Below are 144,179 nucleotides of genomic sequence, written 5' to 3'. Positions count from 1 at the left end.
TTGGCAACCATTTTACTTCACTGTTTTTGAAGGGATGCAGTAAAAGAAAAATGGCTGCCTTTTGTTTATTTCCCTGTACATTAGCATGATGACATCATCAAAGACATTAACTAGAATGTACATATCTTTCAGAATCTAAAGTTATCCCCTAAGCCAGGAATGTTCTATTTTCCCTTTTCTGCTAATGCCTCAAGGTTTTGTAGCTTTAACGCAGTTCTTGTGTGCAGAGGGAAAAAAACGAACATGAGCCTTTTGGAATAAGTGCACTAAAATGGTAGCTTTAAAGACATTTCTGAGTATTTCTTTCAATGTGAAGGAAAACCCACCAAAGAACCTTTATTCAAACCATGAAACGTAATCAGTGCTATCTTAAATAATGATATAAAGAGAGATCTGAAAGCATTGTATTTAGTGACCTTGCCTATTCTGACTTAAAATTATTTTTGGATTGCCATTAAAATTTTTATCAGTTATAAATTTCTTTCCAGAAAAATAATGCATTAATAACGAAAGCCTTAAACAATCACATATAAGTATAGTCACTTTTTTTCAGGTCAATTAGTGAACTACTTACTAACACTATTAAAATGCATAGAATTGTATACCTAGCTCCACAGCAAACAAATTTTCTAATAGTCAATTAAGGTACTTCTAACCTTTCTGTACTACTCTTAGAAGTAAATCTTCTGTGCTCTTTGTTGCTCTGTGAATGTGTTTGTCATACGATTTTCAATGAGAATTACTAAGCAACAAGCTTTTAATTACCCAATTCAATTTAGACAGATTGTTAAATAGATAAGAAATTGATTTTTTAATCAAATTTTAATGACCAAAGTCCTTTTTGCAGTTTGAGCAATCTATAGTATATTTCCCAAATTACAGAACTAACTTATGTAGTTACTTTTTAATATTTTATAAAAATTATATATACATACACATGCATTAATTCAGCATCTATGCAGCAGAAAATTCCTACTCTGGAACTACTTGTTAACACTAAGATCAGATACTGTGAACATATGCTTACTTAGGTAAGCTGTCTAAAATAAGTTATTGCGGTTTTAAGAATTAATATTAACCATATGTCCCTTAGATCTTTAAATTGAAATCTTTATTAGTCTAAGTCAGCTGTTTTTCTAGGGATATGTCATCTTCTGAGAAGATAAATTAATCATTTATTTCATTTATATACATACATCAATAAAAGTGACTTGCCTTTCATCTCTTTTCAAAAATTAATTAGAATATCTTGATTTTTATCCACATACAATGTCTATTAGTGATTGAGGTTCTAACTGAGGCATCTTGTGGGAAACATCCACTTATCCTTTTATAAATAACCTCAAATAAAAAGAAACACCAGCTATCTAACAGTTAATACACATTGTCAAATCATTCAGCAGAGCCAGGCTCAGCAGTGACATTTGTGCATTTAGGAAATACAAGATAAAAAACCAAACAAACAGTTTTTAGCTAGTTCTCCTTTCTTATATTTTTTAAAGCCTCTTTTTTTAAAAGAAAAATCTAGTTATCTCCTTCTGTACGCGGGCTCAAACATTTTCCTGAATAATCATTTTTAAAATCTTGTGAAGGGATTTCTCCACAAGATGTACTGCATTAATGACTTCGAGCGGCTTCATAATCTGTTACTCCTTCCTCCTAGTAGACTTCTGCTGATAAAAATATCCACAGACACAGCGAAGCCAGTGGCATGCCTGGCCCTCTCAGACAAAACTCCCATGTGATCACATATAGGCAGCCTCAGCAAGGCTGATGCGGTGCAGCCAGCAGTAGGTAATGAGTCTTTGTGCAGACTGAAGCTCTTGTCGCTGAACAATAAAGCATATGGTACCAGCAATAAAACACAGGGCTGGGAAATTTAAGAAGATTCTGCTGAACCAGGAAGACTCAGTGCCTTCAGTGATGCTGGCACACATTATAAAGTGATAATCAATTTATTTTGGATTCTAATGAGTAAAGAGGACAAGGACTAGGACTACAGCTATTTGAACAGGTCGGTGATTTTATAAATTACGCCAACACTTCCTTGTGTTTGATTGGATTTAAATTAGGATGGGCTGATGTGTGTTTTGCCTTAAATTAAAACTTTGTAAGATATTTGTAATGTGAAGGGTGGACTTGAATTGACCCAATGCTATTAAATTATTGATGTAGTCAGATGTGATAAAGAAATATTTATCTTATTATATTTAATCAAAAAGTTATTCTATTTTAAATTTCATAGATAAAAAATATTAGCTCTCATCACCTATATAAACAGAAATAATAAAATGCAGAATACTACTAAATATATAGCTCAAGCAAAAAACTTCAAAATTAATATTTCCAGCATTAAAAAATTCTTTATTGCAATAATTTACTTGTCTTAGAAATTGGATGGCATAGCACTGAGAATTTATCAATCTTTCAGTATATAGCTAAAGAACAGTTTGGAATATCTAATATTTTAAATGACATAATTATAAAATGGGAAATACTGAAATGCTAAGTAATGCTTCTTTAACAAAAATGTCTTATATTTGATGTCTTTAACAAAAATCTTATATTTATATTTTACAGTAAGATGTGTCAATGTAAACTTGCTGTGTGCTTATTATTTGTCACGCTACATTTCTTTGAATAAATGGAAAAGGTCATTTCATAAAATTTTTTATTTCTTAGATCTTTTATCACATATTAGTAAAGACAAACAAGCTTAATTTTAAAAAGAATGAATTAAGTATGTGTGATGCACAATGCCATTCATTCACCATTTCGAAAAGAATATGTATATTCACGTGGATTTATAAAAATATGTCCACATGACCTTCTTTAAGAAACACTTCTTGGGTTTGTGAGGAATAGAGAAGCTTATACTTCAAATTGAGAGATTGCTGTGCGTAGGAAGACAAGAGAAGAAATAACTCTGAAGAAATAATGGCACAAATCCTGAAAATCTTTGCCCAAACCAAAGTCAGTCCTGTTACATGTATCTTTAGATGTACATACATAGTTTAACTTTGCTCTGCAGGTTTACTGCTGTATTGTTTAAAGGCATCCTGGGACCTAAATTATTTACAATTAATTTCTTGGACACCATTTAGGATGATAATTTCTAAGCACTAGGGCACATTTAACATTTTATAGAATTACTATATGACCTGGTGCATTTGTATAGTGGCTAATATAAACTGATGCCTGTGTGAGGCTGTGGAAACCACAATCATAACAAAAAGGGCCCACTTTCCCTGTGGATGCCTACAAGATGCCTTTCAATGAAAAGAGGAAGAGGTGGGGGGAGAGCGGCGAAAGGGTGGGGAGGAATAGAGATATGCTTCCAAACATTAAAATGAAAGTTCATGAACATTTGAAATTGGCCTTGCACGCGTATTTCAATGAAGTATGTGATTATTTGGGTTTCCGTGGTTACCACCGTCCCTGCAGACAGTTGTTTGCTTGCTTGTTGGCGAGGGGCGCTGAGAGGGAGACTGCAACAAGGACGCGTTGGGCAGACGTGTGGGAATGCGGCGCTGCCAGCCCAGGAGAGCGGTGCCTGGGCCCCGGGTGCCCGCCTGGCGCAGGTGCTCCGCACGGCCGCAGCTCCCGGAGCCTACCCAGCATTCCGCGTCGGCTGCTGGAGGGCTGCCCGAGCCGTATGCAAATTAACCGGCGAGGAGGCTTTGACTGCAGAAAAGGGGGGGGGGCGCGGCAGGAGTTCAAAGGTCACGGGGCTGGAGGAAAACTGGCTGTGTCGCCCGCAGAAAATGCGCGGGGCTTCTCCTGCACCCGCATTTTAAAGCAGCTGAAGGCAGCGTGCCGTGTCTCTCGGGGGAAGGTCGCACAGTGGGTGCGCCGTAGTCGCTCAAGGTGCACGCAGGTAGGGTGCTGGATTTCCCAGTGCGCCCGCTTTCATTGCGAAAGAGGACGCTGAGGTTGAGGCTTGGCTCTTTTCATTCATTGTGGCTATTGGCAGGGTGTGCCTGTTTGCAGCCTTCCCCTTCAGTGGGGTTTTCTGCAAATCTTCGTAGTGCTTTCTCTGCTTGAGACATGGGTGTGTTGTTCCAATGGAGGACTCTTATGTGTGTGTGTGTGGGGGGGAGAGATACTGGGTCGGGTGTGCTAAATCATTCCCTGTTTTGAAAGTCTTTGATTACAGGAGATCACTCCAGTTGAAACAATTAGATACATATCAAGACTTGGCGGGATTTGGCTGTTAGAGGATTCGCCACATGATCCAAACATGTATTTTAAACATGAAGTGGATTTCTAGACTATGATTCCTGTGAGGTATCCGGAATGAAAGGCTGGGGTCCTTTTGTTCATACTCTACAAAATCCCAAGGACAGTTGTTACATTTGTATTTTAAGAGAGTGTCAGTCTTGAGCATTTCCATTCTATATTTTACAACTAAATAGTCTATCCAAAAAAAAAATCATTTCTTATTCTGAGATTAGATCCTGAAATGCTTCTTTGAATTTTCTGGTTGTTGTTAATTTTCATAGGGCTTTTTTTTTGACAGTGCTATCTTGAACTCAGTATGTTCAACTTTTTATGACTGTTCCCTTTAGTGACGTCTAGGTTGTAAAGTGGTCATGACAAATGTCACAGATGAACCCCTTCTTTTTCCAGGCATCAGATATCACACTTTTTAAAATGTGTGGTTACATCATAGTAAAGTCAAATCTGCACCAAATGAAAAAGTACTCAATTTTTATTGTTCATAGTCTGTTTTTGTATCCCAACATATATTTGGATAAACATGACTGTAGCAGTAGATTAAATTATGCTTATCCATTTCATTAAAAATTTTTAAATATATCATTTCACCAGTCATCATGTTGATGGAAAGAGAATGATATTTTCATTTACATCAAGTGTGTGCATCTGTCTGTATTACAGGTTGTGTGTGTACGAAGATAAGTTGGCTAAATGAAGAGGCAAAATAGTGTTTAGTCATGAAATTGCTGCTTTATGCTTTTATATTTGCATAAGATATTTAAAACGAATTTCATGAAGCTCACACAAAGAAGTAGTACATATGTAGATAAACTTAATTACTGTCTTTGCATTAAAAAAAAGGGAGCTAATGTTATTATAATGATTAAGACCTGGTAGTTTGTCAACAGTATCCTTTATTTAAAATGTAGGGAGTGGCATGGTTGGCTTTGGAGTGGGGGTGGGGGTGGGGCTGGGGAGGGTGGCAGGAGGTTGACCATTTAAAACTCAGCAGGATAATTGTTTCAATTATTTATAAAATTCACTTTGTATTGGTCATTCTGGACCAGAAGCTTATCCTTTATCATTCTATGGGGGCGCTTTGACATTTATCTGGGATTCTGGGATTAGGAAAAAAATTCATGTAGGGTACGAAATATTTTAAAAAATGCAAACAACTGCCATTTTTCTTCTAAACTCTATTATGAAACTTTTAATAATGACTTTGTCTAAAATGGATATATTTTAAAGAAAGTGCTTCCTTCTTATGTTGAAGGGGATATGCCTTTCCTTGTTCCAAGCAAAATATTTGTAAGCTTTAGCTTGTCACAACAGTCAAACAAAAATTGTCTTACTGTTGAACGATATTGAAGCCAACTATTTTAAATGACTCTAGCAGCACCCTTGGTTTGTATCAACTAACCTCTCTGCGTATGTTGCAGGCAACGCACAGGGAGGAGGGAAGAGTGAGCTTCACATTCATTTTGGCAGCCCAGTACTATTAACTTTGTAAATGCAACTGCTACCAGTTAGCACATTCTGAATCTAGAAAGCAACACATAGTGTGGGCAAAGAAAGCAAGCCCAGGAAAATTCTTTGAGAAAGTGTGATAATAGACAAATGTGAAATAAAGAGAATTGTGCTTCTGTGAGCCACAAGAGAGCTCTATGGGTCCTACAGCAAATTCCTGGCTTTGCATATCCTGGATAATTTATAGACAAGATGCAAATTCAGCAAAAACTTTGAGATTCTTTTTGCATTGGCTTGAGCCACAGTACTTCCATACAAATCTCAGAAAACCTGCATACTAAGTTCATGGTCAGGATCACTAAATGTATCCAGAAGGATATACGTGGGTAAATCCAGTTCAGATCAAATTTGAGATGTAAAAGAATACATCGTTGTGGTGGTTAGGTGTTAACCAGTATACAACAGAACAGAAAAGAGTACGTAATCGTAAAACAAATCCTTGAAGAGCATGAAGTGGGCATAATTGGAGAAATAGTGTATCAGACTGTAAAGGAATCTTGAAGGGTTTTTCAAAACGGACTCTCCTGCTTTCCGATTACCGGTCCATCCTTGTCATCGCTCAGAGCTAGAGACCATATTGTAGCTTTGAAACAGATTTTAGGGCAAACGCGATGTACTCCATCTAGAGCATGGAACAGAGTCTAACTTTTACAAATAACTCTTACCACGTCAAAACTTCACATACAGGTTTGAAGATTTGTTATTTTCACGGTATATGCTCCTCTTCTGAAATGCTGGTGTTTATGAAATAGAAAAAAGGAAAAACAAAACTTATAACACATAAGAGGAAATTGCTCAAAAACAAATAAAATTTCTTTCTGTATTTGAAATGGACTTCTTTTACAAAAGTAAATCCTAGGTGTTTGGCAAATGATGCATGTTCTAAATCTATGTGTCTCAGTTTAGAGATCATTTTTCCCATATGCTTTCTCTAAATTTTTATTCCCTTAGTTTATTTTTCTTCAATATGACTCAATTTTAGCATTCCCCCAAAAGTATATTACTAAACAAAAAATAAGTTTGTGATGAAAAAATATGACATTTAATTTTCACATAATCTAAGAAATATTGAAAACAAATTACGTTGATCATGTAGATGATATGTATGCATTCATATAAGCATAGATTATCAGAAGAGTCAAGCATTTTAAGTGCTAAAATAAAAAAAAACCAAACTCACTGCTACCAAGTCAATTCTAACTCACAGCGACCTACAGGACAGGGTGGAACTGCCCCCAGGGGTTTCTGAGGCTGTAATTCTTTTATGGGAGTAGAAAGCTAAGTAAAGACACCTTGACTTGCAATGAGTATATTCTTCCATTACCTATTCTAGAATGTAAATTGCATTCTATCGACTTTGTTAAAAGTAAAATACAAGACTATTGTAAACGGATGTTAAGGATCACCCGCTTTGGTCATTAGAACTGTAGTCATGCTATGGCAATGCTTCCGTGCAGCTAGAGGAGGACCTGTACCACAGAAATGAATTTTCCTCAAATTTGCAATGCGAAGAGCCAGTTTTAAAAAACGGTTTTCACGTAAGCAAACTATAGTAACATTATTTTGCCCTGCTGAGCAGGGTGGACATTGGTTCAGATTTTTCTTTATGCTATATCATTATTTCCACTGTGGTATTAATTTGTTATGAAAGAAGACATTCTTTCCCACTGAGAACCCACAACAAATGACCTCTTGCTATGATATGCTTTTAAAATTTTTCAGTGTAATTAAAAATATAACACTACCCTCTCCTTTCTCATATTCGTATTTACTACTTTTTACTATAGTTAATAATCACCTCTAATCTGAGAGCAATTCTGATAGCAAGGGTCTGCACTTCATTTAATTTACGTTACATTGTAAATCATTGTAGACTTTGATGGGCAAAGAGTGAAAGACAAAAATACCCCTGCACAAAAGTCCTGAACTTCCAAGAGATATACACTACCAATAACATCCACAGGAGCCCTGATGACTGAGTGATTCAGGGCTTGGCTATGCAACAAAAGTTTGAGGTGTCTGGTTCCTCCTACCCAGGGACTCTGTGGGAAAAAGATGGGCCATCTGGTCCCGTAAGGATTGCATCTTAGAACCCCCTATGGACAGCTTCTTCTGACACACATGAGGCAACTATGCATTGGAATGGACTCAGAGTATATGACACATAGATCACATATGTATAAATTAGATATATATTGCATAGAACACAACCCACTGCCACCCAATCCATTCCAACTCATACAACCCTAGTGAGTTGCTGGAACCGGAAAGCTCTACAGGAGCAGACACCCAGACAACCGTATTGTTTTCCCAGGGAGTGTCTGGTGACTTAGCCACCAAACTTAGTAACAGTGACTTAGCCACCAAACTTAGTAACAGTCCCACCGTACCCCGAGGCTCCTTACATCGGAATCGGGAGATTTTATTTTGTACTATCTTCTTAAGTGTTTGAGATATTTAAATTAACTTGAATGTGGAGTAAATGGAAAAGTCTTCTGTTTTTCCTCCAATAAGAATCCACCAAACCAGTGTTTCCCAATTGGGGTATACCATGTCTACCCTAGGGTGCTGGAACAATCGGGGTGGGCTGCAAAAGCAGAGCAGTACAGTTTATGGGCTACAGTAAAAACATCTTAAATTACCAGGGGCATGCCAAGTCATCTTATTTTTTGGCCAGTGAAGTGTAGGAGCCCATGTATTAAACCGTTTATGGAAATTCAGAATTGGTTTATGTCAACTGTGACACGTGGACTCTTTAATGTATATACCAAAGAAAACACCAAGACCAAACGGTTGTGGTATTTGACAATCATGTGGCCCATTTCATGCTCAAAGCCATCAAACTTACCACCTGCTACCACCATGCAATTTCAAGAATCCATATATTCACTAGGAAATGCATTTAATTCTTACTCTTCCCATTCAAGGAAAGATAACTGAGCCATCAATCACTCTTCTTTCAAAATTCACTAGCAGAGCATTTTTGTTACACATGTATATATACAAGATGGCCGATTCCATGTCAGTTGTTGTTGTTAGGGGCCATCTACTCAGTTCTGACTCATAGCAACCCTGTGTACAAAAGAACAAAACCCGCCTGTCCTCCACCATTCTCACAATTGTTGTGTTTGAGTCCGTTGTTGCAGCCTCGTGTCAGTCCATCTTGTGGAGGGCCTTCCTCTTTTTTTTAAATCATTTTATTGGGGGCTTGTACAATTCTTATCACAATCCATCCATCCATCCATTGTGTCAAGCACATTTGCACATTTGTTGCCATCATCATTCTCAAAACATTTTCTTTCTACTTGAGCCCTTGGTATCAACTCCTCATTTTTTCCCTTCCCTCCCCCACCCTCCCTCATCAATCATTGATAATTTATAAATTATTATTATTTTGTCATGTCTTGCACTGTCCGATGTCTCCCTTCACCCACTTTTCTGTTTTCTGTCCCCCAGGGAGGGATTTATATGTAGATCCTTTTGATCAGTTCCCCCTTTCTCCCTCACCTTTCTCTTTCCCTCCCGGTATCACCACCCTCATTATTGCTCCTGAGGGGTTTATCTTTCCTGGATTCCCTCTCTTTCCAGTTCCTATCTGTACCCATGTACATCCTCTGGTCTAGCCAGATTTGTAAGGTAGCATTGGGATCATGATATTGAGGGGGGTGGGCGGGAAGAAGCATTAAAGAACTAGAGGCAAGTTGTATGTTTCATGGTTGCTACACTGCACCCAGAATGGCTCGTCTCCTCCCCACAATTCTTCCATAAGGGGATGTCGAGTTACCTACAGATGAGCTTTGGGTCCCCACTCTGCACTCCCCCTCATTCACAAAGAGGGATTTCCTCTCCTTCACTTCCCCTCCACTTTACCAAGCAGGATGACCTTCTCCAGGGACTTCTTTCTCCTGTTGATATATCCGAAGTACATGAAGTGAAGTCTTTCTATCCTTGCTTGTAAGGAGCATTCTGGCTGTACTTCTTCCAAAACAGATCTGTTCAGTCTTCAGCACTTTAAAGAGATCTTGTGTACCAGATGTGCCCAGTGTAATGTGTCATTTGAATTCTTGACTGCTGCTTCCATATGCATTGATTATGGATCCAAGCAAAATGAAATCCTTGATAACTTTGATGTTAGTAGGGGTTCTTCTGTGCTCTGAAGCATTGTGGAGATCTGAGTGTTTTGCAATGTAGACTGCATGCACTTCGCTGGAAGCAGTCACCTGTAAAAATAACTAGTGCACACTGTTTTAGGAGTGGTACATATTCTGGGTCTCTTTAGACCTTAGCATTTTAAAAGGCCAGACAAGTTCAACCTCAACAAACATGGTTAATATTTTTAATGTGATTAAGTTCAGTAAATTTATAGCAACTCACAAGCCCCAAATACTGTATATTTTTGATAGGTAATATTTTTATCAAAGAATTTGGTGGCATGATGGTCAGCACGGTGGTAAGTTCCTGACTGAGAGGTCCACAGTTGAAACCCGGCAGCTGCTCTGTAGCAATCTGCTTCCATAAAGATAATAATGGAGACCTTGTGGTATAGTTGTACTCTGTCCTAGAGAGTCACTGTATGGGGCCCTGGTGGCATATTGGGTTACTCATTGGATTCTGTAAACAGAATCCCCAGAATTTAAATGATTGCTTAGTGTGACTTATTTTCATCATTGACAAATTTTAATTTGCATCGAAAGAATATTCAGTGTCATTTGAATGTCAGTGACATTCCTGTCGAGGACATGAATCCACCAGCTGATCCATGGTAGAAAGATGAGGGTTTCTGCACCCATAATGATTTACAACCTCAGAAACCCCCAAAGGAAGTTCTGCTCTGTCCATAGAGTCGCTATGAGTCAGAATTGATTCGACGGCAATGAGTTATTTTGGTTTATAACTTAGAAGGCTGTTGTGGTAGTTACATAATCTGGTGTCATTTTGGGACTTGTGAGAGTTAAGAATGAAGGAGTGGAGTCTAGTCTGTCAAGGGGATCATAGCCAATGAGGCCGCTGCATGGGCATAGCCTTCTCCTGAGCATTCTGGGAATTCCTGTATTTCTTTCTTGGAGGCAGGGAACACTTCTCTCTCGACCTTGGAGACGCTCTACTGGCAAGGCTGACTCCCTGAAAGACCTCCCTGAGGGGAAGCCGCATGGACCTGCCCTGATACAGCCCTGGGTGCTAGAGAAGCCACATGGAGACCCTTGCCGGTGCTGTGATGCTTACGAAGACTTTTTGCCCACTGGCCTGTGGGTGCCCTGCACTCGGCATCATTGCATGTGCTTCATGAGTCAGAAAAAGACTATATTGATACTGGTATCGGACATATGGGCTAATATTGAACTTATGGGCTTGGGCTGGACTAGTCTGGGATGCTTTCTTAATGTACAATTATCCTTTATATTATAGAAAACTCTCTCTTATACACATGAGTTTCTATGAATTTGTTCCTCTAGTCCACCTGGACTAAGACAGCTGCTGTGAGTTAGAACAGCTCTAACGGTGATGCGTAATGTTTTTATCTTGGTTTGAAAGATCAAGTGATATATCATGGAGTAGGAACAGTTTGAATAAGATACTGGCTAAGAGCTTGGGTTCAAGTCCCAACCTTGGTGTCACTTCCAAGCTATTCCAACCTATTTAGCTCAGAGGAATTTATTCCCTCATGTTGACAAGGTAAATCCAGCTTAAGCCAATAGTTGTAGAGAATCCTGAAGGAAGAGCTTAGGTTTCAATGGAGAAAAAAGAAAAGTGCTTTCCAAAAATAGAAAGCTAGCTCTTTGGTAGAGGTCAGATCAAGGTATCCCCGAGTAGCTGATGGCTAGGACTCTGACAGAAGTTGTGAAAAAGAGAGTCACCATGGTAACAGAGGTTCATCTAATGTGTAGCTCTGTAAACCCAGAGCCACTACCATCAGGTGGATTCTGAATATTAGCGACCCTAAAGGACAAAGTCGAACTGCTCCATAGGATTTCCAAAGCTGTAAATCTTTACGGAAATGATTATCTCGTCTGTTTCCCTAGAGCAACTGGTGGATTTGAACTGCTGACCTGTCAGTTAGTAGCTTATTATAGAGCTCTATAGTCAGTTGTAATCTTTGCAACTGAAAGTACAATCTGCCACAGACATGAGGTGATCATGTGTACTTTCTGAGTTATCTTTGATATCTTCTATCTTAAAAACCTCATCCTTGCACCTTTCTCGCACTGTATTCCCACTGCCCGCTGCAGTGAAGACATCAGGTCACTGCTCCATCCAGAGGCTCTGCCCGCCCCCGAGACGGTGAAGGCTTCGGCGACAGGAAACCTGCTTCTGATGAGGCACCCAGCAACCATTTGCTGAGCAAGTGCTGTTAGGGAGCAGAAAGAGCGCAATGCTCTCTAATGACCTTGCGGTGCTAATTGGTCTGAATCACAAATGATCTCTCTGTGCCGCAGGTGAACTGCTGAGTCCCACGCCATGTGTGTCACAATGACATTTATAATTCTTTCGTCCATTGATTCAATCACAAGGATTTTCAAAAGAAATGTAGAAAACATATTGACAGGTTTGTTTTGAAGTTATGTTAACAGTATAGGTAGAAGTGGTTTTTGTTAAGTATGCATTGGTAACAAGTTTGGGATTAATTGGTGGTGAGGAACATCATGACTCTCTGCTTCTGTGAAACTCATTTGAATTAGGAGGCGTCTGTAAACAGAATCCCCAGAATTTAAATGATTGTTTAGTGTGACTTATTTTCATCAGGGACAAGTTTTCATTTGCGTCAAAAGGACATTCAGTATCATTTGAATGTCAGTAACATTCATGTCAAGCACATGAATTCAGGCATTTCATCTTGCACTATGTATTATTTTTTTTCAATAATTGCTGCTTAGTGCCTTGTCAGCTGCAGGTTAAATATTGTTTTTGCCTTAGATAATTAAAAAAATGCTGTGTCGCAGGTGGTGATTCATTTTAAAGACCCACTAAAGTAGGTTTTGCTACTTGTCTTAATTGTTTTAAATCTCCTTGCCTTTCTGTGAAGTATTTTTAATAGAGTCCCAAAACTTAATTGGGTGTGGTCCTAAAACTTGGCTGTGATTTATTCTGGCTTCCATGTTAGTGTTACTGTACGATGGGTGTGTTTTTTCGATTCCTTTTCCTTTAAATCAGGGGCCAGCAAACCGAGACTTTGAAGTAAAACATAAAAGTTTAAAGGACAATATTCAGATAATGGTAATTTCATCTGTCTGTAAACATAAACCTGTGGCACTTGAATTCTTAAGTTGTTGTGAGGGACAATCTTAAAAGTTTGCTGACCCCTGCTGTAGACAATTCTAGTGATCCCGCTGAAAAAGGGGGCGCCATAGCGCCAATCTGCTTGGGTCCACACTGGCTGGTCTCCTGTATGATTCAGTCAGGTACTTTCTAAAAGGTGGAAGGGAAGCTTTCTTAAGGGCCAAGGTGGGGGAAAATAGTATCTTCCGATGGGCAATAATAACACTTCTTAATTCTTCCACATCTTGCTGGCCATGTTCTTCTTCATGTTGTGAGTCTTGCCAAGTCATCCAAGAAATTAGACTAAGTACTGTTCTTTAGCCTTAATAGCAAGCATGCAACATAAATTTTTCATTGACTTCACTTGGTACTTTCATTGTTAAGAGGGAAAAATAGGCTTACCACAGGCACTTGCTCACTTTGCTCACAGTTTTAAAAGCCTTGGCATATTGTGGATGGGCTTTATCTGCTCCTGCTAACTACAAGAACAGCCTAAACCTCAGTGTCAGGGTAGGACTTTTGACTCCCACTCCAGCAGGTATTTAATTATGTATTTGGCATTTTGCCAGATTTCAAATGAGAGTCTATACTGAAGGTCTAAAGGCATTACAACCCTAAGGCTCTGCTTTTGTATGTGAATAGAAATCCCAAAGTCCCCCCCCCCCTGCCCCAGGGCAGAGAACACAGATTCCTGAGGGCCCTCCTGTAGACAGCCTTAAAAGCCGCTTTACCATTGGTGGGAGGAGACACCGCCCACCCCTTGATCAGCAGAATAGAAATGAATTTTGTCATTGCATTTTGCCCCGGGCGAGCAAGGAGGACATGGGTAATTAAAGACACAGGCTTTGCCTGCAGGCCTTCGGGTTTTTGGCATTTACTCTCAGGCAAAGGGAACTGTGTTGCTTCGCTTGCTTTCCTTCAGAGCCTAGTTTTACAAATTATGCCCTGCCCTTCAGTTTGACAAGGATCCCTGGTGGAATAGTGGTTATGTGTTGCACTACTAACTCCAAGGTCAGAAGTTCTAAACCAACAACAGCCCTGCTGGAGAAAGATGTGGTTTTCTACTCATAAAGAGTTAGCATCTTGGAAACCCACAGGCGCAGCTCTACCCTGTCCTACAGGGTCACTATGAGTTGACATCAACTCAATGACAGTGAGTTTTTTGTTTGGCTTTTTACTTTGACAGATCAGAAAGTTGACACCAAGCAATGTAATTAATTATCTTACTTAAATCGTGCGTATTATTTTTCCTATGGCTACCATAACAAAATATGTCTGAGGGTGGGAGTTAAAATAACACATATCTGGTAGCACCTGGCGTACCTTGGCTTTCAACTGCAGTATCAGTCCACATCTCCCTCCATCTGCACACGGCCGTCTTTCCTCTGTGTCTCTTTATAAGTCCCACCATCCATCTTGGATTAGGACCCCAGGATCACCATATCATCAAAAACCTTATTTCCCAGCAAGATCCTGTTCATAGTTATCAGGGCTAAGGACTTCAGCATACCTTTTGGGAAAACACAATTCAACCAGCAACATGGTTGTTAGTGGCAGACGCAGGATCATATTCCAGATTCATAACTATTAATGCCTGAGTGGTTTTTACTCCAAAAAGAGCATTACAGTCCAGTGTGAGGGTAGACCAGGTAATGCAGGAGTTATATAACCGGGTGACGTGGTGGTTGCCGTGCGGGGCCAGTGAGTCCATTCCCAGTCACAGCCGCCCTGTATACAGCAGAATAACACACTGCCCCGTGGGACACGTACTGATCGTTGTATGGGGCACACACCTCACTGTGAGGCTCATCAAGGACTGTAGCTCAGAGATGGCTTAACTCAGGCCAAACACTGGACAAATGGCGTAGAATTTCAAGATCTTCTCTTCCTTCGTTAAAAACTACATTGCAGGGTTGGTGGGAAGATGCTAGGGAATGAGCACTTTGGAATAACTGGAATGAGTCAACCTCAATACCCTTTTAGGAAAGACAACCCGTGCTTAGGAAAGTAAACCTTATCCTGGAAGCAATCGAGTCAAGCCATCAAGCCCTAGAGTGATAGTGAAGACTGGTTTGGGCGGCACTTATCAGAATAGCAGGTGGCTGCCCCATCACAATCTGTAGGGAGCCTGCTCAGGAGATGAGGAGATGCAATCGGTCCTTTGGCACGCATGGTAGAAGAAATGACGGTGCTAAGAACCCTATCCTATGAAGTAGTGACCTTGGCAGTAGAAGGAACAACTGGAAGGGTACAGACTCACAAATGTCTTTGATAATTTGAATTAATGTGCTCACAGTGAATTGTTTCTTTAAGTGCTGAATATCCACTAAGGGTGGGGAAATGATATAAACACTGCAGCAAAGGTTCTGAACTTGGATGCCCACGGCTGATGTGTCCTTTTTCCCCAGGAAAAGCATTCATTTTGGACATCAAAATCTCAAACCACATCACCAAACTGCAAAACTGTGGATACACACTCTAATTGAAATAGTTAGACCTCTAGGTTATGGTCACAATCCATTCTGGAATGAAGAATTCATGCATAAATGGAGAGCCCCATAATCATTTATTCAGTGACAATATTAATAGACTGACAAGTCCCCAGGGTTCTTGGCTTAGGTAGACACCTGGATAAGAGAGGTGTATTTGGCCGACCTGTGCTTCTCATACTGGCAAGCCCACAGGCAACATTGTTCACACTGATGATGCCCCATGGAAACATCTTGCAGGATTTAACTTGGAAAAATCACCGCCAAATCCCTGTTCTCTTGGCGACAAGTAAACTAACCTCTTGCCAAATGGGTTGAGGAAGAAACAGTCCTCATATTGTGGAGGAATATATCTTTTTTTATATAAGAGAAATGCATAAGCCTCCGAATCTGGGATGATATCTATTCAATGATAGCAGATTCTTTTGCTTATTCTATGGCTCTTGTTGTTGCTTACCTGATCTTAAAAAAGTTACAATAACTATTGCCATTGTACAAATATTCCTCTCCTATGGATACCTACACTCTTTTCTTTTAATCAGGATATGATGTATTCTTTTGTACTTATCACCTGTGACATGTGCAAAAGGCCTCTTGAAGCGAGGGAGGATAGTGTCAACAGAAACCAAAAACTAAACCTGTGACCCTGAAATCACTTCCAGCTCAGAGACTCATAGTCCAGCCGGGTGAGGATAGACTTACTGGGTTCCAACTCGGGTTTGCCGAGTAACTCTGGATAAAGCAGTTGTCCTCTCGGATGCCTTATTTTCTTTCAAATGAAGATGACCCTGCTAAGATCATTGGAAGGAATCAATAAGATCAAGAATGCAAAGCAACTGACCCCTAGCTGACCTCAGGATATTTCCAGTCGTTTTCACCTCCCTGTTCTTTTGCGCAGCAGAATCTTGCCTTGCATTCTCCTTATGTCCCGGGTTTAAACCAATGAAAACAACACAATCAGTATGTTATGAATTATATTGAAGTTAGACATTAGCAACCAACAGTAAAACCCAAACCCAAGCCACTGTTATCAAATCAATTGCATCTCACAGCACCCCTGAAAAGGGTCTCCTAGAATACACAGCTTTCGGAAAGCAGACAGTCCCTCTTGACCGTCGACCAATTGCTGTTTGATCTGTCAACCTGTGGCTAGCAGCCCCGCGTCTAACCTACAGCACCACCGAGGTAACAAACTAAACACAGCATATAAAGACGACCCCTATTGGTTTAATTGAGCGTCCTTAGGGAAAGAGCCACGGCCAGGAGCATCATGGCGGAAAGTAAAAGTCAGGTCATAACAAAGACAAACTCACTGCCATCGAGACGATTTGGCCTCAGAGCTGACCATACTGTGAGCGGCCCCACACGTAACCAACCTGCCTCTCCTACCATGATCGATCTGACGACACTGAGCAAGGTGATCTTTATCTTGTTCAGTTCCAATTCCAGCCCCCTATGCAAAGAATACAAACAGATTTTAATGATAAAGAAGAGAGGGGCTTGGAGTTTTGACCCTGAAAATATTTTAAAAACTGAGTCAAATTCAGTGGGAAAAATGGAAAGTATTTCAGAATCTTATGCAATATGAGAATTCATTTGTTTCAGAAGAGTAGTTCCTTGATGGTTATTTCATTTAGTCATAACATTGTTCCTTATAAATCCTGAAAATGTCGCTCTCCTGTCACAGTGCAGGTTGTTTTGGATGCCTTACCAGACCACAGCAGTAGTAAGGCTTTGCAAAGTTAATCTTACTTTGATGAACTCTGTGCTGCAGATCAGCAATACAAAAAAATAAACTCAGCGCCCAGATAAGAAGCAGGCTGGGGGGGGGGGGGAGGGGTGTTCTTGATGTTTTCATTTCTTGCTCTCGCTTCAAATCTTGTATCTAAGGAGCAGCCGTGGAACAAGGCCTTACCCCAGATCAGACTATCACCAAACCTAGCTCATCATCGGGCCAGAGGAGAAATAACTAGTGGGACCATTGCAAGGACTGTTGTGTCATTTCTTGACGCATCAGCATGCGCTTAACCTATTAATGACCACCCACCCCCTCGCCTTCTGACATTCGTTGGATAATTTTCTGATTCGTCCTTATGACTCTCTGATCAGTAAAGGGCAGGGATGTTCATATGCTATGGTTCTAATTGGCAGGGGGCTTTTCTGACGTAAATGGTTTACTAATTCACTGTCATTTTACTTTTCTACCTAGAGCCTCATTAAGCTTGCCAGATAAAATGCAGCATGTCCAATTAAATTTGACTTTCAGATAAACAACAATTTTTTTAGGTAAAAGAATGCTCCAAATGTTCTTCATTTTTATCTGAAATTCAAATTTAACTGGCATATTTCATTTCAGCTGTCAATACACACTTGCTATCCTTCATGTGAGATTATCTGCTCCTTTGAATTATGAGCTTGATGACATTCCTAAATATTTTTTAGGAAAGATTTTTTCTAAAAAAGCATCTTTTTGAATTTTTTGTTGTCGTTCTGGTCTAAGTTTATGAAGCAAATTTGTTTCCTATTTAACAATTTATACCCATTTTTCTCATGACATGAATGGCAATTTACTCTGTGTAATAGCACCCTTCCCACTTACTGCCTGGTTTCCGTTCTGGTTCACCCATTTTTCCTGCCCTTTCCTGCTTTTTGGATTTCTTTGCAAGCAACCACTGCCCTGTTTGTGGGGAACCAGCCTCCCCACAACCGAATGGGCTCAAGGGGGTAAATTAAAGAAACATCACACAAGATAAAGCATGCCTGGGCTCACCTCTTTCATGATGACCATCAACTGAATGAGACGGTACTTTATTCTCTCACAGCCGATGTAAGCTTGCAGTAAAAGGAAGGGGTTGATTTAGAGGCAAACACATATCAGGAGGGGGCGAGCTGGGGTTTTACCCTCAATAGGAAGGGAAGGTGCTAGAAGCATACATGTGACAGGAAGACACTTATGGAACAAAATGGTTGGGCTCTAGAGTCAAGATGGCAGCCTAACCTAGTCCTCCGAGTTGGCTTGACTTTAGATATCGTTGAGCTCTTCTCTAAGGGAGCAATCTATGACCCTTATCAGAAGGGAGTGGTCCCTACTTAGGGAGGAACTGACAATAGGGTCTGATTGCTTTTGAAGGCAGAAAGCCTTCAAGCAGTTGCCCTTCAAGTGCATATAATAGGAGCCCTGTGCTTACAAAGTGTCCCCTTAAAATGGCATTATTATGGGGGGACATCATGGGGAATAGCTTTTACTTAGGAGAATGTGAGTGGGACGTGGCTCCAATCCAGGAACGTGAAGGTTCCCTCCATGGGAGCCCTGGCCTCCCAGACTCCTTCATGTATGCCTGTTGAGAGCTTGTCCACATATGCTCTCTTCCCGGCTGTTTCCCACACCTGTTGGTATTTTAGTGTTGCTTGCTCACAGGAGCATTTGCCTAACGGTGTTCATACATCAGGAAAAGGCCAGCTGCCAGTCAGGAGGAAGCAGTGACATGGAAATGCTGACAAGTGTGCCCTAGCCTGACCCATCTGCAGCTGGCGCATCAGCCCAAGTTCCATGTTTGATTATCAGCTAATTGAGGGAAGCAGGGCGGGGGTGGGGTGAGGTTAGAAGAACTGTGTGCATTTAAATAGCTTCCCCTTTCATTGACCACATTCCTGAAGAGGAGCTAGAAGGGGTGCCCATTTCTCCTACCCTGTCCCCTTCTCCCATCACTGTGAAAAAGAATAGTCCATCCCAAGTCATACACTAGACCCAGTGACTGCTGGGACAAGACTGTGGTTTTCTCGGTCATGACTGTGTTGGTGATCAATGCAGACATATTTTCAAATAAAACAGATGATTTTATATATAGGGTGCTATTACCCATCCCTGATATTTGTTATATATATTATATATATATATTTTTTAAGCCTATCTGTTGCTTGTTTGAAAGGTAATCTCCTGGATCTTCATTTCCAAATTTTAGTGTATCCAAAGGCCATCATCTTGGGGGTTCCATCAGTTTTCCTTACACCAGCAAGTCTGGTCATTTTTATGATTTTGAGTTTGTATCAGGGCACAATCTAGTTCCATTCTCAAGATCATGGTGACTGTGGTTCATGTGGTCCATTCGTCTTCTGGGAGAATTACTTCCTTGTGTCTTTGAGGTTTTTGGGTTTTTTTTCTCACTCTTCTTTGCTTAGGATGTAAAGGACTATGTTATGCTAGCTGACCTAGATTATTCCCCAAGATGATCATTGAGGGTCACTGTGCACTGGAATCCACTGGCAGGCGGTCAGAATTGGATGGTTCTTAACTCTCAACCCCAGTGACTCAGTTCCTTAAGTGTTTGTGGCTAAGAAGCGTTCATAAATCTGTGTCCTTGCTGTACTCTAGATGTAGATTTGTTTATGTTGATCTTCTGCCAAGCCTCCATATGCTTGTGAGCATAGTCCCATAGTGGTTCCACATCTGTTCAGTTATGAGCCATCTTGAGTTTATTTGGAGGTATGATATAAAGTTCAATTCCTGTTTCTTTTTCTTTTGCAAATGGATATCCAGTTTTGCTAGCTCCATTGGTTCCAGTTTAATGGATTTGGGTCATTTGTCAAAGATCAGCTGGTAGATGGATTTACTTCTGAGTCTCAGTTCTTTTTCATTGGTCAATGTGTCTGTCACTGTACCCATATCAGGCTGTTTTGAGTATCATACTATGTTCTGAGACTGAGAAATATGAAGCCACCTATTTTATTCTTCAAACATTCTCTGAAGTCTGTCTCCTTTCCATAGAAAGCTCTCAAAAACTCCAAACTCACTGCCTTCTAGTAGATCTGATGCATAGCAATCCTATGGAGCACGGTAGAGCTGCTACTGAGGGTTTCCAGACTGCAGATCTTTATGGGAGTAGAAATCTCATCTTTCTCCCAAGGAGCAACTGGTGGTTTCCAACCATCTACCTTGCAGTTAGCAGCCCAACCTGTAACCCACTACTACACCGCCAGGGCCTTGCGTCTTTACAGAATGCGGAGAGTCTCGGGGTTGGGATTGCATTAAGCCTGTTGGCTGCTGTCGGTAGCGTTGACAGTTTCGCAATGTCCAGCGTTGTTCATGAGCACCAGATATTCTCCCGTTTATGTTGGTCTTGTTTTGGTTCCTTCCAGGAGTGCTTTGTAGTTTTCTTTATATGTTTTCTTTTTACATCCCTGCCTGAATTTATTCTGAAGCATTGCATATTTTTGTAACTTTTATAGATTTTCCGGATTTCCTTAATGTAGAGAAATCTAAATGACTTTTTTATGTTGATTGATCTTGCCACTTGGCTGATTCCTCCCTAGTTCCAGTAGCTTCCTTGTATAATCGCTACGCTTTTCTACATATCAGGAGGTGATTTCTGCAAATAGGGGCGATTGTACTTCTTCCTTACCAACTTGGAAGTCTTGTAGTTGTCTGTCTTTTCTTACTGCTCTATTTAGGGCTTGCAACACAGTATTTAATAAAAGTGGTGGGAAGGAGTTAAAAAACTGTGGAAAGGCATCATCTGGCCACTCAAAGGAGGAGAATCTAGCTTCACATCTACCCAAGAGTGATACTCTGCCCGATGACAGACTATCTTCACCCTATTCTGATACTAACCATCCCTCCCACCACAATCTTCTCTGCTGGCATTGATCTTTATTTTTTTTTTTTTTTGCAATAGCCACATAAAACTCACAGACAGTATTCACGATGATGGAGATGTACCAGGGAATGTAACATTTTAAATAAAAAAACATTAAGGATACAGTTCTTTTGTTCAAAGCACCTCTTCTCAGCCATCCCAGCAGGCACCTCTCTCTCTCTCTCTCTCTCTCTCTCTCTCCCTCCCTCCCTCTCTCTCTCTCTCTCTCTCTCTCTGGTCCTCAGACTCTTAGTCATACGGTCCCTTGGCTTCTGGCCTACTTGGGCAAGTGTTTCAAAGAGCCTTAATGCTGATAAATGCCCCAAGGGTACCTGACTCTGAAGGCCGGCCTCTTGACTAGGTCTGTGGGCCTGGAAGCTTATAGCGCTGTCTCTTAGGCTCTGCTTCAGTTGTAATTCCTTCTGCAGCCATCATCACACCACGCTGGGATCTCAGTCAAGTCAGGCTCTTTCTGTGGGTGGTGGCATTCTCTCCTCCTCCCTTTATGGTTATCTACCTAGATAAAGGAGGCAACTGACCAATCTGCTCCTTAACCTCCTCTACAAGGTGTATGAGTTGTTTGCATGCCCCCGGCACAGTCATTTGGTGGGAGTTAAATAAGACTAGAGATAGATGCCTCATACCACTAGCTATACCACTCCACTGCAAAAGGCATCCTCGTCTGTTCCCATTTTCCAGGGAAATGATTTCTTTTTCCGTTGAGACTAAGGTTGACCATCAGTTTTGTGTATCTGCCCTTAATTTTGTTGAGTAATTTCCTTTCTATTTGCGGAGTTTTTTATCGAATGCCTTCTGGATTTTGTCAAAGGCCCTTTCTGCATTGAATGAATAGCTCATGTGGTTCTTTTTCTGTGGTTCATTTATAGGGTGGATCGCTCGGATTGGTTTTCTAAAGTTGAGCCATTCTTGCATCCCTCATAGGAAGCCCACTTGGCCATGATGTAATCGAGCTATCGACTAGCATTTTGTTGACAATTTTTGTATCTGTGCCTATCATTGTGATCTTAGAGATGCCTTCGCCTGACTTTCATATCAGGGTTATGCTTGGTTCATAATGAATTCAGGAGTATCCCATTCTCTTCTATATCCTGGTATTACTTGAGTAATATTGGTATCAACTCATCTCTGAATGTGTGATAGAATTCTTCAAAAATTCCATATGAGCTAGGATATTTTTGCTGTTGTTGAGTTTCCCCCCACCCACCCATCCCTGATATTTGTTTTTTAATGTCCTGTTAAATTACTTTTGTGACAAGTTCAATTTCTTTTACCTCAATCTGTGTTAAATCGATCATGTATAAGGCAGGTCACATGTGCCTAGAAAATCTCCTCTTTCTCCCAGGCTCTCGTATCTTCGGAACTAGGTTCTCTTCAGTACTCAGTTGCTGTCCTTTGTATTTCAGTTGGTCCTGTTGCGACGCAGCCAGCTTCATTCCTTTGCGTGTTACTTGAGTCCCCTCGCTTTTTCTTGATAATTTGGCCACTGGATGATCGGCTTCAGGAACCCTTTCAAAGAACCAGCTTCTCATGCATTTATTCTTACTGTTGCTTTTCTCTTTCATTTATTTCTGTTCTAGTCATTATGATTTATTTTCTTCTGGTGACTATGGGCATTTTTACTGCTTTTGAAAAATTTGTTTGGACTTGTAGTACTGACTGGATCTTCCTGTTTGATATGTGTGTTTATTGCTATAAATTGTCCACTGAACACAATTTTTTCTGTATCCCAAATGTATAGGTTTATTTTGTGTTGATTTTCTTTTGACTCCAGAGATTTAAAATTTTTATATTTTATTACTTCTATTACCCAGTGAGTTTAATGCAGAATATTATTCAGTTTCTATCTGCTTTTCTTGTTCTTCTTTGTATTAATTTCTAATTCTATAGCATTGTAACTGAGAAGATATTTTGTATTATTTTGATGCTTTTTAATTTACTGAAATTTGCTTTGTGAGTTAATATATTATCTAATCTGGAGAATGATCCATTTGCACTGGAAAAGAAGGTCCGGTTTTGTTGTTGGGGTGTTCTATATATGCTTATGAGAGCCAGTTGGTTGAATGCATTGTTGAGTTTCTTTCTAGACTTTTTGTCCTTTACCAAAAGAGATGTGTTAAAATCTCCAACTATTACTATAGAGTTGCTGTTTCTCTTTTCAGTTCTGTTAAATTTTGGTTTACATATTTAGAGCTTTTTTAGGGGGGTACATAGATATGTATTATGGTCTATCTTTGTGGTTGATTGACCCTTTAATGAATAGATTATGTCCTTCTTCATCTAGTATATGGATTTTGACTTAAAAGACTATTGTGGTAGTTACATAATCAGGTGTCAATTTGGGATTTGAGACGATGAAGAGTGAAGGGGTGGAGTCTAGTCTGTCAGTTGGGTTATAGCCAATGAGGCCTCTGTGTGGACATGGCCTTCTCCTGAGGATTCTGGGAACTCCTGTATTTCCTCCTTGGAGGCAGGAGACACACATCCTCTCACCTCACTCCCTGAGAGACATAGCACAAGACCCTGTTCCCTGGGAACTGGAAGAGCCATGTGCAGACCCCTCCCAGTGCTGAGATGCTCACCCTGAAGGAGTCCCTTTAGTATTTCTTCTAAGGTCGATATGATTTTTGAAAATTCTCTTATTTATTTTTATAATCTGTAAATGTCCTACTTTTGTCATCATATTTGAGGGACAATTTTACTGGATGTGTAATTATTGGCTTGCAGTGTTTTGTTTTGTTTTCCTTAAAGGCTTTTACGTATGCTATCCCGTTGCCGCCTTCTAACCTGCATGGTTTCTACTGAGCAGGGAGAGTTTCATCATATTTGTTTCGCTTTGTATGTAACAGTTTGTTTACCTGAGCTGTCCTCAATAATCTGTCTTTGGTTTTGGAAAGTTTAGGAACCCTGGTATCACAATGCTTACTTGTTGGGTTGCTAATTGCAAAGTCAACACTTTGAAACCACCAGCTGCTCCATGGGAGAAAGACGGGGTTTTCTATTCTTGGAGAGTGACCGTCTTGGAAATTCACTGGGGTAGTTCTTCCCTATCCCTACAAAGTCCCCAGGAGTCAGCACTGATTTGATGGCAGTGAGATGTCTTGGTGATTTTCTTTTGGGGGGTGTTCAATTTGGGGCTTGTTTAGCTTCTTGGATGCATAGCTTATCTTTCAGGATATTAGGAAAGCTTTCTGCTAGCAAATTCGTCTGTGCTGTTAATTTTTTTGTTTCTTCCTAGTACACTTAAATTATTCCTTGTGATGGTGTCTCACATAACTCTAAGACTTCTTTTAATTTTCTGTTGTCTTCTTTCTGAACGTTCTCCTAACAGATTGGCGTCAAATGATTCATCTTGTATTTTGCTACTTCTGACTTCCATTGATTTAATTTTTTCCCTCTGTTCTTCCAGTGAGTTATCTACATCTGGAATTTGATGTTCATCTTCTGGATTTCTAGTTGCTATTTTTGTGTGATTTCTAATTTTCTACTTATTCTGTCATTTTATTCTTATATTATTTTCTTGAATTATTCTGGAGTCTTTTTTGTGTTCTCTTTGATTTTGTCTTTTTTTAAATGCTTTCTTGATCTCTTGGAGGGCCCAATACATGAGTCTTTTGAATATCTTATCAGATAGTTTCATTACCATTTTTTCTTCGCAAAGATATCCTGATTCATTAATTTTATCACTTGCTTTTTAAGATAATTTGAGAGCATTTGTTGTTTTTGAACCATTAAGGCATCATGCCTATTTAAAAAAAATATTGTGGGTTGTGTGTCAGTTTACAGAGCAAATCGTCAATTTTAGTTCATACACTCATAGTTCATACACTTTTTGCTTAATCTCATCCATTGAGATCGTTTCCATGTAATATCGCTTATCCTACTTCCCCTGGCTTTTCTTGGGCTCATTCCTCCTTTTCTAATGCTTCTGTACCTTGTGCTTGTGTAAATAGTGCCCTGTGGATTTCAGAAGATTGATTGTTCTGAGATGTGCACGCATCACTAGTGTTATGATTTCCTTTATAGGTCTATTGGTTGTTTGGATGCAAATTGAGGCACAAGGTGAGTTCAATTCCAGGCCTAAATTGTGCTGGCCAGAGTCTCGTTGGCTCCACCAGTCTCTTTTCGACCAGTAAACCTGGTCTCTTTTATGAGTTTGAATTTTCTTTCACATTTGCTCCCCATTCCAGCCAGGAACTTCTAATGTGATCTCTTTCCGATCAGTTAATAGTGGTATTATTTTTGCCTTTGTGGCAGCCAGGCACAATCTCGCTCTTCTGCTCTCAAGGACATGGAAACTTGTGTCTACTTGGTCTACTCGTTCATTGAACTAATGGTTTCGGTCTTCATTTTTCATCATTCTCCTTTCCTCGAGACTAAGAGAGACCGATAGCTGCGCCTTAGGGGATGAGAGGACCAATCACAGCTTTTCAGACTCTACTCACTACTTTTCCAAAGACCATTGTCTTTGTGGATGACACTTGTGCCAATGGACCTTCATGCCCTTGAGACTGGTTCTGAGACCAGGCCCAGTGACCCATTCTCTTAGGTGTTTGTTATGTATAACAAGTTGTTTGCATGTATCCTCAAGGTGGGAGGGGTGTGCTACCCTGGTCGCTAGTCTGGCCACAGTGGAGTGCTTGCCACCTGTCTCCAGCTACATGGGGTATATGAGCACAGTCTCTCTTCACTGGTCTTGCAGGGCAGTTGAGCCTGGGTTGGACAGGTCTTAGCTGCTCTCATCAATCCAGTGGCATAGCAGCAGGCAGTCTGACTTCTGTCCAAAGGACAGGGTGGCAGATGTGACTGGCTAGTGGCGTGGGCCATCACCTCTCATCAAATTGGGATGGAGTGAGTGTTGGGTGGGTCAGGCAAAGATGCAGCAATCTTATGTGCTAATGGATGCGTTGCTATTGATACTGATAACTTTCCTTATGAGTTTGCCACCCTTCCTATCTTCCCAATGGGCTGAAAGTATATGAAATAAAAATCATTGTACTTCCAGGAACTCCAGTGTGGTTTCTTTATCAACATTTATTTTTAGGTGAGAGAAATTATTGTTATTTTTAATTACTTTTTTGAAGATGTACTTGGCTGCCAGGCAATGGTTACATCTAATACAAATAATAAATAAATAATATATGTTCATTAAGAGTAGTGTATTTCTATGATCACAAAGTGATTATTAAAAGTAAATTAGTTCTTAATTAAGTTTCACAACAGGCAAAGGATTTGCAGATACAGAGGGAAAGGAATCCCAGTCTGAAAAGTTGCCAAGTGGGGAAATCATGGACTGGATTGATAACTGAAAAATATAAAATAAATTGGTGTTAGACAAGGAGAACATACAGACTTTGAAAGGCATTTAAACTCACTGAAGTCTGGGTGAGTGCCTCTGAAATGGTGCCTAAGTGAGTGACTCACGGTTCACCAGGAGTCTTCCCCTTCTTCTGATAAGCCATGAGTGTAATCAGGTAGATGTCTAGCCTAAGATGGACCAATCGGTTGCTCTCTCCATGAAATGTTAGAGAAGAGTTCCTGGAATTTAGACCTGGTATCAAGAGCCCCTGAGGCTGCGATCCAAATGGTTGGCTGTCCAAAACCCACCAGCAGCTCTGTGGGAGGAAGCCTGGACTTTCTACTCTTGTCTCAGAAACCCACAGGAGGGCAGGGGTGAGGTGAGGTTGGGGGACCGTAGGGGGTGAGGTCGCTGTGAGTCACCATTGACTGGATGGAAGTGTGTTTGGTTTGAGACTAGCAGAGCCCAACAGAAAAGGCCCAGGGATTTCTGCTCCTGTTAGCTCAGAAGCTGCTGACACATCTACTTCCTGAGTTAGGTCTTCAGAGCTACCACAGATTGTATGACCGACTCCCACATGTTTCCAGTGTCTGTTGTTTAAATGAGGTACAGTTGACCCTCTATTGTTTGCAAGTTAAAAAAAATCCCATGGCATGTTCATCTTTCATTTGATTTTCATTCAGTAAGCTACCCTCTCCCAGATAGAATTAAAGTGTGGAAATGAAAACTTTCCATCCATTGATCAAATATTTATTAAGGACCTGTACTGTACTCAGAGGACTTGGGTGGAGCAATCAATTAACTTGCATGGCGAAGAACCACCACTTTTAGTCTACCCTGAGTCCACCTGGCAATCTGTTCCTTAAAATCAACCACTGTAAACCCTGCAGAGCACAGTTCTAACATGGCACACACATGGCTCATCATTGATCAGAGTTGACTTGATAGCAATTGGCTTATTTTGTACCAAATGCTGTTCTTGGCCCTTTGGAACATGAGTATACCAAAGATCTCTGCCTTTGTAACTTTTAGAAGGTGTGTTGGTCTGGATAGACTAGAAAAGCATCCATAGAAACTCATATGTGTATAAGAGAGAGTTTTATATTAAAGGTAATTGTACATTAAGAAAGCATCTCAACCCAGTCCAGTCCAAGCCCATAAGTCTGAATGTTAGTCCAAATGTCCGATACCAATCTATAAAGTCCTCTTCAGACTCATGAAACACATGCAGTGATGCAGAATGCAGGACAGTCACAGGCCAGTGGGTAGGAAGTCTTTGGATCCGGTAGCAGTGTAAGCATCTCAGCACTGGCAGGGTGCTTCATGTGGCTTCTCCAGCTAAGGGCACTAATGTAGTTCCATGTGTCTTGTCAATAGAGTGTCTTCCAAGGGAGTGAGCAGAGAGAGAGAGAGAGAGAGAGAGAGAGAGAGAGAGAGGAGTCTCCCACCTCTAAGGAGGAAAATACAGGAGATCCCAGAAATCTCAGGAGAATGCCATGCCCACACAGGGGCCTAATTGGTTATATCTTGATTGGCAGACCAGAGTCATAATCCTCTCAAATTGACACCAGATTTTATAACTATCACAAAAGGGAATACACATAGAAATTCTTAAAATTATAAAAATTTATAAATTAATGATGTCGACTTAAAAGGTAGGGTGGTGGTTGTTGGGTGCCATTGGTGAGTTCTGACTCATGTATAACCTGAGTCCAACTCTATGTACAACAGAGCATAATACTGCCCAGTCATCTGCTGATCTCACAATTGTCATGTTTGACCCAGTTGCTGCAGCCACTATGTCCATCCATCTCATACAGGGCTTCCTCAACCAAAAGCCGACCTTCTGATTTAGCAAGCATGATGTCCTTTTCCAGATTGTAGAGGTTTTGTAAGTACTATAGAGAAATTAAAAATAGATCAGAAGAAATGGTATGTCCAAAGGCCTAAGGCTAGAGTAAAAATGATGTGTAGAAACAATTGAAAAGGCCAATGATTCAAACATGAGGTTGAGCGAGCTAGTTTATTAAAGGTTTTATATAAAGCATTTGAGTATTTTTACTGTGTCTTAGCCTGAAGCCACTTTCATAGTTTTAAGCCACAGACACAGATGCTCTAGTGTGCATTTTAAATCTCTCATTCTGCCAGCTTTGTAGAAAACAGGCGGAAGGAGAACGGTATCGGACAGGAGAGAAGAATCAGAAGGTTCTTGTCCTAGCCCAAGTGAAAAGTAGCGGGGTCCTTAACCAGCAGCGATCTCATGAATTAGAAAATGGTGGCTATGAAAATGTCTACTATCTAGGTGTCAATTTTAAGTTTCTCCTTAAATACATGAATGCCTGTATTCTGTTCTTGGAGCTTTGATGGTATATAAAACAAATTTGCACTGTTGGCTAATTTTTCATTGGCTTCCTATGTACCAAGTTGAATTATACCTCATCTTTAGGAACAGAAATATAAGATGTATATCTTTAGGATGTACCGCAGCTATAGGACCTTTTCCCTGCATCTTTGCAGTAGTATCACCTGGATACTTTGGACATGTTCTCAAAAGGACCAGGCCCTGGAGAAGGACTTCATGCTTGGTAACTAGAGGAGTGACGGGAAAAGAGGGAAGACCTTTGAGAAGATGGAATGATGCTGTGGCTGCAACAAGGGGCTCAAACATCACCATTTGGAGGATGAGTCAGAACCAACTTGCTGGCATCTAACAACACCTGGACCGGTACCAGCCAGCCAGTTGCTGTCAAGTCGGGTTCATGGTGACACCCGTTGCACAGAGTGAAGCAGCGCTCCATGGGGTTTTCATGTCTGTCACCTTTCAGAAGTGGATCATCCCTTGTTCTTTTTGAGGCATCTCTGAATGGATTTGAACCACTAACATTTCAGTTAGTAAGCCAGGTTGTCTCCCACACCTGTTCAGCTTGTGTGTCTATCTTGGCATTCAGACATAGCACCACCATTCCAGGTGTGGTTATACTGGCATTTGCCCTTGTTGCCTTTAAGTCTTGCATATCCCTCAGTGTCAAAGAGATCTTTTTGCAACAGATCTGACTAAGGAGATACATTGTTTCATTTCCTGATGGTTACTTCCGAGGAGACTGATAGTGGATACAAGTTAAATGGAACCCTAACCACTTCCATCTTTTCTCTGTTGATTGTGGTATGAGAATTCTTGTCTTCTTTCTGTTGATGTGTAATCCATATTGAAGACTGTAGTCTTTGATTGCCGTCACTAAGTACTTCAAGTCTCTTGACTTCCAGCAAGCCAGATTGTGTCATCTACATGTTGCTGCTTGTTAATGAGTATTCCTGTTACTCATGACCTGATACCGCGTTCTCCTTATATATTACCTACCTGAAATAGCTAGTTATTTCTATCCTAGTTCAAGTTCCTATAGTTTCCACAATCTAGGCAGAACTTGAATTCTGCCTTCAACCCCATTGCTTCAAGTCTAACCAATCTCAAGTATAATACCCAAAGGGACAGAAAAGACTTTTCAATTCTGTCTTCCAACAAAAGTGTTCCCGGCTCTATGGTGTCTGGCTATGAAAAGATAGTGCCGGGGGTCTTGAAGGCTTGACGTTAAAGAAGCAGCCATCCAACAGGGAAGCAAAGAAGCCCACATGAAAGAAGCACACCAGCCTGTGGGATCGTGAGGTGTCCCCGGGATCAGGTATCAAGTATCAAAAGATCCAAAACAAACAACTATATTGATGCGAAGGAGGGGGTTTGGAGTGGAGACCCAAAGCCCATCGGTAGACAATTGGATATCGCCCCACAGAAGGGTTATAAGGAGGAGAGTTCCTGAATGCTTCTCTCCCCCCCCCGGCCCCCCCCACCACTACCATGACCCAGTTCTACTTTGTTTACATATCTGGCTAGACTGGAGAGGAGAACACACATTGGACAGATAAGAGCTCACAACACATGGAATTCAGGACAGATAAAGCCCTCAGGAACAGGAGTGGGAGTAGCGATATCATGAGGGTGGGGGGGTGTGGTCAGGGAGAGGAAACAGGGAGACAGAGGGAACCCATCGCAAGGTTGGATATATAGCCCCCCTCCCCGAAAGGGAAAAACAACCAGAAATGTGGGTGAAGGGAGACAACGGACAGTGTAAGATAGGAAATAATGATAATACACAATTGATCAAGGATTCCCGAGGGTGGGAGGGTGGGGGAGGGGGGAAAACAGAAGAGCTTCTGCCAAGGGTTGGTGGCAACATATGTACAAATATGCTTGATACAATTGATGTTTTAAGAGTTGTAAGAGCCCCCAATAAAATAATTTTTTTAAATGTTCCCCTCTCCTTGAGGAAGGGAGAAATGGGGAGGAAAGCATCAAGGGCCACGCCCCACGATGGTGGCTCATGGGGGCTCTCCGTAGCCCAACTCTCTATCCTGGTCCTTGTCCTTGGCTTTAGTAATATTTTATTGAGTTGGGATGATAGTCTAAACAGGAGGTCCGTTCCCCCATTGGACTGCTTCCACGACCATTGTTCAGTGACGCTGCTTCCTTTTATCTCAACGTGTTGCTTCTCTTTCATTGAGCTCTGTTTCTTCTGGCAGTCTGCAGCACTTTCAAAATTCTTCTCTCATGACAACGCAAATGTGTCCATTTCCCCCAGACTTTCTTACTTTCATGTCGGACTCTCAAGACACTTCGTTGCCAAAAGAAGCTGGCGTGTGTGGTAGTGAGGCGAGCTTACGAAGGACGTCATTCTGACTGTCCCCATTGCAGTCGGTTATTGTAAGGATGTTCTTTCTAAACATGGCTTTTCATCTCGTATTACTTGATGTCTCCTCGTCTCTCCCTCATGAATCACATTGCATCTGTTTGAAGTGAACCGTTTTAAAATTTATATCCTGCCCTACTTTTATTTTAAGAACTTGACTTAAGATTTTTCCCTGCTCATCCTGCTCAAATATGCATGAATATTTTATACATCTCAAGCTATTTAACATGGAGAAAATAATATGTTAATGTGACAAGTGGTGAAATTAGAATGGGAATAGAGATGTATTCTCAAAATGGTGGGCCATTCAGCATCTTCCCACGCCTATCAATCTCTTCTCTGCTGTCGCAGTCATGGTGTGAAGTCATGGATTACTCACGCCAGGCTGTGAGACATGAATGGGAGGGACTCCTAGCTGATGGAGGCCATCACGGTGGAGAGGAGCACTGGGGACTCAGTGGGGAGGCACGTAGCTTCTAACCAGAAGGCCAGCCATTCAAATTCACCAGCCAATATGTGGCAGGTTGCTTTTATAAGAGTATAGCCTTTGGAAAGCTTCTGGGGCAGTTCTGTGTGTCAGAACTGCTTTGATGGCAATGGGTGAATGGCCACCGTGATTTGTAATCTATTTGATGGCCGTGCATTTGATTTCTTCCACTGAATGTTAGACATTTCAGGGCAGTGGTACTTCAAGGACCATGTTCACAATGACGAGGCTTTTTGTTGGGTTGCTAAGCACAAGATCAGCAGTTTGAAACCAGCTGCTCCTCAGGAGAAAGATGAGGCTTTCTATTCCCATAAAGAATGATAGCCTTGGAAACCCACAGGGACAAATCTGCCCTATCCTGCAGGATTGCTGTGAGCCAGAATCGAGTAGATGGCCGTGAGAAAGATGTCTGGCCTAGGAAACCCCTAGGAAGCAGTTCTACTGTGCATTGTGAGTCAGTGGGGGTCCGAATTGACTGGGAGCCTACGGGTTTAGTGTTGTGGAATGTGGGGGACCTGGGTTTGTTTCCTGGCCACCACTCATCTGCCAGGAGATGTTGGCACATTACTGTGATGCTGAGCAGGTTGGGCAGCACGTGGAGACCAGGGGCTTCCAGACGGAGGACAGCTGTTGCTCTGTGCATTGAGTTCCTGTGAGTCGGGACAGACAGACACAATGGTAGCTGACCATTTACTCCATGTCCTTTTGCAAACTTTGCTCAAGAAGCGTTCTATCAAACACATCACAGTTACTCCTCAGGTGTTGCAACAAGTGCAGCAAATTATAATTACTGAAAATAAACATGGCGCATTTAATGCTATACTTAATGTTGCCAGAAATCATAGCCTCGATGGCCAAGGAAGAGGTTTTTTTGACAAATAAATGAAAGCCTCATTACTTGACTCTAGAGCTGGTATGTGATGCACTAAGGCAAGGCAAAAGTCCAGGGAGAAATTGCGAGCGAGAGACTAAACTTTACACAAGTGGCCTTGAATATGAATATTCATCAGGATCACTTGGAGAATGTCCTAAAACAGCATTAGACCCCACCGCTGGGTCTGATTCAGTGGATCTGAGGTACGATCTGAAAATGTACATTGTACACCATCAATTAGGAGACTGCTGACCCAGGTATCACACTTTGAAAACCACTGAATTGGGGCTTGAAAAGCCACCCCGGCTAAGAAAAGGGCGGAGCAGAGAAGGGGAAATTTCAGCAGTCCCCTGGCAGAGAAATGACAGATGACTTTGTGACACCAAAGGAGAGTTAAGACCCACTAACATAAATAAGTGTGAGATAGAATCAACTTAGTAATACCATAAACTTAGTTAGCCTAACGTCGCCATGCAAGACCCTATACATATATCTAAGCTAATTTCTAAATAGCTTAGTATTTCTAAATATACTCCTACACTGCAAGGAATATTTGTGCTCATTAGCTGACTGTGCGTATGTCAAGGCGCATGGTGGAGGTGGAGAAAGGGCAGCCCAAGGATAAAGGGAAGCTCATACATTGTAGAGAAAAGATTGATTTAACCACTCTCCACGCCTCCCACTCCATTTGTATTCACTCCCAGGTAAAAGGCCACAGAAAGTGTTTCATTCTAGAGCAACAGATTCAGCAACAAGGTGGTATGGAAACACAGATCACTTATTGCAATACTGAAATAGGAACTACCTAAGCTTTTGAACTGATTGTACCAGCGTCATTGCCCTCAGATTCGTGCTTCCTGAATTTTGAAACTTCGTGCTTACCTGATTCTTGTAAGTGGAGTTTTAATGAAGCAGCATTCCCTTAGAACTTTGGGGGGGGGGGGGGCATCAGCATTCATTTTTTTTTTTTTGCAGAATTTCACAGACATAAGTGGTTTACCTGGATTTCCCATGGAAAGGAAATTGAGGACTAACATAAAAACAAACTATGTCTAAAAAACCGATCCATCTTGATAACCAAATAGCCAAGTGATCATATTTAATGTGATTTTATGTTCATTTTGAAAATAAGGAGGGGAAACAGAGTACGCTTAGTTGTCCTTACAGGGAAAATGCTATAGTTCCGTTCCTGTATTAAAAGCCCCATAAAAATGACTCCAGAGACCTTGGCTGTGCCGTCATGGTCAAGCATCTCACCGCTTCATTACTCCTGTTCCTGCTCCAGGTACATGTGACAGCATCGCAGCGATGAGTGGAATTTTAAAGAGGAAGTTTGAAGAAATTGACGGTTCCTCACCCTGCTCCTCTGTGCGGGAATCAGATGATGACGTTTCCGGCAGTGAAAGTGCTGACAGTGGGGACAGTGTCAATCCATCCACCTCTAATCATCTCACCCGTGAGTACTGAGCTTGTATCTGAGGGGGATTGTGTAGGCCTGCAGTAAGACCAATTGTCAGCTTGGTCATATTTTTTTAATCTTCATTTCAATTTATGCTTGTTTTGTTTTTTTCGTCTTTGCAATTGATCTAAAAAATGATGTACTGAAAGACACCAATATTTGTTAATCGATGTAGTTTATTTTCTTTCCTTTCCTTTAATAATTTTTAATCAATGTGATCAATTGTTTTATTGGGATCACTTTTTGCAGTGGATCATATGATTATGTCAGCCAACTGAGTGGATGAGAAATGGTGCTGTACCATTGATGATTTTCCAGTGATGGACACAGAGGCCCAGAACCAGGGCTGAGAATAAATCTAGCCTCAAATAAAAGAAAAGAAAAGAAAATCACCCTTCTACAGTTGAAATGGTGTTCAGTAAGAAAAACCAACATGTGATTGGGAGTTGCAGCTCTAGGTTAGGATGGAAGAGGGTTAAATCTCACCTGCCTTAGAGGACACGAGGAACAGAAACACGCCCCACTATGCAAATGTGTGTAGTCTGTCCTGCCATCCTGCCTCACCCTTTGATCCCCTCATCCGCAATTCCAAACCAGCTGACTGCTGTGGAGTCCACTCTGACCCGTGGCAGCCCTGTAGGACAGGGAAGACCTGCCCTGTGGGTGTCTGAGCCTGTGACTCTACAGGAGAAGACCACTGGTGGCTTCAAACTGCTCACCTCGGGGCTAGCACCGGTGCATCCCCACGATGCTTCCAGAGCTGTCCTCTTCCCCAAAGAAAATACTACTACTTCCCACAAAGAAATTTTTAAAAGGACAATGCCTTCTATTTGATGTGTTTTTGTTTTTCTTTATTTGTTTTCTTTTTCATGCAATAATATCAACCCTTCAAGTCAGGCAAGGTAGTTTGAACACTTAGGAGAAGAAATTCTTAGGGTGATACAAGTTACACACTAACACACCGATCAGCAACACCAAAGCTCACTGCCTTTGAGTCCCTTCTAGCTCACAGCCACTCTGTGGGCAGATTAAACACTTCTTTTGTTCCCCAGGCGGCTGTCTTTGCAGAAGCTGACTGCCTGCTGGGAGGGTGCGAGGGGGGGGGGGGGGAGTGTCCAGCCACTAATTTTCCATTCAGGAACAAATCATTTATCTACCATGTCACCAGGGCCCCTTGCATGCAAACTGACAGTAGTAATTACACTGGTTTTTTTTTTTTAATTCTCTAAACAGGAAGGTTCCAATCTGTCACAATAGCATGGTAGATAACGGTACTGTTGTCATCGTCATTTTCCATTTAAGGAGTCAATTGTGTTAGTTTAATGTAAGATTTAATAAAGTAGGAGCCCTGGTGGTACAGTGCTTAAAGAACCCAACTGCTAAGCAAACGGTTGGTGGTTCAAACCCACCAGCTGTCTCGAAGATCTGCTTCCATGAAGATGTGCAGCCTGGGAAAGACCTTGGAGCAGTCCCAGAGGCTCCCTCTGAATCAGAATTTACTTGCTTTGACTGGTCTGGTTCTAGAAAGTAGAACATACTTTGGCAACCTTGGGAGCCAAAGGAATCAGCCACATTTTTTAGAGTTCATGAGAAGCACAATAAATCTTTTGAATACGACATAAATATATTTACATCAATTGCATTTTATAAACAAGCAAAACTAATTGCATACTGTAACTAAAGAACAATTATAATTAATATAGCAGAAAAATGAATATTCAGAGACAAATTTAACATGTGCTGTATGTGATCTAAATTATGGTGCTATGAAATGTACTTTTACTTTTGATTCAAAAATACTTGATGTTTGCATATATGATATTAATACTAAACTTATAATGATAGCAACGGGGTTTTATGACAATCAAACAGTAAGTGAGGAAACACACAAGGGATACCAAAAAGCTCATGGAAAAATTCCATCATATCTTATTTCTATTTCCACAAGCTTTTTGAAACCCCCTTTATAGGAAAGAGCTTTGTAAAATGTCAAGGACTAAGCAATGTTATATTCCAAAGCATGATAATATCCAATATTTATTGGATACATGATATGCTTCAATAGGTTTATGTGACTTATTCCTACTCTTTACGGAAATCCTGAAAAATTGTCAGAGGAAATAGGGAAGGCCCAGAGAGGATAAGAATCTTTTCTAAGATCATATTAGATTTGAACTGAGGATATATATGTGTCTCATCCAATAGATACTGCTTTTTCTAATATCTCATCTTGCATTTTCATTATGTCGCATTGAACATATCTTTAAAGTGTACATATTGAAACCTACAAAAGGTGTCATGGGTGGGTTGAGACAGATTATGCAAATATAAGAATATGATCTCAATGATATCCCTCGATGAATTTTCTCGGAAGGTGAAGGAGTGATAAAAATCTTCCTTATTAAGTAAGAGAACAAAATACATATTTTTAAAGAAATCATAAATGCTGAAACTCCATTCTGCATATGAAATTACAATAGGAAAAATAATTAAAAGATTTTGAGAGTGTGCTAGATATAAGAAAGTATAGAAAAATATGTCAATGTGAATGAGGGGGGAAGGAGTGGAGACCTAAAGCCCATCTGTAGACAATTGGTCATCCTCTCACAAAAGGGTCACAAGGAGGAGATGAGCCAACCAGGGTGCAGTGTAGCACCAAGGAAACATACAACTTTCCTACAGTTCTTTAATGCTTCTTCTCCCCCACTATCACGATCCCAATTGTACCTTACAAATCCAGCTAGACCAGAGCATGTACACTGGTACAGATAACAGCTGGAAACACACAGAATCCAGGACAGATAAATCGCTTAGGAACAGTATTGGGAGTAGCGATATCATGAGGGTAAGGATAAGGTGGGGGAGAAGGGGGAATTAATTGTAATGATTGATGTATAACCCCCACCCACCCACCCACCCACCCAGGGTGATGAACTACAGAAACATGGGTGAAGGGAGACAGCAAATGGTGTGAGATATAAAAATAGTAATAATGTATAATTTATCAAGGGTTCATGAGGGTGGGAGGGTGGGGGAGGGAGGAAAAAATTGAGGAGCTGATGCCAAGGGTTCAAGTAGAACGAAAATGTTTTGAAAAGGATGATGACCACATGTCCAAATGTGCTTGACACAATGGTTATATGGATTGTTATAAGAGCTGTAAGAGTCCCCAATAAAATAATAATAAAAAATAGAAAACCAAGATAGTTCATATGGAAAAATGTACGTAAAAATAGAAAACTATTATGTAATAAATGGTTATAATGTGTCTTTTTAAAGATCATTTTGTTGGGGGCTCTTACAGCTCTTAATCCATACATTAATTATATCAAGCATATTTGTACATATGTTGCCATCATCATTTTCTAAACATTTACTTTCTATTTGAGCCCCTGGCATCAGCTCCTCTTTTTTCCCTCTTTTTCCTACCCTCCCACCCTTGTGAACCCTCGATAAATGAGAAGTTATTGTTCTTTTCATATTGTAATGTGCCTTTTTAGCAAATTCAGGAAAGAAAAATGCCCACTCCTCATTTATCAACACGGGGTCCAAAGACCAGGTTGTTTTATGAAAATGGAGGATGAGGATATCCGACCAAACAATGGTAGATAAGCACATCATTGTATAACTCCAAACCACGGAGAACCATGATCCAGCCAACCAGACGCATACACTTCACCTTTACACCCAGCACCACTCCCACCAAATCCTTAAAGCATCTGTTACTGCCAGATGTATGCGGCCACTATGAATGAGCAAAATCGCTGGGGAGTAGATTGTTCAAATCATTGTCATAAATGTGAAATGTCAGCAAGATGGTAAATAAGTGAGGAGTAGGCATAATTTAAATCAATGCCTCATAACCTATGCCCTATTTAAATATGCCCCAGAGTGTTTATGTTTTCATATATTTGAAGTGAACTTATGGTAATTGTAAGGCCATTTCACTTTTACTCTTCCTCCTTTTTTTTTTTACTCTTCCTCCTTTTTTTTTTTTTGGCCACTCAAACCAAGGGATAAGGCATCTGGAAGGATTTTGTTTCTTTTTTAAAGAAGCGCAGAGATTTTAAATTGAAACCTTTCTAAATCAGACCATCGAAAAGGTGCCTATTTCTAAGCCAGTGAGTGGACCATTAGCTGAGCATTGATATACGAGGTGGGGGAGGGGCGGGGGGAAATCATATCATAAAATACTGAATGGATTTAATAAGAAAAGTTTAAACTAATCTGTTATAAGAAAAACAAACAAACAAAGATACAGGGAATAAATAATTAAACTGAGAAAAATAGTTGCAATTATATGGTAGAGGTTTATTTTCTAAAGTATAAAAACATTGCATTATTAGTATTAACACTTACATCTTCCCTCTAAAATAATTAACATTTAAGGAATATGATTAGCAACTATTTATAATAATAAATCTCAGACTAAAACAATGCTAATGAGATGCCATTTCATTCTTGTGTAATTAGTGCTCCTTCTGCAAAAATAAATAAATAAAATAAAAACCTAATACCTAAGTGTCTATGTTAGTCACAATACAAATTTCCAGCACATTATTTTATTGGCAGTGAAATTTAGAATGCATTTTGTCTATATAAGAGCCATAAAATATTTATATATAAAATTCTGAAATTTAGAAAACTTATGTGAACAGGGAAATATCAAAAACAAGAAGAAAGATTCATAACTGAAAATGGTGGTGGTTAACGCTAGTGCCAAAAACTGGTGGAAGGATTACTTAAGCCAACAGTGAAAACTAGTGTATTAAACTATGATAAGACATACATACAATGAATTTATTATTATAGAAGAGAAAATTTTATACAAATCTATATAAGAAAAGAACACAAACTCCTCAAGGCAAGGTTGTATACATGTAAGAGTAAAATGTGCTTTGGTTCCTTGAACAAATGCATATGGTACTGGCTTTGTTGGGATATTCAATTGATGTTTGAATTTTTATATGTGCTTTTTTTTTATTTGTTAATATTGGTTGTAGGTGTGGGGTTTTTTCATCAGCTGAATTCATGACAGTAGCCCCAGTTGAGTTCTTGAATGCAAAACAGCAGATTGAAAGAGCGTGATCAGCTAGATTACACAAGATTTCAGACAACTGGCAAAAACATTTTCATTAATATGCCCAACATAGATTTTTTCCCCATTGAATACAGTAGACCTAGTTTATGCTATCCAAGAAGTTATTGAAATGTTTCTGCTAATCACTTAATATCAGTGATAATTGGCAATGATTAGTTTCCCAAGTTGCTGATTTGACTTTGTATTAAATGAAATGTGGCAGGGATCTTACATAACTTTTAGAAGATAATTCAATAAGGGATTTATTCAAAGTTCCCTTTTTATATATATTGAAAAAGTTTATATTTAGCATTAGCCAGCTGGGCTCAGTTTAGATTATTCTAATTTTGTTGGCAACATCTAAAGGGTCATAGTCAGGAGCCAGTCGAACATATGCCCTCTCACCGTCAGGCCTGATCAAGGTGTTAACCTTGCCTACATCAATGTCATAGAGTTTCTTCACAGCCTGTTTGATCTGGTGTTTGTTGGCTTTGACATCCACAATGAACACAAGTGTGTTGTTCTCTTCGAACTTCTTCGTGGCCAACTCTGAGGTCAAGGGGAACTTGATGATGGCATGATGGTCCAGCTTATTTCTCCTGGGGGCGCTCTTCCGTGGGTATTTGGGCTGCCTTCTTAGTCTCAAGGTCTTGGGCCACCAGAAGGTGGGTGACGCGCGGATCTTGTTTTTTTGTGTGGCTGTGGACACCTTTCAGCACGGCCTTCTTGGCTGTTAAAGCATTTGCTTTGGCTTCCGTTTTGGGAGGGGCAGGAGCTTCCCCCTTTGCCTTGGCACCATCTTCCTGGAAAGACCAAAGTTCTCTTTTCACTTAACAGCTTGCTTTGTTTACCAAATTGCCATTTTGTAGTTTGTTGGAATAGAGTGGGCTCTGATTTATAGCACTCCTATGCCAGTCAGAAGGAACAAGAGAAAGAGTAAGCTGTCTACACCATGAAGATTTAATGTCTTAAAAGCCAAAAGGGGAAGTTCTACCCCACCCTATAGGACTGCTATGAGTCTAAATCCACTCAGTGGCAGTGTGGCAGTTACATAATCTCCTGGCAACTTGTGATGGGGTGGAGTCTAACCTGTCAATCAGGTGGCAGCTTGATGATCTTATTTGGAGGCATGGAGGAGATAAATAGTTCACTGGAGGCCAGATACACTCACTCCCTGTGAGACATTCCTGTTGACAATTCACATGGAGCTACACTAGAACACTGGGGCTGAAGAAGCTATGTGCAGACCCCTTCCAGCACTGAGATGCCTCCATTGCCACTGGATCCACAAGACTTTCCACCCACTGGCCTGTGATCTTTCTGCATTCGGCGTCATTGCATGTGTTGCATGAGTCCAAAGAGGAATTTATAGATTGGTATCGAACATATGGACTACTTGTGATCTTTATCTGACCTGGGCTGGGATGTTTCCTCAATATTCAATTATGCTTTAATATTAAGCTCTCTTATACATATATGATTGTCTATGAATTTTTTTCTATTCTACCCAGAGTAACACAGGCAGTGAGTTAGATGTCCAACAACCGAATACTGTTTGGTCCTGCAATATCCACCTAGTTGATATTTTTGAGTCCATAGTTACAGCACCTATGTCAGTCCATGTCCTTGAAAGTCTTCCTCTTTTTCACTTTCCCTCTAATTTCACCAAGGGTGAGAGGAAGTATAACCATCCTCACTTCTAAGGCACATCCTAGCTGTGATTCTTTCTAGAATATATTTTGTTTCTTCTGGCAACCCATGGTACTTCCATTTACCCTTTCGCCATTTTGAATGCATACATTCTTCCCTGATCTTCCTTATTCATCTCGCAGTTTTCACATGCCCATGAGGTTATTGAAAATACCATGACTTGTTCAGGTGTGCCTTAGTTCTCAAAATACATCTTTGCTCTTTACCACTGTGGAGAGCTCTTGTCCAGTGCAATGATGCTTTGACTGTGTTGACTGCATTGATCTTGGATCCAATAAAATAGCATCCTGGACAACATCAGTGTGTTCTCTATTAGCATGATGCTGTCTATTGGTTCAATTGTGAGGATTTTAATTTTCTTTACACTCAGTAATTCATACTGAAGGCTGTCGTTTTTGATCTTCATCCGTAAGTGCTTGAAGCTCAGTTTGTTTTCAGCAAGCAAGGTTTTGCCCTCTGCATAATGAGGATTGTGACTAAGTCTTCCTCCAGTCCTGATGGCTGACGGCACATCCTTCATATGGCCTGCCTATCTGATCATTTGCTCAATAAACAGATTGAACAGTATGGGTAAATGATACAACCCTGATGCACACGTTTCCTTTGTATTACCTGTGCATTAACCCTTTGTTCTGTTCCAACAACTGTCTCTTGATCTGTATACAGGTTCTTCATGAGCACAATTAAAGTGCTCTAAAATTCCTTTTGTTTGCAATGTTATCCATAGATTATTATGATCTACACAGTGAAATGTCCTTGCAATCAATAAAACACTAGTAAACACAAAATATCAGAAAGATATTTTATTCATATTACAGGAGATAACAAAGAATCAAAAGACAAAAATTCTGCCTAGGCTATTGGTTATGTAAAACATTGAAGTGTTCTAACCAGTGTGAGAGTAGTAATTAAGAGAGAGTCTTGTTTCTAGAAATATATGAAAATTCTAATAACATGTTTTATTTACTATTTCATCCAAGTGAAGGCATTTATTTATCTGTGTTATTCTAATGCACATTATTTTATATAGTCCATGGTGATAGAGGGGGGAAGACACTGATTTCTGCTCCTGTAAAGAGTACTCTGTCCTATAGATTTGCGACGAGTCGGAATGAAATTGAAGGCACTGGGTTTGGTGTTCTCTTGTTTGGATGGGGTTAAACTCACAGAGACCGAGTAGGGCAGAGAACTCTTCCTGTGGGTTTCTAAGGCTGCAAACCTTTACTAAAGCAGAAAGCCTCACCTGTCTCCCACAGAGGAACAGGTGGTTTTGAACTGCTAACCTGTGCTTAACAACTCAATACAGAATCCACTATGCCATGTGGTCGTTATGGGTTGGAATCAACTCGATGGCAGTGAGTTTGATTTTAAATTATGGTGCTGAACAGTTGGAAATGTTATAATTGATAAATTATATATTAACTTATTTTTCTACTTTCAAGAATAAAAATCATCATCTTAAAATAAAGAATTGTCTAAAGATGATCAAATTTGTGTAACATTCAAAAACAGCTCGTCAAGTTGCTTCTGACTCACGGTGACCCTCAGACTCAAGTCGCAGTGCTTCATGGGGTTTCTGGTTTATCAGTCTTGACAGAAGCTGATGGCCTTCTCTTTTCCTTTAAAGCCAGGGGTGGACTTGGTGGAAATGGACCTTGCACTTGACAGCTCGTTCCTTAACCTCATGCACCACCGGGGTCAACTTATCTAGTATCAGAAACCCACATTTCGTTTCACATCGATGCTCTTTAAAATATGGTTGTCTTTGTTTAAAACTTACTCTTCCTGGGCTTGTCATAAAAACTTAAAATAGCCCATGTACTTGTGTTTCACAAGCACTAATGTATTCTGTGACATAACATGTTGTTATCATTGCAAATGTAAAAATTGATCAGATATTTTGCTAGGTATCAGGAGCCATGGTAGTAGAAAATCCCGTGTAAGCTTTCTGTTATCTTATTATGACAGGAGAAGCTTAAAAGTACATATCAGTTAAGGCATTATGCCTTTTTCCTTGAACTTCTGAGTTTTGCTACCTAATTAGCATGCTTACCAGGGAAAAGCCAAGGTCATACCCGATGTTTCCCTTGAAATGGAAGCAGCTGGATTCTGTATGCTGTGTTTGTAACACTGGGTTTCATCAAATCCCTGTGGCTCAATAGGCAGTCACCTGCACTTGAGCCCTGTCAAAGGAGAGCTGCAGAGACACTAGAGAGGAGTGATTTTTTTCCCCTGTGCTTTCTCAAGGTGTTTGGCACTTGACAAGAGTAATGAGAAGCTGTGCAAATGAAACATTTCCCAAAAGGTATATAATACTTTTTCTGAAGTAGAGTGTTTATACAGATAAATGTAAAATATTTAGGAAGTGAAAATATTAAGAGGTGAAGGATATTTTCAATTGTACATGAATGCCAGCAATAGATGCCTTACAGGAGGATAGGGGTTTGCAAAATATTTTATAACGTTCTTGCATTGAATTTGATGTTAAAATGTTGTATGACAGTAGGAGCCATTATTACTAAAATTGTATAAATGTCTAACTTAATGTTCAGAGATATATTCGCAGTGTATCCACAAGCTGGATTTACAGTCTCTCTCTCACCTTCTCTCCTTTCTTCCCTCTTTTCCTCTTCTCCCTCCTTTCTGTGTCCTTCCTTTCTTAGTTACCTATTTTCTCTCTGAATGTGCAGTACATAAATATGCTACCGTATGCACCTAAGTCAGCGTCCTCCGATGCACTTTAATGTCCTTCAATGTTACATAGATCTGGTCTCATGTTGAAATGATTGAACCAACTGCTACGTGAAACAAATTCTTCATCACCGTCACCTGGCTGCACAAGAAGCTTTTGAATCCTGCAAAAGGCTTCAAGCCTTTTCTTGCATTTAAGGAAGGCACAATTTAAGTGCTGCTGGCACCTGTGCTGATTTACCTACAAGGCCACACTTAGGACAGATGCCATTCTTCACCCAGTGACTGCCGGTGTTCCGAAATCAGACAGTTCCTTTTTCTCCCTCTGCCTTCCTCTCCCTGCCCCACTGGTGAAAACCTCGTGCTTTCTCTCCTTGGCCATCATTCAGTCTCTCTCTCTCTCTCTCTCTCCTCTTTTTCCTCTTTTTCTTTTGGTAGGGCAAGATTCTTATCTACTTCACAAATATTGAAGTCCACATCCTCCCTGCCTCCCACCCACCTTTTTTTTGGTCCACATCCTCCCCACCTCCCACCCACCTTTTCAAATGTTTTGGAGATAGTGGCAAAATATGTGTTTATGAGAGGGCTTCAAGAATTCACGGGAAAATTCCACCATCTTCAATTCCAGTTCTGAAGCTCCTCCGTCTGTGTTCATGGTTGCCACAGGACTGTCTATCCTACTAGCTGCCTGCAGTCAGTTTCTCTCCCATCTCAGACACCGAGTATCCTTCAGATTCCTCCGCGCACTCCCCCACCTCCTCCTCACACTGCATCTTCGTGACCTCCTGTCATCTTGTACCCCCTTTTCATATCCCACATCCACATGTTCTGAAAAAATGAATATATGCTGGAACGAGGTTTCTGTGTGCCCAGCACCTATTAAACACTGAAAAAACACATGGATGCATGAATGGATGAGCGGACTCTCGGCCTTTACCACTTGCCTTGCACTGCACTAGCATCAGGAGCTGGAAATCCAAACACAGATGAGATGCGTGCGATCCAGCTTCTGTAGAAACTCCTGTTAGCATTTTTGCAAGATTACCTGCATCCTGCTTTGCATTGTAGTTATTCGTGTGCACACCTGATCCCTTCTGAAGGGATGCACAGCTTGCCATGGCTTCACACCAACAGTGTGCACTTGATACGCTTTGCCATGCTGCACAACCTCCCTGAGCTTCGTTTCCACGCAGGCTGTCCCAATAGTTTTGCATGCTGCTGTCTTTACTTTTTGTCTCTCTCTGCCCAGTTTGTTTGTGTTAAATTTTTCTCTCGGTGCCCGTCTCATGGGAGTTGGGCTGCCAGGAGCAGACACTCCCCAGCCTCCCCTCTAACTCCTAAGCAGCCCCTCTCCAGGCAGGGCTCCTTGTGCGCTACCCTGGAAATTGCTGTTTCTGGTGCAGGGATAATTTGGTTCGGCACCCTGTAAATTCCTCAGCAGATAGGCCACTCCGTCAGGAGAAACCAGTACACTGGAGTCTCTTGCATTCCGCTCCAACCCCGACTGGCCTTCACAACAGGCCCATTGAATCTACTGCCTGGGCAGACCCCCCGGTGTGGGTATGAGAGTCAGATGCAGAAGGATCATGCATCTTGCTTGAGCAAGATGTGTCTGACGGGCAACCTAGGGACCCCCAGGAGCCTGGGTGGTGTGCACCCACCTCTGCACTAGCCTGTTGCCAGGCTTCAGGCAGCCCCAGGTGCATCCCTTCTTGGGAACCTCTGCATGACGTGCCAGGTGCAGATGGACTGCAAGGAATGCCTCTGTTCTCAGGTATGCGGAGAACGACCTCTGAGCAAATGCAGTTTCAGTTGCTTATTTTCCCATTAGAGGTGTTGGACTGAGTGTTCCAGAGACACAAAACCCATGATACTCATATATGTGTAAGAAAGAACTTTTTATCAAGAGAGAAATTTGCATGTAGGAAGCAGCCCCACCCAATGCAACTCATGTCCCTGGGTCAGGTGCTAGCTGGAGGCTGATCCAGATTCATGCACGTGTTGCAGGAAGGCGGGGCAGAACGATCTCAGGTCAGGGGGACCAAGGCCAGCTGGAAAGGACAGGGCATCTACAGCCCCAAGGGCAGCCGACCACAAGTTTGTTGGTCCCAGAAACCAGACATAGCATCCAAACACACAGACAGACAGAGAGGGGCTTCTCTTATAAAAAGGCCACATCCCCAAAGAGATGTCGTGGAGCTGAGACCTGATGGAGAGATTGGACCCCACCCACATCATCTTACAAAAGCAAACAAAAAAAAATCACTGCCGTAGAGTTCATGCCAATTCATACGGACTCTATAGGGAAATATAGAACTGCTCAGTGATTTCCAAGCCTCCAGATCTTTACAGGAGGAGAAAGCCTCATCTTTCTCTCTCAGAGCAACTGGTGGTTTCAAACTGTTGACCTTGCTGTTAGCAGCCCAACGTGTAACCGCTAGCCACCAGGGCTTTAGGTGTGGCTAAGTGGACACAGAGCCATCACAGCAGAGCACTCCTCTGATTTGTGCAGCACAGCTTATTCTTTCATGATGCAAACATGGTCCAGAGTGACCAGCCCCTTTGGACTGAGAATGAGAATGAATGTGGCCAAAAGTCACTTCTGGAAATCGCACAAGGCACATGCTGTGTGTGTGCAGGGGCTGCTCTTTAAGACTTTTAGTTTATTTATTGTAAACATAATCTCATTATTTCTGTGTGCACTTTATTTACGTAGGCACACTATTTGTGAAAATATATCTACTGTGTATTTTTCCCAGTGCCTAGACTGGAGCCTCGCTCCAGTACTATTGAATACTTGATAGATAACATTTAGTTTTCTGAAAGGTTGCATTTTTTTAAATTTTTTAGTATGCCTGATCTTTAGAGTAAAAATAAATTAACACTGGAACTTCATAGTGGCACGGACATTAGTGGAAATGAACACTAAATTATGAACTGTCTAATTTTGATAGATGTTGTAGTACTTTGCCTGGATTCTAATTTATCAGTTATTTTATCAATCCATATGGCAAACTCACTGCCATCAAGTCGATGCCAACTAATTACACATTCCTAGCATGTACCTTTCTGATTCCATGTGCTTACATATAGCTTTCCCAGGCAGAAGCATCACTGTTTAATTGGATGCCGCACAGCTGTTTATGTGGGAGCTTTTTAAGACACAGGAGGGAATCCAAGTTTCACCTTCACTCTCATTTGAAACAGCCAAGGAAAAAGGCATTGCCAAGTCAGAAACTAACTTCATACCAGTATAGTTCATTTTTTGTTGTGTTGATTTTTTTAAATTGAAGATCCCCATCCTCTGCTCTGAAGTTGATTCCAACTCATCGTGGCCTGGAGAACAGAGGGGAATTGCCCCATAGAGCTCCCAAGGCTACAAGTCTTCGCAGAACCAGATCACCACATCGCTGTGCTGTCCGCAGCTTGTGGAATAGAACCGCCACCTGTATGGTTAGTAGCAGAATCGCTCCCCGGAACCACCGGGGATTCTGATGGTTTTGTGTGTGTGTCAATGTGACCCGCTCACTCTGACTTGATTTAAACATCACTAACATCTTCACAAAGTCTCCAAAGGGCACCTGGCTCTCTTCTAAATCTCAGATCAGAGGGCTGGGTCCCGTTTCTCAAGTTTACCTTAAGGACCAATGGTTGGTTTTTGTTGTTGTTTTAAATCATTATACTAGGGGTTCATACAACTATTAGAATTCTGAATTCTTCATCAGAACCTCCTATCTAGCTTAGTAATGATGTCTTGCTAGATTTCACTTGTTATTCCAGCCAGCTGAGATTTTCAAAACTCTGTTCCTGTCTTATTTACATTTTCTTATACAGTCACAACTTAAATAAATATGAATGTAGCTCAAACCTGCCTACTTAATTCCAAGTTTGTTGCACCCTCCCTAAATCCATATAACTCATCTATGTCTTACATTATGGAAGGCTAAATTTAGTCATTAAGCAGAACTAATTTAATACATACCTTCCGAGTCTCCTTGTGTTACGAAGAAGCCAGGTGGTACTGTCAGATATTTTGCTGCAAGCTTCCCACATGCATTCATCGCCTGTAAGTGTGTGCATACTCCTAGCTTCCTGAGATGTAGGCAGGTCGAATATACAGGTAGTCCCAGCTTCCCCAGATGTTAAACTCTAAGCTACAGAAGTGATATTTAGAAAAAAATCACACCTGGTAATTGTATTTTGTGAAAAGACGTAATATGCAATGTTCCCCAGTATGCCCTGCACAGTCTTTTTTGTTTCCCTCTTGTGAGGAAGAAATTATTATTCCTTTAGTTGATCATAACTAAGGTAGTTGGCTTTCTTTTAAAGAAAAAGAGTGAGTTTGCTGTGGTGTTTCATTCTCAATGCATTCCGTTTGTTATCCTTGAGAAGGCAGAATCCAGGAGCTGGAAGATCTCCTCTGGCTTTAGTTCAATTACAACTGGTTCTGACCTTAGTCAAATTATTAAACCACCTCTCAATTGCTCTCTTTGTAAAATGTGAGAATGGGAATAGATTGATTTTCAAGATAATATGCTTTGCGTGAGATTCAGACACCTCTTCCCCCAAATAGTATGCCTCTGGTAGTCATTTTTGATTGAGTTATGTATAGAGTCATATCTGAGGAGATCTTGATAATTTTGATATTTGTGCTGTGTTCAGTTACCGCACTGTTCATTGTTCAATAGAACATTCTACTTGGTGAATTTAGTTGGTTGGTTCCTTAAAATAAAAAATGAAAATCAAGTTAATTGGTTGTGTTTTGGCTTGTCTTAATTAAATATAAAAATGTACTTAAACTGTAAAGCATTACAATTATGATAAAAGTAGTTTAAATAGAGGGACTGAGTGATAATGCCAGCAATGGTTGAAATAAGGAGGTGTGAACGATGGGGATTCAAAAAAGTCTGTGGAAAATGGAATTAAATGGTAGTGGTCAGATTGTGGGCAGAGAAACATTAGAGAGGAGTGAAATATTATTTTACTTAACGATCTTAAAAATTAACATCATTTTAAACTGAAACTTGGGAACATTTTATCAGAGACATCTCATTACCACAAAGAGATAGCCTAATTAAAAACTTTCTAAGAAAAGTCACAAAAATGAGTAATTAGGAGAACTGATTTATTTAAAGAATTTTTAAAAGCATCAATTTTTAGAAGCATAGTCATTTGATATTATAGTCTTATTTATAAAACTAAATCCTCCACTTGTCTCATCTAACTATTTGTTCATTGGATTTTAATATTGGTGGGCTCAACCTTACTTATCTACCGAATATGGGGGCATTTGGCAGATTATTTTAGGAACCCTTATCTATGCCAAAGTATCTTCAACTACATGACTGACCTTCCCACCATTCTATGGCCTTTCGAATGTTTCTGCAGCTGAGCTAGCTCCAGCCTTTTGTGCAGGTTATTTTATTTTCATTGCATCAATGCCAAAAGAGCAGAGGGAGGGATGCTAATGGAGCTACAAGGGAGAGGCAGGGCTGAGCATTGTGGCCCCTCTCAGCCAGCCTGCCTTCTCTGCAGGAAGTGCTTTAGAGCTGCGGAGAGGAGTGTTTGGGCAGATGCCTCCCCCTTGATTGACCACATCAGGCTTTAAATATATCTGTGGGCTCATTACTGCCAGCCATTTGCAGAGCTCTCTAATAGACCATTTTAATGGAAACATGTGAGCGCTTTTAGGAGAGCATGCCAAGACTGATTTATGGGAAACAGTCGCAGCAAGTGTTTGCATGAAGTCTTTGGATGCGTTCCCCTGAACTCTAAGGCACCATGAGAGCATCAATGAAGTGTGTCTTTTCTGTAAACTGCAGGACAGAAAAGGAAGTGTTGGCCTGAGGATATCTGTAAATTTCTCTAAAGTATTTATCAACAAAAATTTACTAGACAAAATGGACTGTAACTGGAGTGTGCAAAGTGAATTAGAGAGGGAGGAGAGAAAAAACAGCACAGGGTGGGAATGAAGTCTGGGCCATCCATGCAAACTGTGACCAGACTGCAAGGTTGGATGTTCCATTCCGAGGGGCCTTGAAAGAATAGCCTGGTGATGCACTTCCCAGCACGCAGCCATTCTAGCAGCCTTGTCTGTGGAAGCAGAGTGACAGGACTACTCACTCTCAGGCAGGAGTCCAGGGGGCAGTGCATTTATTTTCATAGCAGGGGGACAACCTGGCTGGACGACTCAAACAATATAATCCATGTCACTGGATGGCGCATGTGGAAATAGTTGGAATGACTTATGTTTTACCTCGGGTATTCTTGACAACAACAAAATGTACTTTGAACAAATGTTAAAAATAGCTCCTTACATGTTACAGGAATTTCAAAGAATTTACACCACGACTTATCAAAGTTGTTCACCAAAGTCAAAACCTCTTAGTATATCCAAGATCTGAAATCTCTAACTCTGTTTAATCTCTTATACAATATCTATTTAACCTCTTAGACCTAGGAGGACCTCAGTCATCTTTGATGAATCAATGAATTACATTTGTGGCTGGATGTTCACACAAAGTGTGCAGTATGCCTTCCTAGTGGAGGTTGATAATTGAAGTCAACGAGATAAAAATGGTAAAAGAACATATATCTTGCAACAATAGCCAATAAAATTGGTTTGAAAGATTCAAAGAAAACTTTGTGGACCACAGTTCCACGCTGACGCACAGCCAGAATGAACTAGTCCTTCAGAGCAGGGGCGCAGATGAAACCCCAAACCCACTGCCATTAAGCCAATGCCAACTCACTCAGTCCCGCATTCTGTGGTATTACTGTGACTGTGCGACTTTATTGGGATCGCCTCATCTTCTGCCTGCAGAGCAGCTGGTGAGTTTAAACCACCGACCTTTCAGCTAACTGCCCAACCCGCGCCTACATCGTCTCCAGGGCTCGAGTGAGTGTAGGCCCGGGAAAAGAAAAGTGACGGCATGCAAGTGCATTGCAGGACGGAGCCCTGTGCTTGGCTCAGGCCAGCAGCGCAGACAGCGAGAGTCCAAAACAGTAACACACTTTATGAAATCAATTGCTACTGTTCCAATTAGCCACTCTCCATGGAAGACTCAATCCATTCCAACCTTGCAAACCCAGGGCAGGTGTCTTTTCAAAGGAAAAAGAAAGGTGAGCCTTTAAAAATGTTTGCTATTGGACTTCACAAAGATGAACACATTTAATGCTCACAGCAATCTTTTGAAATACATACTGCATTTAATCCTAATGTCAATGAAGAGAAAACCAAAGTTTAGAAATTGTTAGTAATATGTTCAGGATCCCACCATTAGTAAGTGGTGGAAACACTGAAATCCAGGCCAGTGACATAACAGTGTTTGAATTCTTAGTCACAGACTTTTCTCTGGTTGCCTCAAACCCCTTGCTCACTAAAACCTACTTTTTCTTTGATATGTGATTCTTAGTAAAAGTTTTATTCTAACACTCACAGAGTTCTCTCTGAATGTTAATTTTCTAAGCATTAAAAAAACTCAATGAATTTTTAAAATAGGTTCAGTCCGTTTTCATTGTATACTATTTATATTACCAAGAAAAATAAATACGCATATCATTTGACAACTTTTCTCTAACTTCCACAAAGGTAACCTTTATATTGTATATGAGATAGTTTACAAAACTGCAAGATGCTTGCCAAAATATAAAATACGATTTATCCTATGCAAATATCTTTTTAACATTGTTTTTGTGATTATTCTCAGTAACTAATTAGTTCTTCTATTTTAAAAATGGGATTACATCAACAGCAGCAGTCAGTTGTATTGAAATTCCTGAGTAACCTATTTCTGCATGTGTACAGATTGGGTATAGATTACCTTGTGTTTATTTTACCAAAAATTTAAAGGTACTTGGGTGAAAATATCAATTACTAATATCCAAACAGAATTTTTGAAGTGTTATTTTCACCTATCTGGTAGCTCATTTCTATTTCCTGTTGTGTTTATTTTATGGTTTGATCATTACCATAAAATATTAATAACTTATCAGTTAATCCAGAAATGTGCTAGTGTGATCTTCAACAGCTTGCAAGAGCCAGTCATTAAATCGTGAGAAATATTGTGAGCTGCCTTTTAAATCTAGCCATTATTAAAAACTTCAATTAATAAATTTAAATAAGTTATACTAAGCAAGAGTAATAGGCATTCAAAACTCATTTCTTAATTATGTTAGTATATTTTGTTATTATAGATGCTCTTGAGATTCTTTGCCCTCAGTATGTCTCAGTGGTGGAAATACTATCGCATAACTATTCCCAAGCCCATCTTCAGTGATGGGAGGCCAGTAGCTTAAAACCAACCATGGAGGGATATTTACACCATGGACATTGACACGTACTTCAGGGATTGATTTGTTTCATTTTGGTGGTTGTTTAAACACTCCATTAAAGAAAAAGAGTGCAAAATACAAATTAAAGTTTAAGGTTTATATTTTCTGTAGCTTTTAGATAATGAATACTATAATATTGAATAAATATTCATTTTATTAAAAATATTTATTCAATTAACAAAGAAGTCACTCATGTCATTGTTGAACGAATGAAGTCTTAACATGTCTTCATTGTTTCACTTTCTTCTGACTCATTTACCTAAATGAAAATGTCAACCAATAATTATGTCCATCCATTTATTGCAACCTCAGGTTGACCACAGTTATAAAAATCAGACAAAATCAATTGATACATTCTTGAGAAGCAATTGATTATATAGAATTATAATAACAATTATTCATGTTTTATTATTTATCAACTCTATGCTATGTGTCCTTTACACAAATAAAATTTGAAATAAATGTGTGCGTTTTTAAACATCTTCAGGAATATTGGGTTATCCCTAATTCTTTTTTATAATCCCTAGGTCGTTTGGGTTTTTTTTAATGTATTAAAATGTGATTTCATGTAAGTCATTGCAGATTACAAACTGGGTTATACTGTTGAATGTTTAATACAGAGTTTATGGAGAGCACAACGTTTCTATGTTTATGAATGTATAATAACTTAATGGAACTTATCCATTAAATGTTAATAAGCTCTATTGCATATATCTGCAATGTGTTTTTGCCCAGAATGCTACAGTATTGTAGTTTTATTTTTAATCATTTTATTAGGGGCTCATACAACTCTTATCACAATCCATATATACATCAATTGTGTAAAGCACATTTGTACATGCATTGCCCTTCTCATTCTCCAAGCATTTGCTCTCCACTTAAGCCCCTGACATCAGCTCCTCATTTTTTCCCTCCCTTCCCGCTTCCCTGTGCCTCATGAACCCTTGATAATTTATAAATTATTATTTAGTCATATCTTGCCCTCTCTGATGTCTCCCTTCACCCACTTTGTTGTCCATCCCCAGGGAGGAGGTCACATGTAGATCCTTGTAATCGGTTCCCCCTTTGCAAACCACTCTCCCTCCACTATCCCAGTATCACCACTCACACCCCTGCTCCTGAAGGGATCATCTGCCTGGATTCCCGGTGTTTCCAGTTCCTATCTGTACCAGTGTACATCCTCTGGTCTAGCCAGACTTGCAAGGGAGAATTTGGATCATGATAGTGCGGGAGGGGGGAAGCATTTAGGAACTAGAGGAAAGTTGTATTTTTCATCGTTGTTACATCACACCCTGACTGGAGATGAGCCAATCCCTAGGTTTTTGTTTTCAATTTTTCTCTGCACGTTAGCTCTCTTGAATGCTGGGGTGACCAAAATTTAATGTATTCTAATAGAAAAATGTATCATGCTAATTTTCAGAAACTCATTACCTCACTCATTACATATTCTTAAAACTAAGATGTTGGGCGGTGAATGATATTTTTATTTCAGTTTTTTTTTGTTGTTTGTTTTTAAAGTTTTTTTTTAAATTTTTTTTATTTTAACAATTTATTGGGGCTGATACAATTCTTTTCACAGTTCATACATATACATACATCAATTGTATAAAGCACATCTGTACAGTCTTTGCCCTAATCATTTTTTTCTCTTTTCTTCTTTTACATTTTATTAGGGACTCATACAACTCTTACCACAATCCATACATATACATACATATGGATGTGCTTTATTTCAGTTTTTTTGGTTTTTTAGTAACCCAACTTTTTTCTCTTATGTTTTTCAACTACTTCTAGTCTTGTACTCTTAAGATTCTGTGCTAGATCCTTCGGTTAGAATTTGCATCTCTGAATTTCAGGGTCAGATCCCATTCCGGGATGACCACATGATCAGATTCTTTCTGTTCCATTGACAATGTCTGGCCCTAATTCTGTGATGTCTGTTTCCAACACTGTAACAAAGCAAGTGAAAATGTATCATCTCAGCTGACAAGCACAGTGGGCAGTGTTGGAAAATTGTTGTCCATAGACGATCGTCAGATACCAGCATTCACCTGAGACTTTTCATAACTACAATGCTAAGTCTTTCTGTTGGGTTGTCTCCAAGTAGTTGATTGAAAAACTATGAGTGTCTTTTCTTTTCCCTCTCAAAACTTGGCATACACTTTGCTTATTAATGCAACTGTCATTGTCATCAACACTACCCAATAGTTACTAACCACCTAAAGAGTATTGCCATTTAACTAGGCTTTATAAAATTTACAGAGTTCGTCACCTGGGTTTTGAAGAGTTAGAGTGTTCAGGAGGAAGATAATGTGAATCAAGAACTAAACTACGGGATGTTTTCTCAAATTACATAGTTTTAGAAACTTGTTCATCATGAATTGGGGCATCTCTCTCCTGCCCAAAGCTCAAACAGAGAAAATTCTATTCAAAGGGCTTCAAAGCATTTATGGAAAAGATAATGGCATTTCCCCATAAACTTTTTGAAGCTTCCTCATATGTTGAATGACTGTGGAACGAACAATTCACTGAAATTAAGAGTTCTCTTTCAGAAAACAAAACTTGTAGTAAGGCTTAAAGAACTATTTGGTAACATGCTGGAGTTTAGAAGAGGAGGCATATATGAAGAGCTTCAAACAGTTTTAGCAAAAAAATTCTTTATCTTTTCATTTCAAAGCCCCCTCAGACTGCCCTGCTGAATTGTATTATTTTTATTGTGTGAATTTACGAGACCATTCTTGTTTTAAAATGCTGCAACATATTAGGAATACATTCCTTTTCATTTCAACTTCTCAATTTCCTTTAGCTAGATGATCGATAGATGCACCAATATGCTAGATGATCGATAGATGCACCAATAGATCCAGCTATCCCAATCTTCCCTTCCAGGTGGTTAAATATTAGGGTTTTAAAAGGACTCAAAGCTATGGAACAAAACTTGACACCATAAAAAAGACAAGACTTACTGGTCAGATGTAGATGGTAGAACCCCTGATACTGTGGTCTTTTTGTCACAGTGTAGGTCTGGGACGGAACTCACCACCGTGGTTCAATAAGACTGTAAAGGGAAGAGGAGCAGTAAGGAGCTATGCGTTCCTTAAACGCCTTCCCTTTGAGATCAAGAGGGTAACATGTGCACAAGCATCAAGGGCAAAGGGAAGGGTTCAAGAAGGAAGAGAAATTAAATGCGCAGCGGTGTACAAGTAGGATTATGAGTGTTTCCTTGTGGTCAGCAGTCAATAACTTGAAACAAAATGTGTATGAATTGTTGGAGAACAGAGTTCCTCCCTAAAACTGATGTACCCAATTCACAATAAAAAGGATTTAAAAATAAAATAGATATAAAAGCAGACTCAAAGTTTTCAGTCTTAGCCAAAGTAGTTTAAATGGTTTTGTCTCTTATACGTAGTGCCAAGACCCCCTAATTGTTCGAGAGTGTGTGTGAATTGTAGAATAACAACAAAGGGCAGAAAGAGAGCAACATGCAGGGAACGAAAGTCAAATACCCTTTAAAGTAGAGTTATACTTAAAATTGTTGCTAGGGAGAGGCAAGAGTGCAGGTAATTTATTACAGAGAAGCTTAACCCCCTGTTAGGTGTTCAGATTGTCACTGAATGCGGAATTTGAACAACCATAAGGGCAGCCTCCTCTTACCTTTTCCTCCCCCTTTGAAACCTTCTTTGAAGTCGCCTCACACAGTCTGAAAAGTATCACAATGGAATAATAGTGACTCTTTTGGCTCGATTGAAACACACGTCTGGTCAATTGTAATAGATTTTTCCATGATATGCTATAACTTAACCCCCCAGTGGGTGGGCTTAGCATTGGTAGCTCATGCATGCAGTGCCTCATAGTTTACATTTGTTCGGGGATATAGGGAGGCCTTCTCATTTGATAGCACCCCGCATTTTCATATAAGGAATTCATCTGAGCAATAGTAGATTTCTAATTCCCTTTCTATCCTCAAAATGTCATCATTAACTATGGATTAAACAACCTCAAGCTTTGCTGGCAATTCCCAATATCCTCTCTCTTATACATATACATAGACACATAGAGAGAGAGATACACATACAATTCTTCAGCTGGCCTCCTCGTCCACAGAGAAATTTCCACCCAATCTATCACCGCGCTTCTCTGATTGTGTCTCAGCTTCTTTCCCCACTGGCAAAGAACAGAAGGGTGTAGTCACATTATCACAAATTGGCAGCTGGAAATCGGTCCCCCAAAGAAACCACCTGCAGTGTTTGGGGCAAGCAATGCTGCATCCTGGTGTCTAGGTGCAGGGCGCTGCACCTTCTCTGCTCTCGGCAGCTTTCCCAACACCCTTTCTTCCTAAATATTATTTCTGTTCTGCTCAGCTCCCTCCATCGTTTCTTAATCGCGGTGGTGCCAGCTCCGGCATCCAGGCCTGGCTTGTCCCCTCCCTTTCCTGCCAGCAGGTACAATTCCCCCTCCGCCTTCTCCGCCTGGAGAAGGGAAGCCAGGAAGAAAGATGAGCTGCCTTGGTCCTCAAGGGACCCAGTTTCACGGCTGGGGAAAGCTGGGAACAACTTCCAAGGAGCCTAAAGTGAGTCAGGAGCAATAAAGAAATGGGGAAAGCAGCACAGGGAAGAATATTATTGTCTAGAGACTGAGACGCTCTCTCTGACTACGAGGGCCAGTTCACACGCGTACTCACCCAAATGCACGAATGCATTCACGGACACGTTTGGTCCTCCCTCCCTGCTGCCCTGGCCTCCTTTACCCCTTGCTTCTTGCCCTGGTGAGCCCCCACTTGCTATTTCCACCTATGCAGCCTATTCCACGTTCCCACAGATGGGAATGTGTAGTTTGCTCGTTCGAGCCTTCAGCTGCGCCACTCAGTGGCCTGTCTTCAGATCATTTAGCACGCTCCCCACGCTCGCAAGTCCCGAAAGGCGTGCACAGCTTCTCTCGGTGCCGCCTTCCTTCATCCTGTTCAGAAACGCACCATTTCTAATAGCCGCTTCGCTGTTTTCTACTGTGTTTTCCACACTGAAAAAATCCTGACGTTACTATGGCTATTAGAAAACGCTGTCTTCCCATTTTAACTCTGCAAGTTCTTCTTACGCTCACATTAGGGTTCTCACGTCCACAGTCCATTTACTCTGTTTGTGTACCCCTGGTGGGGTCGTGGTGATGCCGTGGGATGCTCACTTCAAGGTCTGCAGTTTGAAACCACCAGCTGCTCCCCAGGAGAAAGACCGGACTTTCTAGTCCCATAAAGAATCAATGTCCCAGAAACACACCAAGGGAGTTCAACTTGTACTAGGGGGTTTCTTTGAGTCGGCGTCAACTGGATGGCAGTACTAGTAGTTGTATGCAAAGCCTCCATAAAGGAGTTTGGGCGGCATTGTGAATTGGGCATTGGGCTTACGATCACAAGGTTGGCAGTTCACACCCTGGCTGGTGAAAGATGCGATTTATATTCTTGGAAACACTCTATAGGAATGTTATGAGTTAGAATTGACATGAAAGTAGAGGGTTTGGGAAGCCTCTTTCTCATTTGGTTTCTAGATCTTGGGATGGGTTAGTTCTGAGTCTCTCAACATTACTTTTTTCAAAACCGATTTTTCTTCTCATATAATTAACTCCAGTGGGACCACTCTTGCCTTTCTGTTCCCTCCACAAAAGCTCGTATCTCCTGCCGGGGCTTTCCTTGGCTTGCCCTGTCGCAGCACGCTGTCTGCCCACTTCAGTGTTCTCCAGTTGCCTCCTCCCAGCCTGCCGCTTACAAACCCCCCTGGCAGAATCCCAGCTACCTTGAACCATCACCCTGCTCAATTATCTTATTTCCCTCCCACCATAGGCCTTTATGAAGGTTCATGTAAGCCAGCCTGGAATTTTAGGGGCAAGGGAGAGAAAACAGTTTTTCACATTAGATATATGTGTTTATTTTAAGCCTTTTCATAAACATTCAGAAGGGGAAGATTAAAAGTGCCTTTGTAAGTCCACAGGTCCAGGCTTTGGATCCTGAATGTATGTGCACCCCTCTGCCTACGGGCTGCTTCCTGAGGGGAAGGAACAATGGCCTTAGGGCCTACTCAATAGAAACACTGGCAGAGGCCTTCCATTAGACCACTCTCTGTCTTCCTGCAGCATTCTCTGCCTTTTTAGTCTGCTTTCTTTCTTTCTTTCTTTCTTTCTTTCTTTCTTTCTTTCTTTCTTTCTTTCTTTTCTCCCTCCCACTCTCCCTGTGATGTAAGCCCTCAATTTCCTCACTTTCAGGGAGGTGTAGACTACAAAGATCCCGTGGGCGATCCATTTGGAGGCCTCTGGTACCCACGGAGTCCCCGGCTGGCCAGGTGCTCACATCCATTGTGCATCGGGGCCTCATAAATCTACGTTCACGGGCCCTGCCTCTTCACAGGAGCTGTGTGGGCTTTCTTCCCTTCACTCAGAAGTTTATTTTTTCATCCTGAAAAATAGACGGAGGCCTTCACGTTTCCTCATCCTACCTCTCTCTGCTCCCTCCTCCCTAGCACATCCTTCCTTTCTTTATTCCGTCCATGCCAGTTGTCTCTGTTACCGCTCACTGGGATTCTGTTTGACCCAATGAGACAGATATTTCCATTTTACAAACAGGAAGCAGCCATGGAGAGGTTTCCGAGCCTGCAGAAGATGGGAAATGGAATGTTGACAGAGGCAGGATTTTAAACTCGTCTATTAACAATCAAATCCAACACTGCCCTTCAGACACATCGGTCACAAAGTGTTTTTTTTAGAAGTCCTGCAGAGCAACAGCAACCGTGTCACAATCTAAAAGATCTAATTTCCAATCCTGACTCCATCACTTCTTGTTGCAAGACATTGCACGTCTGAGTCCATTTTCTGTTCAGTAAAATGAGGCTAGTGGCCCATTCCGTCATCAGTGGTTCATGAGCACCTGCTATTTGTGAAGCACTGTTCTAGGCATTGAGGATTCAAAATAGCCGTGTACGAGGCACACTCCAGTGCTCGCCAGGGGCTTCCTTTCTATGTTTGAAATGAACTTGTTTGCCATTAAAGACTTCAAGCCCTCTTTACTTTTACCTTTCCCCCTTTTTAACCCCTCAGATCAATATTTAAGGTCGGGGATAAGGAATTGGGAGGGTGTGTCTTTTTATTTTTCCTCAATGAAGCAATTTTTATTTTTTTAAAATATTTATTTTTGTTGTCTTTTTATCCTCCCCCCTTTCCCACCCTCCCCCCTTTTAACTTCATAGATGGTAGATAGATGATAGAGAGATAGAGAGATAGATAGATAGATAGATAGATAGATAGATAGATACATAGGAAGGCACACAGATATGTATGTGGGTAGATCAAAGTTTTAAATACTCTAAAGGAAATGCAAACTGCTGAGTGGAAAAAGAAGTTTCCAAAAAGGTAAAGTGTAAGCAACAAATAAAGGGAAGGAGTCACAGGGATATCTGGAATATTCCAGGCAACAAAAATAACCAAAGGCCTGAAGACTGGATTTAATATAACTAACGCAAAAGGCTCTCAGGACCAATTTAATCCTTAGAGTGTGTACAGGTTGGTCGGCTGTAGTTTTATAAATAGCCTCACTCCACGTTCCTAGTTTTCACCGGTAGCTGACAGTAACTCCTTGCCCGAAACCTGAGCTTAACATTAGCTAAGTTCATTAAAAAGTTTACTGTGGTACCCGTGTGGCTATTGCCAACATTTCTTTCCCTCTGCTCCAAACAAGTCAGAGCACAACACTTGTTGCTCTCCCCTTTGTGTTGTGCCCCCCCACACACACACTTGCTTACCTCTCTGCACCAATAGTCATGTGGCTTTTCCCATAGTGGCTCAACCTCTTCCAAAGGTGCAAATTCTCAATGTTTCCATGCTGTTGAATATGCAGATGAAGCTTATGATGTTCTTCCCTAACCCAGGGCACTTCTATAACGTCACACATTTCCTACACACGGACCTGCATCCCATTTCCTCATGAGCTCAGAGCCCCGGGTCCACTTTGTTTGCTCCTGGTCCATCCCTCACCGTGGGGCCGCGTGTCTCTGGCCTCCTCCCGTTCCATGTGTTGCTTCTCGCTTCATGGCTTCCCTTGCCCTTGTTCACTTCCTATTGGGCCATTCTCTTTGACCTCAGGTATTCTACCTGCAGTTCCCCTTCCCTCTGCCCACCATGAGACGACAGAGTGACCTATGGGGAGGCCAGAGGGCTTGACACCGTCTCTGGAAAGTCTCCCTTTCCACCAAATCTGGAAAGGCGATGCAGAAGAGGAACCTTGGCCTCTGCAGCAAGTTGATACCATCTCCTCTCTCCAGCAGATATGTTATTGTGCTGCCATTTTTGTTAGTTCTCTATTGTCCACGCCGGGCTAGTTTGCTTGGCTTTTCTTTGGGTTTGTTCCCATCACCTGATATCTTTGCCATTTTTCCTGAAAGCCCAATTGTACTGACTATTCTTCTTATCCAGGCACTGCTAGCTTCCTGGGTTTTTCTCTCCTTTCAGACCCTCGACGTAGGGAGGGTCTCCCTGTCCTGAGAAGCTACTTGGGACAGCCAGCTAGAAAAAGCCCCTTGTGCAAGAATGTGTTGATGTCCCCTTCTTACTGAGACCCCTCCTTTCCCTTCACATTGCATCGCTTCCAGGGAAACTATGCTGGGGGCCTTCCTCTACTAGAAATACCCCCTAGGGGGCTAAAAGGAAGCTCTTCAGGGAGTAACCCATTGTTCTTCTCTCGCCACATATCGGACGCTTGTTTTCACTGGTGAACCCCTCACCCATCCGTCAATAAGGTTGATCCCCGCCATCAGATCACTGGTCACCAGGGAATACTTTTTGTCAGTATCTAAGCATATATTTAGATACCGAGATGGCTATATACTTCCCCCAACTATACACCTCCCCAAACAAAGAGTTGCCACTGGACTCACTCTGCTGTGTACTCATTTTTATTTTCTCCAGAGCCTCTGACTGGTATGCACCTGGCTCAGATGTCCTGGTAAATTGTATTGGAGTTGCTAATGTCTCATGATATTAACTGAAAAAGTAGTTCTCCCTTTCTTGGAGCTACTGTTTAATTCCTGAAGAGACTGGTTATTTTCTCCGCCTATTCAGTGGAATTGCTCCCAAAATTATTCTAGCAAACCTACTCTGGTGTCATTTCAGAAAGAAGCTCTACACTTGGTGTGAGTGGTTACTCTTAATAGACTCTCATTATAACAGAGACTTGAGAGAGATGCTCCGGAGATTTCCCTAACCCCTAAACATAAGCACGTTGTTATTTCAGATGTACTTTCCTCCGGAGAGAACATATCATGCTTTAACATTTTTTAGTTTCTTTTTTGTTTGTTTACCAAAATATCATTTTATGGGTATATTTTAGGGGGTTTTTTTTTCACTTACTGCCTCCAAAGTTTCTGTTCACAGACCCACTCAGAAACCCCTTTGTCATTGCATCGATCATGACGCATAGCAGCCATATAGTGCAAAAGAGAACTGCTGCTTAGGGTTTCTGAGACTGTAACTTCTCCCCTGGAATGCTTCACTTCTCCCTGGGAACGGCAGGTGGGTTTGAACTCCCAACCTTGCAGTTAACATCTCAGTGCTAACCCATCTCCCCACCAGGCTTTCTTCATAAGCCACTTGTTCTCAAAAAGGGATCCCTGAATCAGCATCATGGGCATCACTCAGGCATTACTGAGTCAAAGACACTGGAGGTGGGGGTCCAGCAGTCTGCCTTTTCACACACTTTCTAGGCAGTAGTTTCTAGGAACCAATTCTCACAGACTCATAACATCTCTTTATCAGATTGGTATGCACTGAGGGTTCCTTGACATTGGCCATGGTAGGAATAGAGACAAAGGACCTCTGGTGGTATAGCAGGTTACACATTCAGTTGGTAAGCACATGCTTATAGGTTCAAACCCACCAGCTGCTACACGGGAGAAAGATGAGGCTGTCAACTCCTGTAAAAATTTAAAGTCTTGGAAACTCAAGGGGGCACTTTGACTCTGTCCTATAGGGCCACAATGAATCAGAGTTGACTCGAGGGTAACTTGAGGAATCTACACCAGAGAATTTAGCCGGCGATCCACGTCAGGGTTTTTGGTTTTTTCTTTAATCCTAGGAGCCCTGTGTTCACCATTTCTCAACCCAGAACTGCCTCCAGGTGATTCTGATCCATGCTAACATTTGAGAAGATTTTAACCTGTAATTTCTGACACTCAGGCTGCTCCAGGAAAATGGTCTGTTCTCCTCCTTAGACTCATACCGAGCCATAGCTCCTGGTGGTCCCCCCTCCTCCGGGCTTCAGATTCTAGGGGCACGTAGAGCACTAAAGTGTGCTTTCCCTGTCTGCCTTCAGCAGATTCCACAGGCCACAGCGCTGCCCACTTGCTTTCTTGCTCTCGTCTGCGCTTGTCAGCCCCCAACTGCAACTCCAAATGCTGCGTTTAGGAGTCGACTTAGGACGCTGCTCCTACGTGGAGAAGCTGAAAGTCGTAGGTGTGTGCTGTGTCCAAGAGTCATTTGGTGAATGGTCAGTCCAGGAGGACGTCCACCACCTGAGGCTGAGTGGAATCATCTTCCGGTGAAGGCATCATTCCTGAAATATTCTACCAACCGAGGAAAGAGAAACATCTCCAGAAAAATTTAATCCAGAAATCAAATCAGTCAACATTAAAAATGCAGCCCCATCAGCTGGCTTTGCTTGTGAAAACGTAGCAGTGTAGCATTAATCCTCTTCGATCGCCCTCTCCTTCTTCCCTTAAAAATGTTTCCATCTTTCTTGATTTTCATCTTGCCCTCTACCGTCCATCGATTCCTTCCTGTATTTCTGGCTGCCCTGCCTGCCGCAGTCGGCAAGCCGCTCCTCCCCGCAGATCTAGAGGACCCAGCTGCTTTCCTGGGCTCAGTTCTCAGCCCCTGGAAAAGGGTTGCCAGCATTTTCTTTTGTGGGCCGTTGGAGTTATTGTTTAAAACAAGCTTTCTTTCAAAGCAGCTCAGCAGACTATACAAAAGCGTAATCGCTATCTGTGTGTAGACTAAAATAAGAACTGGGACGCATCCTCCAAGGGTGCCTGTTTGATTTTTGAAGAAATGAAAAGGCTCCTTTTTTGTATCCTCTTCTCCCTGGAAAAGTAAACTCCGTGTTCTTAGTGAACGATACATCCATTCTAAAGGCTTGCCTATGACTTTTGAATTGAACGTTTTTCATTTTCTACTAAGAAAGTGTTTAGCATTTCCATTTTTTACTTTCTCCTGTACCTCAATCTGATTCCCTTCCCCAGGTTTTTATTTATCCGCCCTTTGCCCGTTTGTCTTGTGGTTCTACGACTACAGTGTCCTCTCTTTCCTCACTTGAAATCCTACCCCATTTCCTCCCGTTGGTTCTCCTCCAACTCATGCCATGAAGCCAAACTGATTTGCTATCTGTCCCTTCACCGATACGTGCTTGCCTGACCACTGCTATCACACATGTATGAGCCCGTTTCGGAGTGCTGGGTCCAACCGAGCAGTAGACACAAGTTGTCCCCATGAGAGTGGCCATGGAGCTGTGTCCCTTAGACCGGATGGCCACAGCTTCTCCAACCTGCTCTCCAGGATCCCCTCCCAAACTGCTCCCCATGAGTACCTCTTTTTCTCTCCAGGTCACATGAAAGAGAAAGCAGACGTGTCTGCGTTTACTCTGCACATGCATGCGTCACTCAGTAACTTGCAAACCCGTCTAGGAAATCCCGATCTTAGATAGCTAACTTTTAGTGGGGATTTTATCAGTACTTCTTTTGGTTTTCATATCATAAAACTCATCATTTTCAACATGTTTGGAATCAGCTCTTTGTTCACAGCCAGTGGAGCAAGGGTCTGCTGCCTTCGTTCACTCAACAAATGATTATGAAAAATCTAGAGATAGGGAAGGCTGTTTGTTTGTTCAACATTTTCTTTACGCAGGCTTTCAACTACTGATATACTTTTTTCATGATATTCAAGATAAGGAATTTATTACATGCATTCAACATTATGTAATATAACTTAACCATAATGGCCTAGATATTACAACGTTCTGCACCAGATAACATCTGAGAACGTCTATTAAAGGGTTTAAATTTTAAAAAGCAACATAATCACTTGTTCCTGGTAAACAGTGGATTATGTAATCTCTTTCAGCACCCAAAGATTACAGCTTTCGTCCACTGGCTGTGCTTCGGGAACAAGATGCATGTAGGGTGGCAGCTCTGTGTATTGTCCCACGGGGACAGCTTGGTGTGCGTACCAGGAACGTTTGCTCAGCAGAGTGAGGGGGCCCACGAAGGCTTTTTTATATTCTCGCGCAAGGGGACTCTAATTTGATGGAACAAAACCAACTTACAATTTGCCAATCTCCTGTGGAAATCCAAGCTTACTGGCTTATATATTTTATTTATTCCCATAACATTCGGTAATCCTACGGGTGCCCTTGTAAGAGCTCTTGGCCACCGCCCAGCTGTCTTGCTTATAATTTATGAGGAAAACTAAGGCAAAGCAAGATACACTAGATGCCTAGAAAGGTGTCTGGCTTGAACAAGGAAGCAGAAGTAACATGGCTAAGATACCCAAATCAATAATTAGAGACTCAGAATGTATTGTTATGGTTAAATGATATTTTATAGCAAAAATTTGGTTACAAGTTATCCTCGTCTGTGGCTGTTTCCACCCCCACAGTGGCAGGGTGGAGTAGATGCAGCAGAAACCGCATGACCCACGAAGCCAAAAATGTTTGCTATCTGCCCTTCATGGAAACTGCCTGTTGACCCTAGCTATAAAACACTCAGGAACCTTTCTCAAATGCATGGGCTCACACACTATTGGCATTTAAAGTCTCAAGTCAGGGCTGCTGTTCCTAGTTGCCATTGTGTTGCTTCTGACCCATGACAGCCCCGTGGTGCAGTTGGAAGGGCTGGCCTTTTGAAGCAAGCTTCCCTTCTAAGCACTTCATGGTAGTTTTTACCCACGAACCTTTGGTTAGAAGTGGAGTGATCTGAACCAAGGTGTGCTGGTGGTATTTTTGCAATGCCTGTGATGAAAGACAAACCCTAGAAACAATAAAGAAATTGGACAGGGCGCATCAAATCACTGGACCCTGGTGGCGCAGTGAGGAAGCACTCAGCAGCTAACCAGTCACTTTGCAGAAACAAGATGTGGCAGTCTTGTTTCTGGAGGCTCCAGAAAGGCCCCTCCAGGGAAAGACGTGGCTTACCCAAGGTACTGAGCCCGGTCCTGTGCTAGGTGCTGGGGATTTACGGCAAAACCCAGTGAGGCGTGCGCTAGGGAACGACCTGGCAGTCAGGTGACAGTAATTACAGCTCAGTATCTAGAAGATGCTCTAGTGTCACCTGTGGAAGAAAGCCAGCCTAGCACACATACAGTTGTCCTGTTACTGTGTGTCTTCCGATGGAGCCCGGTGGCGTAGCGGATTACAAAAAACGCCAAGTGCTCCTGGGAGGGAGATGAGGCTGTCTCCCCCGCAGGCACTTACAGTCTAGGAAACCCTCGGCCCTAGAGGGTCACGGTGAGTCGGAATTGACTCATGGCAGGGAGTTTGGGTTGGTTTGGGTATCGTCTTTCCTGGGTGTTATCTCAAGGAGCCAGGTGTTGTTCATCTTGGCTGGCATCCCTCGGCGTGATTAAGAACCCGGATGTATTTTGAGCCCACCGGGCTGTTGAGCTCAGCCAGTGCCGTCTCCTCCGGGCACTTCGCTTAGAGCCTGGGGAGGAGCGGGCCCGGGTACCAGTCGCGGTGTTCTCAGCAGTGGGAGCCGCTTGCTCTCCCCTGTGAATTGCGGTAGACACTAAGAAGCCCACAGCAGCACATCTGAGGGGCAGGCGAGTTGCCAAGGACACGCGGCCAGCTGGTCCTTGGGAACCTGTGAGGTGGGTCCCTTCCTTTCCTTTAGCAAAGTTTGCCATGATCATAGGGCAGGTGGGCGGGCAGAACGCATCTTGCTTCTTTAGTTTAAAATGTACCCCACACTGCACAGCACGATTTGATGCTTCACGGTGGCATCCTGCCTTTTCCTCTCGAGAAAAGAAGGAATTTTAAGAAGGAAACGAACACCCTGACTTCCAAAATCTTTGTCCTCCTTCTGAGATTTATCTGCGACTTTGCTCCCTTGGATAATGAGCTGCTTTAATAGGGAGGCTGGCATTTGGTGAGGAAGAAAGTCCGTGCAAGTGAGAAAGGAACAGGACAATTTGTGCTGAAGCAGGAGCATGGCGTCAGAGAATGTTCTTGCACACACACACAAAAAAAAATGCCTATTTTTGAATTCCCTGCATTTACTTATCATTATGTTGGTAGATGAGCCGGTATTGTCTTGTCTACAGGCAGTAGTTTAGCTGATAGAATGCAACCAGGGCCAGGTCATAGCATTCTCACCAAATCCTATATCGCAGGTGAAAATCCTGACAGTGTGAACGGAGCTTTTCTAATGAAAGTCTTTCTAAATGTACCACCACCCATAACATAGTACAAGACGCCAATGAATAGTTTAGGACCTGGAATGCTCCTGTGATTATTCTTAAATCGTGTCCTGTACTCATAAATAGTATTTAAAACTTGTCGATCTGTGTCATTTGTTAATGACATTAATGAATATATTAATAACCCGCCTAAATTTCAAGTTACCTTCAACTATTCCATATGCCATAAGAACTTTGACATGTAAGGAACAACAACAAAAAAGATTCATTTTTAAAATTAAGCAAATGGATTATTACTTTAACCAGAATGAACATGTTTCGCTATTTCGTTTTCTTGGGCCTGTACTTGTCAGCGGTCGGGCTTCTTAGTCCTTGTATCTCAGATGGCTAATGTCTCATGAGCTGGCTGGCTGCACCTAGGAGCAGAATGTGCCCTTGTCCTCAAGACACAGAGGCAGTAAGGTCAGCGCAGGAGAAAGGAGTTCTGCTCTTGGCCTCAGTGCTGTGACAAAGGGACAGTAGGCATCTAGCTCTTTTAGTCATGGCCCCATGCAGCTCACCAGTGCTGACCATCAGAACGATGGGATTTTGTCGATGGAGAGTCAATTAAAGCACAGTTAGCCATTGACGGTGGAGCATGCACCCTTCCTCGTCTCCCTGCTTCTACTCGGCTTCATTAACAAGGCAGCTCTCTCCATTATCCAGAGCCCTTCAGTTCTATCTAGCTTTGACTTCCAAACTTGCAAACCCAAACAAACCAAGGGCAACCTAGCAGACCCAAAGATAAGGAAAACTACTTATTGTTATAACCCAATTTTCTGAACTTATGTATACATTATGTTTTTATCCTAATATTCCATCCTCTTAATGTCCAACCAACAAAACAAACAAAATCAAGCAAAACAATGTCTTCCATTGAATCAGATTAACTTCCTTCACATCAGCTATGATGAGTGATAAATCCACAAGCAGACAGTGCTTTATGCAGAAGCCAAATAATAATTGCCTGGTTTTCAGATGCTCAATGTATATTTCACCATTAAATTAATGAACATATGCATATATGAATGGATGAATAAATAGGTGTATAAATTAGGAGTATTTAGATGGGAAACTCTTAAAGGAAATAGTATAGGAAGATAATCTGCATTTTTAAAATATGTGAGGATAATTGCTCTCTTTCAATAAGACATGTGTCTTGAGATGTCTGCCCAGTAATGTTGATGGACTTGTTATTCTAATCCATACCCTCCCACTTAGCTCTCACCACAAGCAACTACAACGTGCAAGACAAGATAGGTCGCTGCTATTACCATGTGTGACTCAGTGGTTTTGAACTATGGATCTTGAGATCGCAACCCAGCTCGTAAACACTATGCCACCAGGGCCCATCAATAAAACAGTATTAAAAAAATTGACAGACTGATCTTAATAAGTATATAGCTATAAAAGCAAACATATATGTTATCTGAATATATGTCAGGTGCATATTTTAATTCTCATAAAATTTAGTTCCTATATATTCCACCTAGTCCAAAATTCTACCATGTTCATGCTACTATACTTTTTTTTTAATTAAGGTATTGTGTCAGTTACATAATCTATTGTCAACTTGAGGAAGGGGTGGAGTCTAGCCTATCAAATTAGGTCATAGCCAATGAAGCCTCTGTGTGGACCTGGCCTTCTTCTGATGATTCTGGAAACTTCTGCCTTCCTCCCTGGAGGTGGGACACCCACTCTCTCTGCTCCGTCTTCCTGCTGACAAACTACATGGAGCTATGCTGATGGAGCCAGAGCCCTGGAGCTGGAGGAATCATGTGGAGACTCAGGCCAGTGCTGAGATGCTTCCACAGCCACTGGATCCACAAGACCTTCCATCCGCTGGCCTGTGATCTTCCTTAATTCAGCATCATTGCATGTGTTGCGTGAGTCTGAAGAGGAATTTATAGACTGGTATTGGACATATGGGCTAATATTGGACTTATGGATTTGAACTGGACTGGGATGTTTTCTTAATATACAATTGCTCTTTTATATAAAGCTCTTTCTTATACACCTATGAGTGTCTATGAATTTGTTTCTGTAGTCAACCTGGACTAACACAGGTATTAAGTACCGTATTAGTTGATTAGTGTTAGATCATTTGATTTTCTACCAATGCTGGAGCAAAATGTCCAGAACAGGGCAAATAGTATTTTGGTAAGTGACTGGTGGGCCTGAAAGGGTAGAGGCCATTGCTGAAAGGTAGGGCTGGCTCCTGTCGATGATAACCACCAAGCCGATTCTTAACAGCACAGCTACCATGTATATGCAAGCTTGATCTAACCCAGAGTTTATATGGCGAAAAGAAGACTGGCAGAAGGGGTTGACAGACCAAGCAGTCACATTAAACATCATAACGCTAGGTTGATCCAGTAAGCTTATAGCATGAAGTTGTAAAATAGTTTTAATTAAAGGAGCAAGTCCAAGTCTTGAATGGGAGCAAAGAACTACAAGACTATGGCCCTCACTAGGAAAGCATGAGTTCCAACAAGGACGTGGAACGCAAATCCAAAGCCAGCAGCACTGGTGCATCAAACTGGGGTCTGGAATGAGATTGGCAAGAAGGCTACTCCACATAGGGAATGTGAGGTGCCCTCAAGCACACAAAAAGAGACTGTCTACCTGGCATGCTAGGGAGATGGGACTATAGATATGTTTCTAGGCTCATTTCCATTGGTACAGAATCTGGTATGTTTGGGACAGGCAGGACACATTCATCACCATTTATGGATGGTGTATGGTCTCGAACATACTTTATGAAATTCTACGAACAAATACTTCTGTATACGTCAATGGAATTCTGAAAATGTGAAGCATCTGCTCATAAGTGATAGCGTAGAAGATGGCTCTTTTATAGCTAGGCCATTTCATGAATGCATTAAACAACTTTATTGTCTTATATTCAGAAAACTTTAGTCAACATGTTTCTTAAAGTGCAAAAGGAGAATTTACAGCATTTATACATTTTCTGGTTTTTTTATGATACTCATTGCATACAAGTTGAAAAGTTCAAAATAGTGTAAAGAAACATTTTGAAAACCATAATTTTACCACCCTGAGGCAACCCATATTAGCACTGTGGTATGATGTTTCAATATTATCTCTTGCTCACCCATGGGATGAATCTTCCCACCCACAATCCCCTCTCCAAAGAATTCTTTGTTCAAAACAGTCTGTCAACCTCCCCATCTTTCCTAATTCCAGCATCCCAGCAAGGAAAACAGGTCCTTTTCTTCAGTGTGTACTATATTCTTCTGTTCACGGAAAGTAATTATAACCATTACCATCTGGGAACAATAATAGTCCCTTAACCCTCCCAGGATTATTCTGTTATCCCTACTGAATACTTTAATTAGTGGCCAGGAGCCTGGGGACCACGGGAGGCTCTATCTAAATTAATTCTGCTTCTCACTCTTTTCCTTTTGCCAGCCTTAAGCTTACAGTTGCTTTGGTGAGTGAATGGGTCTCTGGCAGGGGTCAGAGGTGAATACTTTGCTCTATTGAGTCTCTAAAAATTGGCTGAGAGAATTAGGGACTGTGCACATGAGAGGAAGGTCAGTAGACCTGTAGTGGAGATGCTGAGAGCCAAGCCAGTTTGAGCTTGCTCCAGACGTCACAGGAGCAAATCACTTCTTTGAGAGGTGATGCTCTTTAAGGATAGAATAGGTTGGGTTTTGTTTTTATAAAAATCCATTATACTCATCATTCTGTGTGTCCCACCTCCACCGCAATCCATTACAAGGAAGAATTCCTCAGGTGTAGAAAGCAAAGAATCCTTGTTTACCTTACTCCCTAATACAGACCATATCTGAAGTTTCATTTGACCATGAAGCAAAGAGAATTTCTTGCAACACGTAACCCATGTGGGTAGCAGGGAGAAGGACAGTCATAAGTCCTTCAGGACTGTTTCTGTACATCCTGGAAGTGCCTGCAAACATATATAATCCCTTATGTGCTCCAGAGATGTGATGGAAGAGTGGTAGATGATACCACTCATCTGCAGAGCCGCCGTAAGCAGTCCAGAGCTTCTTGCTTGGACTTTCTCCTTGGGTGAGATGTTTGCAAAGGAAAATATCCGTGAACTTAAGGACACGTGGAGGAAAGATGCTGTCCTTTACAGGAATACAGTCATTTCATTAAGCATTCTTTGTGAAAGTCTTCCTTCTGCAGATTCTTTGCTGGGAAATAGTATTCTTTATGTCTTTTCTGTATTGCCTTCACATACTAAGTGACAATAATGGGATATCTATGCTTTTGAAATTATCATTTTGCATGAATTATGGTGTTTAACAAGAGAATAAGTGGAAGTGATTAAAAATTGTCACCAAAACTTATTTGGGGAGAGAGTCACTTATCTCTTTAAAAGACCCCAGCTTTGGAAATTCAGAAATGTAGTATTCATTTGATTTAGAAAAACAAAAACGGTTTAGGAAAGGTTTCATTTCCTTTTTGGTGACCTGAAAAATTTTAATTGGCTGCCTACTTTTCATAATATCAGTATTGTACCTTAGTCTGCAAATTTGCTCTGTGTTGTTTTGTTTAGAAACTCTGGTGAGCCCTGTGAGTTTGAATTCCATACAGAAGAAAATAAAAGATAGGGCTATAGTCATCCTGTCCTTCCATGGCAGAGCCCTGGTGATGCAGTTGGTTCCCACCAAATTGCTAATCACAAGGTTAATGGTTTGAACCCACCAGCCACTCTACAGGAGAAACATGAGGCTGTCTATTCCCATAAAGATAGAGGGTTGCTCTGAGTGAGAACCTACTTGGTAATGGTGAGCTTATCCAGAGCCTTCCGTAGGTGTGGTAGCATATGGTAACAACTTACAGCTACAAGGTCATGTGGCTTTGACTCAGTGGCAGTGAGTGTGATCTGGGGTTCTAGGCTTCATGATGATACAGTGACGTGCATACCTGCATGATAATCTGTCATAATGGTTGCTCATTCATTCAGAAGATATGGATTGGATGCCTATTGCCTTTCAAGTGCTAGTCCACCTGCTTGGGATCCATGACTGGACACACTAGATAAGAATGTGGTTGAGACACCCTCCTCTGTGGCTCTCCTCCTCCTCCTCCTGTCTTTCTCAGTGTACCCTGAACCAGCAACGCTCGCCTCCTTCCCTGGACCATTGCGTGGGGCTGTGTTTGTTGTCTCCCTCAAAGACCAGCATTCCGCGTGCTTGCTGTTTGCTATAAAGCATGGACTCACTGTGTGTGGACAGCGATTTGCCTCCTCTCTGTACGACGTGCGGGGAAGAAGCACCAGATTAAATAAGAAACGCTACTTGCTGCCCAGAGAGTTACAGTGACCATTGTTTCAGACACAACTTCCAGGTCATTTTTCTGGCATCTGTGAAACCTTAACAGGAACGCGTTTTCTCTTCAGGGGAAAATCAGTCCCAGAAATGACAAACCCTTTGCTCTCACTCAATTTATATTCTAGCCCATATGGTTTCAATTCTTTCTTGCTTTCATATTTCAATAAAAAACAAAAATCCTCCTTGCTTATTTCTGCTCCTCGTTTCAGAATCTTATCAACGAGGCTTTATATTTACACCTCACCCCAGTGCCACCACCAACAGCAGCAAACATTGCCTTTGATTGGCTGTGCCTATCCATTGTCAGATTTGATGGGAGATTTATGAACCTTAAGCAATACAAGAGACAGTCTTCATTTTTTTAACAGGACAGTCACTGTTCTAAGGTAAAGATGACAACTTAAATATCAAAAGATAAAAATCATTTTGTAGGCCTCTTGCTAATGGACTTGCTAAAGGCAGCAACTTCCATCTTTGTTTGTTTGTTTGTTTGTTTGTTTGTTTTGCTAGAGGTCAGTACAAATTGGTGGCACATGATCAGCAGGAATTCTCTTTCAAAGCACTTTATAATATCCAGGTAACTCTCCCACCAGCTACTTCCTTTTTAGTGATGGGTTTACAAGCTGGTGTTTGAAGAATCGCTAGATTGTTTAGAGGTGTATTGTGGTGCTAGGGTAACTTTGATATGCAAAATATAGCATATTTCAGATCATTCCTAATACAGAAGTTATGTGTGCCCTCAGATCATAAGGGCAATGCACCCACTCTCTGTAATATATAACACCCCCCCCCTTTGAAGAGAACAGAAAAATAGATGACTTAATAAGGAAGAAATACATGCTGACCATGAGGCCCCAGGAGAGAAGACACAGCAAGTAGTAGTGTATTATTGTTTAGAATTAATGTCAGTTTGTTTAGGAAATAGAAGTGCTTAGGATTTTGTCCCTAGTTCAGTCATCTATGCATTTCGTTTAGAGTAGCATGTGCTATCACACGGCTGCTAGGTGCTGGGCCGTGTCCTGTTTCTGTGGGTTCCAGCGCTGCGCTCGACTCCTCTCCGTGGTGTGGGAGTCGGGGATGTGGGGGGACCCAGACAGGGACCTTCACTATTAGTGTCAAGGCAGGGATGCATTCAAATGGATAGAAGGAGCCCTTACCTCATCCCAGAGATATTGAAGAAAGCTTCTTGGTGAGTTTGACATTTAAGCTGAGTTTCAATTTTATCTTTCTGGCATATCCTAAATGCTTGCCAATCATTTCTTTGTAAAGAATTCCTTTAATTTGTGTCTTTGAAAAGTGTTCAGACAGCAGCAGATAAAGAAATTATGAATATTTTTCTCAGAACACCCCCCCCCCCCCGCAAAGCGTGAGTTTGTAGCATGCCGCGGCGAAGGTGAAAGTGTTTTCATTGTGGTGTTTGCAGCCCTTCCTGATCCCCCAGTGACAGCAGGGAACAGAATGCACCCAAGCCCCCAGGTGGCTCTCCGCCAGGTGGCTCTCCCCCAGGTGGCTCTCCCCCAGCTGCCTCCCAACGTCTGCGTGAATCCCTCTCCCAACAGCCCACATCTCTTCCTTAAATCTAGAATTCCTGACACATGGAGCCAGCAATGCCACATTGATTAATTGTACCTTTATAGTTAATGATTTAGATTTTTATTTGAAATGAATGGCTTTTTTCAGGTTTTCAGACTGGCAGAGTCTCTCTCTCTCTCTCTCTCTCTCTCTCTCTCTCTCTCTCTCTCTCTCTCTCTCTCTCTCAGGGTTTGTGTGTTTTATTTTTGTCTCCAGACTTCAGCGTTCTTGACAAAGTTCAAAATTCAAGTGCATGGTCATTCAGGCAGTGTTGCTTTCCATGGTAACTTCCAAGAGACCTTAGAAGAGTTGTGCTACTCTGTTGTTCTGAGGGATTTTTACTGTTGGGTGGTTTGGTCCCTGTTGTCAAGTAACTTTGTGACATGGGTTCTCACGATGGCTTAGGCTTGACAGGGCTATATTGTTGGACTGGATGAAAGGCTGTGTGGGAAAGTCCTTGGGCAGGTGGGAGGTGCTGTTAATCCTAACAGGAGAGGCTCCTAGTGGTTTAGCAAAAATGTGAAACAGCAACCAAACAAGTCAGTAGACGGGAAGAATGGCAGACATGTCCGCCTGTCACGGTGCGAGAATGAACACCAAGTGGCTCGCCTCATGCGGCTTCATTTTGTGTGGGGATAGTCCATGTTCCCCCAGTATTTCGTCAGTGGTGGTAAGGAATGGCGTTGCCCTGCCGGTTGTAAGAACACGGGCATTCTGCTGAGGAGCCATGTGGTTCCCATGTATTTTAATATGTCTTTGACATCAGGAGAATTGCTGAGACAGCAGAGGAAAGTGCTTACACCTTGGACAGCAGCCAGAACTGCGATTATTTATGTTTCAAAGCAACTACCTTTTCTTTCCCGTCAGTAAGAAACAGCGAGGTCTTAAAATGTTATCGATATTGGGATTTCAATAAAACCAGCACATAGGTTTGTATGTTGGAATGAACTGCTACGTTAGCGGCAGTGAAATTTGTATCTCAAGCATGAAGTTTTAGAGTTTAATTGCACATCTGAAAGATGACGGAAACAAGCTGGGAAGTAGGTGGTACTTATTTTCTCACTGATGATAAGAGAACACATTTTTATTTGGTTCAAGAATATCACCAAAATAGTAGTCTGCACATGTGCTGCTGTCCATCTGTTATTCATAAGGCTTCGCCCAAATGTAATTATTCCCGATAATAATCCTGTAAGGCAGATAAACATAATTCTGAAAATATTAATGGAGAAACTAAGAAGTGCAGATGCTCATTAATATACAAGGGGCTTCAAAGAGTTTGTAAAACGAAATGAAAAGATAGTGGAATTTTTCCCACAAACTCTCTGAAGCCTCCTTGTGTAATCTGCATAATGGACCTTCGAAAGTTTTATAAATCAGATTTTAATTTATTACATTATTTATTTTTCTCCAAGTGTCAGGAACATATTTTCTCCGACTCATAAGAAATGTACATGTGTATAATAAAGAAGCGTCTCTTTAAAATGAGAAGAAAATGTAAACACCCAAAGAGCCTAGATTCTACATGCACATGTTGACATTGACTTTCTAGATAATCTTTAAGATTCCGTATAATATCTTAACGTCACCTATAGAAAGGTGGATAACTTGAAAAAGTAATAAAAAAAGAACTGGGAACATTGATAAAAATAAAGTAAAATGATGACCACTGATAATATTAGGTGACCAGCTGAGTTGATAAAGATAAAATTATCAAACCTTTCATCCACTTTGGACAGAGCTGAGCTATAGAGTTAGGAAAACATTTTGTTTCAAGTATTATTCTTTCTGGTTTTATTGCATAAGCTTTATTTAAGTGATGTACCACGTAAAGAGAAAATTGATCTTGAAGCAAGAATGCATTTCATATATAAAATTGAAATACCAACATTTATGACATCTATTGTTATAACTTTGATGGCCAAACTGATGCAAAAAGTCTATCAAATTAATAAGAAAATCAGTAAATCACTCAGTTTATATGATTTTAATGTATAACAAATTATAAATTTGTTTCAGTTTAACAATCCACCGTCCCACTGTTACTTGTAGTTTGTGTTGATGGCTCAAGGAATTGCAGTAAATGTTAGGTCAATGCCTAAATCAGTCATATATGAAGATTTTATATGAAGAACATGTTGTTTTTTTTCTTGCTCCTTTAATAAACTCTAAACTATATTCATGTGTCTGTCATAAAAAGCATGAAAACAAATGACTAATTATTTTTAAATTATTTAGCACAATTGGGAAAAAGGAAAGGGGCATCTTCAATAATAGAAATGCATGGAGGAAAGATAGCCAATTCTGAAAGTGCTCCCTGTTGGCGAGTTTGTAACTTTAACACGTTGGTCATTGCCATCATCGTTTGTGGCAGCAAGTCGGGAAAGGCACGTGTTACTTGCTTATTTTTGCTCATGCAGTTCTGTGAATTTATGTCAAAATTCTGAGTTGTAAATATTTCCCCACCCCACCCCAACACTAAAAGTTTTATACTTGTTTATATTTAAAATATTATAGAAACCCTTAAACTCGATTGGATAGGGCGTACAGGGTCACAGCTAGTGGTGCAGTTTGCTGGCCAGGCTGGGTGGCACTGGCAGGAGAGAGTCAGAGGAAGCTGGTTGTCTCCATGTAGGGCTCTGCTCTCTGTTCATGTAGCTGACGGACTGAACAGAGGATGCTGTGACCTGCATCTTCATGATCCGCAACAAAGCGTGAGTCATCTAGCCACAAGGGTCATCCTTTTAAAGCATCCGGGTGTTTTGTTAGTTTCTTAAAATGCGTATTTGTTCATGTTTTAATAGAATGTTTATTGTCTTACATAGTTTATATGAATGTATGTTTCTTGTTTTTATAAACGATTGATTTAAGCAAAAGGATCCCATCTTAAATTATTTTACTCGGAAGCTTAATACACGAAAGACTGTATTAGTCTCAAGGGCCAGCCTGTTTAAAGATTATCAGCTTAATAGGAAAATGGAAAATGTTTGTGGCTAACAGGTAAACTACCTCCTGTCTATGGATCCTGTCTGTTCCTCCTCTACAAATTGATGATTACTTCTTATGTATGTTTCTTACATTTTCTATGACCCAGTCTATGAGTTGTTTTTTGTGTTTGTTTACTACAGGAAAAGGTTGGTTGGTTGGTTGGTTGGTTGGTTGAGGGTGGTGACGAGCAACATTCAGGAGTTGGGGAGAAAGATGTGTGATAATTTTGCAAGCATGTCAAACCTTTGTTTACAAGTCAATGCCACCTGCTGTTGACCCTGTAGAGAAAAGTAAAACGGACCCATTGGGTTCTCAAAGCTATCATTCTCTCAGATGCAGACTGCTGCATCTTTCTCCCAGAACGAGGCTAGTGGATTTGAACTGCCACACTTTAGGTTAGCATTCAAATGCATGACCACTGCATCACCAGGATTCCTTCACTTCTCCTGTAGGGAACTAAGTGCTTAGGCCTATAAGAAACAGATTTAGGCTTAACATCATAGACACTTCTCCAAATAGGAGGTGATTTTCCTTGATTTTGTCTGTGAACACCACTTTCAGAGTAAAAAAAAAAAAAAGCTACTGAACTTGCTGTCACTTGGGGGGGGATTCTGACACTTTTTAAATGTTTTTTTTCCCTCTGTATCTGTTCTAGTTATGTGAGCAAAGCAAAATACTTCAATATCAACGTACTAGGGAAATAGCGCACACGTGCCTATAACATGGTCAGTATTTGAAAGTCTCTTTTTGTTTGTGATGATATGTGTTTTATATCATCATAACTCAGGATCTTTGGGAATTTATTTTTCCATAGATAAATTACATATTAAGATCAGGTGGATTTTTATCATGCCTGGAAATTAAGTATTCCCCAATAGTTGTGAATTAGTGTACATCCCATTTGACCATGCTGCCCTGGTATTTCCTTATGATCAGAATTTCGGGATATCTTTCACTGCTCTCCATACCTTAATTGAGCAAAATAATGTGAGAGATTTGATGAGAGAAAGTACGGAAATAATAAATTTGGGAAATTTCAGAAATCATAAAATAAGTTGACATATAATAATTATTTTTGGAAGTTCCTCTTGCCTCAGTGTCAACTCCATGAGCACACAATTATTAGCCAAAAGATTGATGGTTTGAATCGGCTCAGTCACCTCAAAATCAAGCCTGGTACATTGGTTAATGAAAATTTTAGAGTTTTGTATTCTCTCTGACAAGTCATGGGAAACAATGAGTTAAGTCAACTAGAGACCATGGCAGTGGCTTGTGTGAAAAAGCATCAAGGGCCTGAGAAGACGATGGCTTGGAAAACCAGAGCGTAAAACCAAAGGTGACAATCAGGACTATTGAGAATGATGACATTTGGAGAGGCAGTGTAACAAAGATGGAGACTTCAAGATGGCTTCTTTATCCAGAGTGAAGATAGGAAAGGAATATGAAGAACCAGGATGAAAAGTAGCCTTTCAGAGACTTTGCATTTCCGTTGTTAGGCTTACAAAGGAGGCAGGAATATGGAAGTCCGGCAGGAGATGGAAAGAAATGACTTCATGTGACTGCATTATGGTGGGCATGAATGACAGTGCCTGCTGAAATGGGATCTGATATTGCAATCCTGTGGCTTTATGGTTTTCACCTGAAAATAATCACAAATTATTAAGTTCCAAGTTTCTATTAGAGCATTTTAAGCCATTTTGTATAAAAGCAGGAGAACTTTGTAGAAGATTAAGAAATGTTCACATAGTGCTTCTTTTTTCCAAATAAGTGTGTGTGTGTGTGAAAGAGGGAGCTTTATATCAGAGAGCAATCGTATATTGAGAAAACATCCTAGCCCAGTCCAGATCAAATCCATAAGTCCATTATTAACCCATACGTCTAATACTAGTCCATATGTTCCTCGTTAGACTCATGCAGCACATGCAATGATACCAAATGCTGGAAGATCACAGGCCGTTGGGTAGAAAATCTTATGGATCCAGTGGTGGTGAAAGCATCTCAATGCTGGCATTGTTCTCTACATGGCTCCTCCAGCTCTGAGTGTCTCAACAGCAGGAATGGAAGGCAGAGAGAGAGTGTGTGGTTTGCCTCTTCTGATAGCAGAATCAAGAGAGAGGATGTTCCCAGAAGCCTCGTAAGAAGGCCATGGCCACAAAGAGGCATCATTAGCTAATACCTGATTGACAGGCTAGACTCCACCCCCTCACTCACAATACCCTTAAGTTGACAGGCGATTATGTCACTACCACAAACACCAGTGTTGGGTTAAAGTAGGAATTTCTCACAGGAATGGAGACAGGACGCATAGGAAGGAGGTAGGGTAAACTGTAGTGCATAAGAGGAGGTTGAAATAGATCACACTGTAATAGAGGAATTGAACTGGAACATGTAGGAATTGTTGAGTGTATAACCTCACCTAATTCACAATGCATAGCTTTGTATTTTCTGGGTGTTTTTTTTTTCATTCCAAATTCCCAAAGAATCTAGATATTCTGGAGCCAGTAAGGCTATCTAAACCTTTAATCTTTAAACCTTAGACCAAAATTATCCCCTGAATTTTCTTTAAACCAAACAGTTTACAGCTTATGTGCATCTTGAGCACATTGTACTATTTTAAGAACTATCTGCATGGAATCATTGACAACAGCAACTCAAAACTTTTGGAATAGGAATAAGTTGTTTGTCCTGAAAAATTCTATCATGTGATCTCTAGCTTTGTTTCTACCTCTAAAACCAATTCCCACCTCCTGACCCTTGCTTTGTGTTTCCAAATTTTGCATTCCAGTCACTGATTGTTATAAACGCACCTCGATTGTACGTTTGAGCAAATTCAGACGGAAGAAGCTCGTGGTTCAGTGAGCAGTGGTCTGCTTTCATATTCTAGTTCTTTGCACATTTCGTTATAAACTTTGTCTTCTCAGGTCACCCTGTGAAATACTGTGTTTAGTTCATTTGCTTTATTATTTCTTCACTTTAACAGCAAGTTTCAGAGTCTCTTCTTACATCCACTTTGATCTTTTCTTTCTTGTCTTCTTAGTGCGTTTTTTGCTGTATCCCAAGTACACTATCTTGGATATCAGCCCACAGCTCATCTGGTCTTGGGTCATTCGTGCTCAACGTGTTCAAATGTATTTTTTACACGGCTTCCATTCAAGAGCGAGACTCACTGTCCTACTTTGTTTCTTGTTTCTGCTGCTTCATCTTGAACTTGCATCTAAGCAATTTTTGATCCGTTCCACAGTTGGCATCTCTCCTTTTTCTAACTGATGATGTTTAGCTTCTCCATAATCCCTTTCAACAGATGCAATCAATTTCTGTTTGTAAATATACTTAATGGCTTAATAACTGTCTCAATCATAACTTGTTCTTCATAAAGTAAGAAACAGTATGCACACTTTCTGTGGTAGTTACATAATCTGGTGTTAATTTGAGAGGATTAAGAGTGAAGGGGTGGAGTCTAGTCTGTCAATTGGGTCACAGCCAACGAGGCTTCTGTGTGGGCATGACCTTCTCCTGAGAATTCTGGGAATTCCTGTATTTCCTGCTTGAAGGCGGGAGACACCTCTCCCACTCTCTGCTCACTCTCTGAGACAGTGCTCCACTGACAAGGCTGACTCCTTGAGAGACATCCCTGAGGAGAAGCCACATGGACCTACCTTGATGCAGCCCTGGGTGCTGGAGAAGACATGTAGAGACCCCTGCCAGCACTGAGATGTTTACAATGTCACTGGACCCAAAGGCCTCTGCACCCGCTGGCCTGTGATCATCCTGCATTCAGCATCATTGCTTGTGTTTCATGAGTCTGAAGAGCACTTTGTAGATTGGTATTAGACATTGGGCTAATATTGGATTTATGGGCTTAAACTGGACTGGGTTTGAGATGCTTCCTTAATGTACAGTTACCCTTTATATAAAACTCTCTTATACACATAGAAACATATGAGTTTCTACGGATTTGTTTCTCTAATCTACTGGGATTAACACACTTTCAGATCCCCTGATTAATACAAGTTTTTATGATTCAGAATTTACCAAGAACACTGTTTAATCTCAGCAACATGACTTTGCTTTTCAAATAAATGAAAAATAAAATATAGGCTTACACATCATCTGGTCTTTTTCTTTTGTACATAAAAGCATAAAAATATTGACTTTACAAAACACATGATAGGATTCATATTTCCCACCAATTCTCCACTTGTTTAACTTCAGACAAAACTATCAACTTTATAATTTCTCATGTCTAATTTCGTGCCAAACTATAAAGATCTGCTACTACTTTCTGTCTCTCCACTTAGAACTGGCCTTACCAATGGTTATTAACTCTGTAAGTTATAAGTGATGGTAAAACGAGCAACTGCCCACTGCTCAAGCTCAAGTCCCAGAGGGTTGATGCTCTGCTGGAATCAATGGTCCTGACTGGGTCATTAGTTTTAAAGTTGCAGATCGTTTATTTTTCACTATGCATAGATTCAGTGGAATAACACACTAACTCCTCTACAAGGGGCTGAAGTATAAATATGAAAGCAAGCTTCAGTAGGAAATAAAACTAGTAAATCAATCATGTATATTGATGATTGACAGATTCTATCACCCACTCCTCCCACTTTGCCTTCTTCCCCTCGTTGAAGATTATGTGACTAGAACCCAAATCATGAACTTTTGGTTTACAAGTGTGGACATGGACCAGGGCCGTGATTTGGACCCTGAGCCCTGTAGATTCCATTTTGATGCCTCGATCTACTCATATCCTCTGAGGAGTCAGAATATACAAACTATATAGTCAGAATATGCAAACTATCTGGCTCTCAAAATATTTGAGAGCACTTGCTTCCTAGATGATTCATAAAACACACTTTCCAATTCTTCTTAGGTTTTATTTTGAGTTCACTTTGTTCTTGAATTCTTTCTTTTTTTATTTTTATGGTACAAATTTCAGTTGATTCATAAGCAACTTAAGAGTTATGGGGTTCTGACCCCCCAGCACAGTTCAAAAGTCCCCATTATAATGTTTGATTCCACAAAAGGTCAATTACTAATAGTCATATATAAACAGCAAATTGGTACCTATTTTACATGTTGTATATATAATTTACTGCTCCCATGGAAAAGCTGCATTTGCAATACTAGATAAGAGAATATTTCACAATTTCACAAATAGTTGTCATGATGGCTTTGTGAGTTTCCTTTGCTCATTTTACAGTGCTCCTATTGCTGGATTAATGTCTTTTGGAAATGGCAGGTAATCGTTCAGCACATATCACGCAATGTGTTTTTCCTTGTATTAGCATGACTTTTCTCTGCTTCTTGAGAGCACGTCAGCAACACTAGTGGCACTCCATCTGGGTTCCACGGCGCCAGTCAAAGCTCGCATTATTGCACAAAGCACACTGGAAAAGGTTCGCTTTTCACTGCGATCCACAATTTACTGGGGAGAACTGCTCTCGGAGAGGTGGTTAGCATCTCAGTTTGGGATTGTTGTTGTGTTTTTCTTTTAATCTGCAGATCAGTGGACCAAACAGTTCAAACCAACAGTTCAAAATATTGTTCTATATTATATATACCTACATTATTTTCCTGATTTTATAAATTAGTCCATTTCCCAATTCTCTTTAACGATCCATCTTTTCAAGAGCATTTTTTAGGATGGTTAATGTCTGTACATTGCCAACATCAGTCACTCTTTGTTATTTTTTATTTTAATTCTTAAATCGAAGATTATCTCCACAATCCAGGATTACTTTGTAGCAGCAGTGGGATGACATGACGTGTTCGCCGCATGGTGTTCCCAAGAGCTGTAGCCTGGGCAGTATACGTAGTGTGGCTGCATTTGGCCATTTCTTCTTCAGGGTGGAGACAGAATGGGGTAAAATAAGAGAACTTCAAAGAAGCTGAAGAATTGGTGTTGTGCCTGAAACAGAACCAATTATTTTTGTAAAGCAGTAATGAGAGCCCCCGCTTTTTCTTCCTCTTGACCTCTCAGTAGTCAACTGAACCTGGATCTCTGTAGGAGCCTGAAGCAGAGTCCAGTCATTCTGCACAGGGTACAGATTACTAAACAGGGATCTCTGGGAGGTTTTAGATTCCCTAAGGCAGAGGTGCTGAGTGAATTTAGAGCTTGAAGAACACAGATTCTATTTTATGACTTCATTTTGTGATGTTAGTCAGATTGAGGCCTCGAGGCAGGAGACAGCCCCTATCATCCCGCAGGAGTGCTCTGCTTCCATCAGCAGCAGAGAGCGAGCGGTAAATGACTCCTAACTTCAGGAAAGCCAGTCTTCAAATATCCCCAGTAAGAGTGAGCTTACACTATTTCAGAGCCTTCCTGTTAGAAACAGCCCATAGGCCTTTGGATGGCATTGTTTCTATAGTGCTTTTTATAATACAAATAAGCTAAAAATAAACATAAGCCCACATTTGAACTAGAAACTCCAGTACATAGGAAACTGCACGCATCCTAACACACTTTAACAGTGTCAGCATGGTCAAGGACCTGGGTGAAGGGCCCCTGCCCTTGACATTGCTACGATTGATATCTTCACAGTCTTTGGGAGATGGTTTAATCTGGCTTTGTGGGAAAGGGTCATACACAGCTGAAGAAGCCCTAATGGTCCAAAAATACAGGTCTAAGATATAAATAATATTTTTAATGTGTCTAGCATGAATTGTCTAAAGAATAAGTAGAGGCAGAAGCAAATAATACATTGATAAACATTGTTTTAAATGAATACATTAAAACCTCTCCTTCCGCATCTGTACATGTATAGCTTTGAAAGATAATATCTTAATGGCATCATTTTTTATATGAAGCGATGGAAAGTTATCTCCCCAAAAATCATAGCCTGTATGTTGCCGTAAAGTGTTGACAGATGAGGTTGTCAGATTCGGTAGCCGATTACCAGGCAGATTGCTGGGTTTTGCTTTTTACAGTGATCTTTTACATTTTGACAAATTCTACTCTGTTTTGAGATGATTTAAACATACAGCTCGGAAGCAGATCAGAGCTCTTAAATCAAAGTTAGAAACAGTCTCTGCGGCCAGGAGTCGCATGTGGCAGTGAACGTATATATAAATAAATGTAAAACTTATGTACACGATTCACAGCATTTGCTTTCTGGCAATCTCTCTGGAGGAGTAAGAGGGTAGGGAGGAGAGAAAACTGGGAAGGCTTACTTCTTGCTCAAATGTCACAATTCTCTTCCTCTGTAATTTTCCGAGTCTATTCAGTTTGTCGCAATCTCTCATTGCAGGCGTGTAAATTCCATGAGGGCAGGGATGACCATCTGCTTGCTGTTTCTAATGATGGAGCTCCATCATCTCAAAAGTGATTGGCACCTACTAGGTCCTCAAGCTCCATCTTTTGGATAAATAAACATGTCAAGCCTCTCTGTAATGGGCTTGAATACCAAATTATTGGAGGGTTGGGGTAGGGAAGAAAGATGACTTTGAACTTTCTTGGAAGATATCTCCATGAGCACAAAATGCTATTATAGTGATTTTCTTTCCTTGCATACATAACCTTCCAAATCAAAATCATCTTGAAGCCAGCAGCAGCTGATATCAACCAGAAGTAGTAAGGTGTCATGTCTCAACTTGATTCAATTTCAGTAGAATAGTATCATCTCTCTACGATGACATGGTGCCTAAAGCCTGCACTCTGGATTCATGAGTTCTCGTTTCATCACTGGTCATGTGATCTTAGGCATGCTGTTTTTCTTTGGGTGCCTTGGTTGTCTCAAATGGATAAAACAAACAAAAACATGAAACAGAACTTGCCAATCTCCCTCCCTCCAGTCAGTTGCATCTCTTCGCGCCCCTGTACGGCAGAGTAGAACAGCCCCGAGATTTTCCAAGGGGCGCTCTTTTCCGGAGCAGACGCCACACCTTACTATCACGGAGCAGCTACCCGGTTCAAACTGCTGACCTCTTGATTGGCAGTGGAGTGCTTTAACCACTGGGTCACCAAGAATCCTTTCAGAATGGAAACATAGGTCATATCAACCCAGAGATGAGAATAAAATGAAGAAACGTCCGTAAAGGTCTTCACATCATAGTGCACACGGAAAGCGCTCTATGAAGGTTGGCTTGTGGTATATTTGCCACCCAAGGTCATCTTCCCCATTCAGTGTTTGCTTCTGTCTTTCTACTTGCGCTTGCTCACCACCTCTTTCCTTAATTCAGTATGTCGCTACTTCCAAACCTTGGAGAATCCATTAAATAAAAGGACGAGGCTAGATGGTGTCTACCCCGTTTCCAATTGCAAAATTGATTATAATATGACTTTGTTTCGAAACCCAGTGTATATTTTGAACCTTTTTGATACACTGTTCATCTGCCTCTGTAGCTAACAGTATGTTTCTGGTATGACTTGGTACATTTTCATTTGTCTCAGTGCATATTATTGCTGTTAGTTGCCGTCAAGTGGCAACCCCTGGTGGGCAGAGTGTAACTGTTTACAGGATTTTCATGGTTGTGATCTCTTGGAAGCTGATCACCAGTTCTGTATTCCAAAGCACCTTTGGGTGGATTCAAACCTTTCGACTACAAGTCAAGTGCTTAACGGTTTGTGCCACCTTGTAATCAGAGTAAGGGAACACAAACACAGTTAAGTGTTTGGCAGTTAATCGAAAGATTGGTGGTTCAAACACACACAGCAGCTCATCAGCAGAAAGGTCTGGCAATCTGCTTCCATGAAGATCATAGCCAAGAACACTCTACTCGGCACATGGGATCTCTCTGAGTTGAAAATTCTTTGACAGCACCTAACAACTATGACAGCACACTCGGACTGAATTGCACAACTAGTAATTCTATTTGAGAAGGAGCTCTAGTAGCACAGTGGGTAAGTACCCAGCTGCTTACCAAAGAGTCAGCAAGTTTGAGCCCTCAGGCAGCTCTGTGGGAGAAAGACGCAGCCATGTAGCCTTCCATAAAGATGACAGCCTTTAGCCAATACAAGGGCTCAAGTAGAAAGAAAATGTTTTGAAAATGATGATGGCAACATATGTACAAATGTGCTTTATACATTTGATGTATGGATTGTTATAAGAGCTGGAAGAGCCCCTGATAAAATGATCTATTAAAATAATTGTTTATAAAAATTATAGTCTTGAAACCCAATGGAGCAATTCTACTTTGCCCTTTCGAGTAGCTATGAGTAGGCATCACCTCAAGAGCAACCAGTGTGGCTTAGTTTGGATTCTCAGTTTCCAGTACTATTTAATGAGATACTGGGATTTGTTTTTAAATCATTTTATTGGGGGATATTACCGCTCTTATACCATTCCATATATCAGTTGTATCAAGAATATTTGTACATATGTTGCCATCATCATTTTCTAAACATTTGCTTTCTATTTGAGCCCTTGGTGTCAGCTCCTCTTTTTTCCCTCCCTCCCCCCTTCTCCCACCCCCAATCCCTTGATAAATCATAAATTATTACTATTTTCATTTCTTATACTAACCATTGACCTTCTCCCAAGTTTCTGTTGTTCATTCCCCCTTGGGTGGGGAGGATTATGTAGTGATCATTATATTGGGTCCCCCTCCCTTCCCCTCCCCTCCTGATATCACTACCTCCATTTCTGTTCCTGAGGGGTTTATCTGACCTGGAGTCTGTGTGTCATGAGTTCTTATCTGTACCAGTGTACATGCTCCGGTCTAGTCAGAACTGGAAGTCAGGTCTGGGGTCATGAGAGTGGGGACTGGGGTGGGGGGGGGGCAAGGAAGCCTCAAAGAACCAGAGCATTTTTGTGTGTTTTATTGGTGCTGGACTGCACCCTGTTTGACTCATCCCTTCTTTGTGTCCCTCTGTGAAAGGATGTCCTATTTTCTACAGATGGGCTTTGAATCTCTGCTCTAAGCCCCCTCATTCTCAACAATATTTTGTTTTGTTCAGTTTTGGGTCTTCTGGTGCCTGTTACCTGATTTGTTGACACCTCATGATCGCACAGACGGGTGTGCTTGTTCCATGTGGGCTAGTTGCCTCTCTGTTAGATAACCGCTTGTTTACCTTCAAGTCTTTCAGACCCCAGATGCTTTATCTTTTGATAGCTGGGCACCATTACTTTCTTCACCGCATTTGCTTATGCACCCATTTTGTCTTCAGTGATCGTTTTGGGAAGGTGAGCATCACAGAATGGCAGGTTGTTAGCACAAACTGTTCTTGGATTGAGGGAGGACTTGTGCAGAGGCCCATTAGTCATAAAGTTCAACAGACAGACCTGGAATTATGTATGTTTTTTTATTGTTTTATTTTTTGCTAGTTTTTGTTTCTTTTCTTCTTTTGTTTCTCTCTTTTTATTCGTTTTTTTGTTTCCTTTTTGTTTTGTCTCTATTTTTGTCATTTTGCCTACCTATATAAGATAGGCATGGGAAGCAAGCTGAGGAGAAAGCAATGGAACCCATGCATCTGGAAGAGGAGGAATGGGGGGAGGGGACAGGTGCAGTGAACAAACAATGCCATTGACAGGGAAACAATTAAGGAATTAAAAGCAACAATGAGGAGGTTTCAGAGATCCCGGTGGTATTATAGCAACAACAATCTAGCTGAGAGGAATTACTAAGAAGCAAAAGAAGGAAGGGAGGGTGATGGTGGGATAGGAGGAAGGTAAAAGGAAACAGAAGAAAGATCTAGGAAGCAAAGCTATGGATAGAGATATAAACATAGGTGTGCACGTATGTAAATTTATTCATTCATAAACATAGAGGTATTGGCCTAAGTACATATATTTATATGGCAATACATTGAGGAAGTGGAAGGACTTTGGGCCTGTGCTCAAGCCCTCCCTCGATGTAAGAACACTTTGTTCTAACCACCTGGCATTCTGTGATGCTCACCCTCCCAATATGATCACTGAGGATAAAATGGGTGCATAAGCAAATGTGGTAAAGAAAGCGGATGAAGTCCAACTATAAAGAGATAGTGGTTTTTAATTAAATAATATCTTTGTGAGATTTCCATTGTTAAACACACAAAATCTAAGTAGTGTCAATGAGTACTGTGTGTTTATTGCTTTTTGTATTTTTTTTCAAATATTATAGATACCTAGTATATTTCACAAAAATGCCCCTCATAGCAGAGGAAGGCCCAGTGGATAATGGTTTGTATATGTGCTACATTTTTGCTGATTACTATACAATAATATGCATGGGAAAATAAATCATAAAACCAACACTGAAGGGATTAGGAAAAATGAGCAGTTAAAATTTCCAACTGATTTATAGGCTGTTGGAAACTTTGTTACAAGTTTGATTATACTACATAATACCAACCTGTGGCATCCAGTCAATTCCAAGCACGCCATCCCAGGTGGGGCTGCCAAGCCTATCAGTCTCTAAGGGCGCAGATAGCATCATCGTTCTCCCAGAGTGACCGGTGGGTTGGAAATGCGCCTCTCTCTGCCAGCAGCCCAACACTCACCTGACAGCACCATCAGGGCAGTTCTCGAAAGTCTCCACAGGAGCAAGTGAAAGGCTGGGTCTACACTGTGTGGAGCAGTGCTTCCCAACTTCCTCACGCCGCCACCCTTTCATACAGCGCCTCATGTGGTGGTGACCCCCAACCACATTATTTTCACTGCTACTTCATCACTGTCACTTTGCTACTGTTATGAATCGTCATGGAAATATCTGATATGCAGGATGTATTTTCATTGTTACAAGTTTAACATCATGAAAGCATAATGATTAATCACAAAACAATATGTAATTGTATATTGTGAAATATTTATTTCTAATGACAAATACGTAAAAAATTTGTCTTGAAGCATGGTGTCGCATGGGTAACAGTCTTCACGCCAGGTACTCATGTGGGTGTATCTGCATATGGGTGGACCAGCCAGGAGACGGATAGAGAAGCGGGTGTCTCAGTTCCTAAGACCATCAGAAACAGGTGTTTTCTGATGGTCCTAGGTGACCCCTGTGCAAAGGTCGTTCAACCCCCAAGGGGGTCGCGGCCCACAGGTTGAGAACCGCTGGCGTAGCGGGTTACACATGGTGCGGCAAACCACAGATCATTCGTTGGAAACAACTTGTGGCTCCCGGGGAGGACGAGGCTTTCTGCTCCTGGGTAATGCGTTTCTGTCTCGGGCAGTTCTGTGAGGCCCTGCAGTCACTCTGAGTCAGGGTTAACTCAATGACAGTAAGTGTGGTCTGAGTTTAAACCAACCATGGGCTAGGGCAGAGGGTGCGGACCATTGACTCTAAATCGGAAAGTTCACGGTTTTGGCAGAAAATCGCTGTCCTAGTTGTTCACCAAATTGTTTCTGTCTCTTTCAGCGTCCTCCATCCTCAAAAGGGAGAAGCGGCTGCGGACAAAGAATGTGCATTTCAGTTGTGTCACGGTCTACTACTTCACCAGGAGGCAAGGCTTCACCAGCGTGCCCAGCCAGGGCGGCAGCACCCTGGGCATGTCGAGCCGCCACAACAGCGTGCGCCAGTACACGCTGGGCGAGTTCGCCCGGGAGCAGGAGCGGCTGCACCGCGACATGCTCAGGGAGCACCTCCGCCAGGAAAAGCTGAGCGCCTTGAAGCTGAAGGTAAGACGCGGGCACCTTGCTCTCCGGGCGGATCAGCAGCTTTCACGTGGGCATTCACAAAACAAACGGGGCATTCGCTGCTCCAACAGCCTGCCTGTGGAGCTTTCTGTTTCATCGCGTGGCCTTTTCGCTGAAAGCAAGGCCATGGTCCATCTATTTGACCCACACGTTTTTAGGGGGTATCACTAGGGAGCAGACTCGGTGCTGAGGCTGGGGCGAACTGGGGAGCCGGTGTAGATGGACTCCCCCTTCTCCTGGAATGGACAGAGTAGGAGGAAGAAGTAATGGAGCTAGTCCGGGGAATGTGGCCGGTGCTCCTGAGTGGGTCCAGGAGGTCAAGTGCAACTGCTTGGGGCGGTGGGGATGACAGCCCTCTGCGGCGGGAACAGCCCAAGTGGCAGGCGGGGGGGGGGGGGGGGGGGCATGTGGTGAGCAGCACATAAACCCAAGGGTGGCTGAAGGGAAGGCTGCAAGTGTGCAGGAACAGGACCCAAGCAGAGGCATACTGAGGTATTTTTTTGTTTGTTTGTTTGTTTGTTTGTTTGATTTGGGGGGGAAGTTTTGGCTGGCGCGGGGTGTTGTTTTTTCTGTCTTTGTCTCTTCAACCTGAAGCGATCAGATTTTATCCACGCACGTTAATATTGAATTTGGAGTGGCAGAATAATACGGTTCCGTGTCCGCTTAGTCATGAAGATTGTTGTGGAGTAAGGCAATCGTGTTGGGGGTGGGGGGTTGGTAAGCTGGCATTTTAGGAGTTAAGAGGTGCTTACAATAACAATCGTCTAGGAGAGAGATGGCAGAAGTTAAATCAGACTGATGCTAAGGGGCATGAAGATAGATGGACAGAGGTAGACATTTAGGGGGTGGGATCAGCAGTGTTTAATGATGGATTGGATTTGAGAAGAAAAGAGAGGAAATACCAGGAAGGACTTCTAGATTCCTGGCTTGCAAAACTGAGCAGTCGTGGTTGACAATTGCATTCTCTCATTGTCTTTGCTAAGGAACACACAGGTTGTGTATGTGGATGTAGAAGCTAAAGAGATCACTTTGAACATCTAAGTTTGAGGGGCGTTAGCGAGATCAAAGAGCTGTACCCAAGAGGTGTTTGCCTTGCTCCATCACTCTGCGAAAGCACAGGACCCAGTTTCCACACAAGGCGCTTAAATGACGCTGGAAACTGCGCATCTCTTTAGTGTGTCTTAGTTCTCATCTTGTCCTTTTCAAAGGTTTCATTTAAAATTATTTCAAAGTGTCAGCTATCAGTCCACTGTTGTTATTATTTTCCAAGATCGCTCTGTGGATAGTTAAAATCTGTAATGATCTTCAGATTTGCTTCTGAAATCCACCTCCGTCCACCTATATAACTCTCTACAAACAGTCACTATGGGATAAGCGTTGGGCTACTAACCACAGGTCAGTGGTTCAAAACCGCCAGCCGCTCTGCAAGAGAACAACGAGGTTGTCTTCTCCCACAAAGATCTTTAGTCTCAGAAACCCTATAGAGAGTTACCATGAGATAGAATCAACTTGACAGTAGTGGAATTGCTTGGTTTGGGTTATCCAAAAAGTAAACTCATTCACCAAGCTCAAATATTAATGACGATAGTAATGGCTGCCATTCATTAGTGATTGTTATTTGACAGAAATTTTGTTAACATTTTAAATTTAATTCTAACAAGACCTGGTGGGATAGATAAATTATTAGACCACATTTACAAATGAGGGCAAAGATGTTAGCTAACTAGATGTGAGCACAAAGATGTTAGCTAACTAGCTCACTCAAAAGAAAATGGACTATTGTATCCTTTTACTTCCCCTTCTCAAGTTGATTGATTATCTCCCATAGGCAGTGGGAAAGCCATCTCAGTACCGACACAGAGGGACCCCTTTCTGGGGGTTGGTATGGTATGCACTGATTTTGAACATCTGGGAAACTGTAATTCTCTCTGAGGCTGGAAAGATTTATTGTGGTGAACTTTGAGGCCCATCATATGTGTGATGACGTGAGGGGAGCAACACACCTGCAGCAAGCTCCTCCGCCCCAGATAACAGTGTGTTCTGATATGGGGCTGTGCGTCCAGCTGCTTCCATTCTTCAAAAACGGACAAAAACCAAAGATAAACACTTTGAAGGAGCAAATATAGTGCTCGATTTTTATTCCCCCTCCCCTTTTTTATTAGTTGTGCTCAGTGTTAGAGAATGACAGTCATCTGAATCGGTTTTCGTTGTTGTCCAAAACCTGCCCCTTCGGGTGAAGATGTCAGAAAAAGGCATTATGCTATCACTGTTTGTTGGGGTTCTGGCCCCAACAGTTAAATGGGTCCTTAGGATCAACTTGGAGATTATGGAAAAGAACGTAAATGGGCCCAGGGGCTCCTTGTCCCTATGTCAGGACCAAGAGAGTGAATATAGTCTTCACTGGGTGTATATAATGGGGCTTAAAGATCGAACACGTAACATAATCTATGGGTAATATAATCAGGTAGCCCAATAAACAGAAAATGGAATGACTCAGCATCTTGACCTAGGGCCAGCTGACCTCGAATGCCCCTGAACCCCTCCCCATGGGAACAATCTATGATCCGTATCAGGCAAAGTCATCAGAAGAGAGTTTACTACACTTTAGGGTGGGACAGGCAATAGAATCTGATTGCTCTTAGCTACAGACAAACTCCAGGCACAGTAAACAGCCAGGTGCAGGAATGATACATCTTTCATGGTTGCTCATTTATGACAGTTCCTTTATGGGAGATTTTTGGAGGGACTGTGTTCAGTCATGAGAATGTGTATTAAGATTTATTTATAGCTCATAACCATGAGGGCCTTCCCCAACTGGAGTAGGCTTTCCAGACCCATAATTATGTGCATAGAGGATTTAGCTGCATTACCTTCTCATCCAGTCTTTCAGTTTACCACAATTGTTGCTTCCAAATTAATATAAAGCTCAAAGATAATGGGATTTAGAGGAAATCAGGTCTTGGTCTAACTGTTTTTGAAGTATTCAGAAGTCTCAGAAGCACATTTCACATGAAGCTAATAAAAGATCACAGCACTGTATTTCAAATTAATTTTTTAAAATAATCTAAGGGGAAATGATGGAGGAAACCTTGTATAGTTAGCATTCTTCCCAGCATATATTTTTCTTTTTTAAAATCATTTTATTGGGGTCTCATACAACTCTTATCACAATCCATACATACATCAATTGTGTAAGGCACATTTGCACATCTGTTTCCCTCAACATTCTCAAAACATTTGCTCTTCACTTAAGCCCTTGGCATCAGCTTCTCAGTTTTTCCCCTCCCTCCCCGCTCCCCCCTCCTTCATGAACCCTTGATAATTTATAAATTATTATTTTGTCATATCTTACACTGTCTGACATATCCCTTCACCCACTTTTCTGTTGTCCGTCCCCCAGGGAGGAAGTTATATGTAGATCCTTGTAATCAGTTCCCCCTTTCCACTCCACCCTCCCTCCACCCTCCCAGTTTCACCACTCTCACCACTGGTCCTGAAGGGATCATCCATCCTGGATTCTCTGTGTTTCCAGTTCCTATCTGTACCACTGTACATCCTCTGGTCTAGCCAGATTTGTAAGGTAGAATTCTCCCCAGCGTATTTTTATGATATTGTAAGCATAATTAATTGCACTCATCTAAGGAATGCCAAAAATTTCAACTATTCGGAAATTTCACACCGGTACTTGGCATTTCTCTTTTAATATGTCTTTTCCAGTTTTATTGTGGTAAAATATTCATAACCAAAAAATGCCATCGTAACCATCTCTAACTGTAGTTCACATTGTTATTCACCATGCTGCTGTGCTACCACCACCATTACCGATTTCTAGCTTGTGGACATTTCTCACAGAAACTCTTGGAGCATGTAAGCAATCACTCTCCTTTCGACCCCCCTTTGGCAGCTGGTAGCCGCTAATAAACTTTTGTCTCCCTGCCTTTGCCTTTTCTAAGTATTTTGTATAATTGATGCTATACATTGTTTGTTCTTTTGTGTCCGACTGATTTTGCCTGACATAATCTTTTCACAGTTCTTCCAGGTTATGGCATGTATCAGAACTCCATTTTTCTTTACGTTAAAAAATATTATGTTGGCGCTCTATATTCTGTTTCACTTACGCAGTCATCTATTGAGTGAAGAGCAGCATTCTTTTGGGATCTTTCTACCTTCTGACTGTGGTAAATAATGTTACAATGAGTATTAGTGTGCAGGCATCTACCTTCAAGTGCTTTGGCTGTCCATCGAGGAGTGGGAGAGCTGGGTTTTATGGGGTCACGATGAGTTGGCATTGACTAAATGACAGTGAATTGTGAGTTCTCACTACTATCCAGTCGATGCTGACTTATAGCGACCTTATAAGACAGAGCAGAGCTACCTCTGTGCGTTTCCAAGACTGTAATTCTTGGAGGAGTAGAAAAGCCTCAATTTTCTCCCAAGGAGTCTCTGATGATTTTGAGCTGCCGACCTGTGGTTTCCAGCCCCATGTGAAATGATTGCACCTCCAGAGCTGTGTCTTGAATAGTAAACCGTTAACAGATACATCGTTACAAAGTAGCTCTTCATTTTAAGAAAGTCCTTTGATGCCCCAAAGTTTGATTGTGGATTGTGATTTTGTCTTTTGTTACTTATGCCTTTGTGAATTTGTTATCAAGGACAAGGCGTTAAAGTTTTATCCCTATGCTTTCTCCTAAGGGTTTAATGACTTCAGTTCCTAATTAAGGCCACTGATCCATTTTGTGATACTTTTAATGTATGCTGTGAAGTAAGAGTTCAAACTTATTCTTTTGTCTATGGGGATCCATTTGTCTGAGTTCCATTTATTGAAGAGCCTGTTCTTCCCCCCCCAATGAATGGATTTAGAGCCTGTTCTTTCCCCCAATTAGATGGATTTGACCCTTTTTCAAAAAAAGTTGTTTTATTGGCATGTAATTCATATATCATAAAATGTATTCATTCAATCATATTAAGGAGTATTGTTCAATCATCGCCACATTCAATATCAGACCATTTTCTTCCCATTTTCATTTAGTTTTTGTTGAAAATCAATTGGCAGTTTTTGTTGAAAAGCAATTTGCCATAGCTGTATGGGTTATTGCTTACTTTAAAATGTTCATGAAAAATCCATTGTTGTATGGATTGTGATGAGTTGTACGAGCCCCCAATAAAATGATTTTTTAAAGAAAAAAGAAAAATTCCATTGTCTTCTAATTCACGGTTTCTAAGAACTTTTTGAATGCTTATTTCTTCTTCCGTGTGGACCAGATCGTTGGTGTTTGCTTACTGCCTTCTTTTTTCCAATGGTTTTGGCTCTCTGGAGCTCCTTGCAATCCCGTAGGAATTTGAAGACTGGCTCTTACATTTCTTCAAAGAAACCTGTTAGAATTGGATGAGCATTAGGTCGATCCGTGGATTTCTCTGGGTAACAGCCACATTCTTAGTAATAACAGTCGCTCTTGCAGTCCATGAGCACAAGGTGTGTTTCCATTATTTAAATCTTTTTTTTTACTTTATTAAAATACTGAGTTTGATTTCACATGTATATTTTTGTCTCCCCACCATTTCCTTTTGTCTGACCACTGCTACCCCTCTGTCCTATCATAACATTCCATACACACTTAGAACCAAGCAGAGGACCAGGTTCCACTTTTACAAACTAAACGGGCATTTTAGACAACTCGTTCTTGGCCAAGGCACCTGGATGACATTGATCAGACACGGTAGGGGAAGTTCTCACGCTGCGTTATGAAAAAGCAGGGCCAGCTAGCAACTGTTGCAGAAATGAAATAAGACGGAAACTTTTAACAAGCTGTTCAAACTATTTTCTTAAAGAGACTTCCTCCAGTGCAGAGATCTTGAATAGCCTCCCGGTCAGTCATCCGGAAGCAATTCCTCACATCATTGATGAACTTGGCTTCCACTTTAGGAAGAGAACCACCCTTTTCTATACCTGCTTGCATTTTTGCTGTAATGTCTTCTATAGAACTAGGGCATTTCGGTGTTTGGGGAGATTTTTCCTGTTTTTGTTGTTTTTAAGGATTCTTGACCTTTGGTTCTTGGTGTTGATGGCTTTGAGTCTTTTCCATTCTGGTTTGATTTTTGTGCATTTTTGGCCGGAATATCCCATATAGATTTCTTCACTGGAGCTTTTTCTTCAGTTTCATCATCTTGATCATCATCACCGTCAGCAGCAGCAGCAACAGCAGCAAGTTTCACCTTTTCCTGTGGAACCGTGTTACCGCTTGTGGGGGCAACCTGCTTTCCTGATAGACTTAGAAGTTTCACATCCTCCTCCTCTTCATCCTCTGACTCGGCATCTTCCTCCACAGCTCCTAAACGCTGTCCACTAATATGCTCAGGCCCTGAGCCACACATCACCCATAGGACCACTGCTGGTGTTATTTCAAAGCCCTCCAGAGAGAGTGTTGGCTGTACAGACATTTTCAAAGTGGCCAGTGTTACTTAATTGGGCTGCCTTCATAATTCATTGCTTCTGTTTCAACAATATGCAGTTCATCCTTTGCCCCAGCACCTAAGCTGACCGTTCTTAAAGATAACTGGTGCTCATTTGCATCCTTATCCACCTTAAACTGATCATCTTTGTCGGCCTTTGGCCTTTAGTTCACAACAGAAAAGATTGTTTGGGCCCTCAGGGGGCTCACGTCCATATCCATGGAATCTTCTATGGGGTGGGGACACGCACTTCGGTGAGAGAAATGGAAACCGGAGGTAAACCACTGGCGTTGCTGTACACAGCAGCACACGACGGAATCACACCAGGGACTAAACCTTAATTTTTTTCAGCAAATTTTATGGTGTTCACTGTGCATGACTTTTACTTTCTTGGTTAAATTTATTCTTCTTTTAGATGCTATTGTCAATAGAATTATTTCTTAATTTCCTTTTCAGTTTATGCATTGCTAGTGTAAGGAAACAATTGCTTTATGTGTGTGGATATTGTGTCCTGTGACTTTTCTGAATTTATTTATTAAGTCTAGTAACTTTCTTAGAGGTTTTCTGAGATTTTATATATATAGTATCCTGAAATCTACAGTTTTATTAAGTCCTTCCCAACTTGGAGGCTTGTTATTTCTGTTAGGTGCCACCAGGTAAGTCCCACCTCGTAGTGATGATATTCACAATAGAGCAAAACATTGCCCGGTCCTAGGCCATCATTACGTCATTATGTTGGAGCCATTGGTGCAGCCACTGTGTCAATCCATGCCATTGAGGGACTTCCTCTTATCCCCTGCCCCTTCACTTCACCAAGCACGATGTCCTTTTTTAGGGGCTGGTCTCTCTTGATGGCGTGCCCAAAATACATGAGATATTGCTTTGTCAGCTTCCCTTCCAAGGAGCATTCTGGTTGTACTTCCGGTTGCCTTATTGTTACCTAATTGCTCTGACTGGAGCTTCCAGTGCAGTGTGGAATAGCCATGGTAAAAGCAGGCACCCTTGTCTTCTCCCTGATCTTGTGGAGAACTCCTTTGTTTAAGTACTGGAGTGTGTTTTGGTGAAGGTTTACACAGCCCATTCGACCCTCATTCAGCAACTCCTACACAGACACAAGTCTCTGCCCTGGGTTACAGTCCCCAGAATGTGTCAGCACTACTCCATTTCTCGCCCTCCCCCACCTCTATCTTCCAGTTATTGTGCTGCTCATCTTTGCGTTAGTGTAACTGTTGGCCATTTGGTCTCATATTGCTGATTGTTCAAGGAAGCATATTCATCAGGAGTAGCGTTATTTATTTTCACACCGTTTTTGTATTTGGCTAAAAGATGTCCCCTTGGGGTGGTTTTCATTCTGTGCTAAGGGTATCTTAGAGCAATAGTCCCCAGGGTTTTTTTTATGTATATCAGTCCCACAAATCCAATCTTGCGTATGAATTGGAGTTTTGTCCTGTATTCTCCTCCCATTCTTACTGCACGATGTTCCTGATGAGATCAATCAGGGTGGCGACCCACAGGTGACATTACTTCTCTGGTCTAATTTCCTTCGTGAATTGTTGGTTCCCTTCTCTTTCCTCCACTCGAGCTAGGAGGAGACCGTTTGTTGTATCTTGGAAGACTACTGGCAAGCTTTGTAGACCCCACGTTCTGCTCAGCAAAGTAAAGTATAGAACATTCGCTTTATGGATTAAGTTATGCCAATTGGTCTATTTTTCCTGTAAAACTGTGGCCCCAAGTTTTCAAACTCAGTGAACATTCCATCAAAGTGCTTAGAGATGTCTAGAATATATCTATTAATTGTGGCCCCTATATACTCTATTATACAAATGGATATGTACTTATCTATTAACTGCCACGTTTTCTTTCTTCAGCAGCTTTCACTGGTGTTGCACAACTGTGTGGGGCACAGTCTCTACCACAGTTGTCCTTTATTCCTGCAGTGTCTTCATTTACCTTGGCCCATCGGTACTGACTTTTCCCATACTGTGTGTTGCCCATTCCATCCCCAGAATTAACATGTGTCAACTATCTCCTGGTCTCAATGTCAGTGGTTCAAGCCCACTAGTTGCTCTACATGGAGGGAAATGAGGCAGTCTGCTGTCATGAAGATTTATAGTCACAGCAACCCTATGAGGCAGAATACACTCCAGGGCTTTAGTGTTGAGTTGAAAGTTTGTGAAAAAGAGAAAGACCTTTAATGAGATGGATTGACACAGGGGCTGCAAAAGTGGTCTCAAACATAGCCGTGATTGCGAGGCTAGTGTAGAATTAGGCCGCATTCATCTGTTGTGAAGAGGGCCACTAACAACAGAAACAAGAATGTGCTAATGTCCCTTTCCCTCCAAAGAGCCAAAGAGCATTGCTTTCTGTGTATATACCTAGTCTTTTTATATATAAAGAGTAATATCATGTAATAATTGTCCTTTTGTATTTGACTTATTTGACTTGGCACTGTTTCCTCCAGATTCATCCATGCTATAAGATTTTTCACCGACCCATCCTTATTCTTGATCACCACATGCACCATTGTGACTTCCTACCTCCCTTGCAGCTGGAGCCCTCCCCCTGTCTCCCTTCAGCAGTTTTGTGATTTCTGCAGCTGGTAAAGATTCTAGATGGAGGATATCAAGGATTAGGGGTTCACATTTTAATGTCAGAAAGATTAATTTCCAATTTCGTCAAACTGTAACTCTTCATTAAGTAGGTCAGAGCCTGTTGATCATGATAATTTTGAATACCTTTTATACCTACACACCTGACTCTATTAGACTTTATAGAGATTACTCAAGAGCATGCTTCCAGGATGCATTCATGAAGGTAAGCATTTATTCAGCATCCACCCAAATGTTGATGTCCCCAAACTTGCACGGTCTGTTTTGACAAGTACAGAGAGCCTGAATGATGAAGACTGACAAGGGGGCCACCTTCAACCTCGGCTTAATGCGGTATCTTTAAGAAGATATCCCTTTGAAATATTGCTTACATTTAAATGGAACAATTAATCATATGTAACGCAATCTTAAGGATCCTTGGTAGCATGGTAGTGTTGGGATGGCAACTGCAAGGTCAGCAGTTTGAACACAGCAGCCACTCCATCAGAGAAGGATAAGACTAGTTCAAGTCTGCCATGCTCATTCTTCCTTTACAGCCAGCATTGGTCTTCTTGGTCACAGAAAGCCAGTTCAACTGATTCTCAGTTGAAATGTAAGATGCACCCTGTGGTTTAGTGACACCAGCTCACATTGGCTTGCAAGAACAGGTTGTGCACATCTTTTCCCATTCATAGCTTAAAGTCATTTATAATTGGCAACATTTATACCATGGAATTTGGCAAGCACTATACATCAAAGCACTTTTCTTTTTGTAGGATGCAGTTAGTAAATATTTACTGGCACCCTATTGGATCCCTTCTGTTTACTAGACACCACGGAAAGAGGCAACGTTACTCGAAACCTGAAGCAAGGAAAAAGGAATCTAAAAAATACATATCTATGAGTTTGCCATTAATATGAACATCCTTCTACTGACTTGTATGCTGATATATAACTCAAGGGATTATTTTGAATTGCGGTTGTTGAAATTCTTACAGGCTGACAAAATAATCACACATTTCTGTTCTTTCAGAGCACAATTAAATTGCTTCCAAATTTTCACTTGCAATTAATGGCTAATGAGCTGAAGAATCACACGCTAAGACTTAACTATCAAGTAATATGAATGTTTTCTTTAGTTTGCCAAGATTTTAGAGACCAGGTCATCTAATTCACACCACAAAACCAGAAGTTTCTTTTATTCAAACACATAGCCAATTCTCAGCCTACTGTTAACTTTCCGTGTGTTCCTGGTATGCATGACTTTGAGACAAACACATACAAAATACATTTTGTTCCTATTCTCCACACTCCAAGTGTTTTAAAGTAGTGTTGATTAATGTGGTAGCCTGGGTTCTCTGGAGAAGCAAAACCAGTGACATTCACATGTGTATGTACATAGAAAGGGATGCATATCACAGCAGGGTTCACAGAGTTGGAGAATCGGGAAGCCCAGTCTAGTCCAAGCCCATGGATCAGATGGCAAGGAGGAGGCTACTCCTGATTCATTCAGCTACAAAGGCTGGAGAACCAGAAAGCCAGAAGACCATAGGCTGATAGATGGAATGCTGGAAGAAACCAAGGTAAACAGTCCCATGACGGCTCCTGTTTCAGCCAGCAATATGACAGGAAGTCAAAGAACCAGGTGTGGGATACAAATCCAGCAGAGGTAGAGCTTTCCCGCTGAGTCAGCTCAAAAGGAGCTGGTCACCTCCCGAGACTCATTCTTCCAATTGTATCAAGGCTCTGACCTAATCAAGGGGCCTAGGAGCCACCACAGCTGCTGGCTGCTCACAGATTTGATTGTTATATTAGATCCCACCATGGAGTGATTTCCTGGCATTAGCTCACATAATCAGGGATTATCACTGCCCATTTGCTGAGAACTCTGGCTCAGAGAAGTTGACATAAAACCTAACTACCACAATTAACATGCAGATATTTGATGGCAGCTTTTGTAGACCCTTTAAGCTTTAATAGGATTAAAGATCTATAGTCCTTCCATAATTTCTCCTAGGGCATGGCTTCTAGACACTGTTATCCCACTTTCCCTTCTACGAATACATTTCTGTTTATTAATATCCACTTCAAAATATAGTACTTGGCCTGTATGAGGCATGCCACCAGGTGGAATCTGTGCAGTGAATAGGAATGATGATACTGTATCCTTACCTAAGATGTGGATGCCTTTCCATAGACATGCACTAATGTTAATGTAGAATTTGGGACTTTGATAAATTTGTTCGTTCATATCAGACTGGTAGTAAGTTACAACAAAAATGAACAATCATACAAAAATCTCATGTCTTTTAAGCTGTCTGTCTCTTCAGCTTCATATAAATTAAATCCTTATAACACCTCAATAGCAAGAACCTCTTTCATGGCGGGCATGCCAGATAGAGGGCCATCACCAAGATTATTTTATTGCATTTCATTGGAATAAACTCTGTTTTATCATCTGCAGATAATATAGGCTAGTTTTCAAGCTCTTCTGGGCTTCTGCCATTACTGTTTGATGCATCACATCTGTAGTTGAGATGTTCTCCAAATTCAGGTAACATATATAGTCAACATTGTATTTTGGCTCTAGTGGACTTGTTTTAATTTTTTTTCAGCTTCCAACGGATCTTACATATGAGCAATTGAATATCTGTTCCACAGTCAGGCCCTGGCCTGGTTTTAGCTGCTGTTATTGAGCTTCATTGGCGTCTCCTCCCACAGATTAGGTCAATTTGATTTCTCTATATTCCATCAGAAGTCCACGTATATAGTCGTCTCTTGCGTTGCTGAAAAAGGTATTTGTGATGAAGAAGTCAATAGTCTTGGAAAATTCTCTTATTGGATCCCTGGTTTTGTTTCTATCACCGGGACCATATTTTCCAAGCACTATTCCTTCTTCTTTGCCCTCCAATCGTCCTGGGCATGAGTGGGACAAAAGAAGTTGACTACCAGTGTTCTTGGAGACACATTCAGCTGCTCAGCTAATGAGAACAATTAGCATAGCTATCGTAGTTTCCTAGTGCTACTATAACAGGAAAACTCCAAGTGGGAGGTTTTAAAAACAGAAATTGATTTTCTCGTACTTTAGGAAGCTACATGATCAAATGCAGGATTGCTGGCCCTAGGGCAAGGCTTTCCCTTTTGAACACAAACAGAGGGTTTACTCTTCTTTCTTCCGCTTATTTCTTGGCTCATTGTTAATATTCCTATGGCATGCACCTGTCTTCCTCCTCTCGACTGTTTCATAGTAGTCATTTGTCCTGCTAGGTGAGCACCAAGCAATGCCCTCTGAGTTAGCGCACCCAGGGGTGTCACCTGGGAAGGTTCTCTCTGGTCATGGTGAATTTTTTTGTATAAGCACTTTCACTCAAACCTTGTTTTTTGTTGGCCAATTTAAGAGAACAGCATGCGTCTGTGAGATTTTGTTTCCTGCTTGGGAGAAATGAAGGAAGTGTTGTGATGTTCAACACAGCTTACAAAGATAGCATTATTGGAAAAAGCTCAAGTGTATGAGTGGTTTTCTCATTTCAAAAAAGGTGAAAGGTTGATTGATGACAAAACTTGATCTGGGTGTCCGTCAACTCTCCAAAAGGACGAAAATGTCTACCAAATTTGTGCACTTGTGCCCAACGACTGACGGCTGATTGTTGAAGAGATGGGGAAGTGATCTGGACTATCTCGGAGCTCCATTCAGCAAATTTTAATGAAAGATTGGAGAATGAGAAGGGTCACTGCCAAATTTGTGCCCCGGGTTCTGACTGAGCAGGAAAAAGTGTTTTGAAAGAACAGCCCCAAAGTGACCCAGACATTTCCCCCAAGGTCATTACTAGTGACAAGAAATGGTGCTATTGTATGACCTGCCCAAAAGCAAATGTGAATCAAGCCAGTGGAAGACACCATTGTCACCTCACCCAAAAAACCTTGCCAAGTGAAATGCAAGATTCAGGGAATGCTCAATTGTCTTTTTGATGTGAAGGGGATAGTGCATTTGAAGTTCATTCCACCAGGTCAGACTGTTAATCAAACTTTCATTTAGAGGTTCTGAAAAGATTACATAACTGGTGTGACAAAAAGACCTGATTTGTAGCAGACAAGACTGGTTTTGCCACCACAACAATGCACTTGCTCACGCAGCCATCTCCCTGTGCCAGTTTTAGGCCCAAAACAGTATGCCTCTTCTGCCCCATGCACCTTACTCACCTGACCTCTCTCCATGATACGATTTTGTTTCCTTGAATTAAAAGGGACATGAAAGGACAGTGATTTGACAACATAGAAGAGGTGAAGAAAAAAATTAGGAAGGTGCTGTCAGCCATCCAAACAGACAAGTTTGAAAAATGTTTCCAAGAATGGAATCGCAGATTTGACAAATGTATTAATTGTAATGGAGAGTACTTTGAAGGTGATAAGGTTGAAAAAGTTTTAAATACATAGCTTTGGAGGGAAAAATTCTGGGTTTGGGGGGGAGGAGTACCCCCTCATATATCTCAAAAATCATTGTTTATTGCACATCTTATGTTAATACGATCTCATTACACAATGCAAAAAAATCATTCTCAAGAGGGATCAAACACAAATAAAGGATGTTAGGATTAGGATGTATGACATATATGCTCTTGTGGTGGTGGGGAGGGGGTGGTACTTGGATATATTTCAATTCATAGCCGTATCCAACCATATTCTTAATCAGCTCATATTCCATTTGTCTTTGTGGAGCAAGATCATCCGTATCAGAATTCTGAGAAGAAAGCTATGGGTCTTCAGCTATGCTCTGAGAGACCTGGGAATGGGGGAGAAGGGGACTCTCTGAACCTCACTCCTGCAGTTCTGTTTGTAAACTGAGCATCCGCTCAGTAAACTTGTTCAGTTGTCTAAAAATGACTGCCTTTTTTTTCACATGTAGGAAGTCCATGTGTTTAAATAATCTTTTCTAGAATTCTTTTTTAAAGAATTAACATTTAATTTTTAAAAATTCTCCCATCTTTGATTGTCTTTGAATTTCTTTCTCCATGACTTCTCATGGTGTTTTTAGGCAGAGCAGTCGTGACTTTAAGATTTTTCAAAGCTCTGAAGTGTAAATGGTGTGGCCCTGGGATTTATACATGAGCTAGCTGAGGACTCTTTCCTGCCTTTTCCCTCTTTTTAAATTTAATTCTTCATAGCCATTTCTTGTTCTTTAATTTCTGGTTTTAATATTTCCATTTGTTCTTTTTAAGTGGGAACAACAGAGTCAGAATAGAAAGTAAATCATTCTGCTTTGTATCTAGCATTCTTTTTCTTTTTAGTCTACTAATTCCCTCTCGAGATTTTCTCGCATCCTTCGTATGTGATCATCCTTCGTATGTGATCATCCTTCGTATGTGATCATCCCAGGAGACTAGTGCTGTCCAGTCAGTTCTAACTCATGACACTTCTATACACAAAGGAACAAAGCACTACCTGGCCCTAGCCCTGTGCCATCCTCACCATTGTTAAGTTTAAGACCATTGTTGCAGACAGTGTCCATCCATCTGGTCCAGGGCCATCTCTTTTTCACTGACCCCCTCCTAGTTTACCGAGTATGATGATGTTTTCCAGGGACTGGTCTTTTCTGATAACATGTCCAAAGTACATTCGATGAAGTCTTGCCATTCTTCATTTTAAGAAACATTCTGACTGTACTTCTCCCAAGACAAATTTGATTGTTCATCTAGCCATCCATGATACTTTCAGTGTTCTACACCAACACTATAATTCAAATGCACCAATTCTTCTTTGGTCTTCCTTATTAACTGTCCAAATTTCACATTCCGACACACAGAATCCAGGACAGATAGACCTCTCAGCAACAGTAATGGGAGTAGCTATACCATGAGGGTGAGGAGAAGGGAAAGAAACAGAGAACTGACTACAATGATCGATGTATAACAACCCCCCCCCACAAGGGGACAGATAACAGAAATGTGGGTGAAAGGAGACAGTGGGCAGGTAAGACATGGAAATAATAATACTTTAAAATTTATTGGGGGTCCATGAGAGTGGGAGGGTGGATGAGGGAGGGAAAACAGAGGAGCTAATACCAAGAGCTCAAACAGAAAAAAAAGTTTTGAAAATAATGATGCATCATATGTACAAATGTGTTGATACAATTGATATATGGATTATTATAAGAGCTGTAAGAGCCCCCAATAAAATGGCTTATTAATTTTTAAAATGTTTTATGAAATTAAGTGAGATGAATACCATCAAGTACTGAGCTCATTGTCTGGTGCTCACTGTATGGTAGCCTAGGTGTTTTTCAACATAATCATCTTTACAATAACAGGGAGTAAGCCCTGTTTATGAAATTGAATTGTTTTATCCCCTTCTTATTTTTATTCTCACTTTCATATGCATTAATAATTCTGTAATGACCAAGAGGTTATACTAGTAAGCATATCTTTCAACTACTAAAAATTTCATTTTAAATAGCATTTAGGTCAATAGACATTTTCAGTATTGTTTTCTCCCTTCCATCATCATTTTGAATTGGTTAATTTTCTCAGACATTTAATGGCACTGAAAGTTTCCTCTCACTAGAATGTATCTTAGAATTCATCCACTATATCCTATTGAGTTATCAGAAAGGTGACATTATTTGGGGGAAAAGAACACTAAACTAGAAGGGACCAAGTCCCTGATTGTTTCCTAAGGTGTGGACCGCAGAATCGACCCTCCTTTTGAATGTGCTGTCTTCTGGGTTTGCATTTACTTTATAAGCTGAATGGCCTCTTAAACACCCAGTTTTTAATCCATGTTAGCATTCCAGCATTGTACGAGGTCCCAGAGGAAGCTAGGAATCTCTTTGGGATATACAGGGGGAAACGTACTGAAGTAAGTAAGAGGCAGGAAGTGGATCTATACTTAGGGTCTTAGATCAAATTTAATATAGGCTTTAGTAATGCTTAAAATACAGGGGCTACATTTGCTGAATGGAAATTCAATAGTTCTACTTGAAGAAGAGAAAAAACCATTTCAGTTAAGCATGGTACAAAATGTATATTCCTGTAAGCATGAATCACAGGATAAAGGCATCAGCAAAAGTAAAGGAGGGGCAGTCCTGGCAGGCTCCCTGGGTTTCTTTGCACTGGTTCTCGAGAACAGCATGGACACGAGTTGGTGGCCAGAACACAGTGTCCATTGACTCTTTATGGGCAATTGAATTTCAAATAATCTGTGCATTATCTGGAGTTTAAAGAGTATTAAAACAGAGTCGTTGTCAGCCTCAATTTTAGAGCACAGGGGCATAGATTGCAAGAGAGACCTGGGGGAAGACTTCCGGGGAAATGTGGGGAATAATATGCCTCAAAGGCTTTGTGCCAGCCCAGGAACTGCAATGAGGGGAAGATAAGACAATTTGCTAGGCTGGCATGGAATATTTTCAACCTGTGTTACAAATGACAGAGACGACATTGGAGAGGTAGAAATAGTCTTGCCAGTTCACTTCAGTGTTAATGTGAGATTATAAAAATCTAACCTAATGCTTTGTGGGTTCCGAAACAAGAGTGTAAATTAAAAACTGGCTCTGGGTGAAGCACTTTTAGATCCTGAAGTGAAGATTTATTTTGAAATGTAATTGTGCACTGCAACTGAAGTTTGGGAAATAAGAGTGGCAGACTTTCATTCTAAGGGCACTTTGATTTGCAGTGTCCTAAATCTGTGGTCTACTGGGAGCAGTCAGATGTGCATTTTGTGGATGTTTTCCTTTTTTGACCCTTAGGGGCCAGTTAGCTATTCATGCTTCCTTTTTAAAATTACATATTTTACATGCTTGTTGAAAAGAAACTTGGTGTAAACTTTTAGATTTCACATATTATATGATTGTAATATTTTTTAAATCAAATCCTGTTCACATAAACTACAGATTTGTGTTGGGATGTTATCAAATGTGCTTGAACACACCACGTGCACACACACACACGCAGTTGCCATTGAGTCAATTTCAACTCACAACGTATCTATGTGTGTCAGAGTAGAACTGAGCTCCACAGGGTTTACAATGACTGAAGGTTTGAACAAGGATCTGTGATTCCTTCTTTGGATGAATTACAACCACCAACCTTTCTGTTAGTGGCCAAAGGCACTAACCATGCCCCCACTCAAACTCCACCGATGCACAGATCACATGGATACCAGAGAACAAGAGAATGTAAGTGGGAGGGCATTATTGACATGAGTCTTGCCGGATGTTCTACATGTGTTATCAAGTAAATGCTTAATGAGATTTACATAGGCACCCAAAATTTGTTGAGAACAAATATAAATATCACAGAACTGACAAGAAAAGAAAGGCAACACTTTGTTAATGCAGCTTTAATGACCATGGAGTGTATGTTTGCTTAAGTATATGTTATACCTTCATCTTAGCCCTCAAAGCAGCCAATGCACAGAGAGGACCATAGAGCCGACCCCACCATGAAACACAACATCCCTCACTGACCCATAGCACTACAGGGGACAACACTGGAGACAGTGCAGGAATTTTGCCCGATCTGACACCACCACACTGGGGCGGAACACTAAGGGTGTACAACAGAGCAGCAAGGGGAGCAAATACCAAAAATAGACTTTGGTGTCAGGGAGTGGCACCCTATCAAACTTGTTGTTTTTTAATATTATTGTTGTTGTTTTGTTTGTTTTGTTTTGTTTAGCTCTGTCTTGTTTTTGTTATTATTGGCTCTGCATGGCTGCATATGTATCTAGATATGATAAGTGGGATAAACAATCTGGAGGAGAAAACAACAGGACCGATGGTTGGGCGAGGTGCACACGGGAGAGGGGGTGGCGGGGGAAAGGAAGGGTGTGTCAACAAACCCAGGGACAGGGAACAACAAGTGATCTAAAATTGATGGCAAGAAGGCCATCAGATGCCTGGTGGGGCTTGATCAAGGGCAGTGTACCTAAAAGGAATTACTGAAACCTGAATGAAGGCCAAACATGATAGTTCAAACATGATAGGATGAGAGGAAAGTAAAGGGAAATATAGGAAAGAACTAGGAAGCCAAGGACCTTTATATAGGTCTAAATACAGGCATGTACATACGTAAATATATTTATATATATAAAACGATAGGAAAATTGATCTATGTGCATATATATGTTAAGTATTAAGGTAGTGGACAGACATTGGGCTTCTACTCAAGTACTCCCCAATACAAGAACACTTTGCACTAATAACTCAGCATTCTGTGATGCTCACCTTCCCGACTTGATCGCTGAAAACAAAGCAGGTGCATAAGCAAATGTGGTAAAGTAGGTTGATGGTGCCCGGCTATCAAAAGATAAGTGTCTGGGGTCATAAAGGCTTGAGGATAAACATACAGCCATCTAGGTGTCCATCAAAGTTGACATGGAAGAAGGACACTAGCTTGTGTGATCATAAAGTGTCAATGAGATCAGATATCAGGAATCAAAGACCCAGAACAAAAAAATCATATCAATGTGAATGAGGGGAAGGGTGACTGGAAGACTCAAAGCCCATCTGTAGACTGTTGTATATCCCCTTACAGAAGGGTCACAAAGAAGAGACGAGCCATCAGGGTACAGCATAGCACCAATGAAAGATACACTATTCCTCTGGTTCTTTAATGCAACCTCTCCCACCTCCCCTCTACTATCATGACCCCAATTCTACCTTACAAATAAGGCTAGACCAGAGGATGTACACTGGGACAGGTAAGTGCTGGAAACACAGGGAATCCAGGGCGGATAAATCCCTGAGGACTAATAATGAGAGTAGTAATACCAAGAGGGGAAGGAGAAGGTTGGGGAAGAAAAGGGGAACTGATCAAAATGACCTACATCCAGGGGGATGGACAGCAGAAAAGTGGGTGAAGGGAGACAACGGTATGTATAAGACATGAAAAAAATAATTTGTAAATTATCAAGGGCTTATGAGGGAACGGGGAGGGGGGAAATGAGCTGATACCAAAGCTCAAGTAGAAAGAAAATGTTTTCAAGATGATGATGGCAACATATGTACAAATGTGCTTGACACAATGGATGTGTGGATTGTATTGAGTTGTACAAACCCCCCCAATAAAATGGTTTAAAATTTTTTAATGTATCCATTAAATCTTGCTGTAAATTTAGACTCCTATTGTTGCTATTAGGTTTCATTAAGTCAGTTCTGACACACAGTGACCCTATGACAACAGAACAAACACTGCCTGGCCCTGCACCATCCTCATAATTGTTCTTAGGCTTGAGCTCATTGTGGCAGCCACTGTGTTGATCCATCAAGTTGAAGGCCTTCCTCTTTCTACTGCCCCTCCACTTGATTAAGCATGATGCCCTTCTCCAGGGACTGGTCTCTTCTAACAACATATCCAAAGTATGTACGATGCATTCTGACCGTACTTCTTCCAAAACAGATGGGTTTGTCTTTTTAGCAGTCCATGGTAGTTTCTATATTAGTGACCTTATCAAAAAGAATAGAATTGCCCCTTTGGGGTTCCAAGACTTTAAATCTTTAATAGGGTAGACAGCCTCGTGTTTCATTCGATGAGAGATTGGTGGATTCGAACCACTGACCTTGTGGTTAGCAACCGAATGTATCAAATTCCTTACAAAATCAGTTCTTTGGAGATAGACATAGCCTACTCATCATAAATAAGAACTAGCAGAATGGATAGCAAGTGAGAGCTTAGTGAAGGACAACGTAGAAGAAACAAGAACAATTCAGCCACGACATATGCAAAGGAGCACCAAGGAAGGGAATGAAGTGTCAATTACACTGAGATTCAATCCCTTTAAGAGAGTGTCCCTCTACCCAAGAACACAGAGGTAAGCCCCAAATACTCTGAAATTGTTGTTACGTGATAATTAAGTAACTTCTAAAGTGCATTGAAGGACTCTTCTTAATATGTTTTAATATGCACAGTGCTGTTTCCGCTGTGGCATAGACCAGTTTTCAGCTGGCTTGTCCACTCAGAGTTGGCCACGTTGGCCAGTAAAATATATTCTTAAATGTCAGATTTTTTCCTACAATTATGAAAGCATAAGTGTTGTCAGCAGAGTATTTAAACTTTGTAATGACCCTTCTGTCACTAAAATTAAAAATCCATGCTGATAATCACAATTAGTGAAGTTTATGAAGCAAAACAATCTAAGAGTTAAGATAGTTTCTACATCCCCTGACTTCCTCCATGAATCTACTACGAAGTGTCCACCTGTGTGGCTGTGCTGCTGCTCAGAATCCATGTCTCAGCTCATAGAGAAAACGCCTTTTCCTAAAAGCATCAAAGAAAGAAACGTGATATATGTGGCTTAGTAGAAATGGGATAGTGATTCAGGGCTTACTGATGGCTGGTATTCATTTAGAGAGAGCTATAAATAGACAGAATAGCTATGGGGCTGGGGGTGAAAGGTGGCTGCCCACAGGAGCTAGTATGCAGAAGGTAACGAATTAGAATATTAGGGCTCACCAGCACTGCCATCTGCTTCCGGTCTTAGAGAGCACGCTGGCCTGCCTGGTGACTTCAAACAAGCTCTTGTGGTTGGAATGTTCCTTAGGGTGATCGTGTTTGTAATCCAAATAGCGCCATGCAGCAGAGCTTGATGTTGCGGTGATGGCTTTGCGGTGCACAAAGTCAGCATCATTACCTCTGGACGCACATTTGTTTAATGGGTGCCAGTGCCTTCCACTATGATGTTAACGCCTTGGAAGCGCCTCCTCAGAACTCCCCTTTCACAACCTCAGTCTAACGTTGAATGAAACTGATGGGCCTCTGTGACCTTTGTTTCTTCACATCACCTGGGCTAGAAGCTGCAATGACAACAGCTTCTAACCAAACCAAGCCAGACTCACTGCCATCTGGTCAATTCTGACTCAGAGCGACCCTCTGTACGAGAACAGAACTGCCCCTGTGAGTTTCTGAGACTTGAACTCATGACAGGAAGAGAAACCTTCATTGTTCTCTCTTGGCGCTAGCTGGTGGTTTTGAACTGCTGATCTCATGGTTAGCAACCCAACGCATAACCCCTACCTCACAGGGGCTCCTACAGCTTCTAACATATTAGGAGTTTAAGAGTGCAAATTAAGAGCTTTCTGCCTGTTACCAGTACACTTAGAAAGCTGGTCTCTGCATGCTATTACTTCCCTTCCTATGACGTCTCAGTCAAGCATGGAAGAAACACAGGGGAAGTTATTTGAGGCATGGACACACTGACTCAAATGTCACACGGACTTCATGTTATCTAGCAGCTTCATTCTTAACTGGTATAAAAGGAGAGGCTATAAATGCTAGCCATACTGAGTTCTCTTGTTGACTGCTTGGTGTTTCCAGATGACTAAGAATGGCACGGTGGAGTCTGAAGAAGCCAGCACTCTCACAGTGGATGACATTTCTGATGATGACATTGATTTAGACCACACAGAGGTCGATGAGTACTTCTTTCTACAACCCCTGCCAACAAAAAAGCGGCGCGCACTGCTGAGAGCCTCTGGAGTGAAGAAGATTGATGTGGAAGAGAAACATGAGCTGCGGGCCATCCGCCTGTCGCGTGAGGACTGTGGCTGTGACTGCCGCGTGTTCTGTGACCCAGAAACGTGTACCTGCAGCCTTGCAGGCATCAAGTGCCAGGTAAGCTTTCGGATTGCAGGGATTTCTGTGCCTTCTCTTAAAGAGGTAGTCATGTTCCATCGGATGACTTTTCCCAAACATCGAATGTTTTCAGGCCAGATGAAATACTTAACTCAGAGATCCGATGACCCACACAAGCTCAACAACTATTTCATCTTTGACCTTTTACAGGAAAATAAATAAATAAAAAAAACAAAGCCCAACCTCTGGCCTAGAAGATTCTGAGGTCCCCATCTATCTCTAAGACTTGTGCCCCACCCCGTGATTAATTAGGTCTTATTATTTTATAACGCGAGTTAGCTTTGTCACTGAGGAGCTCCACGCAGGCAGATAGAGAGAAGAGGCACGTTCTTCAGGCAGTAAAGGAATCCCTAAGTAGCAAAATAGCTGGAGAGACCAGCTCTGACATCTGCTCCTCCCCAGGGGACCAGGGTCACTGTGCTTCAGCCTGTTTTCTCCTCTGTGACACAGATCACAAGTGGGACGACGCCTGCTGTCGCCGGAGAGTAGGAAGCACAGCGCGGCCATGCGCGGAGCGCCCTTGGATTGCTGCCACGGAGCCCTGGGGGTGGCGTGGGTTATGCAGTGAGCTGCTAGCCACAGGGGCAGAGATTCGAAACCACCAAAGATGAGGCTTTCGGATCCCTTAAAGATTGACAGTCCCAGAAACGCAAAAGAGCAATTCAGCTCTGTTCTCCAAGGTCGCTATATGTTGGGATTGTCTCGATAGCAAGGAATTTGGTGTCTGGGTTGGATTGCCCACACTTCTGGCTATCACTTCAGTGGACTGGTCATTCCAACAACACTTGCTGAGCCCAGTCATTCCAATAGTTTGGGGACATTGAGGAAATGGACATGCCCTTCCCTCAAGATCTTAGGAAGGAGAGCCAGGAGTGAAAGTTCAGCCACAGTTATGAATGCACATACCCAGCACAGCCACGTGGTACATGCACATGCACCTGGGTGCATGAGAAGGTAAACCTTTGAGACAATTACCCAGGTGCATGATGCTAACGTGGTGGCGATCCCAAAACTTTAGCCTGAGAAGCTCATTTCACCATGGCGACAGCAAGGAGAGGTGCCCTGGTGGTGCTGGAAGCTATGAACTGAGCTGCCAACCGTAATGTCAGTTGTCCAAACCCAGTGGTCGTCTACCTGTATTTATCGGAGGTCTTTGAAACCCAAAGGGCAGTTCTGCTCTGTCCTATGGGATCCCTGTGAGGCGAAGTCGCCTCAGTGACAGAGTTTGGTTTGGTTCGGGTTTGGACAGCAAGTGAATGGAAGAGAGTAGGGTGTGCACAGGGACGTCCTACAAGGCCATTTCAAACGGGTGAGGCTGACAATGGTAAGCGTGCTCGTTCAACCAGCCCCGTGGCCCAGGGCACAGCAGAAGTAAGGAGGCTTGGGAAAGGATGGAAGCACTGAAAACATGGAAGCAGATGAGTGGCTGAAGAGATGGGGACAGGGGGGTGAGGAAGGGTGGAGAAAGGAGTAAGAAGAAACCCAAGCCCGGGCAGCCAGTGCGTGAAGAAACGCACCTTTCTAAGCTTTCTCGTTGTTGTCCAGTCAGCAGTGTGGGTCTGGAAACACTGCTGAGTGGCTCCGTTTTCTGACGCACATCACGTTACAGGCCTGTCTGTCAAGACTCGGAGCTCCAACTTTCCAGTTAGCGGCCGAGTGTGTGAACCATTTGTGAAATCCATGGACGCCACTTATAAACATAACCCATTTCCATTTTTAATATATTCCCCCAAAATTTACACACCCACCCATTGCTCCCAGTCAGTTTGGACTAATGGAGACCCGCTGGCCTAAGTAAAATTGCTCCTGGGGGTTTTCAGGAGCAGGTCAGCCAACCTCCCTGTTGGGGTTCTGCTGCATGAGGCCAAACCACCACCGTTTCATTTAGCAGTTGGTCACGCACTGTAGGCTCCAGCCAGGGAGTTCGTTTGGAATAGAGGTTTTTAAAGAATTACATTGTTATAAACCTTTGCATCCCCTTTTCCATACGCCATCGGATGGCCGTTTGCTCTCGTATACATGGGATTAAGTAATCTCAGCTGCTGAGGGCCTGCCAGAAGACCCAGGAGTTTTATTTGGTTTGTATTAAATGCAAGGGGCTAATCTGTGTTCTTCCTTCCAAGGTGGACCGGATGTCTTTCCCCTGCGGCTGCACTAAAGAAGGATGTAGCAACACAGCAGGTAGAATTGAGTTCAATCCCATCCGTGTCCGGACTCACTTTTTGCACACAATCATGAAACTTGAACTGGAGAAGAACCAGGAGCAGCCGATCCCCACGCTGAACGGCTGCCACGGCGACTTAAGTGGCCATGGAAGCGCCATGGGCCCTGTGGCACACTCCGTAGAGTACTCCATCGCAGACAGCTTTGAGCTTGAAACTGAGCCCCAAGCCGCAGTGCTGCACCTGCAGTCGGCTGAGGAATTAGATTGCCAAATCGAGGAGGAAGAGGAGGAGGAGGAGGACGGGAGCAGCTTCTGCAGCGGAGTCACCGATTCTAGCACGCAGAGCTTGGCGCCCAGTGAGTCGGACGAGGAGGAGGAAGAGGAAGAGGAGGAGGAGGACGATGACGACGAGAAAGGAGACAGCTTTGTGGAAGGATTGGGCAGCCATGCGGAAGTTGTCCCTCTTCCTTCGGTCCTTTGCTATTCCGAGGGCACTGCCGTTCACGAGAGCCACGCGAAGAACGCTTCCTTTTACGCCAACTCTTCAACTCTCTATTACCAAATCGATAGGCACATCCCAGGAACTCCTAGCCAGATCTCAGAAAGCTATTCTGAAAGAGATACCATCAAAAACGGTACCCTCTCGCTGGTGCCTTACACCATGACCCCGGAGCAATTTGTGGACTATGCCCGACAGGCCGAAGAGGCCTACGGCGCCTCCCACTACCCGACCCCCAACCCCTCGGTCATCGTCTGCTGCTCCTCCTCCGAAAACGACAGCGGTGTGCCCTGCAATAGCTTATATCCCGAACACAGGCCCAGTCACCCGCAAGTGGAGTTTCACTCATACTTGAAAGGCCCCTCCCAGGAAGGGTTTGTGTCTACGTTGAATGGTGACACTCACATCCCCGATCATCCTGCCGAGACCCCCCTGAGCCTTGCAGACAAGAGCCGGCTGCGCGGAGAGTGCATGAAGTCGCCCGTGGTGGAGACCGTCCCCGTTTAGTAGCTTCCCTTATTTCCGGGCTCACCCCCTCCCCGCTCCCTCCATGGAAGGCACTGTATTTAATTGGATTGCTGGGCTTTTCATTCTTTAAACTATGAATCAAGAAAACCTGGACTGTGGTTAATGTGCCAGACTGCGCTTCCTTTTTTCTTTTTTCCCCTTTCTAGCTACATAGCTCTGGCGTTGCACAAATACAGTCTCTGTAAGGATTTTAAAAGACGGTTTTGATAGAAAATGCTAATTTAAAAAATGCATATTTCACAGTTGCCTCCCTGTCAAACTGTGAAACCCGCCGAGCTGTGTAAATCAGAGCTCCGAGTTTTGCATTATCGGGCCTGTGCTAGACTGTTGACCAAGACTGGGAAACGATCGGATGTACAGTCTTACTTTGCGATATATCTGAGAAATAGGGTGAATTTTTAATGTAAAAGCAATTATTGGAAGGGAAAACAGATCCAATTGTTCCACGCGTATTTTATGTATGATAGCTTAGAAGTGTCACCTTTCGATGGGAATGAACAGCCGGGTGTTCATTTCACTGAAGATGCATCATTGGTACTACAGAGCATGCCCACATGGATTGAATCTGGAACCCACTCATGTTTTTATGATCATGGACTGATCAGATTTGCAAATACTTTCTTATGGGTGAAATAGGCCTATTTTTGCTATTTTGGACAGATGAGTCTATATGTGCAGGTCCTTACACAGTTTTCTCTGAAGGGAAGAGTTAGGACAATCCTCCCATGAGGGTCTAGTTCAGTGCCCTCCCTCAGCTGACTCCAGAGATGGAGGCGAAGGAATGGCCTTTCTTTTTTTTTAAAAAAAGCACCATCTTGGTTCTTAGCTTGGACAGCACCTTTAAACTCTGCCCCACTACATCCTAGTGCACTTTAGTGCCCCTTCACAATACCTCGTGAGGGGTGGGGGACTGAGAACTTTTTGAGATGAAAAAAATTAAAAATAATAATAGACCTGTAACTATTATAAGGTTCATATAATTACTATAGAGGAATCGTCCAATAACTTCGTGAAGATGAAAAAATGACATATCTTCCTTCGCCGCTAGGAGGACTTAACTCAGTAAAAGCAGAAGAGGCTGAGGAAGCAGGGAAGCCACACAAGCTCAGTAACCAGCCCTTTCTACCGCGAGATCAATCCATCTCAACAAATCAAGCGTATGATGAGATTTCCACTTAGTGACTAGCCAATTGAAGGGGGCCCTTTACACAAATATTCAACTAGGCCTTACTTTTCTGAAGCATTTTGATTTCTCCTGCCTGGGACAACTCATGAAACAGTCTGGAATGCATTGAATCCTTTTGAATTACCTCATGTTACCCTCTTATTAAAAGGGTGTAGATAGAAAGAAAACCTGCACCCCCCACCTTTCTTATCTGCACTGGGTCCTTGGGAGGACTTCTGAGATCCCATCTCTCTGTAAACGGACTTAGTTAAGTCAACAGTAGGTTCTACTTTTTCATTTCAATGCAACGACGATGCTAAACCTGGTTCGCATTTTTGCCTGTCTAGTGTTCTATCATGGTTACATGTTTTATGACTATTTGATTGTAGACATGCCTTGCTTTTCAGTGACTGCATTGTAATTATTTTTAAGTCTTGTACATTGGGATGTTGATAAATTGAGCTATAAACAGACTGTAGATCTAAATCCCTTTAAGAAAATATGTTTTCATTAATTGAACCTAAAATGTTTAATCTAGGCCAAGCCCTCCAGTGGAAAAGTTCCTACTAAAATTTGACTTGGGGAGGACATGTTTATGCGGCAGCTCTTTGGCGGTGTAGTTGGTTCCTGCCCCTTCTCTCCCCTATGACTGGGCCAAATTCATAATCATCAGTGTGAACACTAATGGAGCTTTGTGTCTGTCCTAGTAGGAAACACTAGTGAGGCACAGGGGCTGTTCCTCTTGAGAAGTGGAGGCCTTGGGCTAATCCGACTGTGGTATTGCTGTTTTTTATCTACCATTTATAGTTTTAAGGCTGGGTTTCTCATTTTTATCTCCATACAGACACAATTTAAAGACCATAGGCCCAACTGACCAGGGGTTATTCCTTCATTCGGCACATAAAAGCATCACGTGTGCCACATTTGCTGGACCATCAAAAGCCTTTGAAGTTTCTCTGCGTGTGAAGCACTCAGAGGTCTTTCTAGGAAGACAGAGTAGGGGGAGTAGGGAAGAGGCAATTCTTGCTGGGGCAGTTGAAGGACAGAATGACAGTACAGTAGTTCAGCTTTATTTTCAATCTACTTGTTCCTGTGTGAGGAACCAAGGTAATGTGAAGGCTAAAGAGCACTTGGTTGCTTGTCGAAAGTCAGTGGTTCAAACCCATCAACCTCTCTGCAGAAGAAAGACATGGCATGTGGCTTCTGTAAAGATTTACAGCCTTAAAAACGTTATGGGACAGTTTTAAGATGTTCGAGAAAAGTCAAGGCCAGACAGTATTTTGTTCTGTAAGGGTACCCCATAGGGTTGTAGTGAGTTCACATCAATGTTACACGTGGGTTGGGTGTTTGGTCTAGGTTTGCCTAAGTCACTGCTTTGTGGCTTCGTTGCCCAAACATGAAAGCAGGCAAACAAACAAGTAAATCAGAATGTCTTCCTTTTCCTGTCCAATCCGAGTAGAAAGTCATTGCACTACTTAAAATCATTCGCCTTCCCACCAGGACAGCTACTGTTCCAGATTTTCATATACATAACCTTCATCCGAATTGTCTCCCGCAAATTACATACACAGCCTCCCTATTAAAACACCCACATATCCCTAACGTGCATAGGCACAGAGTCATACAAGTATACCACATATTGAAAGATAACACATTTTAGACCATGGGCAATCATGACGATTGCATTTTTTAATTCTAGAACGCCATTGGGTTTTATGGTTTGAAAATATTGGGTCAAAGTCGCAAATCATACCAATGATGGAATTCTCTCATTGTCACCTTTTTTCCGGAAAAGTTGAGAGAGCATAGCATTTTGGGGTAGGGGGGTGGCCATTCTAATAATGGTCTTTCTATTCATCAAAAACTGCCCACATGCCAGAAAAGCACTAGTTAGCTGCAGTCATTCTAAGCTTTTTTTTCTTTTTTTTAAATGGGGATGAAACTAGATGCAGACAGGACACTAAAGATCTTGATGTCAAGACAATGGCCTGGCCTGCAGCTGTTATGTTGCTCCCATACTATATCCAGCCAAATTATAGTCTCTCTGGACACACAGCTTGGTAGTTCTTCACTGTCAATTGGCAAAGATTCGTGCTCAGTCCCTGTTATTTTAGCACGAGCCCTATACCTTTTAACAGGGCTTGATTCTCAGTTATAATCTGAGCCAAATTGATTTGCAAGTCAAGTGACTGAAGCAGCTTGCATCCTCTTTGTCATTCTCCCTTTCCTCCTGGGAGAAGGAAGTCAATGAAAGAAATTGACTTAAATCTGCCATCCTCACCCCATCCCCCAACCCAAGATCTCTGGATCACTGATTATTAAGATGTAAGGCAGATCTGTTTGTCTATGTCTCGTAATTCACCGATGATATCGTCCGTTTTTGACAGTCAGCCATGTCTTTATGGTGAATATATTTTTTCCGCCAGTGTGCCATGCACACATGACATGCAGAATACCTGTTTCTTAGAGCGGTCGGCTCTTCACAATCCTACACATTCCAGCAGGGACACCTCTGCCCAACTGCCCACAAATAGTACTGGCCACATGATCCTCTAGGGGCAAAGCGATTAAGCTGAATGATACTATTCCTGAAATGTTTACACTCAGGAACAGGGGGCTTTGAGACAAAATCCTGGTTTGGTGGTCATTAAATAGGAAAAATATATTGTGAATTATTTCTTATAAGTTGATATACTAATGTGTTTTAAATTTCTAATACTCTTGTGTAATGACCTTTCGGGTCTTCAAATTTTATCAAGAATTGACTTTTAACAATTATTTATAGAATAACTGCTATGTTCGATCTGTCTTAGACAATCAAAGGAGGAGGGGGGAGCCAAACCAGTTTTTAAGACGGTGATGGTGGTGATGGTGGTGATGGTGGTGATGGTGACAAGTGGCATGGAATAACTGATGGAGTTTCATTCCGTTCTTTGAAGTTGTGCTTTTATAAAGTGAAATTAGAAAGACTGGCATGAATTCTTGTCTCGTTATATGCAAGTTGCAGCTAAAAAGACGTTTCTTTTTCCAAAATTAATAGAACTCATTGGATCCTCCTTCATCCTCTCCCTCTTGGGCTGAAATATATTAACCAAATCAGAGCTTGACGTAAACTGAGCCAAATAAAAAAGATTTTCACCTGATGGCAACTTCATAGCTCTGCATAGGTTATATCCAATTTATATCAGCAAACTCCTATCAGACACTCAAAAGCAGGCGTATTCGTGTATACAAGGAAAGATTTCAGGACACCTCTGAAAGAACAGTGTGGACACAGCCACTCTGGATTCAGTTTATAGAAAGCCTAACAACATAGCAAACCCTTGGTCCAAGCGCCAAAGGTGTCAACTTGAAGCAGGTAGAAAACAAAGAAGCCATTCCACACCCTCACCTTTGGCTGGGGATCCAAGCCATCGAATTACCAGGTGAAGAACTGACATTCTCAAGGTCAGCAGGAGACCTCATGTTTTAAAGGTGCCCAGGAGCCTGTCGCTCCTCTTTAAAGTGCTGTCTGCTTCTTGTCTCTCACAGAGCCTCTGTCTTAGTTTACACTGCGTCATTGTTACAGTCTGTGGATAAATTCCTAGCTAAATGAAAAGCGACTTTGTGCTTCCCCATGTAAAATTTGACTATCGATTGGAATTGGGGTTGTCTCCTCGCTCCAGAAACCAACAGCGAGGGCTTCCAGCCTCGATTCCTATTAGGTTCCAATACTCATTTGCAGTCTGATTGCTTGCTTGCTTGCTTGCTCGCTCGCCCCATGTTCTGCCACTTGTGCTAGAGAAACAGCCATGCCTGGACCAGAATGCCACGCTTGGTGTAGACAGCACAGTGCACCGGATGGTGTCTGTTGCTTTAAGGAACATACTTGATTTCACTTAACTGAGTATCGGCAATTTGAAACCTCACTGGGATGATGCAGATGTGATGGCAGGGGTCAGTGTATTGATAAAAACAGAGTCACCTAGGAACTATGAAAGGGTTCAGCAGAGCTGGGCTACGCCTTAGACTATAAACCTAGAATCACAAATAGTCCAAAACTGAGAAAAGGCCGTCAATGTGGACGCGCGAATGGCCCAACTGGTGCTCACATCTGCTGCTAAACATTAATGTCCACTACATTTTACTATCTTGAAACAACTTATCAAAAATTAAAGCACAAACTACCAGATGCTAGAGAGAAACGATTGCAAAGAAATTCTAACCACGTGCTTTATGAAAGCGATGATAATTGAGGAGGAATTCTTACTGAAAGTGGGGCATAGGAAGAGACCAGAGCTCTAGTTTAATAGTTTAATCTGCCAAATCTGTACATGCATCATGATTCTTTCAAATAGTAACTTCTCAGTATTAATTTTGAATACTCGTAATATTTCAGGCTAGTTGAAAGACCCCCTTCTTCACCAATATAGGCAGGCTGTTTGCTTGTCGTCTCAATAGTTTAAAATAAAAAAGGTTGCTAGGAGTTGCATTTCACGGATATCTTGGAGGTCCTCTCAGTTGGTGCTGTCCGGTTAGAACCTGCGGGTGCAGGTTCAGGCAGAATGATGGAAGGTAGGAAGGAGCATGCAAGCAGATGCAAAGTCTAAACCAGAATGTCTTCTCGTGGTCTTTTGTATGAAGATGTATGCAGTCTTGTTAATGAGCAGCCTGAAATGTCAGTAAATATATGTCCTTGTTATAGTCATGAGAAATGAACGAGTTGCAAAGATTCATCACGTTGATGACGGCTTTCTTTTCACTCGTGATAAGTATGTCACGGGGTAGTTCTTACGTATTAACTTTACACGTGCACAATTCAAGCCAAGTCATCTCTCTTGTGCCATTTGTCTCATAAAAGTTTCTGGCAGAAATAAAGTTTCAAAGAAATAGGATAGAATTTATCTTAAACAATATTTGTGTTCAGTACACACTAGTGACACAAGCCCGTCCTTGTATAAGCATGGTGGTGGTCCATTCAGCTCCATTCTAGTGACACGTGTGAGGCCCTTTAAACGCTTTAAGGTCATTGTTATTGATTGGAAGAAGCTAATGGAAAACAAATTTATGGTAGAAAGAGCCTTGCCTTTGTCTAAGTTAATTCATGGGACCTGGTTGAATCTTTGTTGTTAGGATTTTGGAATAGCTTCTTGGCTGGGTATGCTTATCCTTTCTTTGTTGACTTTCGTCCAGTGTTGCTATTATTGTTGTTGTTTGTCTGGCTAGAGATTACCTTGAAACTTATTTATTAAAGAGAGCTTGGGAGGAAATTAATTTAGAAAACATCTCTTCACAAGTTTTCTAGGACATTTCTTTACCAGAGCTTTGCGTCACGTTCTGCTGTTTCATTGGGTAAGAACTGTTTACACTCTTTGCCAAGAGTGAAGGCTTCTAATGTTGGGTGACTGCTCTCTTTTCTTAGGGCTCATCGAAAAAGGGAATATGAAATTTTTAATTTTGTATCACATTTTATCCTATTTTTATCTTCCTTAACATCTTACCAAGATTTCCCCATACCTATTAGGGATGCCTTTCATCTTTAAAATAAATTCAAATGCATGTATTCTGTGTTCCAAGAGAATGAAATAAAACCCAAATTGAAACTCTCTTAAAGAGGAAAAATCTAATCTCTGAACCAGAAACTAAGCTGCCTGGATTAAAGGATATAAATGCTATTTAAAGAGTGTTGAATCCTTCCATAATTTAATGGTATCTAAATAATATCTGGATTTCATAGATTTTTAAAGTTTGGTCAAACGAAATTGTTTTCTTTATAGCACCATCAAATAGAGTCCATTGCCAAAGGTTACTGTCTGGATTCTGATTCCTTCGACAATAGTCATGCCAAAGGGTATCTCAGAATAGCTTAAACTTCTCAAGGATGGTCGCCATGGCTCCCTGTGTGTGCATGGTGGACAGTTGGAGAATAATGCATTCTTTAAAATGTATACTTCTAAGACTAGCCGAGCTCTCCAGAGGTCATCTGACTCATCCATCTACCTCCAGGGAGGGCTGTGGCTCAGGCATACCCAACAGGATACATACTCCTCTATTCTAAGCATCTCTAGGGAAAGTGGTTTCCTTGACAACCCAATCCAGTTTTTCTTTTTTTTCTCACAATAAGAAAATATCTTGGCCAGTCTTTGTGGGTTACGCACCTGGCAACCGTCGTGGTAATTTGGACCATTGTCCTAGGAAACTCCAGGAAAGCTGGATCCCCTCCTACCTTTGATGATTATTACACTGAGGGTTCCACACGCCGCCTGGGAAATGCGAGCTTTCACTAAAGATGTGGGTACTGGCACAGGGCTCGACAAGACAGCGTAACGCTGCCTTCCACCAACACAGAGTGCTGGTTTCCATTTTAATGTCTGTGTTTTTTTTGTCATTGCTGATTTTTTAATTGTTCTGTTTCTAAGTGGAGGTAATTTGAGAAAAAGTGACAGCTTCAAACCCCCGGTGACAAGCATAACTTCAGCACCAGGATTCAGTGACTTGACTTTTACACCGTTCCATTTTCTTCTGAGAAGTTACGATGGCAAAAAGTAAGCATCTGCTGCCTGCCTGCTTCTAAATAAGTACCTTCTTGTGCATCTTTCTTTAGCCTAAAATGGCAAATAAAAATCTAAAGACCAACCCCCTCCCCCTTCCGGGGGGAGAATCTGATGTGGAATTTAAAATGACTCCAGAGAATTACTCAGCCACCGTTTGATCCCGGCCTTTGTCCCCATGTTAGCTAAACAATGGCAGCTTGCCTTCTCAGGGATCAGAGAGATGATTTCTAAAATTTGTCATCTTGACAAGGCCTGAAAACGAAGGGAGGAGTCCTGGAAGGTGGTGATCACATCACTCAACATGAGCCTGCCTCCTGCCCCTCCTCCTCCACAGTTTTCAGAGCCTTCTCCACTTGCTCCGAGTTGATGCAACCCGACAGAAGAAGAAACCGGACGGTGAGGAACACCTCCCGAATCCATGTTTCCTTTCTTTATGGGATGTTTTACAACCGGGGTGCAGCTGTGTATCTCCCCAACTCCAGTGGCCTGGTGAAATCAGAGCCGCATCGATGTGGCCGATCCTCACAAACTGCACTAGGGGGAAATGAATGGTCCTCCTCGCTTTAGCAACGACGACAAAAAAGTTACAGAATGCTAGTTGAAAGAACGTTGAAGCATTTGGCCCGCGTTTTAATCTCCTTTTAGCGCCTCTATGAAAATGCGTCTGAAGCGTAGTTTGTGAAACATGTTTCAAAAGTGTTTGATGTAAAATAATTGCTAGACATTTACAGTGCGGAAATAGTATAAATAAATAAATAAAAAGTTAAAACTGTAGATTACAACACTGTTCCTAAGGACCTCAGCCTTGACTGTGTCTTAGTAAGTTGATCTGCTTTTCTTTTTTTAGTTGATTGCATTTCTGGTGGAATAGCCTCTTAAAGTAGAAATATGAGTCCATATCTACTGCTTAATGCCTGTTAATGCAGACAACGGCCCTTTGTTATTTCCATGTGCCGCCCTCAGTGTCACAGGGTATACCAATTGGATAAAAAAAAGGTCAGTTGGCATTGATTAAACATGCATTTCCCCCCATTTAACGCATATGCATACACACATACATATCTCTGTGGAATTGGTTGCGTAAGCAAATGTCAACTTTCCCAGTGTTTTTATCTTATCGTTAATTGTAGACGTCAAGACTGTCTCTACTTTCCAGATGCCACAAACTTGGTACATTGTCAAGTTCTGATGACTTGGAATGTGTGGAATGTCATGTCACGGTGGATCAAATGATGGAGTGATCAAAAGGCTTGGGGTGATCCCTCAGGCAGTGTTGAACCATTCAGACTTTGGGAATGGTCTTTACCTAAGGGAAGTCTTCTGAGCGTTGTGTCTGTTGTTGGTTTTTTGCGGGTGGGAGGAAAAATTAAATCAATGAAAATTTCAGAAAAGCCACTGTACTGTAACATAGTTTGTTTTGACATCAAGGTTGGTTTATTTTTCACTTGATTTTGTCGCCATGTTTACACTTTCAGTAGGCTTTGCATTCCTCTTACATTCAATCCAATCACCGACAGAGGGCGGAAGGGAAGGAAATCAAACTGCAGTCCATATGGACCGTCATTTTACACCAAGGTGTCATGTTGTTTGTGACAGAACTTCTAGGCTGATTTCTCTTGTGTACATCAAAGATGCCAAAGGGTATAAAATAAGCTACAATAATATTCAGCAGAACTTAACCTAAACCTTACATTGTAATAATTTATTCATATTAGCTGTAGTCTTCTGTATTTATACTTTAAGTATTTATGATGAATGACATGGAATTGTGTGTATTTATTGTGGCTTTTTATTGCAGTGCGTGTGTGTGTATATTACAAATAAGCATTTTAAGCCTTCTTAAGTTTCTTTTGTTAGCGGCACTTGTTACTGTGCTGTGCTTTTTATTCTATGCTGTATAATATCTTGTCCATTTGTTTGCAACAGAGTAAAACCGGTTTCTAAGTTGTATCTACAGTTGTGTTTCTGTAGCGTGACCCCTTTGTCTTTACATGGGGAACCCTGGTCCCTTGTGCCGTCCATCCTACCACTGGCAAAGATCCCTCACTCCCTCAGGGAAGCAAACACATCCTTGAAAAGGTGTGGGTGGAGCCATGTCTGTGCAAGGCTCGTTCCATTACGTTTCAAAGAGGCGGTCACGGTGCTACGAGGGATCCCTCGGTGGGGTGCTGACAGCACGGCGCTCTTCTTCCCCAGCTCCTCAGCTCCTTCACCAAGGAGCAGAGCACAAGCCAGCGCCTTAAAAACCGGCAGTATACTTGTTCAAAGACAGACCCAGCGTCTTATAAGTAGTCCCATTGAATCCACCCCCAGGTTTTGGATTTGCCTTGCCTATCCAATCTGGGTGATTTGCTATTTAGAAAATACAGTTACAAATGCAGACATATACTGCATATTTATTGTGTGACTCAGGCTTAACAACACTAATACCTACTTCCATTGGCAGGAAGAAGAGGGAAAAAGGTCATAATATGTATAAGTCACCGAGCTCACGCAGTGGTTTGGTGGCCTTCAAGGACTGGAGCTGTACTTGTGAAAGCCCCATAACACCATGTGCTCATTCTAAAAGTCAAATTTGATCATGTAACTCGGGAACTTAAACATCTTGTCACGTGTTCCTTCCTGACTGCGCGAAAGGTAAAAGTCCCAGCTCTCTGGGAGTCCCCAAGGTCCCGGACCATCAGGCCCCAGTCAACTTCTCCAGCTGAGTGGTCTTCAGCTCCTCCTCCTCGCCTCTTGCGTCTGTCTGTCCTTCCACCCAAGACAGACGATTTATACTTCCTGTGATGACGTTTTCCCACCTCGGCTCCTCCCTTCCTCCCTGCTCAAGACACACTCCTTGCCAACCCGTCTTGATTGCACAGTTCTAATGACCATGACTTATTATTCAGTTTGCAAACGCAAATACCTCTTCCCTCGTGTTGATTAAGGAGCCCTGGTGGTACTGTGACCTGAAGGCTTTGGACTGCTAACTGCAAGGTAGGCGGTTCAAACCAACAGCAGTTGCTCAGGAGCATGATGGGGCTGGCTGCTCAGGCAATGATTTACACTCTTAGAAGCGCTCCGTGGGAGCACTGAGAATTGGGATCAACTCAATAGCAGTAGCTGGGTGGTGACGGCGAATTGAAAAATAAGTCATGGTCTTTTTCCTGCTAAAAATGGACTACCTGCTCTTTAATGGTTAATGTGCGCATGTATTAGGACCCCAGGAAGTCTCCCTGTACCCACTTATGGATGCATCTTCTTCCTGTGTAGGACTCCCTGAGAACAGACTGGTCTCATTACTCTGCCTGTCCTCGGCATCACCTTAGCGTATGGATGAGTACAAATGGTTTCCTGGCGAACGGAAGCACCAAGATGAATTCTGCCGCAGTATGGGAGTTCAGCTGAGGGACAGAGGGGGTGCAGAAAGGGTAGTGAAGGGGTCAGGCTTAGGAAAAGGGAGGATTCTAACTGACAGGAGCATTCCCTAAACCACATCGTGGAGCACTGTCAGGGAAGGTAGGTAGAGGCCCTCTCTCGTGGAACCCAAGAGCAGACAATTTATCTGGGGGACAAGTAGAAATGCAGCCAGATATTGCAAAGCTTTGGAGGCCAAGCACTGTGAAGTAGGGAAGTTAGTAAAAGAGGACGGTCAACCAAGTAAGTGGTGCAATGGAAAAGCAGCGTGGTGCCCGCACAGAAGGTTTGGGAAGGTGCAAATGTACGTGCAATTTAATGTTGTTCAAAGCTATCGAAAGCATTTGTGTCAGTCCGGTAGGCTAGAGAAACAAATTCATAGACACTCCTGTGTGTGAGAGAGAACTTTATATCAAAGAGCAATTGTACATTAAGAAAACATTCCAGCCCAGTCCAGATGAAGTCCACAAGTCCAATGAACCACTGCCATCAAGTGTCCATCCATCTTGCTGAAAGTCTGCTATTTTATCAAGCACGATGCCCTTTTCCCCAGACGAGGAGCCGTGGTAGCTTAGTGGTTACATGTTGGGCCGCTAACCACAAGGTCAGCAGTTTAAAACCATCAGCTCCTCCACAGGAGAAAGACAAAACGTTCCACTCCTGTGAAGAAGTATAGTCTCAGAAAGCAACGCGAGCAGTTCTGCCTTGTCTGTGGGGTCACTATGAGTCAGAATCTACTCAATGCCAATGAGTCTGGGCGATTTACCACAGGATTCCAACACATGGTATAGGGGGAAACAATCACCCTCGCCGCCCCTCCCCCCAAAAAAGATTATGAACTTAAAACACTGTCGGTGAAACATGAGAAGGATTTAAAAGACGAGTTGAGTCGTTAACCTAAATTAGGTGTTATAAGGAAGAGATGCTCATTTGGGACAGGTTGAATGGACGCAGGGATGAGTAATTGGCTCTGAGGTCCTACCTGACCTTTGGCTTCAGTAGAGAGGAGGAGAACCCATCGCCACAGCAGCCCACGCCCAGGCCACAGGCTGGCTCCACCCCCACCCCACCCCCATCCTCCTCTGACCCTGTTCCAATACGGACCACTCTTCCCACAACACTTCCCACAACAGTCTACTTTTTCTGCTGCGTTCCCTGATTCATCGCAATGGCCACACAGAACAAACAGAGTACTCACAATTCAGAGGGTTCATAAGGGAAATTAACAGGTCACCGCCATTTATGATCAAAAACTGTTAAGGGGACCATAAAACATTAAGGATACTATCGTTGGTCTCTCTGGTCCTCAGCCTTTCAAGCAGGTGGATCTGTGGTCTCTGTCTCCATGGGCCAGGAAACCCACTGACTGCTCCGCCTTACTGTCTCACGTCTCCTTGCCGCTGCCTCCGGTCTCAGCATGACCCCTTTCCCTGTTCCATGGTCTCTCTGCTGCAGCCTCTACAGCCTCTGGCCTTGGCATCCATCCTCCTCTTTAGGCAGAGAGCGATCTGCAAGCGCTCGGCTAGTGGCTCTTCCTGGATGATCCCAGGAAGCACTCTGCTCCTGCTTCTGAGATGGTTCTCTTATAGCCAGATAAATTACAATTAAGCTGGCCAAGCCCCTCTGTTAGTGTTTCATATGCCTTATCTACATGGTCCCACCCAATCATGGGGTAGGAGTTACAGAAACTTGGGGGAAAGAGCTGTATTAAGAAATATCACTTCATCACAAGGGGTATCTAATGAGAGTTACAAGGAGACTGAAGACAATATGTCTGTGTTTCAGATGCCATCCATGAGTCTTTCAAGCACAGACTAGAAAGAGAAGAACATGACAGGGAGAACTGGACCTTTGAAATGCCAGAGGTCGCTGGGTAGATTCTCAAAAGGCAGAGATTGAGGTGGACTTTCGTGATGCTAGGGATAGGAAGCAGATGCAAAAATGGTAGAAATCAAAGTGAGATGCAGACTTTTCAATGACCAGTTAGTCCAACTCCATTGCAGCGTCTTGGAGCATAAAGAACTCATCTGCTCGGTCACCTGGTGGGCTACATTGCATGGTCCTTTATTACCACAATCTAATCAGTTATTAAGTCTGCTTCGTCCCAGAAGGAGCTGGCCCTCTATGCAGCTGAGGGGGAAATGTGAAATGAGCTCAAAGCTGGAGGCTGATGAACCGTTCTTCGAATTGGGATCCAGGATGGCATGTCTTTCAGACCATCCCTGTGCCACTGAGATCCACTTCCTGTGTAATTTAGGGAGCAGGACTCTGAGGAGGCTCTCTTCTTGGGGTAACCCTTGTACGGGAAGGGAGAGTAGGGCAAACCATGGCTGTAACCACAGCAACTGGTCTGAGGACCTCAGTTGCTTCTCATCATCCCTTCTCCCACTATTCACATTTTTATCAGCTTTGTAAACAGCTCCGTTAGTCTGGGTGGCTTACTTGATGACACAAGTTAGATTCAAGAAACTCTTACATGTATATTAAATCCTGCTTTTTTTGGTATAACAAACAAAGTCCTGTTTTCTCCTAGCACCCAGAAAAATGAATCACTGCCATCAAGTGGACTTTAAGAGCAACCCTTAGTACAGAGCACAACTGCTCCCAACAGCTTGTTAGACTGCAAATCTTCATGGGAGCGGACAACCACATCTTTTTTTCCAAGAATCAGCTTGTGGATTTGAACTTCTGCATCTGTAGCTAGCAGCCCAATATGTAATCCATTACATGACCACAGTTCCTTTCTTCTCCCAGTGATCAGGCTCCGTTACTCTGCCAAGCTGGTGAATAGCCTTCTTGTGCCCAAGCAGCAACTTAGCTTCAAGTGGGACTTTGGAGTCCCTTGGGAAAAGGGGGTCCCCTTGGGATTAAAGCCTTTGACTCAGCAGAGGTTATATAATCTGGTGGCAAGCCATTTTCCCTGGTGGGTCATAGTAAGTGGGGCCTATTCCTGCGTATACCCTACAACTTCTGAACCTGTGCATCCATCCTATTGGAAACATGATAGAAATATCACAATATACTCACATCCTGATGAAGAGAAGAGCCCTGGTGACTTAGTGGGTACAATTTAGCCTACAAACTGAAAAATCAGCAGTTTGAAACCACCAGCTTGCTGTAAACAGGTACAGTCTCAGAAACTCACTGGGGCAGTGCTAAGCTGTCCTAAAAGATGGTCATAAGTCCAAATTGACCAGGTGGCAATGAGCACCCTCATGATGGCGCCCCATCCTTACAGAGTCTCACCTCTAAAACATGCACTGCAACTGCACCTCCAACAGGCTAGAGAGTACATTATCAGGCCAGCAGCTTCTGGGCGATCCTGCCTGATATGATAAGTGGTATAGCAGCCAAGAACCAGTCCCATGTCTCCTTTACTGTGAGGTGCTTCACCTGCACGGACATGTTATGTGGATCCCATGTGGTTCGAGCCTGCACTTTTGAATAATGGTGTTGGCTTAAATCTCTGCAGGTAAGAAAGGCAAAGTCAGACTTGGAAGATGTGTCTATTTGACTTAAAACAAACCTCTGCTTTATCCAGCATGGAAGAGGCCCAATGTAAGCAATCTGTGGGCAAGCATCTGATTAGACTCCAAAAGATTTGTCCCATATTGAGCACCTGGCCTTGGTCTCTGTTGCTGGTAGGTTGTACATTTGTCAACAGCAGTAGCTTTTTCAGCCTTGGCAAGTAAAAGGCCACACTCAGGGTTACATGCATCCCTAATCCCTTCCAATGTGTCCACCCAATTCAGGTATCTATCATGCTGACTGGGAGAGCCAATGACTGATGTTGGCTGGGGTCAACTGGCCAAGTTACTCTGTATATGCCAATCCCATCTAAATAAGTATATTAGGAGCCACAGATATGAACTACATATGTCACTGTAAAGATCCTAGGAGTTGTTCTTGGTTGCCGCCATATTGATTCTATCTCCCACAACTCCCCCCACCCCCCACCCCCAGAATGGAGCTGTGCCCATAGGGTTTTCAAGGTTGTGGCCTTTTGGAGACAGACTGCCAACCTGTCTTCCATGGTGCCGCTGGGTGCCTCCAAGCCACCATCCTTTAAAGTAGTAGTTAGTGGTGCCACCATTAAAAAAGGGGAACTAGATTAAATTACTTGGAGTAGTGATTACATGTTGGGCTGCTAACTATATGTCCCAAATAGTGGGCCTTTCTTCAGTAAACTAAGCCTTCGACACAGACCCTTTTTTGCTCTGCTTACTTAACCTTTAATTTTCCCCTTTATATGAGGCCCAGCAGTATCCCCAGATGCGTAATGTGCAGCTGGCAGACCCTGGAGAAGTGTATGAGGTCCTGTGGGTCTTAGGTCTCATGGTGGAAGGTACAACGTGCAATAATGTCTCTGACGGTAAACGTCTTCTAGAATTCCTTAAAGCACTGATCCTTCAAAATGCCACAGGTATTTTCAGTGGGTTGATCTCCCATTCTTGAGAGCACGTGTATCTTACTAAGGCCTTCAGCCTGCTGACTGGCCCTTTGTTCCTCATCTGCCCTGATTCGTAAACTATCATCCATGGAGCATTATTCTGTGGGATATCCAGATAGCTCCTCTTTCTTTGTACTGTTAGAGCATCGTGCAAAAATAAACACTAGTGTTGCTTGTTCTGTGTAGATGCAAACAACTTCTCATCTTATTTTCTAAGGGAACCCATTTGCCAAACTGGTGACCCTGTGCCCTGTATCTGAAGTGAGTTCATCTTCCCCAGCAACGGTACTGTAGCTGACACTATTGTAAGTGCCTGGACTGTAAAGGGTCGGCTGTAATTCTCCAGAATCCACCTGTGTTCTGCAGGTGCTAGTCACCCATTAGGTGCCTTCAGTGGGGATTGGATGTTGAACACCACGCTTGGGTCCTTCAGGCCCTTAAAGGTAGCACTTATTTTCTGTATCCCCAGCCCCCACCTCAGAATGCAGGGCTTTTGTTTGGGGCTTTATTGTCTTTGCTTTGGGGGTTTTAATTTGTTTGTTTGTTTTTGGTATCTGAATGGGAAGAGGACTGGAAGCCAAAACCAAACTCACTGCTGTCCAGTCAATTCCAACTTAGAGGACAGGCTAGAACTGCCCCGTGTGTTCCAGGGACTGTAAATCTTTACGGAAATAAAAAGCCTCATCTTGCTCCCACAGAGAGGCTGGTGGTTTTGAACTGCTGACCTTGTGGCTAGCAGCCCAACATGTAACCTACGATGCCACATGGTTATTGTTTGGTGTTGTCCAGTCGGTTCCGGTAGAACAGAGCATCACCCGGTCCTGCGCCATCCTCACAATGGTTGCTGAGTCGCAGCCCATGGTGGCAGCCACTGGGTGAACGCACCTCATGCAGCTCCGTCGTGGCACAGTGAGCCAATTTTGGGCGCTAACCTCAAGGTCGGTAGCTGGAAAGCACCAGCCTCTCTCAAGGGAAAGATGAGGTTCTCTGCCCTCGTCATCTACAGTCTCTGAAACCCACGGGGCCAGTTCTACTCTGTCCTAGGGGGTTTCTAGGAGTTGCAATCAACTCGGCGCCAGCGGCAGGGAGAGATGGTCACTGAGCAACAGGAACCCTAAATTCCTGTGACAGCGCGACAGGAAAAGAACCCGCATTAGCTGCTCTCTACTTTGTCCACAGGGCACCACGCTTCACTAAGCATCTCCGTAACGCTACATGTCAGGACTCCTTGACTGTCACCCAGATGATGCTGCTCCTTGCTGCATTCACCTAGCTTTGAATACCCAGTGCCACCACTTGCCCTGGAATAGTTTAGGGTCTATCTTCCCCACGACAGAGCCCTCGGGGAGTCGTGCGCTGCCCATAGGGTTGCTGACCACAGGCCAGCAGTTTGAGAGCCAGGCGGATGAGGCTCTCTGCACCCATACAAATCGACAGCCTGTGAAACCCACGAGGAAGTTGTACTCTGCCCTACAGGGCCTCCCAAGAGTCTGAATCAACCAAATAGCACTGAGTATGGTTTGGGGGTTTGGGACCGCCAACCGGGAGCGGCTGTGCTCCACATACCACCTGCGTTTGCGAGCCACGCAGCCAGTGGCTCAGCTCCGCAACGCCGTCCATAACTGCTGTTCCCACCCCTCTTGGTGATACGCGCTGCAAGCTGGGTTTCCAAGAAGCCAACTCTGCAATTCAGTTTGACCTGCAGCTACGCCTTGAGAAGCAAGGAAGAGGAAAGAGTTGAAAAGAGAAAGAAAACAGATAAACCTGGAAACTCACCCCACAGGTAGCTCTGGGTCCAATATCCCTACAACCCACTTCCATCGACTTAATTCCTCATAACGATGCAAGAGGATAGAGTAGACCTGCCCTTTGGGTTTCCAAGGCTGCAAATCAGCCATCTCTCATGAAGCAGCTGGTGCAGTCAAACTGCTAACCTTGAGGCCTAGCAGTCCAACAGGTAATCAACCCCCTATGACTCATTGGAATGGCCTCCACCAATACAAGAAGCCATCAAGATTCTGATTTGCATGTGCCAGAGGAGAACTGTGCTCCACAGAAGTCTCAGTGACTGGGTTTTTGGAATTAGATCACCAGGCTTTCTTTCCAGGCCCTGCCGGGTGGACTTGAACATCCAGCCGTTTGGCTAGCAGTCAAACATATTAACAGTTTATGAAGCCCAGGGAGCCTCTACTCTGGCTCACAGGGACCCGATAGGACAGCACTGAACCCCTGTGGGTTTCCAAGACTCTTTTTTGGGAGTAGAAAACTTCATCTTTCTCCCACAGAGTGGCTGGTGGTTTCAAACAGCTGTCCTTGTGGTTAGCAGCCTAAAACATAATCTACCATTCCACTCGGGCTCCCCATGACCCCCTAGTGGACTGAAAATGTCAGATTATGACAGTCCCACTTTGATCAGACACCGGATAGGCACACTCCGGGAAGAGCACGAGTTTGAGCCAGGCATCTCTCTTCGCCCGAGGTCCTCCCTGAAGGAGGGGTAACGAGTCCACTCTAAAATGATCTCCGTGCCCCTCACAGCCAGATCGAGAACTGAAAAGAAAGCCACAAAGTCATGGTTCTGTATCCAAGAGAGTACGGTGTAACAGGTAAGAGGTAACTATCATCCTCCTGGTACGTTTAAAACTTGAACCTGTGTTTCCCAGAACAAGTTTTGTCCTTCATATGAGTCAGAAATCACATAGAGGAGATTGTTCAGTTTTGGTTACTGATACTTAAGGGGAGTGTCCAATATTGGAAGCTTCTCAGAGGAGACTGATTAGACTAGTCAAGAGCCTAAAGAACGCGCACAGAGATAAAAGAACTGCTGTTTACATTAAGTAGAAGGGTTTTTCAAATACCTGACAGGGTTTGAAATTATCGCCTGTAAGTCTAAGAAGATAGAATTTTCCATATTATAAAAACGAAGAGAACTTTAATAATTAATACCAGAACGAAAAACAATGAAGTTATGTCTACTGACAAAATAAAGAGGAAGGGTATACGTAGCCAAAGTTGTTTGCAAAGGAGGGAAATGTTCCGATGGAGCACATCGTAAGATCACAGATGAGTCGCGAAAATGGTGAATGCGAACAAGGCTATGCCAGACCATAGACCGTGACCAGCCTTGATTATTATGCTCAAGACTAAACATTCTGCAGCTCAATGGAGACCAGCTTGGAATTTAAAAGGGTCAACCAACGGATAGCAAGGTAGAAACTAGATTAGGACAGAAGCACAAAACAAGAAGCCAAGAAACGCATTAAGGACATGCAGGGTGTCCATTCTCAATAGAGCCATGTCTGTCTTGTTTGTATGTACCTGCACATAGTAGACCCTCAGGCAAAGGCTCTCCCATGAACAAATGCTCAAGGAAAATGGCCAATGGTGAGTTGAACTAAGGCCATTGTAACGGAAGTATTGGGAAGCAGGGCAGGTTCAAAGGATGCATAAAAGCTGATTGGAGAGTAAGGACAAGGAGTGAGACAAGGGTCAGAGAGGACGTGTGGACTTGTGTCTTGTGCACTTGCTCTAGCCTGGAAGCGCTGTAGAAGGCAAGTGAGGGGAGCGAAGGGAAGTGGATTCTTAGGGGCAACGAGCTCCACAACATGTCCGCTAATGTTCTTTCTCTGAGATTCTCTCAGCGCAAGTGCCCCAGGATTGCCACCACCCTGTGAGTAGGAAAGAGCCTCACTTCATTGTCAAGTTTGCACTGGTGAAGCAAAGCAGCAAGCCAATTACTGCGATCATTCAAATGAAAATTTTACTTTTGCCTGAATTAGCCAGAGAACTGAAGCATAAATGGACCTTTTCACTTGGCTGATTGAGATAATTGCCTCATTTTTCCAGGGGAGACCTATAGCTGGGAGGCTGTGTTTGGTCACCAAAACATGTTTGTAATGTGCATTATTGACTTCCCTTGAAGCAACAATGCTTGGCCAGGTGCCACGCTCAACAACTTGCCCTCCTCACGTTAGGCATCTGGAACCAACACAGAGAAAGAGCACCCCGGCAACAGTCCACGCTGGAGTTCTTTCATTTCTCGCCAACCTTAAAGCCTCTCCCGCCAGACCTCCTGAAGAGGTAACGTGACACGGAGGGGTGTCTGGGAGGTGGAGAGCTCGCGGGGCAGGAGGCTGCTCCCGTGGCTGAGAGGCGAGAAGTGAGCATGAGCTCCAGGTGCACGCGAACAAATGGCTTTTCGTGCGAGAAGTGGGTAGACGGACTTGAAAGAAACATATAATTTACATTTGCTATTGGAGAGAGGAGGCGGGTTAATACGGAGACCTGAGTGGGGCAGACAAGGGAAGCAGCGGGACCCGGGTCTGAGCTGGCCCCGATCCTAGGTAGGAGGCGGTTTTTCTAACAGCGTGGGTTTGCCCAAAGGACACGTAGGATGGGCACGGCGTCTGAGCTGCTCGGCAGTGTGCCCTCCCTGGTGGCCTGTCACGGTGGCAGCCTGGGTGGCGAGGCGAGGCATGGTCAGAGCTGACCTCAAAATTCACCAGAGAGCAAGAAGCACATTGCGGGAAGTCCTCACACGCTTTAATTCTAGGCGGAAAGGCTGTCACGAAAATAGATGGTACTCACTTTGTGATGGCTCCCCTTACTGGCCACTCGGCAGAATGTCCCAGTCCCTACAGAGAAATAGGAGGACTGTACCTTGAGTCATTTCATTTAAAGGCTCTTTCCTGTCTTTTCTTTCTTCTTCTTCTTTTTTAAATGTATGGCTATCGTGGGAACCCTGGTAGTGTAACCACAAGGTCAGCGGTTCAAAACCATTAGCCACTCCCCAGGAAAAGATGGGACTTTCCACTCCTGTAAGAGCGGGCCAGTGGTGGTCACTCCCAGGGGCAGTGCTGCCACCCTGCAGAGTGGGCATGGACTCGATGGCAGAGAGCTTTTCGGTGTTAGGGCTGCTAAAGCCGATTCTGTTTTCTTTTTCATAATTTTTTAAATTGAAAGATCATTTTATTGGGGAGTTCTTACAACCCTTAAAGCAATCCATACATTAATTGTATCAAACATATGTTGCTATCATTATTTTCTAAACATTTACTTTCTATTTGAGCCCTCTTTGGTCCCCAATTCTGTTTTCTGCATGTCTATGAAAAAAAAGGAACTCTCATCCAAGACATTTACAAAAACCCAGAGATTATTCCTTAACTTCTATATGCTAAACATAAGTGGATGTTTAAGGAGTCTGATAGAAGGATTCAGAATTATAAAAAACCACTACTGCTTAATTTCTTTTTGTTTTAATTTTTATCTCACATCTAAATTTTAATTATTAGAAATAATAGATGTAGTGTAAATATACACATCATTTACGCACATTGAGATTGATACAGAGGGCTTCAAATCGTTTGTGGTAAATTTTCATGGTCTTTACATTCTATTTTTCCACACATTTTTAAAAACCCCTTCATATATCCAAACAACCTAGAATTCTTTGGGAAGCATTAACTTATAATAATAAGGCTATTCAAAATAGAATGTAATTGTTTTGTCATTTGAAATCTTAGTTGTGGCATATATTAATAACTTAAAGATATATTTGACTTTTTTATTATACCCAGAAACATTTGTGTTGAAACACGGTAAACTGATGAAATTAAGCTGCATCTCTAAAATAATGTATGAAAATAATTCATTATTTATCAAACTATTTTCCAGGATCCCCCAAATTAATCTTTACAGTGTCCCAAAAGATACTAAGTATATGTCACTGAGGCCTCCCACAGTCTATATTATGATACTATTTCTTAAAATATAAGGACTGGAAGATTTTACTTTTAAAAATGGGTTATCTTTCTATCATATATAAGGATTACCTATTTTCATGGTTTTGTTTTATTTTTCCAAAAAAGAATTATAGTAGCCAAGTCAGTTTGCTAGTATCCGGCTAACAATACTTATAATCAGTATTTGCTTTATTAAAGGCTAAAATCAATCCATCTTACTTGGAAAGCAAATCATTCTAACATACATAAAAGGCAACGCACACACAAAATGGGTATTTTTATTTAAGCAGATCATTTTTCATCTAGTTTCTCATGTTAACTATTCACATTGAACTTGTTCATTCTCATAAGATGTTCTCTTGTTTTACTTTTACTTTGATACATGGATGTGTATTCACTGCCACCAAGTTGATTGCAACTCATAGCAACCCCGTAGGACAGGGAAGACCTGCCCTTGTGGGGGCCCTGGTGGCATCGTAAGGTTTGTTTGGGCACAAGGTCAGTAGTTTACACCCTGCAGCTGCTTCGTGGGAGAACAACGAGACTTTCCATTCCTATGACCCATGAGGCCATTATGAGTCTGAATCAATATAATGACGATGAGATAAATGGACCTATGGGTCAGAATTGACTCTCCAAAGTGAATTTCTTTCTTTTCTTTTTTTGCATGCACTGCCAAGTCCCTGGGTGATGCAGACAGCTTGCTCTTCCGGAGCCTTTCTCGTCTGCAACACAGGCTCTGATGAGCCAGATCGACCGAGAGCACCGCTCTCGCTTTTAGTATGATTTGGCTTTGGGACATTCTCACGGCCATGCCCTGGCATCAAATCAATTCCAATAGAACGGCCTCTGTTCATTTCTGAGGCTGTAAATCTGCACAGAAGACACAGCCATATCTTTCTCTGACGGAGCAGCTGGTGGGTTCTGACTGCTGGACTGGTGGTTGGCCGTTCAAGTCACAACCCACTATGTCACCAGTGATCCTAGGAGAATCTAGGTTGTTCAATGGTAATGAATCACTCCCCCGTTTATCAGCAATTGGCCGTGCCTACTGGGAGGCTAGGGTGTCTGCAGACATCAGCTGCCATGAAGATGGAAAGTCTCTGAAGGCTAAAGGACCATTCTTTTTTTTTTTTTAAAGGACCATTCTTGTCTGCCTTACAGGGTCATCAAGAGTTGGAGTCCACTCAAAGGCTTTTAAAAAAAAATCACAATTTCTGTGACTCCCAACTTAGTCCTCTGTGAGCCACCTTTCTGTTCAAATCTCTGCCACCTTGCAAGCAGGGACATGCACAACTTCTGCAAAGACTAGCCCTCGGACCTCTACTGAAGGCCTCCCTACACACAACAACACTTTGTTCTAAAAACCGGGCACTCTTTGATCCACACCTTCCCCCAAATGATCGCTTAAGACAAAATGGGTGCATGAGCAAATGTGGCGAAGAAAGCAAGATGGTGGCCGGCTATCAAAGGATATAGCATCTGGGCTCTTAAAGGCTTGAAGTTAAACAAGCGGCCATCTATCAGGGAAGCAACAAAGCCCACATGGAAGCCCAGCCTGTGCAGTCAGGAGGTGTTGAGGGGATCAGGTATCAGGTATCAAAGATCCTAAACAAACAATTACATCAATGTGAATGAGGGAGGTTGGAGTAGAGACCCAAAGCCCATCTGTAAATGACTGGACATCCCCACACAGAAGAGATGATTGAACCACACATAATCCCTCTAGTTCCTGAATGCTTCTCCCCCACACTCCCCACCCCCACTCCTATGACCCACTTCTACCTTACAAATCCAGCTAGACCAGAGTACACACATTGGTACAGATAAGAGCTTTCGACACCTGGGATTCAGGACAGATAAAACCCCTCAGGAATAGTAGTGGTAATAATGATATGATGAGGGTTAGGGGGCGATGGAGGCCAGGTGTGGGTCAGGGAGTGAGGGGGGGGAAAGGGGAAACCGATCACAAGGTTGGATATATAGCACACCCTCCAGAGGGACGAATAACAGAAATGTGGGTGAAGGGAGGCAATGGACAGTGTAAGACACAAAATAACAAAAATATATAATTAATCAAGGATTCACGTGGGTGGGAGGGGAAAAAAGAGGAGCAGATACCGAGGACTCAAGTTAAAGGAAAATGTTTTGGAAATGTTGATGGCAACATATGTACAAGTGTGTTTAATACAATTAAATGATGGTCTGTTACAAACTTTGTAAGAGCCACCGCCCACCCCACCCCGATGAAATGATTCATTGATTCCTTGCAGTCTGGACCGGCCTGAGATCGCGCACATCCCATTCCACAGTGTCCAGCCAACTCCAGAGCCCAGAGTCACTAGAACAGAACTTATTGTATGACCCACCATCCTCTTGGGTCCGTTTTCTAAGCACGCACTCCATCTAGAGAACATCTGGGAGAATGTGGCTCAACGGTGGAACTCCTGCTTCACAGACCCAGGAGGGTGAGAGGGCAGGAGGGATAGGAAGAAACCCACATCCCAGAAGTCTAGGGGATCGAGGATGGAGCTGCTAAAACAAACTCACTGCCATTGCGTGGATCCCTCAATTAGGAACCTGGTCAGCAGTCTGAAACCACGTTGTGGGAGTGAGAGACAGACTGACATCCCCAGAGGCAGCTCTGGCCCTGTGTTCAGTGTCTCTATCAGATAAAAGACTCTGGTGCTCCCAAAGGCATTAGAGTTTCTGTGGTCAGAATCAACTCTCTGCTACCTAACAACAACAACAACAACAACAACAACAAGGCATTCAAGAACTCCAAGCTGCTCCTTGTCTACACAGACAGTAAAATCCATTTCTTTTTCTCTTTTTCAACTGGCTAATAATGTCGGACAAGGGGCACAGGCTGGGTGCTAAGACTACGGGGTGCTTGGAAGAAGAGAAACATGCAGGGACACCAGCAATAACTTCCACACTCACACACAGGACACAGGGTGTCATGTTGGTCCAGGGGGCATTATTTCTTAGTTGGAAATCAAATTCACCAAGGAGATACATTGAAATGCAATTTCTATTTTTAGTTTTGTGCTCTCTTGCCCTTCCTGTGAGGGGCCTAACATATTTTTGCTGGTTCGGCTTAATGTCTGAATTTTTCCCCCCAACCTTGCTTTTTGACTGAAATAAGCTGTGTTTGGATGAAGCCCTCTGTGGAGGCCGCCATGATGGGTTGGTGGGACTGCTCAGGGGAACCCAGGATGGAGGACCGGGGACAATGGCTTGGGAGTGGAGCAACTGCGCTCAGGGCTCTAGTCTCAAGCCCGAGTGTTGTTATGGTGACAGCTCCCAGAGGGAAGGACTGGGAGTCCAGTATGAGCACTGGCAGCCACAGCTCCGGGTCAGACAGCACGGCATCCCCTGCCCTTCAGAAATAAGCATCATGAACTCTTGAGCCAGAGTATGTCGCTGCTAACCTGGGGCACAGTTTGGTTTTGTTTGAACTGTCGATTGCCAGATGTCAGCTGGGACAAGCATGTTCTATTTTTTCCCCTCTCCTGCCATCTTCCTCTCAGCTTTTTGTTTCTTTTTAACACATAGCATGCCCTGCACGTCCCTATTTTACAGCTGTAGACATAACAGCTATCGGTGACACCATCTCCTTGCACAAATGTAGATAGCATGGAGAATCCAAACAAGCTAAAGGGTCCCCTGATTGCATTGTCCAGTAGAACTTTCTGTGCTGAGAGATAGAGGTTCCGTAGCTAGACCGTTAGCCGTTGTGGCTGTTGAGAACTTGACGTGTGACAAGATCAACTGAAGAGCTGACTTTCTTCAATGTTTCCTTTTGATCTTGTTTTTAAGAAGCTACAGGTTCCCCTTGTCAGTGATAAATGTGGACATGGTCATGTCCGTTCATGGTAACCTGACACACAACAGAACGAAATGGTGTCTATCCAGTATAAGACCACCGGGTTCAAGTCTACCTTTGTAGCCCTTGTGCCAATCCATCTCACTACCGGTCACCCGCATCCTCTCGGCCCTCTGCTTCACCAAACATAATGTTCTCCGCTAGCAGACGAGCCCAACTGACATGCACAAAGCAAACAAGTCTTTGATCTTCACCAGAGCTTCAAATCCTCTTTGCCTTCAGCAAGCCAAGTTGTGTCAAATGCATACATCAGGTTGTTACGGAGACGTCCTCCAATCCTTCATATAGCTCAACTTCACAGATTATTTATTCGGCATACGGATTGAATGAGTATGGTGAAGGGCCCCACCGTGACACACACCTTTCCTCATTTTAAACCATGCTGTGTTCAACAGACTGCTCCTTGGACCATGTATACGTTCCCCATGAGCACAAGGAAGTATTCTGGAACTGCCATTCTTTCAAATGCTACCCATAATTTGTGGCTAGGGCTATCAAATTGAACAGCACTGTAATAATATCATAATCAAGCTCAGGTTACTGTATCATGTTCAGCTGGCTGGCGAGAAACAAAATATATTTAGCATGATCCTCTCATTTGAAGTAGCAAGTTTATTCTCTGCTCCAAAGCATTATTGTTATTGCTGCGTAGGGTATGTCTTGGCCTGCATTAACTGGCTCATGTACATTTAATTATGGAACTAAAGTGGGAGGAAGGAATGGATGTGCAGTGACCTGACCATGCAGCTAATATCTAGAAGCTGCAACCCTTAAAGAGGAAAGATGTTATTGCTCCTACATAATGTGTGTTAGTCTGGGTAGACTAGAGAAACAAATTCACAGATACTCGAATGTGTATAGGAAAGAGCTTTACATACAAGAGAAGTTGAATATTGAGAAAACATCCCAGTCCAGTCCAGATCAAGTCCATAAGTCTGACATTAGCCCATATGTCTGATACCAATTTAAAAGTCCTCTTCACACTCATGCAACATATGCAATGATGCCGAACGTGAGATCACAGACCAGTTGGTACAAAGTCTTGTGGATCCAGTGGCAGTAGAAGCATCTCAGCACTGGCAGGGGTCTCCATGTGGCTCCTCTACCTCCCAGGGCATGGAATCTGTCAGTGTAGTGACATATCAGCAGAGTATCTCTCAGGAAGTGAGCCGAGAATGTGTCTCCCACCTCCAAGGAGGAAACACAGGAATTCCCAGAATCCTCAGGAGACGGCTGTGCTCACACAGAGGCCTTATTGGCTATGACCCGACTGACAGCCTACTACACTCCACCCCTTCATTGTTCATCCCATGAAGTCCCAAACTGACACCAGATTACGTAAATACCACATAATGAATTAGTCACATGACTTTGATTCTGAAAAGGAACTCTCAGTTGTAGCCCTGGGTTTTAACCCAGTGAACCCTAGTTTTAACCAACCTTGGTATTCCTGAGGGAAGACACATTAGCTTTTTGTCTCATATTTCTCCTCTATACAACATAGCCATTAAAAGAAGTGATGATAATATCTTCCATGTGTTTACTGTATTTACAGAGACTTTGTATACATTTTATTTATTCCTTTGAACAAATCCATACATTCAAGATGATCATGCACATTACAGAAATGAGGAAATGGAAGCTCAGGAAGGTTACGTGCCTACAGTTTTCCCAACTAAGAAGCAGAAGAGCTGAAATTCCATCAAAACCACGTCTGTCTGTCTGTCTCAAAAAATCAGCACTTTCTACTAAATCCCACTAGAATGTTTCCAAAATCCCTTCCAACTCATAAGCATCCCTAAATGAGTCAGGCATTTAAATATGTGAACTGAGCTTTGGATAGTGCCAAACAGTTCCCGGTGCTCGCTTTTAAGAACACCCTAGCAATTGTTCACGAGTAGACGTTCTCTAATCTGGACCTGTGTCTAGCGTCCTGATGCAGCGGCTTTTAACCCTGTCTGCACAGAATTGCTGGGAGAGTTCTTTAAAGTAACGAAGCCAAGGGTCCTTCCTAAACCTATTGAAGCAGAATCTCTAGAGACAGGGCCCAGGGATTCTGCCCCCCACCCCCTCATGCGAATCCAGTGTCCTGAGTACCATGAGGTCTAGAAGTCGCAGGCAACAGTTACTATTGAGCTACATGCTAGAATCTGCCTCCTGGAGGAAGCCTTGCTTTAGACGCGTCGGTTTCGACCCTTGGTTTCATTGAGTTGCTTTGTGCTCCGCCGGCTTGAGATGAGGAAGCTGTCTCGTGGAAGCAAGCCATTCATCGTGGAGGGGAATAATCATGAAGCAAGAGGACTTTTTTCACGATGTCGCGGTGCTAGAAGCCTCTGCCACATGGGAAACAGGACAGAAAGTACTCAGAAAAGATTCATGATCTGGCTAGAGAAGGAAGAACTGGCCTTCTGGGTGCAGTCATTTTCAAGGCTTCCCTGCTGGGGGCAAGGCCAAAGGCAAGGAGGAACTATGAGGCAGCGTGTCCCCCACAAAGAGCAAAGATGTTTAATAACTGGCTTAGTTCATAGACTAGAAGAACAGGTTTGCCTACACTCTCCCCTGAAACCAACTGCTGCACATTGTCCTTTCTATCTGAATTCTTTGCAGACTCTTCTCCTAACAAAACAAACCTGGAAATAGCAGACCAAATATAACTTTCAGCCGTTTAATTATTAAAAGAGTGTACAGCGCTCCTATTTTATCTTCAAATGCTTTTACTAGCTTCAGTCCTCCACCTATCTTCAAAAATATATTCGTGATTTACCATTTCTTACATTTGAGTTTTAACTGTGGGGAAGCTTGTTTAAAATACACAATCCCGGAGGTAGAAGAGGGGACCCATTAGAAACAAAGGAGGGATGGCGGGATAACTGCCTCCTTCTTGCCAGGCAGTCTCTGAGGATTCTTGCTGGACCACCTAACCCATCGCCCCAGTTAGGAGAGACTGAAAAGGAAAGGTCTAAGTCGGGGTGGCTGTGCAGGAAATGCTGTTGTCTTAGGCATCACACATCCCCAAGCCAAGCCCTAGCCTTACCGTCACCGCCAAGACACTCACTCACTCGGAGCCCTCCCCAACCATCAAAAGAACAAGACGGCAAGAGCAATATTGACCTTATAAAACTTTTATAGATGAAAATCTATGTGATCTCTAGCACCAGCTTTGTCTGCAGTAGTTTTTCAGTAAAATGTTAGCTCCTTTTCGTTTCTCCAAGTGTCTGATTGCTCCACAAATTTGTTAATGGGAGAGAAAGGGGGTAGAGGATGGCCTCAAGTAAGGGTATTAACATAAAATAGTACCAGTTCCTGGAGGTATTTCAGCACGAGAGGCTTGAGGATTCAACACCACTTGGAGATCTTCCAGCTTCCCCTTTCCATTAGCAACGTCTCCTCTACATGCCTGAGTATGATTTGAAAAGACAGGTTCTGACCTCATCCCAGGCCTCCAGTTAGACAACTTGGTCTCTTTGTTTTAACAAATTCACCAGGGATTCCAGTCATTGTCCAAGTGTAGAAAATTGATGTTATATCTTTATTTCTTTCCCAGAAAGATAAAAATCCTTGAAGTTGAACACTAAAGACAGAATATCATCATGTTGGCTGCTGGCATACAAATAACACTAAATGGTTTACTGTGAAATTTAGGCAAAACTGTAAGAATGGGTGCTGGGAAAGACCTATTGTCAAGCCCAGGAAAGTTACAGTAGTTCCTCAGAAGAAAGGCGTGGCTCTCCAAAAGCCAGCCCAAATGCCAACAGCTCAGCCAAGACCAAGCCACCTGGCTGAACTTCAATGAGAATGTGCAAAAATAAAAGCTTAGACTCAGAAAGAATAAATAGCACACACAAAAATATTTCTTAAGGTATAGGCTCTGTCCATAAAGTGATCACATAGAGGCCTTGTGATGTAGTAAACCATTAAAGTGGTTAATCACACTGCGATGGGTGTCAGGTATGTCGCAGCATCTCAAACCGTTAGTGGAAACAACAGAAGAACTATTCTAAATTCTGGAGATAGAAGGCACCGAGATGTGAGAGGAGAAGAAACAGAAGAAAAGTGACCTTCCTCCTGTTTGCAGAATGCAAGGTTTACCTTATGGAAAATTCCCCAACTCGGCAGGGTGTGTTTGCCCTTATTGTCTTTTCTGCCTCCCATGTCAGTGGACCCTCCTGTGGACACTGGTGCCAACTGCCTACCCCTCTCTTCACAGCAAACAAAATGCCTGTGCCTCCGGCACAGTGCCAAGCCTCAGCTACACTTTAGTAGGAAAGATCTCTACTCATCTCACGTGTAAACCTTTATTCATCCCAACAAGAGTTACTATATTTTACAGAGACTATCACCCCAGATTGACAGATAAAGAAAATATTAAACAAGATAAAAAATAATCATAACAGTAACATCAAAACATTTCAGGGTGCAGGGAGAAATACCAATGCCTCTCACTTTATCCTGCTTTTCCGAAAACATGAGGAGCACCAAGGACAACTACTGACAGATACAGTTGCTTGAAGTATGAAGGTCGGGGTCAAGTCCTTCATTCCTACTGCCATCCACTTGATTCCAACACACAGAGACTATGCAGGACAGGCTAGTCCTGATCCTTTAGGTTTCTGAAGTTATAACTCTTTCCTAGAACAGAGAGCCTCAGTTTTCTCCCAAGTGGCAGCTGGTGGCTAGGAACTTGTGATTAGCAGTTCAGTGCATAACTGACACCAGGATTCCTTTATCATTTAGACAGTCCCAGTTCTCTTGAATGGACAATGTTCAGAATATTTTAATTTATAAAATATTAATAGTGCTCAGCTTTTATAATATGCTAGGTAAAGCGATATGAACCCAAGCCCTTTATGTCAATTTAGTTTGTGTCACAGTGTTTTCATTAGACAGGCCTACATACCTCGGAGCTCTTGCAAGGTTAGTTACAGACCAACACAATCGGCTAAGAACCACCAAAAGGCTAGTCATCTGAATCTTGTGTCTCCTACTGTAAAAGTCATGTTTACGCTATACTGCTCATTGAGTGTGCAATAGTGTTACGGAAATATTTCACATACTGTGAGAATGACCAAAATGTGGCTCAGAGACACTCTGTGAGCACATGATATAGATGGAGCCAACAGGCTCAAAGCAGGGTTTGCTACGTACCTTTGACTTGTATCAACCGCAGTCTCTGCAAGGCCAGCAACAGAACAGGTCCCACGGACAGAGTGGAATCCGAATGGCGATCCAGCGACCGTTGTTCTGCTCTCTTCTCAGTTTGTTGCAGTTGATTCCTGTTAGCTTTTAGGTTTGACCTAACTTGAGACTGCTATAAACAATTTAGGAGTTGGACAGGTGATTCCCATGAGCCTTTGACGCAGATCCACCAAATTACATTCTGCTGTGTTTGCTTTCCCTCGCACCCTTTTAGTTTTACCCGGCA

General features: G+C 42.2%; 1 protein-coding gene and 1 pseudogene across 1 annotated transcript; one reads left to right on the top strand and one right to left on the bottom strand.

Annotated features, from left to right (window-relative positions):
- Positions 1 to 33,846: 33,846 nt before the first annotated feature.
- CSRNP3 (cysteine and serine rich nuclear protein 3) lies at positions 33,847 to 113,559 on the top strand. The gene is made up of 4 exons (XM_075530036.1): positions 33,847 to 33,994; positions 88,451 to 88,710; positions 110,072 to 110,368; positions 112,513 to 113,559. Exons 1-4 carry the CDS (start codon positions 33,847 to 33,849, stop codon positions 113,557 to 113,559), a joined length of 1,752 nt encoding a protein of 583 aa, XP_075386151.1.
- LOC142424923 (nucleophosmin pseudogene) lies at positions 94,552 to 95,213 on the bottom strand (annotated as a pseudogene).
- Positions 113,560 to 144,179: the final 30,620 nt, after the last annotated feature.

Source organism: Tenrec ecaudatus, chromosome 13, assembly GCF_050624435.1.
Source record: "Tenrec ecaudatus isolate mTenEca1 chromosome 13, mTenEca1.hap1, whole genome shotgun sequence".
Lineage (NCBI taxonomy): Eukaryota > Metazoa > Chordata > Mammalia > Afrosoricida > Tenrecidae > Tenrec > Tenrec ecaudatus.
Note: the sequence above shows the minus strand (reverse complement) of the source record. Positions and strands in the feature narration are given on the sequence as shown.

Excerpts from the sequence above, each read along its gene's own strand:
- CSRNP3 (XM_075530036.1), top strand. The coding sequence starts at position 33,847 with ATGAGTGGAATTTTAAAGAGGAAGTTTGAAGAAATTGACGGTTCCTCA. Across the intron at positions 88,711-110,071 it reads TGAGCGCCTTGAAGCTGAAG|ATGACTAAGAATGGCACGGT; the intron begins GTAAGACGCGGG and ends TGGTGTTTCCAG. Across the intron at positions 110,369-112,512 it reads TTGCAGGCATCAAGTGCCAG|GTGGACCGGATGTCTTTCCC; the intron begins GTAAGCTTTCGG and ends CTTCCTTCCAAG.